General features: G+C 33.0%; 19 protein-coding genes and 1 long non-coding RNA gene across 33 annotated transcripts in view; 11 read left to right on the plus strand and 9 right to left on the minus strand.

Annotated features, from left to right (window-relative positions):
- LOC128890403 (dual specificity tyrosine-phosphorylation-regulated kinase 2-like) overlaps positions 1-51,142 on the minus strand; it is a 410,245-nt gene extending 359,103 nt beyond the window's left edge. The window contains exon 1 of the mRNA XM_054148856.1: positions 50,833-51,142. The gene's annotated coding sequence lies outside the window, so the exon portion shown is untranslated. The remainder of the gene's footprint in view (positions 1-50,832) is intronic.
- A 12,581-nt stretch (positions 51,143-63,723) lies between these two features.
- Positions 63,724-64,484, plus strand: LOC128890443 (uncharacterized). The gene is made up of 4 exons (XR_008460614.1): positions 63,724-63,795; positions 63,888-63,954; positions 64,099-64,215; positions 64,464-64,484. It is a non-coding gene; the product is annotated as an uncharacterized LOC128890443 (long non-coding RNA).
- A 1-nt stretch (position 64,485) lies between these two features.
- LOC128890405 (DNA repair endonuclease XPF) lies at positions 64,486-69,064 on the plus strand. The gene is made up of 17 exons (XM_054148859.1): positions 64,486-64,611; positions 64,673-64,850; positions 64,924-65,103; positions 65,438-65,618; positions 65,711-65,863; positions 65,946-66,059; positions 66,133-66,281; positions 66,361-66,515; positions 66,598-66,829; positions 66,949-67,120; positions 67,202-67,369; positions 67,446-67,583; positions 67,655-67,870; positions 67,952-68,125; positions 68,204-68,344; positions 68,438-68,626; positions 68,718-69,064. The coding sequence occupies exons 2-17, from the start codon at positions 64,783-64,785 to the stop codon at positions 68,883-68,885; spliced, it is 2,598 nt and encodes an 865-aa protein (XP_054004834.1). The 5' UTR covers positions 64,486-64,611; positions 64,673-64,782; the 3' UTR covers positions 68,886-69,064.
- A 90-nt stretch (positions 69,065-69,154) lies between these two features.
- On the minus strand, positions 69,155-71,616 carry LOC128890438 (probable inactive peptidyl-prolyl cis-trans isomerase-like 6). Its single transcript, XM_054148913.1, has 10 exons — positions 71,323-71,616; positions 71,048-71,236; positions 70,888-70,950; positions 70,665-70,812; positions 70,377-70,563; positions 70,137-70,287; positions 69,831-70,020; positions 69,573-69,763; positions 69,360-69,493; positions 69,155-69,278 (listed from the first exon to the last, which is right to left on the minus strand). Exons 1-10 carry the CDS (start codon positions 71,614-71,616, stop codon positions 69,155-69,157), a joined length of 1,671 nt encoding a protein of 556 aa, XP_054004888.1.
- Positions 71,617-71,740: 124 nt separating this feature from the next.
- LOC128890419 (zinc finger protein 277) lies at positions 71,741-74,201 on the minus strand. Of its 2 annotated transcripts, XM_054148886.1 has the most exons (9): positions 73,915-74,199; positions 73,625-73,847; positions 73,374-73,551; positions 73,099-73,301; positions 72,717-72,879; positions 72,429-72,641; positions 72,209-72,351; positions 72,033-72,134; positions 71,741-71,961 (listed from the first exon to the last, which is right to left on the minus strand). In XM_054148886.1, the coding sequence occupies exons 1-9, from the start codon at positions 73,925-73,927 to the stop codon at positions 71,949-71,951; spliced, it is 1,251 nt and encodes a 416-aa protein (XP_054004861.1). In that variant the 5' UTR covers positions 73,928-74,199; the 3' UTR covers positions 71,741-71,948. The 2 variants fall into 2 exon arrangements, with proteins under 2 accessions (XP_054004861.1, XP_054004860.1); XM_054148885.1 differs by lacking the exon at positions 71,741-71,961 and having other exon boundaries at positions 72,014-72,134; positions 73,915-74,201.
- A 219-nt stretch (positions 74,202-74,420) lies between these two features.
- Positions 74,421-76,010, minus strand: LOC128890416 (lethal(2)neighbour of Tid protein). The gene has a single exon (XM_054148879.1). It carries the CDS (start codon positions 75,973-75,975, stop codon positions 74,656-74,658), a length of 1,320 nt encoding a protein of 439 aa, XP_054004854.1. The 5' UTR covers positions 75,976-76,010; the 3' UTR covers positions 74,421-74,655.
- A 413-nt stretch (positions 76,011-76,423) lies between these two features.
- LOC128890436 (succinate dehydrogenase assembly factor 4, mitochondrial-like) lies at positions 76,424-77,195 on the plus strand. Its single transcript, XM_054148909.1, has 3 exons — positions 76,424-76,647; positions 76,709-76,798; positions 76,880-77,195. The coding sequence occupies exons 1-3, from the start codon at positions 76,548-76,550 to the stop codon at positions 77,047-77,049; spliced, it is 360 nt and encodes a 119-aa protein (XP_054004884.1). The 5' UTR covers positions 76,424-76,547; the 3' UTR covers positions 77,050-77,195.
- Positions 77,196-77,366: 171 nt separating this feature from the next.
- On the plus strand, positions 77,367-77,859 carry LOC128890440 (uncharacterized; the record flags this gene model as incomplete). Its single annotated transcript, XM_054148915.1, has 3 exons — positions 77,367-77,433; positions 77,498-77,599; positions 77,702-77,859. Coding segments are annotated over 3 exons (309 nt in total), but the record flags the coding sequence as incomplete, so codon positions are not given.
- Positions 77,860-78,292: 433 nt separating this feature from the next.
- Positions 78,293-88,966, minus strand: LOC128890397 (protein polybromo-1). Of its 6 annotated transcripts, none has more exons than XM_054148844.1 (27): positions 88,726-88,965; positions 87,970-88,084; positions 87,627-87,872; positions 87,403-87,531; positions 87,156-87,335; positions 86,629-87,073; positions 86,430-86,542; positions 86,269-86,367; positions 86,137-86,199; positions 85,904-86,056; positions 85,668-85,835; positions 85,440-85,606; positions 85,053-85,344; positions 83,889-84,094; positions 83,462-83,801; positions 82,795-83,382; positions 82,560-82,717; positions 82,295-82,467; positions 82,043-82,215; positions 81,845-81,916; positions 80,854-81,036; positions 80,492-80,614; positions 79,709-79,952; positions 79,487-79,631; positions 79,357-79,406; positions 79,159-79,276; positions 78,293-79,083 (listed from the first exon to the last, which is right to left on the minus strand). In XM_054148844.1, exons 2-27 carry the CDS (start codon positions 88,072-88,074, stop codon positions 78,867-78,869), a joined length of 4,950 nt encoding a protein of 1,649 aa, XP_054004819.1. In that variant the 5' UTR covers positions 88,075-88,084; positions 88,726-88,965; the 3' UTR covers positions 78,293-78,866. The 6 variants fall into 6 exon arrangements, with proteins under 6 accessions (XP_054004819.1, XP_054004818.1, XP_054004815.1 ...); XM_054148843.1 differs by having other exon boundaries at positions 79,487-79,637; positions 85,907-86,056; positions 88,726-88,962; XM_054148840.1 differs by having other exon boundaries at positions 79,487-79,637; positions 88,726-88,962.
- A 346-nt stretch (positions 88,967-89,312) lies between these two features.
- Positions 89,313-90,674, plus strand: LOC128890434 (cytochrome c oxidase subunit 4 isoform 1, mitochondrial-like). The gene is made up of 4 exons (XM_054148907.1): positions 89,313-89,412; positions 89,806-90,012; positions 90,101-90,293; positions 90,448-90,674. The coding sequence occupies exons 2-4, from the start codon at positions 89,812-89,814 to the stop codon at positions 90,555-90,557; spliced, it is 504 nt and encodes a 167-aa protein (XP_054004882.1). The 5' UTR covers positions 89,313-89,412; positions 89,806-89,811; the 3' UTR covers positions 90,558-90,674.
- Positions 90,675-90,928: 254 nt separating this feature from the next.
- Positions 90,929-96,302, minus strand: LOC128890412 (terminal nucleotidyltransferase 4B-like). Its single transcript, XM_054148872.1, has 8 exons — positions 95,802-96,302; positions 94,768-94,938; positions 94,205-94,562; positions 93,892-94,038; positions 93,555-93,748; positions 93,316-93,469; positions 93,106-93,238; positions 90,929-93,034 (listed from the first exon to the last, which is right to left on the minus strand). The coding sequence occupies exons 1-8, from the start codon at positions 96,158-96,160 to the stop codon at positions 92,847-92,849; spliced, it is 1,704 nt and encodes a 567-aa protein (XP_054004847.1). The 5' UTR covers positions 96,161-96,302; the 3' UTR covers positions 90,929-92,846.
- Positions 96,303-96,426: 124 nt separating this feature from the next.
- Positions 96,427-100,430, plus strand: LOC128890423 (solute carrier family 35 member G1). The gene is made up of 2 exons (XM_054148891.1): positions 96,427-96,809; positions 97,125-100,430. Exon 2 carries the CDS (start codon positions 97,127-97,129, stop codon positions 98,171-98,173), a length of 1,047 nt encoding a protein of 348 aa, XP_054004866.1. The 5' UTR covers positions 96,427-96,809; positions 97,125-97,126; the 3' UTR covers positions 98,174-100,430.
- Positions 100,431-100,578: 148 nt separating this feature from the next.
- LOC128890426 (transport and Golgi organization 2 homolog) lies at positions 100,579-102,637 on the plus strand. The gene is made up of 4 exons (XM_054148896.1): positions 100,579-101,415; positions 101,595-101,844; positions 101,972-102,190; positions 102,272-102,637. The coding sequence occupies exons 1-4, from the start codon at positions 101,274-101,276 to the stop codon at positions 102,489-102,491; spliced, it is 831 nt and encodes a 276-aa protein (XP_054004871.1). The 5' UTR covers positions 100,579-101,273; the 3' UTR covers positions 102,492-102,637.
- A 32-nt stretch (positions 102,638-102,669) lies between these two features.
- Positions 102,670-108,222, minus strand: LOC128890399 (Fanconi anemia group D2 protein homolog). Of its 2 annotated transcripts, XM_054148850.1 has the most exons (16): positions 107,835-108,221; positions 107,408-107,773; positions 107,041-107,314; positions 106,585-106,944; positions 106,157-106,517; positions 105,646-106,079; positions 105,482-105,573; positions 105,231-105,405; positions 104,891-105,148; positions 104,489-104,822; positions 104,094-104,409; positions 103,810-104,016; positions 103,432-103,729; positions 103,154-103,371; positions 102,880-103,088; positions 102,670-102,809 (listed from the first exon to the last, which is right to left on the minus strand). In XM_054148850.1, the coding sequence occupies exons 1-16, from the start codon at positions 107,995-107,997 to the stop codon at positions 102,687-102,689; spliced, it is 4,188 nt and encodes a 1,395-aa protein (XP_054004825.1). In that variant the 5' UTR covers positions 107,998-108,221; the 3' UTR covers positions 102,670-102,686. The 2 variants fall into 2 exon arrangements, with proteins under 2 accessions (XP_054004825.1, XP_054004824.1); XM_054148849.1 differs by having other exon boundaries at positions 105,482-106,079; positions 107,835-108,222.
- Positions 108,223-108,356: 134 nt separating this feature from the next.
- On the plus strand, positions 108,357-111,152 carry LOC128890411 (vacuolar protein sorting-associated protein 33A). Its single transcript, XM_054148871.1, has 8 exons — positions 108,357-108,571; positions 108,688-108,884; positions 108,953-109,437; positions 109,510-109,630; positions 109,688-109,848; positions 109,934-110,479; positions 110,544-110,666; positions 110,748-111,152. Exons 1-8 carry the CDS (start codon positions 108,467-108,469, stop codon positions 110,834-110,836), a joined length of 1,827 nt encoding a protein of 608 aa, XP_054004846.1. The 5' UTR covers positions 108,357-108,466; the 3' UTR covers positions 110,837-111,152.
- Positions 111,153-111,359: 207 nt separating this feature from the next.
- Positions 111,360-118,600, plus strand: LOC128890404 (serine/threonine-protein kinase Tao). 2 transcript variants are annotated; one of them, XM_054148857.1, is made up of 9 exons: positions 111,360-112,051; positions 113,184-114,316; positions 114,384-114,733; positions 114,839-115,084; positions 115,192-115,419; positions 115,512-115,751; positions 115,828-116,085; positions 116,168-116,424; positions 116,670-118,600. In XM_054148857.1, the coding sequence occupies exons 2-9, from the start codon at positions 113,323-113,325 to the stop codon at positions 116,788-116,790; spliced, it is 2,694 nt and encodes an 897-aa protein (XP_054004832.1). In that variant the 5' UTR covers positions 111,360-112,051; positions 113,184-113,322; the 3' UTR covers positions 116,791-118,600. The 2 variants fall into 2 exon arrangements, with proteins under 2 accessions (XP_054004832.1, XP_054004833.1); XM_054148858.1 differs by lacking the exon at positions 111,360-112,051 and adding an exon at positions 112,520-112,539.
- Positions 118,601-123,065: 4,465 nt separating this feature from the next.
- LOC128890211 (protein NipSnap) lies at positions 123,066-125,069 on the minus strand. Of its 3 annotated transcripts, XM_054148505.1 has the most exons (6): positions 124,901-124,972; positions 124,621-124,776; positions 124,313-124,495; positions 123,899-124,067; positions 123,553-123,820; positions 123,066-123,418 (listed from the first exon to the last, which is right to left on the minus strand). In XM_054148505.1, exons 2-6 carry the CDS (start codon positions 124,701-124,703, stop codon positions 123,270-123,272), a joined length of 852 nt encoding a protein of 283 aa, XP_054004480.1. In that variant the 5' UTR covers positions 124,704-124,776; positions 124,901-124,972; the 3' UTR covers positions 123,066-123,269. The 3 variants fall into 3 exon arrangements, with proteins under 3 accessions (XP_054004480.1, XP_054004478.1, XP_054004479.1); XM_054148503.1 differs by having other exon boundaries at positions 124,710-125,069; XM_054148504.1 differs by lacking the exon at positions 124,901-124,972 and having other exon boundaries at positions 124,621-124,888.
- A 414-nt stretch (positions 125,070-125,483) lies between these two features.
- LOC128890214 (structure-specific endonuclease subunit slx1) lies at positions 125,484-126,968 on the plus strand. Of its 2 annotated transcripts, XM_054148510.1 has the most exons (4): positions 125,484-126,200; positions 126,285-126,336; positions 126,407-126,701; positions 126,792-126,968. In XM_054148510.1, exons 1-4 carry the CDS (start codon positions 126,022-126,024, stop codon positions 126,965-126,967), a joined length of 702 nt encoding a protein of 233 aa, XP_054004485.1. In that variant the 5' UTR covers positions 125,484-126,021; the 3' UTR covers position 126,968. The 2 variants fall into 2 exon arrangements, with proteins under 2 accessions (XP_054004485.1, XP_054004484.1); XM_054148509.1 differs by having other exon boundaries at positions 125,501-126,200; positions 126,407-126,968.
- Positions 126,969-127,087: 119 nt separating this feature from the next.
- LOC128890210 (transmembrane protein 53) lies at positions 127,088-133,161 on the minus strand. The gene is made up of 5 exons (XM_054148501.1): positions 132,451-133,161; positions 131,332-131,539; positions 131,105-131,257; positions 129,031-129,150; positions 127,088-128,862 (listed from the first exon to the last, which is right to left on the minus strand). The coding sequence occupies exons 1-5, from the start codon at positions 132,663-132,665 to the stop codon at positions 128,581-128,583; spliced, it is 978 nt and encodes a 325-aa protein (XP_054004476.1). The 5' UTR covers positions 132,666-133,161; the 3' UTR covers positions 127,088-128,580.
- Positions 133,162-133,714: 553 nt separating this feature from the next.
- The window catches only part of LOC128890215 (transmembrane protein 234 homolog), a 7,739-nt gene continuing 834 nt past the window's right edge, over positions 133,715-140,619 (plus strand). Inside the window, exons 1-5 of one of the 3 annotated variants that reach the window (XR_008460589.1) lie at positions 133,717-134,068; positions 134,141-134,292; positions 134,369-134,528; positions 134,607-134,778; positions 135,872-140,619. The exon at positions 135,872-140,619 is cut by the window's right edge and continues 834 nt beyond it. Coding sequence is in view for 2 of the 3 variants with exons in the window: in XM_054148511.1 (XP_054004486.1) it covers positions 134,053-134,068; positions 134,141-134,292; positions 134,369-134,528; positions 134,607-134,683 (405 nt within the window). In the remaining variant the exon portion in view is untranslated. Of the gene's footprint in view, positions 134,069-134,140; positions 134,293-134,368; positions 134,529-134,606; positions 134,813-135,871 lie in introns of those variants that run through there. The other 2 variants (XM_054148512.1, XM_054148511.1) reach the window with 2 other exon arrangements.

Raw genomic sequence — 140,619 nt, forward strand, 5'->3', positions numbered from 1 at the left:
AAATGAAACAGACATCGTATGCACATAGTGAATGATTAGATATTATGAACCTTAATACACACACATGCTGCACTATCAAATAAGTTCTCAGTTATTTTGTTAAACTTATCTGTAGTATTTTATTTCTTTTCTTTTTGTATTCTCATATTTTTTATTGAAATTTTGTTACACCAATATATATCTACTACTGTACTGTACGTATTTATAATTTCAGTAAGAATGAAATATTGAATGAACAAGAAAGAACCTCATGAAATATTTTCCTCTTCGTCGTGACTATAGTAACGAGCTGCAATCAAGAATTATACTCAACTTGCCAAACAAACTTGGATAATTTATATGTTTATCAAGACTATTAATCAAATTAATTTCCTGTAATGTTTCGAACGAGTGCCCAAAAGACAACTATACCTCTAAAGATTGGTCAAGCTATTAATAAAACTAATTCCCACTAATGTTTTGATTCTCGATAGTGTCTGCCGACATAGCGAATGATAACAAAGGGACAGAAGGAAGATTAATTGTGACATTACGTTTCTAATCGAAACAGAAAGTGACTTGTTGTGACAGGATGTCACCATGGAGAATGAATGCTTTAACACAACTGCCACTGTTACCTCGATAAGACATCGTTCGAAAGAGTTTACTGCTGAAGGCAAGTGTTTTAGTATTCTGTGTTTTAACTCTAGGTCGAATCGCATACTTCTTGGAGTTCCACTTTGAATTTTGTTGACACTTGAATATGTTGCACTTTCTGCAATATTTAACCCTTTGCACCTCACGTCATCTTCCCACACTATATTTCGACAGCTCCAAGTTTTGACAAGAAGTTTAATATTTACGTCACAAGCCACAAATATCTACAAATATTGTCATTTCTACCTACCAACCTATTCTTACAATCAACCCAATCAATTCCTCCGAAAAATTGCTACCAATAATGGAAGAAAAACAAAGCGCCTGCAAACGTATCGAAACGTTTCTGCGTGGATTTTTCAGCGCTCGACTGAAATAGAGCAAACAACAACGTGGCACCCCAGCATCCCGCCAAAAAATTCCTTTTATTAGAAGCGCATCGCGGCCCGCTTGGCTCCACGTAATCGGAACGGCATCCTGAAATCGGACGTCGCCCGTCGTTGCCAACGATGATGACCTGTCTCTTTTCGATCGTCGACCAGGCGAACGGCCTTTTGTTGGCCGAAGACACGAACACGACACGCCATTGGCCCGCCTAACACGTATGTACTTGTATAACACGATTTCCTGTATGAAAAACTTGCGACAATGCTGGCACGAGCATACGATGTGTCTGAAGTGTTGCTGAATGCTTTCTTGGGATGTACTATATTAGGAATAGCGAAATCCACGAAGACGTTGTTATTTGGTATTCTAAGAGAGTAGTAGTAATTTTGCAAACAAAAATAATCAATCAAATAATAAACATCGAATAAATTTGACACATTTATCGTCAAATTGTATAAATGTCTTTGACCATTTATTGCTCATCTTCAAGTTCAAAGAAAAATATAAAATTTATAGTATAGTGTTGAGAAATGATGTATTCATTATCTTGCTTCAAATAATTACTCGAAATGAATTGATTAATTTCAGGAGAAATTCAGCTAAAAATATATTCTTTTTCACACAGTTTATTTTTATTTACACCTCAAGATGATCAATACACCATGGAAAATGTATGAAAAATTGACTCGCCGGTCTCTCAATATTTATATACTCCATTTAAAACTCGATTTGAAAGTTTACTTATCTAAAACATATTTTTTATTCAATAAATACATACAGTGGGTGTAGAATGTATTCGTACACCGATCAATTTGCCAAAAAACTTTTCTGTGAAATTGTAGTGTCTTAACTTCTTTTTTTGTAATCAATGATATTTTACATATTCTCGGTAGTCTCTAAGATAGATATAGTCCAAACAATATTTACTGGTTAATATAATTTGTGAAATTAACAAAAAAATGGAAAAAGTGGGTAAAAGTATAGAAGCAATAAGTATTTGTACGATTCTTATGACGAACCATTTACAGTAGAGTTTATAACATAAACACATTAATTTATTGCTCTGTGCGAATTAGAAAACGTCAAATTTCCAGTAAAGTACTTTTGAACAATTGTCCGAATACTTATTGCTTCAATATTTCTATCGATTAATTGATTTTTTCTTGTTAATTTCGCAACTTACATAAATAGCTATTTTTTTTGTAATCTATCTATTTTAGACATTTCCTGGAACATGTAGAATGTCATTGTTTATAAAAAATAAGTTAATAAATTACAATTATACACAGTTTTTTTGGAAATTGATCGGTGTACGAATACTGTCTACACCCACTGTATATAAACATATTTTTGATTTGTTATTCAAAGAAAAATAACAAAAAGTATTCGACAAAGTATAACAATAAAAGTTCTGCAAGCTATACATCACTTTCTGAAGTGTCCAGAATGGCTTTCGTTTACTTTAAAAAATGGATCAACTCTTTCTTAGATACCATTTCAAATAACTGTCACTAATTCTGAAATTATTAGAATATTAATCACAACGTTGCCTTTATTAAATCATATAAATAGAAAAATTGCAAAGACTGTCTCAATAACCGTCCTGTATGCGTCGTGTAATAGACCCATCTATATTCTAATGACGACAAAAAGATCTTTCCGCTATCCCTAATGCTTCCAGAGATAATAGCTCGTAACGCTTCAGAAGGGACACCCTGTATCGCACGGTGGATCGCCCTCGTATAACGTGGACAAACACTTCCAAGTACAGGAATACATGGGGATTCCCAGTTGTGTCAACACTTTGCGTTTTTACACGGTGGTTATGCGGTGCTGCGTTAGTTCAGTTGCTTTTGGAAATAATTAATCGAATTCCTTTCTTTGGTACCTAGAATACTGTTTAATGCGTCTTCAAATTTTGTATGAGCTTTCAGACTCTTGTGTAACACCTTTGTATGTAATGCGGAACGTATAATCTACGGAATCAAACGTACAATAATTATTGTCACAGAAGAAGAAGAAGAGGAAGAAAAGGAAGAACGGTAATTCTAGGTCAAATAGCACATTCTCAGACTAATGTTTTCTACTTGACTTTAACTTTTGGAACTTGAACGTATGTTTTATTTATTAGCGATGTTTAAATCTAGGAAATGTTGAAAATTCTTGAGTTTATCACAAATCAATTGATGCAATAACTCCGGTTATAGAAATTTAAGAAAACGAAGAAGATGATGGATAATTTTTGGTTAAAACGCACCCTTCTTGGAGTAACATTTTCAACTTCCCTGAAGCCTGTATATATTGTAGTTTCTAGCAATATTTGAACGTAAAAAAGGTTGAAAATACATTCCTTTCTTTTAAATCGAGAGTTCACCTGCCACAAACTATTCGTTTCACCTTAAAAGCAACCAAAATCAGAATTTCTAACTGTAAAAATGTAAATATCAAATTCTAATTCTAAATATGCTCTATATATACTCTCATGCATTAAATCACCGCGACACCAATCGCTGTATCGCAATCATTCCTAATCATTTTTCAACAACTAAGCCTTCAAATTCTTCTCAAAAGACCCACTTTTAAACTCCTAAAATCCTGATTACACAAATGTCATTATTCCGACGGAATAAAATGACAAAGTCAAACTTGATTTTTACCTTACCAGGTGTCCATGATTCCTTCGACACAATGCAACGCGCGTTCATGTCCCACGATCGTTTTCGCTCGTCGCGTAACTGTATCCAATTAAGTCAATTATGAAACGACAGGCTTAACCTTCGATTAACCCAACGGCTACGAAAGACTTAATGAGAAATCGCAAGTCGAACGCCCTTTCTTTATCGACGATTCACGCTTTCACCGGGGAGTTTTCGCTTGACGTTGCGCATCGTGCAATCCAATTGTTCGCGCCAACGTCTCTACCAACGGACAGACGGTTAGGCGAACCGTAGAATCGTAGGTGTCGACCTTCGATTAACCCGTTCTGTGCACCGTGGATGGGGGGAGGTAATGAGAAAGCGTGAGAAAGGGACCCTTTTGTCGTTCGCTGATTCCCTATATCTTTCACCAAAGGACAACCTGTGGTCGCGGATTCGAGCCATAGTTGGTTGAAGATGATCAAAAACGATCAAAATCCAGAGTTGCAATCGTCAAGATTAACCCTTTCGGACCTGAATCATTTTTTTCCCTGGTACTAATGTAATTTAATTTTGAGGGTTTACTTGGGCTAAAAAAAAATCCTAATTTAGTGAAATTGTCGAGGAAAACTGGCCTTTCTTCATATGCACAAACAAAGGGACATTCGCCCTAAACGATAGTGTCGAGAATTTTTAAATTTTGTGTTTTCAATTGTGGACGCCAGGTCTGAAAGGGTCAAGAGTGTAATAGTAATTTCACGGCGCCACGATTTCCTTGTTAACGGTAACAGGTACAAAATTTCTGTTGGTGGTAGTTAGTACAAATTCGCTACTAAATGTATCCGCTTTGATTTTTTCATTTTTTATTAATTTTAAATGTGTGGTCCTGCTAGCTTAATATTAAGCTAGCCACAATTTTCTTGAAAATGCCACGAGGTACAAGATTATTATTTGTGGTACAAATTAGAACAAAATAAGTACTAAATATCCCACCAAGTCCGATATGATTCTGCTGATTTGGTCCTGCCAGTTTAAGAGGAGTGGCTGCAGGTTGATGAACTGGATTGACTTAGGCCTGAGTTTGTTGATAATTCAATCTTTTAACTGTTTGCGGCACAGGAATTCAGGTCATAAAATAGACCCATGTTGCACAGGAATTTGATTGCGTTTTAAATCAAACAAAATTGTTAATGTATAGCGTTAGAAGGCACAGAGAGTAATGAAAGAAATACTAACACGCTCTACCAAATTAGCACAGCTAACGAAAAGATCCTTCAAGAAATCTGTAATCCCTACAACAGGAACTCAATAATCCAAAAACTGCAATATGAACTAGATAAAAAAACAAACAACCACGTATCACTTATCACCAAAAAACCAAGAAATTCATGTTTGGAAGAAACTGAGGGACCACTAAATATAGAGCTCAGTAATATTGGAATACCAAAAGAAGATGCACAGATTGATATAGTAAAAAGAATCTTAGTAAAATGGAACCAAGAGTGGTTAATGACTAAACGTACTGATCTTCACGAGTCAAGAGAAAATATATTTTCAAGAAATCCTGCTATTTCTCTGCCAAGAAGAGAACAAATTTTAATAACCCGATTAAGAATATTAGACGTTCACACCAGAATACATCCTTAATGGGTAAAACCACTATAGAGGCAGAAAAAAAGATCTAAATTTGACAATTTATTTTGGGAGTGTGACGAATGGAATAGGTCACACAAGACTAACACATAGCCACTTAATTACAAAAGAAAACCCCCCATACTGCACATACTCCAATACAAAAATCACAATGAAACATATAATAGAAGAATGTCCATTGCACGATAATATACGCGAAACAAGAAGCCAACCAAACACCCTGAAGAACAGTTTAAACAACAAGAGTTGCATACTACAAATCGTATCATACTTACAAAGGACAAGATTAGCAGAAGAAATATAGGTCACATATAGACAGGACACTACAACTAAATTATTAACTATTTTTTTGTTATTAGATATAAGAAATTTGTTATCTAAGTATAAGTAATGATCTATGTAAATTATTTATGACTCACATATATAATTTATAGAATGTAAAGAAAATGTAATCCACAGTGGTCGCTAATGGCATAAATGCTGATGCGACATTAAATAAATTAAATTAAGAAAAAAAAAAGAAATTATTATATTTTTATTAATAAAGGTATCACATCTATACACATGCAGCTATTGCAAAATTTCGAGGTGGGATTAAAAGTGTCCCACCATGCATTAAGGTTCATCAAAAAGGTGGGACACTTTTAATCCCACCGTGCCTCAAAGAGTTAACACACACTTCCCAAATTCTTCTATGAAGTTACAGCAATTCTTCTATAACTTCTATGAGGTTACAGCAATGCCACGCATACGGATAGAATCTGTTGCTTGGATTCGCAATCAGCAGTCACCACCAACTCTGTTTATGTTTCCTTGGCTCGAGCGGATGGCAACTGTGAAAACAAATCCCAACTGGCCAAACTTCATCCTATTGTATAGGATCCGTTGTCCTCCTCGGGCGGCCTCTTATTCTCTTAAATGAACAGGGTATTCAGCAACAGGTGTCGGAAACTTTAAGGTTTCTACGTGCCAAAATAAAGTGAAAATTAGGAGCGAAGAAACTGCGAATGAGGCTTCGTGGCTGAGTTATTAACCGATGAAAACACTCGGAAATAAAGTTAGGAGTATCCTATTCTCATGTGAAGTATAATCAAATAAATATTTGCAAAATTAAATCTTTACGAGTTAAATAAGTGACCACTATTTTGCAACGTGGTTTTCGAACACCAGCACTTTGTGTCTTAATACTTCTTTTTTCTTCTAATTCAAGCGATGACCGAACTTGTACATATTAAGAATCATTTTCGTTTGTTTGTCTCAGATAATAACAATTCGAGCAGATTATATCAAGTTGATCTACGACAACTCCAAATATAGCTAATACGTTTGTTTGACAAAATTTGAGAATATACTTTAAATATATATTGATATACTGACATAGTTTGGAATTTGTATACTTTGTACATTTCCAACAAATTTTTATCTCATTCAGCTTCCAAGGTACTACACTTTAAGTGGGACCACTTAAAGGTGCATTTTAGTGTAGACACTTAAAAAGAGAGGCTTCATTAGGAATTAAAAAAGAAATACTACATAACTCGTGAGATAATAAATAAATTTGCTTTTAATATTGTCTCATTCTATTATTAATATTCCGAGAAAACATGACCCATTGTTATTATTGTACCAGATATAGTCTTTCTTTTTTTAATAAACCCAAGAAGCCTCTCTTTTTAGACGTTCACACCAGAATACATCCTTAAGGGGTAAAACCACTCTAGAGGCAGAAGAAAAGACCTAAATTTGACAATTTATTTTGGGAGTGTGACGAATGAAATAGAATCTCTTTTCAGAGGGTTTATTTAACACATATTGAAGAACGAAAAACAATTTTTTTATTGTCATTTTCATACAAAATGGCGGCGACAGAGACCGTCGACGAAAACAGCTTTTTTAAAAACACCGCCACGGGAGGACGGATTTCTCGGCATCTATGAGTCATGGAACAAAAACTAAAGAAAATTTATAATCTATATAGAATTGGCTTTGAAAGTACGTAGGGTTTTTCTTCTTAATCAATTTTTATGGAAATAGCGCACTTTTTAAGCAATGAATCGACTGTTTGCTCTAAAAATGAGCATTAAATTGTTTATTAAAAAAAAACGTTTACATTAAATCAAAAAACGACTACGTACTTCCAAAAAGAATATTGTTGTGAAGCTACTGTAAAAATTTCAAATCAATCTATCCAATAGTCACTGAGAAATTCGTCCTCCCAGTTTGAAAAAAGTGGTTTCGAGGAAAACGCGTTTAAAGTTTTATAAACACCTTAATCGCGCTCTGAGGTGCTGCGACAAAATCGATAATTGAACTTTTTAACATTTGTTTTTCACTATGAATCAAATGACGTATTATTTTTATGACCCTAAAGTATCGTTTAAGCAAAAAAAAAAGAAATCGATTTTTGTGAAAATCCTAGAGTGGTTTTACCCCTTAAGACTCCAAATTAATTTGTACACCCAACAGTCGTCTCCAATCATCCCAAACCCCCCTGTCCATCTACTTCTGGTACCCACATCCGAAAAAAAATGTTCAAAGGCCGTGTCACGGTTGGCGTAGGACTATCAGAGCTTGGAATCCAGCGTGGCACACGGCGAGATTAAAGTCGCAGTCGCGGGTCAACGCGACGGCAGCAACAGCGACCGGCATCGCTGGTCGTTGGTGTTGGCTGCCTCTTCAGGGAATCTTTCCTCGATGGACCAGTTCCGGCAGTGCTGCTGCCGCGCAGCCGTTGGCGAATGGGAATAGACCTGGCGGAGAGAGGATAAGAGGAGAGAAAGGGACGAGAACGTGGAAGAGAACGAGCCCGAATAACACGAGCCGTGGCAGAGGATAAAACAGGAGCAAGGTTAGGAGAGGGACGACGAAGGTAGGAAGAAGATGAGGGTCCGTGCGGGAATAAGAACAAGAGGAAGACGCCAAGGATGGCAGAACCGAGACTGCCGCCGCGATAGACAAGGAGGATCCGCGCGGAAAAAAGGAAAGACGGAAATAGGAACGTGGCGAGCGCGAAAAGAGGATGGAGACAGCTGGACGAGCAAAGAGAAAGGCAAAGGAAGAGAGACGAGGCTGAGGACGCGGTTCTCCAACGGGAAAAGGAAAGACGGGGAACCGAGATAGGTGTAAAGAGAAAGAGGCGACGAAAAAGACAGGCAGGAGTGAAGGTGAGACGAACAGAGACACCGAAGAAGCTGAAGGAGGCACCCGAGAGGCGTTAGGCGAGACTAGACGCGAAAGACTCTCGTGCGAGCAGAAGGGAACGCAACCGCGAGAGTAACTCGGTGGAACGACTTGAAAAATTGCTGTCTGTAAATCCCTAAACCCCTCGGACTGCGCAAGGTGCGTGGAATTCTCACGAAATCGCGTCAGTTTCCCTAGAGGCGACCTAGCTACTCCACAACATTATTTTTAATATTTGAGAAATTTTCCAAAACTTAAGGGGGTATTCTAGCCTGGAACAATTAAAAAAGCTAGTCCTTTTTTAAAATGCGGATCTCTAAAAATATATCTACCGAAGGATTCTATTAAATTCAGGAAATTAATGAAGTTAAGGACATACTTTTTTCAAAAGGGACTCTGTACAACTTCACTTGTACTTAATTTTGATTATTTTCATCAAAAATAAATTAGGTGCGTTCTTGAAATATGAATAAACATGTGCGCAATATCACAAAAGTTCTGTATGGATTGACAGAAAAAAATCCAAAAGAATATCTAAACATTGACCCTCTAAACTGGAATACTCCCTTAAGAAAATACTCTTTTTTTCTGGTTATTACTAAATATCTTTAAAATATTTCTAACAAATTGTATTGAAAAAATGTCAAAGCCAAAATTATATCCGCTGTTTTTCCAAAATCCACTTGTACAGGGCTTCGAGACTTTCAACCCAATAAAGAGTTTGAAAACAACTTTCCAACTATGAATCAAACCTGGAAACCTTCTCAAATTTTAGATGAAAAATCTTATCGCTATTTAAAGACACAGGCAACTGACTCCTGTGCTAGCAGTAGGGAACCGCGAAGGTAACACGGTGGAACGACTTGAAAAATTGCCGTCTGTAAATCCTTAAACCCTGAGACTGCGCGAGGTGCGTGGAATTCTTGCAAAATCGGTCGCGTGTTTGCGCCATTCTAGAAAAACACGCGTTCCTGCATGCTCATAATTTTACCATTCCAATATATTACCAGGATCTTGAGGCATGATTCGCGCGATTCGATTTTTTTTTTTTTCATCGTGCTCTTGCGTCGGGGATTATAAATTCGCCATTCGAACGTTTCGAATTGGAGAAACGACTCTTGATGGGACAATCACTGTCGGGATCTCGTCACGACTGGAAGTATAGCTCAATAAATTTAATAAGATCTCTGGGGTACTGACTCGGGAAAAGAGAAGTTGAGGATGAGACATGGCGATTAGAATATCGTCTGGGCCTGTAGTTTAGCTAATGCGTGTTCCCTGATACTGGTTATTTCTTAGGGGTTAGGTATGAATCATTCCACGTGAAATCGGACACTTTTTGGATTGCATCTCGGATATTAACGAAATTAACATGTGTTAATTAATAACATGTGAAATTTTGAAAATAAGTTGATCACTGTATTATAATATGTCTTCATTGTTACATCTCGGAATCTCATTCTTCTATTTACCTATTTATAGATTTTCAACTATTTACTAGTTGAATAGTTATAATTTCTTGACAAAAGGTAGCACAAAACTTCAAACAATTTTTGAACCACTCATTTCAAAAATGGTTTAACATCCTTTGAGATATGTTCAAATATCTCTGAAGACTACAATATATCCAAACATGAAAATTTGAGGTATTACTCGGCAAAATGTCCCATTTTTCTGTGAAATAAACAGTGGTTTAAAAGTTGTCCAATTATCTCCTTATTTAAAAATAGCTTTATATATCTTTCCGTCATAGATACTAATATTTTTTTAATTGAATCCTCGTAAAATTTAACATTGAAATGCGTTTGAAGTGGTCCCCAAAGTAGAAGTCATTCTAGCGATAGAATTATGGCGATCAAAGAAGTGAAAATCCATTTGCAACTTCGTGAACGTAAATTTCTATCATGGATAATATTAAAATATTCATGAATACCGGCATTAGAGTCCATTCCTTACTCGCGATGGACTGAATTCAGTCTTCATTAAACCGTACTAATAGGTTACGCAAATATTGACCGTTTTCTTATCAATGCTGAATGCACTCGACCCAGTTGCTGACAAACTTAGCTAGAATCCAGCTCTCCACATAGAGAGCAAAATCTTTGGTGGATATAGCTCCAGTTTCCTCTGCAGCTTAGATGGTTGCTCAACACTTGTCTATACAACCTTAACCAGTATCTCTCACGCTTAATATTGCCCTATAACATCCACTTTTCGCTTCCTGCAAACATAATGCGCCGAATATGCTCTTTCCTAAGTTCCATTTCAAACTGTCAGAAATAAGTTCATGGTATATATATTCTTGTTAAGGGAATACACGCAGTTGTCGTAGTCAAAATTCAAAACAAAATGTAATTTCACAGTACAAATATTGAACTTAATATACAAATATGAATGAAGGAATTTTGTTCGATGATAATTTGCTATATATATACTATAATTTTTGAAAGTCGAAAAATGAGGGTTTTCAGTAAAGCTATTGTCCATTCAGCAGATGTTGACGTCTAACAAAATAATTTATCTAATATGTTTCAAACGAGTTATCATGTACCCAAAAAAAAAAGAAAAACAGTTCTAGAGATTTGCTATGTCTTGATCATTTTTAAATGTACCTCGCCAACAAAATTTATATATTAAGTTCAATACTTGTAATATTAAATAACCCTTTGGTTTGCATTCTAACATGTATTTCAATCTTGAAAAAAATTCAGGAATTTTGACTTGCGTGTATCCCTTTAACAGTCTGTCCAAAAAATATTGCGCATTTTAGTAACGGAAGGTTCCTGCCTTGATATTTTTAAACTTTCTATCAAAATGAGGTGTATACATTAATAAATTCTTGGAAAGCTTCTTTCGTGCTATTTACGAAGCTATATAATTCATCCTACGCGTAGTTCAGGCTTTGTTTCACCTTTACCAAGCAACGGCGCACTTTTTGAACGGAATGTGCGTAGCTTTTTGCCTGCGAAGAACCAAGTGGCGTTGTAGAGAAACGCACTTACTTTTAGAGTGATGGCAGAAGTGCTATACATCATGCTCGAAAGTGCATTTTGTTGTAGTTAGCGGTTTATAAATTGCATTTTGAAGTGCGCAGTATTGTCTGGGACATTCCAACGTGAACTATCAGTCAATAGATATATTTGCTTTCTGCAAATAAATATATTGGCAGAGTATCTACATACCACAAACAAATTTTTCCTGTTTTATTATTCATTTTTTAGAATACCCTACGTGTAGGATAGCTTAATAACAATGGTTGGAAACTTTCAAGTATTTTAGAATCGACCAAAACCTTTCAAACGATGCCTAACTTATCTAATTTAGAGCACATGCTCAAGATAACATAGCTATCGCAAAATTTGTCCTATTCTCTTAAATATGTAGACATACTTTGGACTCATAATCAACTTAATGTCAATCATAGCTATCTTCTATAATCTTATTTATTTTAACTGTTTGAGGTACACAGTTTAAAAGTAAAATAAACCTCAAACAGTACAGAATACAATTCTATACGTATTTAACTTAAAAATTAGTATAAAACGTGAAGCAACATGTATTTTTATAAAAAGGTATTTAAAGGTTTTATCAAAGGTATTTAATTGTTAAATTTGAGTGGTAAATATGTAAGGTGAGAGTATGGACGAATGCGTGGTGATGAGAAAATAGTTTAGTAAATCTGGAACAAAATTATTCACTTTCTCGTAACAAATTTTCAAGAAAAAGTAATAACATTTACCATTACAAAAAATGAAATTTACTGCACCACACAACTCGCCAACCTTAATCACAACAGTGTCTACGATTTACTAAAGCGTTTCGACTTCTATAAATTTCTGCTTTCACCTATTTAGCATTAGTTCGCAACACTGTCAAAAGTTTTTAACTCACGTAACCCCAAAGAGTTAAACGTTCGCCAGTAGTAAAAACTCCTCCCTAATGGTAGCAAGTAAATTGTTTCATTTCACCCTCCTTAAAACGAGTACTCGCATTACTTAGGGGCCGATCTGATACATTCGGCGAGCACGTGCAACAGTTCCAGAGCACGCGCATGCTCGCTCACCTTTATCACTTACCGAGCGCCAATTTTCGTCGGTCGAAAATTACGATCACCAAGTTTACCATAATTGACGACGCGCGGAATTATCGTCCCTGAGATCCAACCCGCCCCATTCGTCTGTTTAGCGATGTATATACACAACGCGACAACTGTTTAGCCTTATCCAAATGTAATAGGAAAATCACGAGCGATATACAGAAAAACACGAAACACGGTTCCAGGAATATTATTTCTACGAATTCGTTCATACACTCGGTGCCTGTAAACAGACAAATAATTTACCTCACCAATCTTCTCTCTATTCCGAAAAGCAAAGACGCTCGTTTTAACAATTTTTTTAACAATTTGTTTTCATTGGCATAGTGTTGATTGTACTATGTCAGAGTATAGGTAATGGAAACCATTTGGGTATAGAGAAAATTGATAAAGGTCTTAAGAACCTTGATATATCATACAAATGTATTAGTGTGGCCCGCACTTCCATTCAATTTGAATATCATCGAAAATCTTTGGGGGTAGTTAACTCACAAAGGTTATGAATCTGTGAAGGGATATAATACGATAATTAAGTTAAAAATAGCTATGAAATCAATATCAGATAACAATGGATGTGCAAGTATAGGATAAAGATTAGTTGATATAAACTTTTCAAATTTAGTACGTTTATTTATACTTGCGTGTACCAGATTCTGTTAGATGTACAACTGACTTGTAAAATTTTATTACCTAAAATAAAATAGTACCTAATCAACCTAATGAATCTAATAAGACAGCCTGTGACATAAACACCTATGACATTGGCAAATTACAAATTTTGTTATGACAATTCGATAGAAACATTCCAAAGTCCTTACAAAGAAGCAAAGTCTGAAGAAGTTAGTATGAGTGTCCAAACCAAGATAATTACGAAGTATACCTCCTTGAAGTTCAATGAACCTAACGAGATGGCTTGTAACATACACAGCTATAACATTGGCAAATGTGCAATTTTTTAAATACGATTCGACAGAAACATTCCAAAGTCCTTACAAAGAAGCAAAGTCTGAAGAAGTTAGTATGACCTACGTCCGAACCAAGATAATTAAGAAATATAAAAATGTATAAAACCGCTAACATTACGAACCTGAGATATCGATTTTTTTACGACGTGCCAGCTCCCTGGAACACGTACCTAACATACGGACGAACAAATACCTACAGGAGCGCGCAGGTATTGGGACTCGCGCCAGGTACGCTCCTCGCGGGCCTGGGCGGCTGGACCGAGCCACGCACGTACCTGCGGGTCGCACGTGTTGTGTTGAGTCTTGACTTATGTGTGCAGCAGCTGCGTGGCTGCAGTGTCATTGACATCGCCTGGCGCACACTAGTTTCCTCCACGAGGCGAGCTCTCCGCTCACGAAGAAACCCAGTGGGTCTTGTCCTCCTACCGATCGTACATTACACGCGAGGACGATTATAGCCCCAACCCGGCACGCCAACTCTGGCCCCCGTGTGTATGATGTTCAGTGTTCGCGAGAGCTGGATCCTCCCTTCGCTCCACCTTGCCAGCCGCCGTTCCGAGAGTCGTGCGTGGCGAATTAAACCCATTACGGACCCGGTGACAAAAATGAGAAATAAGGCTGCGGACGAAACGCCGCGACGGAGGCTCCCACCGATGAATATTGAAAGCGATGTGCCCGCTCGAGTGTGCGCGGATACGGAGAGCGAGAGACGTCGACGCAGCCTCCGCAGGAAACGCGGGGATTAGCCCAGTGACGACCTTCGATCGACTGCTAAGTCGAAGATGGGCAAAGCAATTTTTGCTCTGGTTTCTTTCAAAGTGGTACACTTTTTTAGGGGGTCGAAAAATAAATTTTCTTGGGGTTGGTATTCTTGTTGCTTGATGACTTTGAAATATTTCTGTCGAATTATATTGAAAAAATTCCAAAATTGACAAAGTTACAAAGGCTTGTATCACAAACAGTTTCCGTTAGGTTGATGGAATGGAAAACTTGGGTGTGAAAAGAGTAGTTTTTTTATTTTTGGTCAAAGAAATTGAGTAGGACACATAGTCAATCCCATAAATATTCGTACTCTCTATGGCTATTGAAGAAGTTTGACTAAACTAAATAATACTTTTGATATTACCAAATGAAAAGTTACGAAAAAGTTACGAATCTATTGACGAATACTACTTATGTTCCTGTACTCAATTTGTGTGGCATTAGAGAATATATTTTATCAATAATTTATTTACTATTTTACCAGTAATAATATAAAAGACAATTCAATTTTGTTTTCATTAATGTATCATATACTCTTAAAATTTCTTTTATCCACCTTGACATTTAGCTGTAATTAGTAATATCTCGTCATACATTTTTATCAGATGTTGGAATTTCATTCTAATATTTTCTATATAAACAATCCTATAATGTCTCTCATTTCTCTTATACGAATTCGTATTACTAAATGTTACTATATACACATGTAAAATAAAATGTAGCTCCACAAACTGCTATAGTAATAATTTATGGTGTATATCAATTATTCATTAAAGGTGATAAGTGCCTACATGCTAACGAATGTGAGCGTACATGTATAAATAAATGTATCAAATTTTTAAAGTCTGCGTTAAATAAATTGACTCCAAAAAAGATCATGAAAAATATTAGATTGTCCCAAAAGTTTCTTTCGCTTTATTAATAAGTAATACATGCACAATATTTTATGTTTTATGTTACATTACTGAATTGTGCGCGATTCATTTTGCTCCATTACTGTTACAACATGAATATCTATGAAATTAGATCGTCTATTTATATAAACACGACCACATAAAATAATTGAGTGCAACTCGCGAAAGAAACTTTCGGGATAACCTAATAAAAGTGTAGTCCCTTAAAGAAACAATAATTTCTAATGGCAAGTTCTGTCATTTTTCTAAGAATGATAGCATAATAAAACACTCGTCAGGATGCATTCATGAATCAATCGCGAGGAGCGTACCTGACGCGAGTCCCAATACCTGTGCACGGCCCCCTGTAGGTATTTGTTCGTCCGTATGTTACGTGTTCGAAGGAGCCGGCACGTCGAACAACGTATCTCGGACCCAGAGGAGGAGATCCTACCTCCGTGCACGCCTCCGAGGGCAGAAGTCAAATATTTCCGCTCCTTCTGTGACGGAGAAGCCTAGGTGGACCCCTCACGCATCCATTCAACGAGAATAAAAGACGTTCGTTTCGTTATCCTTGGGTGTGCAATTACGTTGCCACGAAGAAGGAACGTGTAATGATTACAGTTGCTACACGACGATATAGATTGCTGTCCAGCGCGTTTGTGGTCACGCATGCTTTGATTGGGGAAATGGAAATTGAAGAAAGACGCTAGTTTAGGGATGTTACTTTGGAGAGATGTGTATCGTTGGATAGAAGTTTGGAGTAGTATGACAAGAGTGGATGTTAAAATATGGTCTATTTTAGGATAGCTTCGTCATCTAAATTATTAATGAGAAATAGTCATTGAGAATGTATCACGCATCCTTTGAGTGATCTAACCAAAATTGAAAGGAGAGTAGATTCTAATTTGGGGAGACGTGCACTGATAGCTAGAAATTTGGAGTACTGTATCAAGGGAGAATGGTCAATTTTAGGGTTACTCTAACACCTACATTATTAATAAGAAATCGTCATTGAAAAGACATCCTTCGAGTGGTCTAACAAAAATTAAAAGGAAAGTGGGTGCTACTTTAAGGAGATGTGTATTGTCAGTTACAAGTATGATAAAGGAGGGTATTAAGAAACGATAAATTCTGAAAGTAGCTCCGATACCTAAATTATTGATAAGGCATCATGGAGGAATTATAAACTCCCAGTGATTTATCTCCAATATGATGGAAAAGTTACTTAAATTTAATTTTTTTTAAATTGAGATCATCTGAATAGAGAAACTATTTTGGAATATTATCTTTGAGTTTAAATGATATCTCAGTTATAATGTATCTAAAATGCTTCGTAGGAACCTATCTGATCTGTATTTCATTTAGAGAAATACTAGTGTCCATTACTATCGCCTTAACGTGTGCTTTATATAAAAGTGAGGAAAACTCTTCTTTGAGATACAAAGATATAGAGTTTTGACAGAGTTTACTGAATCTGATTCTGTCTAGTATATCAGCTGTCTAGGAAAGCTTGTTATCGAATACTGCTTCTAGACATCTGGTTTTGTCCATTCACCGAATTTCTCTGTTGTCTAAATTTAGAAGAACGAATTTTCTTCCTATGAAAAGTGACTACATGTGCCTTAAAATTGTACTCAAGTACCCTACCAGTGAAATATTCACGAACAGGGTTCGAATGATCTTGAAAGCTGTTAGCTGCTTGAACAGAACTCCAAGGGGAGGAGTAAATAGCCGTATCGTCTGCATAGATTGCCAATTCTGTTTTAGGGTCCTCCTGAATACCATTAATATGGATATTAAATCGAATAGGGGGTGAGCTTAGAACCCTTTGACATGCTATCGTTTCTTTTAGTTAACTTTGTCCCGTTGATGTCAAATATGACAGTTTATATTAATTATGTTGGCAGATATAATTAGTAGATATAATTAGATAGGAGATACAATATTAATCAGACAGGTATCCGCATGTCACATTGTGATGTTCTTCCCTTGAATACCAAACTGGATTCCCAATAGGAATTTGTCATTGCAATACTGACATCCTATTGTATTTTAATATATAAGAATCATTCTTGATTCGATACTGAAGAAACAAACATTCCAAAACAAAACTCATATAATTCAATACAAAACATAAATTCTTTTACGTTTTCAAACTAACAATTAGGTCTGTTAACCAATAGAAAAACAAATAAATATTAGCAGAAATCGATTGAATTAACATTCCCCATAAATTTAAATCATGTCATTTCACAATACTCGATCTCATAATCTAAAAATATCAATAATCTAGGACGTATAGAATTAGTTGAAATAACTATAAAACATTTCTTAACGAATATGGACATGTTGTGAAAAACCGCGTAGTAAGAAGATACAGTTTATAAATGAAATCCAAAGTACAGACTCAAAACTTACAGATGGAAAGAAATGTATGAAAACTTTTAAACAGCGTGTGTTTGTTTGAACAGACTGTGAATTTTGGGTGAACACATGCTGAAGTTCTTTATAAACATTCAACACCGGACGCGCGTGCCCGAGGAACAGGTATGTGGTATCGTAATTACAGCCTGACAGAAACTTCTGACGGTGACTTAAAGATAATAATTCATGTATTTCGATCAAACCTGTTGTGGAACATAAATACAATTACGCGAAGCTCCTCTTAAAAAATGAAGGTTCCTTCCATCGGTTCCTTCTTTATGAATGAAGCACTTCCTGTTTGCACATGGAATAAATCATTTTCAGTATTTTTCAAATAAACTGTATATTCCCCTTAACAAATTTGAATACAACGCGAATACATTAGATGTAGAAATTAATTCTGTGTTTAACTAAGGTAAACTTGCTATTTATTTATAAATAAAAACCATGCAACTTTTAATTTTTCAAAAAACCAAATGTCGAAATAATCTGTTTTATTACGACGAAGCTATTCTAAAGTAACAAAATAGCTAGTAAATGTTTTCATTTATATTAGAGTTATAAATAATCGAATGTAAAGGCACAGAATTAATTTCTGTCTCTAATAATTGCATGAAGCCTCTTTTCAAAGTTTCCACAACAATCGAAGGTGCACCACTTTCTTCTTTATGAATGAAGAACTTGCAATTTCCACGTGGAATAAATCATTTCCAGTATTTTTCAAATAAACTATATATTCCCATTAACAATTTAAAATGCTATTTGCAGGTGCATTATTGCACCCCAATCAAAAAGACATAAGATCCCACAAGCACAGATTTCATTAAATCACGTAACATTACCCCCTACGATTCTTTTCTATTTTCCATTACGAAACATTACAGGTACCTGAGTTCTTACAGTCACAGTATGTAAATAGGAAGTAAATTTGAAAGGTATGGAAATTATCCTCGGCGCCTAACACATGGCACACAAATCCTCGATCGTTAAGGACTATCGATCAAAACAGTTGATGAAGCAAATTGGAGTCATCACGGTGAGAACTACCAATGGTAAGCACAGATGAACTACCAGCATCATTTTTCGTCCCCTGTAATCTTCCGTTATAATCTCACGTGTAATAACAAATGTACAATTGTGCACAATTTGTCCAGGAAGTTTTCAGAATAATTCAATACAAATTTTAATACTGCGCATAGATAAATTTTATTTATATAGTTTTCTACGTCGACTCCATCTCTTTCGAGACGACGGACGTTTTTATTTTTATCAAAATGAAAGTGATTTCATAAAAAAAACTCATTTGTTGACATTAAGAATCATCGTTTTCCTTTAATAAAATAGCAGGTTTTCATCGAAACAAACAATTCTTTCGTCCATTAAGCAAAAAATGTCTTCTAACAAAATAATTTATTTGTTAAAAAGAGTAAACATTTTTAGACATTTACTGTATCTAGACCACTTTTAAATATATCTCAAGAACAAAATTTGTACATCAACTTCGATACTTGTGCCGTAAAACTACGCTTTGTATTAGACTAAAATGTGTATTTAAATCTTGAAAAAGAATTCTTGAATTTAAAAAAAAAACAAATTAAACTACCGCCCACTAACACTATAACGTGAATTGCATCGCATAAACGAAACAAAATACATTCAGAAAATTCCAGTGACATACCAAGATATCACAATAACTATTCTGCTTAATTCTATCTTAAGAGAGTGATTACTTCATCTAAACAAAAAAAATCAGTAATGAAGTTTCCAGACAAACTGTGCACAATGTACAAAAGAAAATTCCTTTCCCAAATGGTTGTCGCGACTAAAAAAATGGCGCACATTTTTTTAGGCAGTGAATATGCGTGTATGTGTAAAAAAAGTGTATATGTGTACCCTTTCATCGCGGTAAATTGGGTTAACTAGACCAGCGTGCTCGAGAAGGGACCAAAACGGAGACCCGTACGCGAGATACACAGAACCAGTTTCGTGAGAACGTTTTCCGCGCTGGACGCAGCGATCAAAGGCACTGTAATCGACTGAACTCTGACCCGCAACTGGAATTTAAACTGGAATGAATTAAACCAACTTGGAGGACCAAGCGAAACGTCCCTATGGAAGGAGGCCCTAACTTCGCCCATAAAACAGACTCCCACACTTGGAATGACAAGTACCATTCATGCATCACCGTATGAAAGACGCCAAAAAAGAAAAATATCTCTTAAACAGGAATAAGAACAATCGACTGAATTTTTTTTATTGAAATACATCTGCATACCGAGTAGGTAAATTAAGTTTTTTAAAAGATTTACATTTAATTTGATAAATTTAGAGAATATTTTAAATATGAATTTCTAATAGATGATGCTTATACAAATATTTTTTTTATGGAAATATGATTTCTGTCGACCAAAAATTAAATGTTGAATGTGCAATCAAATAATATAGCGTAACATTATAATTATAACTGTATTTTATACTTTTCTTTCTATATGCTATATTATTTACTTAATATTCTGAGGTGACCAATTAATGGATTTCTGAAATAATTATTATTATATTCTTACAGTATTAGTTACTGAATTTAAGATGGTACAATATTTAATCAAATATATTCTATAAAAAACCTAGATTATAATTTAGGTATCTCAAAAATTATTGTATGATTCAAATCCCCTTGCTTCCTGTTATTTCCAAACTGACTATCACAATGAATTATACGTATCACATTATGAACACATTAATCCAAACCCTTTTTCTACAAATTACATTCTGTTCCTTTCTTTTATTTCTAAAATAAAGAATCACGAAACAGTTTTTCTTTCCACGAGATTCAACGCTGTTACGCCGTTGTAGGAAACACAACTATAATTTAGTGACCGAAATTATAATTCACCCGGTGCATGGTCAAGACCCTGTTTTCGTCCGTATGTCACCTTTCTTTGCTCGTCTGTCACCTTGCTTCGCCAGACTGTCACCTCCTTCGAGTAATGGAGCACTTTTTGAGCGAGAACCGATTCAACGGTAATGACGACGTCAAACGTGGATGTGCAAAGTTTTTTGCATCGAAATAACCAGCCTGGTATTGCAGAGGGACACGAGTACTTTCAGAAACGACGGCAAAAAGCCACAGATCATCGTGCATGAAATTATTTTTTTTTCGTTGAAGTTATTAAAGTGAAGCTAAAGACTTGATAAATCGCAGCTTTGAAATGGGGCGATATTTTTTTAATGTCTTGATGGCGCAAAAAGTGGTCAATTTTGAAATTAGAAAATTAGAAATTGGTTTGCTTGGCAACGAAAGGAAGCACATTTGATATTGGTTGTCGATAATTATGAATGAACTGTTGGTTTTCGTTGGTTTTTTTTTTTAATTAGAGAAATATTATCTTTGTGTAGTTGTAATTATTTTGTTAATAACCGAGCTTTAGGCGCTTTTCAAATGATATAAAATAATTCTGAGATTGAAATAATTGAAGATAAACTCATTCTATTGAGAAATAAATTAGAGAAAAAAAATTCTCCCTTTTGTTTTCACATGGAATTAATTTGTTTTCAAATGTTGATACTTCAAATTCATAGTTTATTACTAACAAATGTTCGTATAATGGCCAAAACGTTGTGAACTTAGAAATAAGCACTATTACTTGAAGACAATGTTGCTTTAATTATTAAAATACCAAACGAGTTAAAAGAATGTGTTGATTAATAATTAGTTATGATAAATACCTGTGACCAAAAATTTCTTTAGAAATTAGCTATGAGCTTTTCTACACTTCATGTTAGGTCTAGAATAGGTGACTTACCTGAAACAAAAAGAAAAAAAAATAATGTTAGTGGCATAGCATAACTATTTTAATGGTATTTATATACAATTTCGTTTTCGATACGATACAAAATTTAATTTTGTTTATGAATTAATAAGTGCGTGTCCAATACACCAGGATAAACAGCATAGCATAGGAGGCGTTAGTGGCATTCATGTTTTCCATACCATACTTTATGAGTCATAAATCATCAAGTATGTCTAATATGAAATTTATCCTCATTCTTTCAGTCTTATAGGGTTTACCTAATTTTATCGAAATTTATCAATAAGCAATATTTGACTAGAATGTAAGTCGTGCTATATTGAGTTAAATCATTGTTAATACATGGCAATATTTGCAAAATTTGAGGAAAAAAAACAAAGTTACTTATGAGCAACCCAAATATTTTCCCAAATTATCCGTCAGTCGACCATTTGTTCGAAATACTTTCTCCCTGTCCCAGCTCCTAACGACAAACACGCACCGCAAGAAGGTGAAAATGCTTCGCTGAAATAATGCCCCCCTCGTCCCAATATAAATTTTACACGCCTTGCTGCCGCATACACGAAGTCGGAGGCGTTCCATAATAGGCCACCGCACGCGCCCGCATAATGCATTATGAAATAAAGAAATTATTCGCACGTTATACAAAACACCGATATTAATTATTCCGATACGTACCCCGTCGTCGTTCGAGATCTACGAGTCTCTTCGTCGAGATCCTCCCCCAACGGGGGCGAATCTACCGTGGGACTAATGAAGCATCAACTATGGATGTAATGTAATGTAATGTAATTTATTATAGTGGCCAGGACTACTGCCTGCATTGCACTCCGTTGTTAACAGTTTCTTACATTTTCTCTTAACCTATATTTACGTTTGTTTCCTTAATATTAGTCCTATTTTATTTATAATACTGTATTCTTATGAATTTAATAAACGCATCTTAATGTCATCGCACGCTCACTTCTCATGTCTCTTTTGCCCTGCCTGTTCTTTTAGATTTTCGTTTTATTGTTTTACAGTTCGTTTTTAGGATCGCCTTAGCATTTAATTAAATTGGGGTGATAATAATCGCTAATACTACCATCAACTATGGACCCTCAACAACTCCCTATTCCTTGGTCTTTAAAGGGGAAAGTCATTTTGCACGCGAGGAAATCATAATTACATTCGACAATTCATTTTTTCGTAAATAAGTAACAAATTCGAACGTTAGTCTTTGATATTCATTAGTAGAATTTCAATAGGAAAGTAATTAATGGATCAAGAATAAAGAAATAAAAATAAAAATATATAAAATAATGATCCGTTTTTATATAGGCAAGTAGAAGTGTAGCGTAGTTATAATTAGCGCGCGTCAAACAAATGAAAACGCGTGTTACAGAGGCCCACCGTTGGTCGGCGCTGTTTTATGGTTTAAGCATGCTTGCTTGCTATGTGCGCCGCGTGTTGCAATGTGACAAATTTATACGTTGATCTCATGTTAATAATCTATAATACATATATATACCTTTCACAACTATGTATATGCAACAAATATATAACCCATTTATTACTTCTAACTAGTGTGCTTTTCCTCACTGCGGCAACAAGAAGTACTATAGTGCACTATTGAATGAATTAAAACTACAACGAATAAATATAAAAATGAATACATTAAAGATTCACTAGTATATACATATATTACTAGAATTATAATAGTGTAGTGTAATATCTCAAAGATTCCCGTGTGAAATGAATCGAAAACATTACCAAATGTACTTCAAAAACCATACTTAAAATTAAACTTTCTTTCTTTAAAGGAACAGCAACAGGATCAGAACACTACGAGATCCCAGGTCTTTTAAGTTTTCAAATTTTACTTTCGAAACTAAACGTCCTATGAATAAACTATAAACATAAAAAAGTTCTTAGAATTTCCAGCAAAGATCGTCCCGCAGTCAAAGGGTTAATTTCTACGCGTCCAAAATGGCTTCCCCCTTGAATCCACTGCTACTAAAACTCGCGAAATAAGAAAAATAAATAAAAAGATGCATCCCCCGCGTCCATTTCTCGATAAACTTGCGCTGACGTGATTGCTAATAAACTTGAACGTCCCCCGAGGAGGTACATCCGAGTTGTACAGCTGGACTTACGATGTCCCCTCGAAAGGGTCAAAAAATGAATTCATAATTAGCCTCAGGCCTCGATAAGACCAGATCCACCACTGCCCGCCAACCCTCTCCACGATCGCGAGATAAAATAATGCTCGGGGGAAAAAAGCAATCGAAACGATCGTCGAGCGAGGGAGGAACGGAGAGGGGGGAGAGAGAAAGGAAAAAGAAGATCCATAACGAGCGCGCATTAATCAGCAACGTCTCGCGGTGGTACGCATCGTGCTGCACGTGTTTCAGGACGCTCGTTGCACGCACGCGCGCGTGCGTGGGCGTTCGAGCGTTTTCGCGTGCTTGTAATTATTATAAATCCGCGTCCGTGCCACCCCCCCCCCTTCCCCCCGCGCGCGCGACCATAAATCCGCGAGAATAATTTCCAAACAACCGACGCAAAAATCGTTTACCCCCGCGGCCGTATCGATGGATCCACGGTTTACGATCATGATAAAACCGCGAGTTTCATTGCTGACGCTATAAACGTCGTCTATCGGAACATTAATTGTGTCAAGACAGAATTTCAGTCCTGTAGAAACTTTCAAGTGGTTTGGCTGTCGACGCGTTGAAGTGAAATCAGTGGAAGACCACCCGTAGGCTTCTATATAATCTCCACACGTACAATAATAAATATAAGGTTGAAGAAAATTTATTTCTTATGCTTGCCAGGGTAATATTAATTTATCTCCTACTCAGTTTTGTTAGATTAAGAAGGGTAACGCGAGCTAATGGTATTATTCAAAATTTCAAAGATGAAAATAACAAATAATTAGTCTAGATGCTAATTTAACACGTTGATCGCCACGCGAATACTTGCAAGCATTTTTAGTAGAATCAAATTTTGTTTGTGGACAATCGAGACTTACAGAATTTAACATTTGTCATTGTATTCATTTTTATAACGTTATCGAAATTCATGAATATTAACCGGATTTATTTTCTTTAACATCTCGCCTTAGAAATTATTTAGTTTATGTTATCCATGCGTGGGTGACGTGGGCGATGAACGTGTTAAATTGCACATGTTGCGAAGACGATGTTACAAAAGGAATGTTCAAGAAGAATTGAAACAATAATGAAGGAAATTGAAGATTTTCAGTCCTTTAAGAATAGGCTAGTCATATTTTAACCAAAATAACTAAGATTTTCAAACGATTTTCGTTTTTATTAGGTTGTCCCGAAAGTTTCTTTCGCGAGTTGCACTTAATTATTTTATGTGGTCGTGTTTATATAAATAGACGATCTAATTTCATATGTATTCATGTTGTAACAGTAATGGAGCAAAATGAATCGCGCACAATTCAGTAATGTAACATAAAACATAAAATATTGTGCATGCATTACTTATTAATAAAGCGAAAGAAACTTTTGGGACAACCTAATATTATAGAACATATCCAAAGGAAAAGAAAAAACAATTTTTTTTAGGGTCACAACTGTAGCATTTTTACGATTTTGTTTCTTGATTTTTAAAAGTATAGATTTCTATAAAATTTGTATTCGTTTCGCATAATTCTCACCTTAAAAGACCACAGATGTTTGGAAATCTTGGAAAACTATCGGTCACTGGAAAAGGCTAAAAATTCTTCAACTATATTGTATCCGAATAATAAACCAAGTATCAAAGTCCCCTAATAATATTCCGTTTCCTCCTTAATTAACTACTGGTAACTCTTTAACTACACAACCTTCGTAACTAGTAAGTTTTACAAAATTTATTTTCCAGGTTTGAGCGCGGCTAAAGCTGCGTAAACTGAAAAACTTGTTTCACGATCCCTTCTTTATTATAAGTCTGTCATTGCTGGTCGACTTCCGCTGGCGAAAGCGAAACGATCATGCAATTCCCAATGGTTTCGTTGGCAGTCCCCCGACGACACACGATACGTCGACCGCGTAATGTTCTCTCGTCGAACATCCAGTCGAGTGGCCGCGACAGTCATTTTTACAAGGATGACTGATTCCCAGCGATCCTTATAACGACTCATCAGACTGAGCGACACGCGCTCAATTACTTCTACGAGTCTCACGTCCCACGCGATTCGCTCCTCCGAAGTGGCTTCCGGCAGTCGCGACGATTGTCAATACGCGCATGCCACTTCCCCGTGTCGCTGGCAACAGTAATTTCTGCCGGAGTGATGCAATTTCTTCCCTTACACCCCCGTTTACGAGCAAACGTTCAACGTTTCCTCAGAATTCGTATCTTTTTGTTGTTCTTAACATAATTTATTTTAAAGAAGAAACCACCTTGAATGAATGAAAATCGTAGCTATATTCAACAATTTTTTTTTAACTACTGACTGAAAATATAAATTTTATTTCGGATGACTTTTAATCGGCATAGCAGCGTTCTCGGGTTCTAATCCATTCATTTTCCTATCATGTATTCATATTCTAATCATTTATAAATTTAGATTAAACAGAGAATTGTGCGCAAATGCGAAAATATATCAAATGTCAATAATAATGTGCATGTTATACTGTTTAAAAGATATAGGACATACTTTCTTTTGAATTCCATTTTTTGTCTGGATCTGCGAAATATAGATTTCCATAAATATATATATATATTTATACATTATAGTAACTAGACCATATATAGTCGTGCATGATAATTTTAAACATTAAATTTTAGGTGACGCCATCAATCTTAGTATTTTTGTCTTCCTGTGTCACACGAATGTAATGGATTTTCCAAAAGGGGCTTTAGAATCTTGTTTTTTAGTAACAATATATATATATATTTACATATTTATATATATTATATATATATATATACACATTTTTTTCATTATTTCGCATTCGCTGGGTTCAAACAATCTATTACTATATAAATCAAATTTATTATGTTGTAAGTAAACATTTTTTTCAGATATATAGCAGTCGAGGTAATGACACACCTCAAACGAAGAACTACACAAGTGTAACTTGAAATCAAGAAACAGTAGTATTCTGTTTAAAGGATATTGCAAATAGTATTCATTCAAGAAATACTGAAAACAGTGGGGCTTTATTTCGAAATGTTTTCTTTATTTTCATTCATTTCCGATTTGAATGGAAAAATTTGGTAAACAGTAAAACTGTACGGTACAGTCCGTACACCCAGGGCCGGCGCAAGGCAGGTTCAGCGCGTTCGCCGGAACCCGGCCTCGTTTTTTGGGAGGCCCCGCGGTCTACGAAAATGTTGATTAACTTTTTACGGAATGATGATACCATTAACAGATGCAAGACATTTTTTTATTAGCGATGATTCAGTTTAAAGGAGTGACGAAAATCATCAAAGTATTATTATTTAATATTCATCTTATAAAAGATATGTAACAGCGTTTGTAAATAAATAATTCCGAGTTGTAAAATTTAAGTGGAGAATTTGAATGTGAATTCAGGCCCCGCAAATGATCACGCCAGCGCTGCGTACCCCCTTAAAATCAAGGGTCTGTTAGAAACGTGAGTCAATTGCAGAGGAGGCTACCTCCGTTTCGTATACCGTTAACTTTTAGCGCCGATGACGCTGTATCCGCGAACACGTGGGAGAGCATTCTTTTTTCCGTGGAAGCGGACGCGGTATGCGTTAATTGCAGGCTTTCGTAAACGGATAGGAACCGGCGGCGTGGCTAATTTGTACGCGCGTAATTAGCTTCATTAACCGTAGCCATGAACGGATCAATCGAACGTTCGGCAATCAGAGTAAGCTAATAGGAGGGAAAACGTGCGAACCTGGCGCGAATTTAACTTTGTGATTGATGTGGAAGTGAAATTGGCCTGTGCGTTGATTCATTATAGTAACTAGACCATATATAGTCGTGCACGATAATTTTAAACATTAAATTTTAGGTGACGCCATCAATCTTAATATTTTCGTCTTCCTGTATCACACGAATGTAATAGATTTTCCAAAAGGGGCTTTAGAATCTTGTTTTTTAGTAACAAAATATGCCTGTCAATGATTTCGTGATGATACAATATGTGTTTAATTAATAAACAGAATTCTAGAATTTCATATGGAAAACCTTTTGTAATGTAGAGGTTTTAATCAAATATTTTCCAAACAAAACAACTTGCGAAGCATAGGTAGTAGACACAAAATAAGTCATAGAATATAGATTGCATTTAGTCAAACTGGTTAGGAAATTAGAAAAGAAAAAAATATATAAGTATTTTACTTTCATAGTTATACGTACGACTTAAAATAAAATTAACTATTTACTACCTCAAATAATATTTTGCCCATCTCTGGTTACTATCGCATCAAAAACAAATACTATAGCACATAAAGACCACCATGCACATAACACAATAACTTTTAATTAATTAAGACCGATCTACCATTTGACTGCTACTTCGATTTCATTACTTGAAAAGTTTATTTTACATTCAACTCGAAAGCACTCTATTTGTTTTTCGAATCGCTCGCGTATGATTGGATCATACGCGAGGTTTCAATGCTATTTGTTACATACTCGATGCAATCGCCACTGCCTATTTGTCTGGCAGTGAAAAGAACGAGGGAACGGAGTCGAACCCGACGGAATTGATATCAGAGAACACTTGGGTTGCTTCTCCCTCTGTTTCCTCGAGAAACGGAACCCGCACTTATTTGGCCTCTTCCCGTCCTTCCTGGCTTTCAAGCAAGGAATAGAGATATCGCGGCTGTCGTGAAAGGAGCGGTGCAATCGCGGAAAGTAACCGACACCAATCGAAAAATCATCGTCGTTCGTCGGCTGAATCCCGTGCCCGATAAAATTATGTCGTAAAACGATACCGTGCAACCGTGACCTCGGGCCAGACACCGTTAGGGATGTCTGGTATAGTGTCTTAGCGAAAAACTCCTCTTCCTCGGGCGATGAGAGATTTCAACGTCTCGCGTGCAGCGTTGAGCCTCTTTCACACATTCGCGAGATAATGTTGACCGTTTACGGGGAGTGTTGGGTAAGATCAAAACGGTTAATGAAACGCTTTTCACCGTGCTTCCAAGTGAACGTGGCTGGTGGTGTTCTAGGCGAATTATTAACGGCCCGAGGCTGAACCGGAAGTCTATTCGTTTTAGTTACTTCGTAGTTTCCTGAGGGGGTTGCTTTGCTTGTTATATGTAATAGGTGGAATTGTTAAGATTGGTAGAATTACGATGGTATTGGAACTAATGGGACGCAGGTAAGGAAATATAGATGAGAATGTATGTAATTATGGTACATTATTATAGGAATTTGTAAAATTATAGAATAACCATGTAATCGTAAAATTCATAGAATCGTAATTCGTATAATAATGAAACATTATATTATGATATAGAAATTAAGGGATCAAAGACAACAAAAATAAAAATAAGAATGTGTATATATTATAATAATATTTCGTTATTATATGTGTTAGTGGAAGTTCAATGGTGCACTAATTAATAAATTCAAGATATAAGAATAAAAGTTAGAATGTTTTTAATAATGATGTATTATTACATTCGCTAGTAGAATTTCAATGATAAAGTAATTAATGGACCAAAAATAAAAAATATATATAAAATAATGATCCGTTTTTATATAATCAAGTAGAAGTACAATAGTGGCTATTTAATGAATTAAAAGTATAATGAATAGATATAAGAATGTATATTATAATGATTCACTAGTATATACATATATTAGTAGAATTATAATAGCGTATTATAATATCTCAAAGATTCCTGCGTGAAATGAATCGAAAAAATTACCAAAACACACCTAAAATATTCTCAATGTTACAAAATAAAAAACTAAGTAAATTTTTCTCTCTAAATAAAAATCGTGAATTAAGGCGTCTAGCCACCCTAAGCGCTCGCCAGATGGGTACTATTCTTAAAAAATTCATGAATGCGAAAGTATAGAAAAATATTTTTATGTTTTGACAAATACTAAAGAACGGTTTAATGAACACATGACAAATTTTTTGAGATAACAAAAAAAAATGGCGGCATTTCGAACATTTTGGTGAAAGCCTTCGACACGAAACGCGCGTGGGCTGTACCATCATTATATTCTTTAGGTTGCATGTGAAAAAGAAAAAAAAATATTAGATTGTTTCTGGAGTTTGTCGCAAGAGCCGAAGAAATTTTTTTTTTATTTTTCACCGAAATTTCACGAGAAAAATCGTCAATAAAAAAAAATCAAGTAATCGCAAAAATCCATTGCTACTCTTCAGATAATGTATCTAAAAGTAGCGTGTACAAATTTCAGAGCAATCGGACCGATAGTTTACGAGATTTGCGTTGTACCATTTCGAAAAATGTAGTTTCGAGATAATCCCAAAAGAAAGTAAACGTGCGGTCCGATTGCTCTGAAATTTGTACACGCTACTTTTAGATACATTATCTGAAGAATAGCAATGGATTTTTGCGATTACTTGATTAATTTTTTTTTTAAGAATAGTACCCATCTAGCGAGCGCTCAATGTGGCCAGACGCCTTAAGAAAAGAAGTTTCCACACTGATATACGTTGTTAACCTCAGTTGACATAAATTCCTGTATCCTGTTACTAGGTACATCTAAAGCCAAGTCTGCTTCCGAAAACTAAACATTGCTAGCAGACAACCAACAACACAGTGAATAAATTTTAGAAGATCGACACTAAAATTAAAAATCTTATAAATAGACTTCCGGTAGATAATCCGGTAGGTGTTAATATTTGTCCTCGTAATGGGCTCCTTCCCTTTAAACCCGGAAGCATCCCATCCAAGAGACACGAGGGTTTGTTATTTTTCCAACCAAAGCGAGGATTCGTCTCGTTGCACGCTGTTGCTTCACCGGATCCCAGTTGTTCGTTTCAGCGCGCTATCTGCGGCGTTAATCAATGAGGACGCCTGTTATCAAGGTCCGCGTTCGCGTCAATTTACGGCCGAAAGAAATGCAAGCGCCGCGTCGTCGGCGTCGTCTCGATCGTCTGTGTGATCGTCGCCTTAAGTAACATTGCGTTACGCAAACGACTTGCACTTTCGTTTATTGCCTTTTTTCCCTCTCGGATCGCACACGCGTACACCCACACCGGTGTCCGCGGATCTACCTCCCACTTGTTCGCTCCGCAAAGCACATCTCGTTGCTATTTTTCCCGCAAACCAACGTTTGCGTTACTTATACCTACGCGAAATGCTATTCTTGGAACGATCCTCGAGCGCATTGATACGCATTATCTCCGCGGAGCACGGATGCGAATATAGGGTGTTTCTCGACCTCGTAGCGGAGAAGTTGGTCGCGGATTAAATTCTGTTCGTATTCTCGATAATGATTGAACAGTCGGTGGACACGATCGAGAAGAAAAGTAAAATTCATGCGGACGGAAGAACAATGAGACGAACAACTTAACCCATTCACTGCCAGGCAAATTTAAAGCGTTCTGCCTTGGGCGGCAAAATTTAATGCAGATGTGGGTAACGTAGGTTATTCTTTTGATTTTTCGAAGAAAATAGGTAAATCGACGGAAAATCGTGGGATGCTCTAGTATATTTAAATAAATACTGTACGATGAAAATAAGGCTTCAAGAAACGTGGGTCCCGTAATCGATCATTCTAATAAGTTGATTTAACGTATGTAACACCAATTCAGCTAATTCTTTTGCAGCATTACAAACTCCACGAAGGTGTCCTCCGCGTGAAAATATTCAGGTTGAAAGTTAGGAGAAATATTTTCGCACTCGAGGCAATAAACTGAACTACGCGGAGAGACTGTTAGCAAACCAAACGTATAATGGCCTCTAAATTGGCTTTGATATACGAAGCGTTCGCTGGAGTCGACTCGCGGTGCTCGTTTCATTTGCAATCTCGGCTCGTCTTTGTCTCAATTCGAGGGAGGATCGAACGAGAAAACACTTGGAGACGTCGAGGAAATCGGGCCACCGATTACAGCCGGATATCGCGGGGATTCAGAACCGTTTACGAATCAATTCCAAGTTATTAACAGCGTCGTTCGATATTGCCTCGCTTTGTGCGCGCTGCTTCGAAATCGGTGGACATAAAATTAATTGGCCCACGGAGCTCGTAAGAGCGATACAGGCTTAAAAGGAGCTTGTATACAAAAGTAATTGGCTACCAGACCTCACAAGAACGACACAATGTTGAAGAAAGATTCCTTGTGTCTTAAGACGGAAAATTTACGATTTTTAAGATTTTTTTCTTAGGAAAGTACAGAAGATGATGAACTGAAACACTTTCTGGTAATTAGTATACTTATGAAGGCATTGCATGAATTTTTGGCGGAATTTAATGTAATGATAAACGAGTTATTAGTGGCACTTTGGTACTGTACCGAAAGTGGTAAAGACGTAAAGAGATCACATATATGGTATAGGTAGCAGTAGTAGTAATTTCTTTATTTCATTATCATCTCGATATAGAAAGGGTTAGGACCTCCTGTTCATGCGATACACTTAATTATTAGATTGTCCCAAAAGTTTCTTTCGCTTTATTAATAAGTTATACATGCGCAATAGTTTATGTTTTATGTTACATTACTGAATTGTGCACGATTCATTTTGCTCCATTACTCTTACAACATGAATATATATGAAATTAGATTGTCTATTTATATAAACACAGCCATGTAAAATAATTGAGTGCAACTCGCGAAAGAAACTTTCGGGACAACCTAATACATTAATCTTAATCTATTTAGAAATTTGTATCCTAAATTCTCCTCCCCTACTAATTACTTAATAATTGGTATTCCTATTCCTACTACACCGTAGTTCTCAACAAATCTTCAATTTCTAATCTGGGATCATAACTTAAAATTATGTTCTTTTATTTATACCTTCTATTCTCTTTGGTTTTTTATTCTTGCCTTTAGAATCATTTTCATCCACTCAACTCCGGTAACCTTCTCGTCAAAAATGTTAAAACCCTCTTTTAAAAAACCCTCTTTAATTCGAAGACCATCTGAATTACTACCTAACTCAACCCCACTCCCTTTCTACCTCTAAATTGAAAATCTATCCCTGCGAAATCCGAAAATCAAAAGCCAGAATTCTCTTTGCACGACTCTCTTTCGAGCTGAATCGTATAATTACATCATCAAGCATTCGCAAATCCGCTGGTCGCGAAGAGGATTCCGAAGGGGTCGAGGCAACTTCGTTACCTGCAATCTGCCAAAAAAAGAAAGTTACCGAAGCTTCGACGACCGTCCAATCGAACGATCGCCGTTTATCCTTCATCGAAGTCACCAAAGATCGCGCGACAAGTTCTTGGCTGGAGTGTCCGCGATACACGAATCCGTTTCGAGTGCAGACCCAGGCTGGGCATTCGAAAGGAATGAGGATAGAGGGAACGGTTAGGCCGGGCCAGATATATTTAACCTCTTCGCTGCGCGCTCCGTCCGCAAGGAGCAACACTTGCTCTTCGCGATTTAAATAAATGTACGCTCCGAATACCGACCATTGTTTCTCGTGCAACGCCACCACTTATCGGACTTTTCCTAAACAAACGTCCACCGACGGTTGGAACAAAGACCTGCACGTGCGTTGTTCCTCTCTTTGGAGCGGTGTTCTTTGAAGCAGGGGGCGCGACCCTTACGGAGGACTGTGTACGATTCACGGACGAAAGGGTGATTTTAATGTGGGAAAATGTTGGTAAATTAAGGGGGTATTATCGTCTAGAAGTTTGTTTTTTCAGTCATTTTTAGAAATTAATTTTGCGAAAACTATCAAACCTACAGTACCAGGGTTTTTTATGCATAATAAAACACGTTTCAACTAACAACGCAAATTTTTATGAAATACTTCATTGAAATCTATACAAGTTATGCGCTGTTATACAGGTTGTTGCGTGAGACGCTCGTTCAATCGGGCGCACAGGCTGGGGCGGTTCTAGTCGTCTTAGACAGGAAAACAAATTTTTTTTCAATCTATATGAATGTAGTTATCGTCTGAACTAGAACTAAGTAAGTACTAAATTTTTTATCGGAATCGCAGCTGTTTGAAAATTAAGGTTTAATTTTCCCGGAAAATTGTCAACTAAAATATGAGAGCAGGGTTAAAATATTCAAGCTATCGGTATAATTCTAGTTCAGACCGTAGGTGATGGTGCCCTCGAAATGTGTGTAAAACCAGAAGTCAGTCGGTCCAATAGTTTTTGAGAAAAACGTGCGGCCGACTTGAAAAATGTCGTTTCGAGAAAAACGCGTTTAAAGTTTGCTATACATTTAGCACTGATACTGGTGAACAGCCTTTAAGCCTCTGTAACTATGAGAGCCCTACGAATTTCAAATTAATATTTTAGAGGCACTTTCTCAAAACCCCAAATGATAAGAAAATGCAAAAAAAAATCGAATTTTTGAAGTTTCTAGACGATAATACCCCCTTAAGCATCTGTTTCTGTATTCACATATTTCACCAGAATAGTTTAAAGAGTTTTCCAAACGGGAGATATATAATTTTATTTTGCTTAAATGTATCACGGTATGGAATATATGTATACGATTTATTTATTTTTGTATTATATCGTTTGACAGTTCCAGATACGAACTTTGTGTTTAAAGATGTAAATATAACTACTTACTCGTAACGTTTATTCAATCGAACAATTACGTTTATGATTATCCATTTAATTAATATTCTGATTTTGTTAATTTTATTAAATCGCTTTTATTAGTTTCCGAACATTAAGTAAAAAACTCGAAAATTCAAGGACCAACCGTGCCATCGAAGTGACAGCTGTTTAAATCGCAATATAAAATTCACGACAGTTGGAGAAATTCGCATAAACCGTGTCCTTTATGTCGTCAGCCAACGTGAGTAGATCTGATTTGGTACAGAGGAGACCACGCACTGTAACGTCACTGTCAAATCTGGACATAGTCATCGTGACTCACCAGACCCGAACAGCTGTCAGATTTCTGATTCAGCATTTAAATATCTCCAGTTGCGAAACTCGATGCTCTTCAAAGTAGCATGCGCTTCCGGCACAAGATTTGTCCGATTTGCCTAGAATGCTAGGGGAAACGTTGCACCACTTCATATTCCATCCGGTTATCAGTGATGATCGCTATCAAGAATCCTATCTGGAGAATTTTTGGAATTTTAAAACTAATTTACATTCCTGTTTCTCGAGAAAATAATTTTTAAATATAATGGAAAATATCTCTACCGAAATACAATCGATGAAATGTATTAAAATCAATTTTCATTGCATACAATACTTTTCATCATTATCTTTCTGCGTAGGATAATACTTCTCGCATTAGTAATGACCCTCAGGTACTTGTTAAAAAATTGACATATTACAAGATTCATCCTGATTTGCAAAACTAGCTTTTGTTGAGAAAAATAATTATAATCATCAATTTTAAGAATTATTAGGATTCCATAATCTTATTAGTTTCTATAATGTGTAATCTTTCGTTTTTTTTTTTTTAAATTTAAAAGATTATTATTTAAGTAGATCATGAGAAATATTTGTATGCAATGAATATTTAAATGGGATGGATCTTTTCATTATTCTAGTATTGTAGCTGATGAAAAGAAAAATTCAATCATGTATAATATATTGATTGTGTACGTTTGAGTGTAATTACATAAGAATAATCGCAAGGTCATCCAAGGTTAATGTATTGTACGTGTTTGAATTCGTCTTTTTATTAGCTATAATACTAAAATAATGAAAATACCCTATCTGATCTAAATCGTTAAAATTTTGGGAAATATAACCATTTGAGATACTTTTCCGTGCAGATAGCGACCCCTTCAAATTGATAAGTTGTTATCTGAACAATTTTTTAATATTGTTTCAAGCAACAGAGATATTTCAAATGATCACCTTAACTAGAACACCTCGTCTATGATTACATACTTTATTATTATTCGTCGGAAAGTAAATAAATTTCAGTTCTGGCGAAAACAGCTGGGTAATTTCGGTACCCCACTGAAGAAGGAGCGCAGGATAGATCAGAGTCCGCGGATTGGAGTCCGTGGATCAGAGGCCAGAAATGAAACGATATCGAAACGACGAGATATGTACACGGGAGCCGGGACAAAAATAGATACTGAAACACCCGCGAGGACCCTTTCGTCGAGCCTAAGTGCGTAAGTGGCGTGGAGTGGTTGACCAGTTGGTCGGAAGTGCACACTACTCGCTCGATGAGACGTCAGCACGAATCGTGACGAAAGGATGCAAGTGGCCCGAGTGGGGAGGGACAATTCAAGGAACAGAGATGACTTGAGCATTAGCTTGATTATTGCACCGAATCCATATATCACAATATACAATTATTTCCAGACTTCTTAAATATTATTCTGCCTTACATCCTTAATTTTGGGCTTGTATAGTCAGAAGCTAACGCTTAGTTCGCATTATCTTATCACAACTCCGTACATTGCATTTACATTAGTCTTGTCTTTGGTGCATGTCTGTTGGAGCACTTTGATCTTCTTCTTGCTGGGGTACCTCGGGATCTTTACCTCGTACCGAAGCTACAATTAACACGTTGATTGCCACGTCACTCACATATGAGTGACACTACTGTTCGCTAAGGAACTAAAAAAATTAACTCCGAAAATCAAGCATCAAAGCAAATAAATCTAAACGAAATTCTTGAATTTTCACCAAGTTACAAAAATAAATACCGCAATAAATGTTTGACTATATACTCTCTGATAGTCTGAATAATTCTCAAGAATATTTATCTGGCAGTCAAGGTGTTAAACATAGCTACAGTCCCAGAGCGCGGACAGCGAGTGCGATCGAGGGTGAGACGATCGGAGGGCCGAGTTCCGAGAGAACTGGCGGCTGGAGAAACAGGAGTTTTCCTTTTTAAAGAAACGGGACACGCCGTGATATAATCGCATAATCATTGCGTCGAGCCAAGTCAAAGGCACGAACCGTGCACATGATCGTTTCGGATCCGTTCGACTCGTGATTCCGGGGCTCCTCTTCGTGCTCGGAATCCGAGGAAAGAAAGAGAAACACGGGGGCCCCAGCGCGCGTCGGAGTCGTGCCTCAACTTTCACTCTGATCTGTTACGCCTCGACAATATCCTGCTGCCAGTGTCTTTGTCCCTCTTGCTGCCAATGTCTCTGTCCCTCGTGTTATTCATGTTGCCACTCTCTGTTCCCCCAACCGCACGCCTAACGCCGTCGATCCTGTTCTGATTCCTGTTGCGAGGGTACAAGGTAACTAGACGTATAAATGCGTACAACCGGTCACCTATAAACCATACACCGTAGAGACCAGGCCGTCGTTGGCTCGACATGACGTCAGGAACATGCTAGCGATAGCAAAACCAAAGGGATGCAGGTGTGCCTAGCACGCGTTGTTCCCCTACCTAAAGTCTAATTATGACGTTCTGAAGCCTCCGTTAAAGTGAGGTCCCATGTATGTAAAAGTTCGGGCGGCGAGCACGAGCAACGTCCACTTGAAAGTGTCAACTCGTCGCGCAGGAGGGTCTGATGGACTCAGACGAGCTGGCACAACGAGCCGCGCGAACACCTAAACGAGCACGGAATCCCGAAAAAGGCCACGCACCATTATCGCAACGGGCGGTCGACAAGGGGATGTCATAAACAATTGAAAATGCCAACCTCGACAATTTTTATAGAAACTTTGCGGAAGTAACTTCAATCGATTCCTGATGCTTCTACGATCGAAATGATATCTCACATCGCGTAAATCGGACTATTTTTCACGAAATTATATGCAAAATTATGCTGATTATGCTGATTGCATAATTGAAAAATTATTTCGTTAAAAATAGTTCGATTTACGCAACGTGAGATATCATTTTAATTAGGAGAACGCCAAGAATCCAATGGCGTCGCGTTCACGTTGATACGATGAAGAATAAAGAATTCGATTTGATCAAAAACTGATGAGTCGATCGCTCGTTTCACCCCAAACCCTTGAGCGAATCCAGGTAGGCGCCTACGGTCTCGGTGAAAACAAGTAATGGGGGTCTCGCTTCGAACCACTCGAAACAGTCGATTTTTTTGAGCGTTCGATCCAGGCTCGCGTGAAATAGTCCCCGTGCTCGCGAGCCTAGACCATGGGTCGAGACTAGGACTGTCGAGTACTCGGAAAAGGTGAGCCGAGTTTTACTCGAGATCAAATGACCGATACGAGCCGAGTACTCGAAAGAAGCGAGCGGCTCGACAGGACCGAGTAAAGCCCTGGTTTTTCTGAACGAGATCGCCACGGAACATTCCGTTCGTTTAGGCCGGACGAAATGGTCGACGGAACGAGTGATTTGAGTCGATGAGGCCGGTTTCTCTGAAAAACCGTCACGAAATGACGACGGAAACCGAAAATAAGGATTGTGAACGGATTCATGAATACCCAATTCATAGTAGTGTTTGTGTAAAATCCGTGACGATATTCCGTGGACCTCATTCCGTCCAAACCAAATCATTTTGGTTTCGACGGAACGAAGCGGACGGATTTGCGTGAGTGCGAGTGAATAGACACGAGGAATTCTGTCTTTGTTTAGGGTCGAAGGGATCAGGAACAATACCGATACTTGACCAAACCTTTTTTTCCCTACGAGTCTACCCCAGGGGATATGTCCCAAACGATTCCACTATTGACGATGTTATGTTGTATATCAATCTCAAAAATGAAAACTCGTATACGTGGGGATTCGATTCTAACCCTTTCAGGTTAATGCATTATCTGTAGCCAAGGGGCAGTTTTTAATTGGACGCAATAATGAGTCTTCCGACGCGAAGGTGTTAATAATGAAATATAACTATTATATAATATATATTACTATAAAGAAATATAATTATAATTATTATGTAACCATCGGCAGCATTTGTTTCCCCAACCTTGGCAGCGCAAAAGGTAACGATTGTCAACAAGTTCACAGACGATGGATGTACAATGGACGATGTTCGAAGTCAAATTCAAAAGACACTGAACAAGTCTTTTCGTGGATACCCGAAATCGCGATAATAGCGAAGTCTATATGTAATTATATGTACATATGTACCTATAATGAGACTTCCCTTACAAAATACAACACAGAGCTGATAACTACTAATAATACTAAATATAATAAAATATGTTTAACACCTTCGCATCTGGATATACTTAAACAATTTGATTTGCTACACATAATTTTATGAAATTCCTGTAATTTCTTATTTGACATAAGAATGCGTAATCCGTAATCAGCGGAAGTTTTCGATTTAACTCAAAAATAGGTCATCTGTAGCAAAGAGGTACTATATATACAATAATATTATATAATATAATAATATAATAATATTATATAATGATCACATTTACACATGTGTATTTTTTATATACTAATTCTAATTACATTAAAATATACTACATGTATGCACGTTTGACGCCTCATAAACTCATTCGCTACAACAGGACTTCACATGATTCCGAGATTCCGTCTCGCTTCAAATCGTTAATATCAAAATCCGTCCCGGTCGACGGAACGGAAACCCACGAACTGCCATCCGGACTGAAGTGTGAGACCCTTTTTCGCTTACCAACATACCACTGGTATCGGTGAGATCGTCCACGAACTTTTCCGTCTCTATTCCGTCACGATCTCGTTCAGAAAAACCAGGGCTTTACTCGGTCCTTTCGAGCTGCTCGCTTCGGCCCGAGTTACTCGGACCTGTCGAGCCGCTCGCTTCTTTCGACTACTCGGCTCGGATCGAAAAGCGAGACTCGCCTCGGCTCGGCTTGCGAGTAGCTCGAAATATCCGAATTTTGCCCCTAGGCGACACCCAAACGCTCGTAAAAATCGACCCTTTCAAGTGGTTCCAACTGCTCGTCGTCGCATTTAGCGACCTTTTGCTCGCTAGTAGGAACGTGTTTTCGAACAAAATCCGGCGAGCACGGACAATTTATTGCTCGAGCACGAGCATCACATAGATGGGACCTCACCTTTACTGAGGACGACAGGGGGTGGGGCACGCGTGCCTAACCTGGCACGTGGGAGATTTTCAAAGATCCCAGGATTTAATGAACTCTGTTGGTTTTTAGTTTCTAGCATTCAGTTTTACCATTCATTTCCGGTATTTACTTTTGTCATTTGTACTCATTTATTTTTAATATTTATTTTTTCCATTTATATTTACCATTCATATTCCGATTTGCTTTTCTATTTATTTTTAATATTGATAATTCCTATTCAATTTCCCCATTAATATAACATATACCTACATAAATACATGCCAAAATTGATTGAATATGAATATAACCTATATGCTATATAAGTAGGTGTTAATATTTACATCCAAATTCAATAAATATCAACATACACCTACTACATATACCATATCCTATTTGCTAACCATGCTAATCTAAATATTTATAGACAGACTTGTAAGTATATAAATTAAAGGATAATAGTTTGGCAGTACTGCACAATCTGCTATTTATTTAAATTTCGACTCTTCATTTGAAAGTCATCTTCAGAATCTGTGAATGTTGCAAATGAAAGTATGTATAAAAAGAATGTACTAAAATCGATATATCGAAACATGTAATTATCCCTTTCAAGCCCAAAATTATAAAAATAAAAATGATCTGGACAATTGACGAGTATATCAATATTTCTAAGTAAATTGCATTGAATCACTTATTAATTTAAGAAGATATAGAAAACATATACTGTGTACTTAAATAAAAATGAAAAGATTTTTAAATATATCTACGTCGACCTGTTTTTACTTATATGCACATATCTATAACTGATTGAAGAAGTATAGAAATGTGTAAATAAAAGCCTGATATTTTTAATTTTCCGGAAATTAATTCAATTTTAGTACTTGACAGTAATACAATGTCTGTAATAAATATATTGCTTTTAGCTAATAATTAGCAACATTCATAAATACTGAAAGTAACAGAATAAATAATTATTCTCTGAAACGTGAATACGTAATATTTTAAGCCTGCAAAATAATCATTCCCTATTTGTATCAATTTCTATACGCGCGAGTTAAGTTTAAAAGGAAACTTTTATTAACGGTTTAAACTTGAGATTCAGGTAGTGAATTTCACGGCGAGAAGAAAGAGAAATGCATACTAACTGCAGGGAACGAAAGAAAAAGTTATCGCTGTGAGCCAGCCGCGCCAGAGTTAAAAATATGGCCAATTAAGGACCCACACAAAGCTGAATGCAAGGGCCAACGTATTCTCGCTTGACAAATCCGAGATGAAACGAGTTCGTCCACTTTCCCCATTTGTTTTCTCTCCAATGTGAAATATCTTGGCCGTTGACTCTTTTCAGAAGGATTTATCAGATCGTTCTTTGTGCGTCTGGATTTCAAACGTATCTCCCGTTTATTGCAGGCTACGAGTTTGTGTAAAAATCCTTCCAAACGTTAGCCGTTTTTTTTTTTATAAAACGAACAAAAATTCAAACTGACTATCAATTTTATCAAGATGTTGTAGTGTTTCATCATTGAACAATTCCGCTGTGAATATTTATTTGCGATTGTAGTGGTTACTTCCATTTTACAATTTCTAAAATAACTTGAAATGTAACGATGAATAACAACGTTAATTGTCGTCAAGCCTACAAATGTGTATAATTAAGAGATGAGAAAGTTACATGTGATTTAAAAGATACTATTACTTTAGTCTGCCTATATTTTATTCTTGCCAAATACAATTACAAAACTTCCTTTGATATTAAGCTTTTTATAAAATATATAAGCTTTTTATAAGACATTGAATTAATTTAAATTAATGTACATGCCTAAGGTTTCTTATTTCTTAATTAAACACATTGTAAACTTGAGCTTAAACACCTATTTTTAAATTTTGTTTTATTACTCACTCTACATTCCCAATTATTGTAATCGTGTACAACAATTCCAATTTCTACTAAAGTAGCCCAGTAACTTTAGTCAAAATAAAATAAAGCAATTGCTCGACCAAATTTACTCTCAGAAAAAGTTTCATTTATCAACCCCTCGTAATTACGAGTATTGTCGCGTAAAGTAAGCTTTTCAATTACGACACTTTATTGAAAATTAATTTCTTTGTTGTGGAAATATCAGAGAATCGCAGGCCCATTTTTTAAATACACGCACGACTTGAAACGTTACCGTCGTTTCGTTTTTATTCCGGAATGCATTATTCAAAGAAACCAATTTTTGTGTCCATGCGTCCAGCAAACCGACACCTTTTTTATTCAAGCGCCAGTTTTCGTACCTGTCCGACCATACGTGCACGTACACAAGCACGTGGGACGATCGAGATTTAAGACTGGTTCCGAAGATTTAAGATGTGGTGGTGTTACGGTATAACTTATATCGAACGTTCGGAATTTCCAAAAATATCACTCCGAAGGAAGTGTCTAACAATCTAACATTTAATACAGACACATTACTGCTGAAAATCTAATTTGTATATTCTACATATTTTTATACGGTGTCTTCTACATATTTAGTATTTAGTTTAGCGTATTATTGACGGTTCCTTTATCTTCCACTTTCAATTTCTGCAAATGTTCACGAAACAAATTCTTTCATATAACATCTTTTTCCAGCTTTCAACCTCTACAAATGTACACGAAACAAATTCTATCATATAACATCTAATCTGTTCTGAATTTTTTATTAATTTTTATTGTCGCGCACCCTCTTGGTATCGCCAAGAAAATGCCACAAAATTGCAACCCTAAAAAGTATATTTAAAATAACCGAGAGATCAATTAGTTTCCGTAACTGTCCGCACACATGTACGTAGGACGATCGAGATTTAAGACTGGTTCTGAAGATTTAAGACGCAGCCGTGCTACGGATATAATTTATTGCCATAAAATGTTGCAGAGCTTAGCGTGCACGGTAGAGGAAAATGGATACTCGCAACACTGAGAGTCGTGGAACGAGTTCGCGAAGATAAGCTGCTTTGCAAAGTCATTGATTGAACGAATCGTCGTGACAGGACTTTCAGACTTTGCTTTCACTTCGGCGCGCAGCAAAGTTGAACTTGAATTACCGGAAGACGGTCGAAAAAGAATTGGAGTCGAATTGAAAGAACTCTGGAAGGTATTCGACATAATCCAATTGGAGGTATGGAAATGATGAAAGTGACGATAGAAATGATTCGGAGATTTTATATTCGACTCGATTATGGTCTCGACAAGCTTTATAATTTTGCTCAATAAAGAATTTGTCGACTTCTTCTTTAAGTAAATATAATTCATAACATTCAACATGTTTATTTATTGATCTCAATAATTTCCAAAAGTAAGCTTTTTTACTTTATGGCATTTACTTAAAGAAAAAAAGAAATAAAATTTAAAAAATTATCCAATTTTTACAAACTCGTGTAGGAGGTATCTTTGAGGAAGACGAAAGTCATCGACGAGATCTATGGAAACGTTCGAATCCTGCGAGTTTAAGGGTCAATCGATAAGGAATACGAATATTGACTTTGACTTTTATCATCTTTCAGATTCCTTAAGTGGTGAGGCGATCGTAATTCACTGTGTATCTTGTATACACAGGAGAAGACGGAAAGTCGTAAAACCGAGATCACGATAAATGAGGTCATCAGTACAAACAGTCGCCCCTTTATAGCCCTACGATGGCAACGAACCTTAGGGTCCTAGGTCCTTCGAGATCCTTTTTCTTTAATAAAATACAAATGGTACAAATTGTTATAATATTTTTTGAAACACGTATTCTTATTAAAAAGTAAAAGTCTAAAGCGCCATATGAAAAACTCTTTATATGTAATTAAGATTCTAATTATCATTAAAACAATTCTCATAAACAATCGCTTATCTTTCTAATCGACAACTAAATCGTCATTTTTCTCATCTCTGTATACAATGAATTAATAATTGAATATAATATCAGTTTCAAAATTCAAATCAACGTTTTCATGGTCTACTCAAATACTGCGTTACGCTAAGTCTCACGTCATCCATGTCCTGAATCATACTCCAAAAACACAAACAACAGAAGCCGCATTCAAACTCTAAACCGTTCCCAGTTTGTTTTTACATAGCTACTGCATTAAACATTCAAGTTTTATGTTTACCAAATCATTCAACCACACGAGTCCTCTCTACGGGGTACTCCACTTAATTAGATCATTTTAAGTAGCTCAATTGCTTCAAACGCACCGAAACAAATGTTTCAGAAAAGAAATTGCATGCAGATATTATAATGGAATGATTAACTATGAGATAATCGATATTATTTTCAAAAATATTTCTACATTAATTCATTTGCGTCATTAGTGCACATCTAGAACTGTTACTAGAACGCATATTATGCACCTGTAGCATCAACGTTTTCTAAAAATTTATTTAAGGTAGTTTGTTTATTACAAAAAGGAAAGATACATTTTGTTAGTGCGCAAAATAATTAAATTCCATCTCTTTTTATTATTGTTAATGTGTAGTAAAATAAAAAGATATATTAATAAATTCTTTATTCATGCCATATTGTTTCTATTTTCCATATGTTTCAAAATATCCTCATTTAATGCAATCAAGAAAAATGTCAACCATGAGAACGAATTTTCCACTTTTCCGTATGACGTAAATAAGTTAAATGTACACATTTTGCATGAAAAGCGAATGTAAAAGGACGGCGCGAGTGTTAGGAAAACAGAGCATAGAAGGAGTACTCAGCTGCAAAATTTATAAATTTAGAGGTAGCTTTAGTTGTTTTTTGTTTCAGAGGCACGTGATATAGGTTAAATGTTTTCATTCCTTTCTTTTTATGATTTGTAAATGATGTGACGTCAGCAAAAGTTCTTCCTTATATAAAAATCACAAGGAGTAAACCATCTATCTATCTACATTTTACATGATTAACTTTGAGTGTTTGAATTGTTTGAAACTTTGAAAAATATACCATCGAAGGAAACGTGTACCGTTCATATAATATTCATTTCTCGATCAGCTATTTTTGGAGCGGTAACGATTGTCTAGCTCTCTACATATGCACTACATATGCTCTACATATGCAATTTAACAATATGTCGGATGCGACGGTTAAGATTAACGAGACCTGAAAATGCGTTCTGGGTATACGTGTTTCCAGCTGAGATCGATTGTCGTACTGCGACACTAGTGTTGGAGTTGGCACAACTTGAGGGTTGGCGTTCGCGAGTGGCCCTGAGATCAAACTCCGGACCAGAAAGACCTCGCGAGATCCTCTCAACGTTCAAGAGTAAAGTTTAATCAAATTTAGATACGCTCGTCTTTACCGTCACCTTTTGCTAAGCCATTCACAATTAGAATAATACTCGAGAGAACAATACAAACGTTTCCACTGCGATCCTGCCGAGGTTCCCCGTTCCTTCCTCGTTAACGTCCTAATTTTCGCGCGAATAATTAAGCTCAATTGGAATTAATACGAAAGCAGCTGCGATGAAAATAGTTGGAATCTGATCCTACTAATAACTTCTTGGTTCTGTTCTGGCTTATTTGTACTTTTTGTTTAGAGAGGAATAATTGACTTGGATTAGAGTTAATCTGATGTAATTGGAAAAGCAATTGTCTATGTGTGATTCTTATCGCATGAGAGGGGAACTGTGGGAATTTATGTGACCTAATTCGTAAATTGGTATATATTTGTTTGTTCTTTGATACCTGGAATAATTTGTAAATTTTATTGGTAATTTATTTAGTTTCTTGGCACTTGATTTTTTATTCATTTAAACTTTAGTTTCGTACTAATAACCGACTTGATTTGGAATTAATTTGATAGAATAAACATGCAATTCGCTCCATCTGGTAAAATTGATAAATTAATTATATTCATTTACTCTTTGTTACTTGATACAGCGCGTATATTACATTAGTAGTTTATTTAGTTTTTTTTTAGTTCATTGCTTGTTATTTCACAATTAATATAATACAATGAAAATGCAATTCTTTTTGTCCGCTCGTTATTGCATTGAGGAAACGACGAACACGATTGTGATAAGATTATAAAATTCATAAAATGATTCTACTTTCTTATTCTTGATACTCGAAACAAATTATAAATTGTTATTGTATTTATTTATATTTCAGATACTAAGAACAATTTATATATTTCCTGATTCAGGGTTATTTATGTTTATTCTATCAAATTAGTTTCACTTATAAATGCTCTTTCTAACAATAAATTCAAGAAATACCACAATTAAGAACAATTCAAACATACCTGTATCGAAAAATGGAAAAATAGAAACGTGATTAATCTACTCCAAAATTGATCAACTACATTATTCGATAATTTTAATAACCAAGGGAAAAATGTTTTTCGTTTAATATTGCATTAAATCCTGCCAAAGTCCTCCGATCCCTTTCAATCCATCCATATCCTTATGTTTCATAAATAATCGATTTTCCCAACCCGTACAGTTTCTACATATTATTCTACAATTCTGTATTTCCTCATTTATCCATCTCGCGGAGCGAGCGAAAGATAAAACTCATATAAACGAGTAGAAACTCGATCCTTTGCTCGTACATGTAACTAAATCGTGGAATTAAAGCAGTCATAATAATGTTCGACCGAAATAGCTCCCGTATACGCGTATTTTCGTCTTCGATAACGACGCGCATTGGAAAAACCATTTCCTATTTATATCAACGTTATTTAATAGCTGGTGAAATGCATTTTCGTATGTAAATTGAAAAATCGTTGAGACCACTCACCGCGAGGTTCCGTTTCCATGAAACGGAACCATGTCGCTATAAATTATGTCTAGGTATTACAGAGTCATCGATATAACACCGGAGCCTTGATACTGGAAAAGGACGGGGTTAATATTTCATCGAATACTTCAATGAGAGTAAGTAGAGAAACAGTCGAATAATTCAAGAGCTCCGCGATTATTCTTTGAAAACAAGCTAAGCGTTCAACTGGTTTTTTGAATGATCATGGTAAAATGGTCATGGTCAAATCGTCTGCTTATTTAATTTTATTATTTAGGAAAATATTTAGTATTTCATTATTTATCATAAAAAATTTGAAAATTATATTAGTTTGATTGTATTCAATCTATCACTGACATTCTGTCCGATTGATAGAAGAATTGCGTATTATTTAATTTTATCAAGGGAACATAACGGAATTAAATTTATTTAACTACTTTGACTCATTATTAACACGAAATGTCAATACAGATGCCATTTTTAAATGAGTATTAGAAAATGGCAGGATTATAGAGAACAAGAATTAGGATAAAGTTGAAATATATTAACCCTTTGAGTGGCAGAGGATATTTTCACACATATCCGAGAAATGCCAGACAATTTTAAGCAAAGATGCATCATTGTAAACAATAATGTATATTTCGGTCAATTTTATTTTAAGGTTTATGAAATTTGTACACGATACTAAAAACATGTTAGACTTCCTCTATTACTAAAAAAATAAATATAAAACGTTATAGATTTAACAAAAAATGTACGTTAGCTACAAAAAAATCGACCCAATATCATCGTCTCCAATCACAAGTACTCATTTTCAACAGTACTTTATTGTTTCAACTCCGCGCATGATTCGTGTTTTAGAATTCGCGTCTGTTTATCAGTTTTTAAAGTTTCCTTGTACCACGACTTTCGAGTTTCGTGAAAACGAAAAAAGAGGAAACAAACGCGATAAAACTTGTTCCGCGTGTTCGGAACGTACACAATTGAGTGTCTCGAAGCGACACGTCTCGCCGCGCCTCGAATTTATTGAAACGTTTTCTGCCTGCTTGATTGCGTCGCGACATTAGCAAGATGCTGCTGAGCGTACAAGACGAACGCGATGAAATGTAGTGACATTAACCCATTACGGACGACTCGTCTTTTTCGCGAGTGAAAAATTTCGTCTCGATGAAGTTATACTAGAAAATCCTGTGAACAATATTCTACCGTTAAAACTCCGAAAAGAGCCGCGAGCAACTCGATTTATAATACGAAACGTCTGGGACCTATCCTTCAAGGGTACAATTTTGGTCAATATTCACGAAAATTAGAATGGAATTATGTGAAATTTTCAAGTTCATCAATAATGAAATAGACTGTTCCAACTTGAACATACTATAATTCAACAAACTACTATACTATATATACTACTATACATACTATAATTTTAAAATATCTCATTACTCATTTCGAATATAATAGTAGGTATAGATATTTATTTACGGGACAGAGGCCAGAGTATCTAAGGAAAGATGGAAAACTAAACAGCCAAAGTTTGATGGCAAAGGCGAGGTGCGGAAATTTAGAACCTTGAAATAGATACTGGCTTGCGAGTGAGGAGAGAAGGTGCGAGTTTTGTGGAAGGGGACAAGGATCTCTGAAGCACTATTTAGCAGATTGCGACAAGCGGGAAAATGCTAATATAAGCATAGAAGAGCTTTTAGAGGGTAGGTTTAATGTAAGAAATATAGATTGGATAAGGAAATTAGTAAACGGGAAGGATAAAAGTACAACCTACAATTAGTAACATACGTTCAGAGGAGAGAAGCAAAGAGAGGGTGGGTAATCGCGCGGTGTGACGAATGTGGCAGGGTGGATGGATACGTGAGTATAGAGAATGTAAAACCAAGTCCCATTTCTGGGCCGAAAGGCTGAAATTAATAAACTTACTACTACTACTACTACTACTACTACTACTACTACTACTCTCATTACTCATTTCCAGCAGAAGTATCTACTGAAAAAGACCCACAGCTTCAACAAAATTTTAATTGAAATGCATAACTTATATTTCATTAATTATTAAGTACGATCTTTTTATCCAATTTTCCTTCTGCCATGGGAAATGATAAAAATAATCCAAGAAAAGAAAAAATGTACTTTGAATTATACCATTAGAATACCAATAGGATCATGTAATATTTAAAATGAAATATGATACTGCGTTATAAAGATGCCTTTTTTTATACATATCTCGAATTTTCAATTTCATCGCTAATCAAGTGGATCTTTCCAACTTTAACGTACTATAATTTTAAAATATCTCGTGCAACAATATCTACCGTAGAAGACTCACAATACAACCCCAACAAAATTTTAATTGAAATGTATAACTTATAATTTCATTAATTATCATGCTACCCCTTTTAATTCAATCGTTATCATTCCACGGTCAACGATATAAATAATCCAAGGAAAGAAAGGAGAGTAAACGTGTTTTTCATGCGAAAACGTGCTGCGAATACAATGCAGAGATAACTCGCAATTACACCAAGTAATTACGCACAATTTGGAACTCTTGTGTTACCGAAAGCACTACCAGTATTATAATACACACGCGCGGCAATTGTATGCCCGCGTCTCGACATGTGCGATGTATAGCATCGGAAACGTATACTTTGTCACGCGCACACACGGTTGGATTCGACAAAATCCCGTACCCTTATCATTATGAGCACTCGTTACTCGGCGAAGGGTGTCTTTTCAAAGCATCGTTCAATTCGCACTCCATCTTACGACACGTGGTCGCCGTATAAACTTTACTTCCCTTCCGTTGGCAAATCACATACAATTATAGCCAATTTAAAGTCGTTCCAGATGCCACGGCGTTTAATTGTTTCCTTTCGACTTTTTTACGCTGGTAACGCTTGCGACTTTTATTTTTCTCGTACTCGTTTCAACCCTCCCCAATATTTATCGTATTTGTAACTTTAAACTGCCATATTCTAACGGACTGATATACGGTAACAACCACTATTACTGTTTGAATTTTTTACTTAAGACGTTAATTGAAATCTATATTTAAAACTATACCGCAAATACTGTCAGAAATATCAAGTGGTGGAATGGAGTAAGATTATAATTTTAAATTAAATAGTACTTGGATAATTCAATCTGTTTTATAGGGATTCCCAATAAGAAGATTAATGATAATTTTGTGTTTAGTACGGTGGAATGGATTTCCAATTTCCAACCCTCTGCAATATTCATCGAATTTTGTAATTTTAACTAACCACATCCTGACGAATTGATACACGGTAATATCCACCACTAATGTTTATATTGTTTACACTTACTTAAAACATGATTAATCGAATTATATATTTTACAGAAAATCATGAAAATAATGTACAGTGGGTGTAGAAAGTATTCGTACGCCGATCAATTTCCAAAAAAACTGTGTAAAATTGTAATTTATTAACTTATTTTTTATAAACAATGACATTCTACATGTTCTAGGAAATGTCTAAAATAGATAGATTACAAAAAAGAAATAGCTATTTATGTAAGTTGCGAAATTAACAAGAAAAAATCAATTAATCGATAGAAATATTGAAGCAATAAGTATTCGCACAACTGTTTAAAAGTACTTTACTGGAAATTTGATGTTTTCTAATTTGCACGGAGCAATAAACTAATGTGTTTAAGTTACAAACTCTGCTGTAAATGGTTTGTCATAAGAATAGTACAAATACTTATTGCTTCTATACTTTTACCCACTTTTCGCATTTTTTGTGTTAATTTCACAAATTATATTAACTAGTAAATGTTGTTTGGACTATATCTATCTTAGAGACTTCCGAGAATATGTAAAATATCATTGATTATAAAAAAGGAAGTTAAGACACTACAATATCACACAAAAGTTTTTTAGGAAATTGATCGGTGTACGAATACATTCTACACCCACTGTATGAATGTTGAATAATGAAATGGAGTAAGATTTCATTTTAAATTAAATGGTATTTGGATTATTAGATCCTCTTTATGCGTTTTTCCAGGGAAAAGATTAACGATAATTTAGCGTTTATTATGATTGAATGGATTTCAAAAACCTAACCTGCCTTCGAGTTTATCTGTCTCTCTCTATCCCACCGTTGCGTCACTTTACCGCGTCCCGAAAGCTGTCCACTTGCATACACGTGTGAAAACCTTACCCAACGTTCGCTCCCTTTCTTTCGAATCACCTCGTCGACAGAGATGTGCAAAATTTCACTCCAATAAAAATATTCTATACACGCGAATCGTTTAGTCGATCTAACACACACACACACACACACACACTGTGAATGAGTTTCCATAAGTCAAACCGTAAAACATACCCTCATTATGTAATTCAAACTTCAATTTCTATATAAAGACTCTAGCAACAACAGTTATCCACCTCTTTTAACGGTCAGATTCAACATCAAAACGCTCCATACGATCATTACAATCCTAACTTTATAACCAAGTAAAAATATCATCCATCCGATGGTTCGCCAGAGAATCGGATTTTCCACTCCAAAGGAAGCATCCTCTTCCAGAGCGGAACGAAAGAACAAGAAGTTCCGAACACCTCACCAAGACAACTACGGGAGAAAGGGACAGAGTTGCTCGAATTGCCACTTACCATGCAGAAGAACTTGACGTCACTCCCGCGCACGAAAACAATCTGGAGAGGTACACAAAAAAAATCCGCAAGCCCCGTAGGGCTTTGGTCCTGTGTGTCAGGAGGTCTCCTATGGAACGCGCGCAGCCTCGTCCCGTTTCACCTCGGTGTCTGGTCACCTTCGCAGGTACGAACGAACGGACAGCCGGCGAATAGAAAAACCTCACACGCGTGGTCCTGCAGTGGTGAGTAAAAAAAGAACGTTACGCGACGGAATCGGAGTCAAGTGCAAACACACACGAGCCAACCGTACGGCGCGCGGGTTCAGCGGCCGACTGAAAGGATGCAGTCGCCTTTGGTCCGCCATGGTACGCTCACGGACCCCTGTGGCCCCTCGTGGTCTGACCGACCCCCCACCTAACAGCAACCAACAGAGACAAAGCAGCTGCGCGCGCACCTACACATTTTTTGACCCTCCGCCGTTCTCCCTTCCCGGCGTACACCCCCCACCAATCTGCCACCCTTAGGCTCGATCCACCGCGCAGTGTCCCCCTGCGTTCCGACGCGCGAACACACATGCATGGTCACCTAGCGATGGGATCGACCTGTCGGTAACTCGGTTGTTAAGATTTTATGGGATCTCGCGTTTTTACCATAGTTTGGCATATATTTTTTAACTTGCCGATTTATAGGGAAGTTATTGTATTGGGTTATCCAGAAAGTTCATACAAATTTTTAAGAAACATTCAAAGACACGTTTAAATTTTGATATATATTTATTGAATTATGTATGTACCATTTCGATCCACAACTTTTCCACCTTTTAAGGGTATGTCCAAATGCTATTTGTTTTCAACTATTTCGATATATTTAGACCTGACCGCCTACTAAAAATCGGCATGGACTTTTCAGACAACCCAATATTTGCCCCTAAAATGAAAAATCGTTTTTTTAACAGATCTCCATGTTTCAAGGTCATTGAAGTAATTTTAACCTATTTTTAACAAATTGTTCGAGCGCGCGCGCGCGCGCGTGTGTGTGTGTGTGTGTCTGTGTGTGTGTGTGTAAACAAATTTTTCGTTAACGTTTTCTAAAAAACTGATAGCGAGATCAAAAAGATCGATGATGCAATCGATGTGTTTAAATCTAACTTAGAGCTGATCAGATTTCGTTCTAATTCGGTCCAGTAGTTTTTTAGTTTTTTTAAGAAAACTTAACTCTATAACGCAATATAGATGGGAGAATATAAATTTATGAGCGAATAACTAAACGGAAATAATATATATACATACATATATTACTATTATTACATTTGTATGCATATGTATAACACATGTATATAGTATACATACAGGGTGCTCCAAAAGTATGGAAACAGTCAAATATTTCCAAAATGGAACATTTGTGAGAAAAACGGTTTAGAGAAACGTTTTAGGGTTTCAAAAATTCTATTGAACGATCGTGTCCGTTTGACCTTCAAAGGACCGGTCAAAGTCACGTCAAAGTTAACGTAATTTTTTTAATGGAACACCTCATTTTTTATCATGTACTGTGAAAGCCGGCTATGAGACCTTTTCAAAACACTAGTTTCAAACATTTTTTTTTATTCGCGATAGATGACGCTGTAATCGGATTGCGTTGATTGCGTTTTTATTTATAGTGTTAAAGGAAAGTCCTTATTACACTACTGTGTGATGCACTGTTTTTAACATTTCTTACAACTTATATGATTTTCTTGTTCTCATCCATCCATTCCTTTATCATTCTTTACATTTTATTTTAAACTTTCATCCTTCCATACTTGGTCTCTATTTTATTTCTTCATTAAATTACTTCCTTTTAAAAAAAAAAACAATATCTTTCCTTTTGTTTAATATGCATCATTCATTCTTATTCGTTCACACTCATTCTCATTCTCAGGACTGGGATGTTAGATTTTTTGTTATACTTAATTCTAATATTATACATACTCAGTTAATATCATTTGCAATCCGAGCCTGCCTTTATTAAAACTTAGTTAGACTTTTCATACATTCTTTGTATTCTGTAACATTTGTGTAAACCTATTCAAAAGTGAAACATCATATAAATTATTATATATCTCTTCGTAACATACTTTTCCTTTTACTATTATCACATATGATTTTTTCTTTTTCTTTATCATACATTTACTTTGGATATATCTTGTTCTTTGAACTTTGCTCATATTTTATTTATTTTTAACCACCCCCCTGTGACTTTGTATCTATCTGACTTAGCTACAATAAATAATACATATTAAAATATATGAGAATTCTTTCCTATATATTACATGTGTATATGTATCTTATTCCTTGCTGGTTGTACATTTGTTATTTTCATTGTCGTTGCACTATCCTTTTCCCTATCCTATTCCTATCTAGAATTTACGTTATTACTCGCAATTTATTTTCTATCTATCACATTTACATCCCTATGGTATCGTCAGTCTTTCAGTTTCAGTTTTGTCCTGTTTCGCATCTTTTTCCCTATCTCTCTTAGGAACTTGTCAATTGTCTTGAATACTTTGATTTTGTTGAGTCTTATTAACGCTATCGTAGATTTGCCAACTTTGTCGCTGTAATCGGAAGTTCGGTGTGTGGCCCGTAAAGGGTCGCACGCAAAATAAACATGAATAAATATATGAATTAAGCGAGCAAGAACAACCCTACTCGCGAGATCGCGAAGCGAGCGAGCAACAATAACCAGCTAGTTTCTTTATTATTTGAGAAAGTCTTGGGCTATAATAAACCCATAGGGGTTGATATACAGTGTGTTTCGTTTATCTAGCAAAGTAAATATCTCGTCGTCTTATTGTTGACACTGTTGGCATTCGTTGACAAGGATGCCGTCTATGAAATTCCCGAGCCACTTCGGCATAGGATAAATATCTATCACCACGCAGACAAACTAATTCGGCTTTTTCCTGAACTATGAAGGACATTTTTTGGAAATCAATAATTTAATTTTAATTTCGAAAGCACCGAACAGAACTAATCTCTAATATTGCACTTTCTCAACTAAAATAAATGAGAGTCGAGCCAATCATCACAACTCATCAAAAGAAATGACAACAGTGTTACAGCTAATAACCGCGGCAACCCGATATGTCCTACCGTTACCTACTCAAAACGTTACAAATTTATAATATAATTTCTAACGTTTGGAAACAGAAAATTAAATAATGTGATATACCGTTGAATTCGTTTCGAAAAAAGCTATCGGGCCATGAAAAAAGAAAATATACAGTTCCATTTAAAAAACTTATTTTGACTTTTAAATCCCCTCTCCCTACTATTCCAGGCCCGAACAAAAATTACATCATATGAATGTACCCTACAAACCGAACAATTTTTGTAAATAAATTGTTTTCGTAACTTCAGTGCGTCACGAGATATTTACTTTGCTAGATAAACGAAACACGCTGTATGTATCGAGTATGAAAGGAATGAAAGTTATTATTCATTATTAAGAGTAACTAATACTAACGTGCTGATATGCATACAGGACAATGTAAAAATGACGTGTATAAAAGATTTTATTTGCTATCCATCGTTTCCTTCTTAAAAACAACACTTCTTCGTATTGTATGATAAGAAATAATAATGATTGTCGTAAAGAATGTTGTGATCAATAATTTTAGATTTATATCTATTCAGTGTGTTCATCATAAAGATTAATATTATTTTTATTGCACAAATCATTAATAATAATAATAATAACTTTCATATTACTTTAATATTAATTTCAGTTTGTGCCTCTGTAGTTTCAAATTAAGATCGATTCTAAGCAAATTAAACCTTAGAGAAATTCATACATTCGTACTCGTATATACGTTCTCTCCTTTTAGTTTTCACCTAATATGTTTATACCTGAAAATCTCATAAAAGTGGACCAAAACAATGTGTTCAAATGAAGAATTTCATACGAGCACCCGATTAGTATATCAGCTCTTAGATATAGAGGAAGGCAAATTTGAATTCTCAAAATACTTCTGTATTTATTTTTTGATATAGAATTTTTGATTCGATATCGAGTACGAGGATATTATTCCCATCGCTAATAAGGCGACTTACACATCGCTGGCCAGGAGTCTTTAGTCGACACTCTCGCCTGCGCTACCGCTCACCCCCTCTTCATCCTACTTGGAGACTCGTCATAGGCCTTGTTTACACCCCGCGAGAAAGAGAGACTGTTACCGGTCTGGTAGCTTATATCGATGTAGGAAAAAGTACCGGCCGATCCTATTGCACCGGTGGAATCGAGGTAACCGCGCTGCAATTCGACAGACCAGTACCAATGGTAGTAAAGAAGGTGCACGAGATGACGGCCTTCTAATGCATCCTGATAACGCGGTACTTGTGCAACGTAAAATTAACAACAATAGCTGATTCGCGCAATAATAGAACGAATGTTTCGTGATTCGTGGTTATTCCCGATAGAATTGTTTCATAAAGAATTATATATCGTCGAGAAGATTAGGTAATCAAATTAATAAACAAATGTTTATATGTAATTTATATAACTAGAACATTTCTTTTGGCACATATATCCACTAAATAAAATAATACAACCAAAAAGTTCATAAACACGAACCTCCTTATGGAATAGACAAAAGTACTGTAACCCCTTATATTGATTTTAATCATTTGTTTTGATGTTTTTTCATTGTATTATTTCTTTATAATGAATGTAATTTAGCTTCGTAAAATTTGATTGATTTCAAGTATTTCATATCTAAGATCCTCATTCTCTCAGACAAAACCAAAACACTATTTTAATTTTGATGTTATAAAGAATAGTTAAGTCAAAACTATATAAATCAATATAATATTTGATGATTTAATGTTGATGAACATTAAATATTATTTCGAACTTGTACCTTTAGGGGTTGGCTTTTATTCTGCTCTACTCTGTGATAAGGTTTATAAACTCTGGACAATTTTCAACGTTTAACTACAGTTATAAATAAATTATTGCGCGCAATTTGAAAGCATTATTATTAGCGTACATTTTCTTCCGTCCAATCGGGGATGAGCAAGTTATTATTAATTCCCTTAACGCGCAATTATGACAACCTGTTCCCACTACAAAACAGTAATTATTGTGGCTCGTTTCCTAATAATGATGCACCGGATATCGTCCTTGATTACGAAGAGTTAGGTGCGAGCATCAAGGGGTCTATAAACGAGAGCTTTGATACCCACTAAACATTGTCGTAGACTGTATGAACAATGCACTCGTCCAGGTGGCATTCACAGTTAACGAGCGCGTATATTTAAAAGTGCATAACGCGTAAAAGATTTTACATCGAGCTTATCGTGGAGATTTATAAAAGTATTCATTACTTTCTATTTTTAAAATGTATGCATTCGCAGAGCTTTAATGAATAAACTTACACATTTATGATAAATTTATGTGAAATGTATACGAAGAATTATTAATTGAACGAATAACATAACCTTATGTTGGCAAATGAAAGGCACTTTACAAATTCATAAAGATATTCGTCAATTTTTATTTTGGAAAAGTATGAACTCGAACTCAGATTTTAATAAATACATGCATTTCTAAACTTTTGAATTTATGAAAATTTCATTTGAAATGTATGTAAAATGCATTGATTGAATAAATAAAATAAGCTTATTAATGAAAATGAAAAAGAACTTATAAATTTACAAAGATATTCAAAGGCTCTTCTTATTTTAATAGATAAATTTATAAACATGAATCTATGGAAAATGTACGTAAAGTATATAAAAAAGATCTAGCAAAGGAGCATAAAAATATGAAACAAAAACTCGCCAAAAATGTATAAGTTCACTCATTTATAAAACTTTTATTATTTTGAAAATTTTATTATTTTTTCACGTGTAATACCATTTTGCATATTTCTAGTAAAAATACCAGAGTTATTTATTCCATTCTTTTTGATTTTTAATAAAATTGTACACAGTATTGCTACGTCTATGGTTTGTATGACGTCCGCTGTTGTAAACGTCGTTAAACTCTGCTCGGAGATTCTCAGACGTATCAAAAGTATCTTTTTATGAAGCAATTAACGCTTTTATTACATAAACAATTTATTATAGTCCTCTTTTAAGATTAAACTTTATTAAACACTCATGAATTTTCCCATTGAGCATTTATTATTTATAGAACACGTAACGTTTTCGACTTCACAGTAAAATCTTTAGAATAAAATTATTTTAGAAATTGATGAACATACATAAGGATTGTCATGATAACAATATTTATACTGTGTATAATCGATATAGAATTAAATTTATATCAGAAATATGGAAAATATGAATTTAAAAGTCACGCCACTTAGTCGATAATGTAGAAACGATGACCTCTAGTGTATTATGTGAGAACCCTCTTACCATTTCGGTGTCACATCCGACATTACCGATTCAGAGTAAAATACAATGACAACGCTACTGGTGGTAAAAATTAAAACTAAGAATTTGGCGGGAACTAAACGAGCAGTAAGATATTTACTTTAGTTGTTACGACAAATAAAAACATAGCTCACCCGAGATAACTATTAGAAACGAACAATAAAGGTAGCTTTCAGAAAAATCTTCCAGAGCTAAGTTAACCACAACCAAATTTTGCCCTACATGAAACATTATACGTTCTCCATAAATTAAATAGGAATATGCAATGTCATATATGAACCCTGCTTAAATTAATATTACTTAAACACTAATTATTACCTTGAAAAATAAATTAAACAATAAAGCATAAATTTATCTCCAATTATTGTAATAAATTATATTTTCCAATACCTCATTCTAAATTCCATTAATTGTTGTAGCCTCGATTCCGCGCCAGTAACATGTTCCAATCCTTGTTCCAATTACTTATATATAACAGAAAGAAAATACAAACTTAAAAGAAATTCATTAAGAGAAATGTACTTGTATTATAATTCATCAACAAATGAACCCTAACTATATATTGCAAAAAATTGTAATTTAACTTTAAAACAGCGTTAATTTCTAGCAAGTAGAAATAAAAAAAAAGAAGCACAAAACTGATTCTACTTTTCTGACAATGTTCATTTATATTAAAGATAGCAATTGAGAATAGACGAGAATAGTAATAGCGATTAAAAGAATAAGATATCAACAGGTAAACTGTGTCTACTATTTACGTACTTGGTTATAGTTACGAAAGCTCTGCCATATCTCTTCATAGGAAAATCTCTTGAAACATCCATCTTTTATCCGTGAGTGGACTGTTTCTTCTTTCTTCACCCTAACTTAAAATATGAAAGCTACTTCTCATCGGACGCGATTTATCAGACGCAACACTAAAAGCAATCGCGGTTGATTTTGTATTCGCAACACTACCCTGAAAGAAAACGCGAAAAATTCTAATCAAAAGGAAAATTAACTCTAAATATGATTCCAATCGGTCGCGATTCATTTATACGCAACACTAAATAGCAATCGCGGCTGGTATATTTGTTCGCAATACTACTCTGAAAGAAAACGCGAAAAATTTTAATCAATCAAAACAACTCTAAATACGAACGCGTTTCATACTTCCATTTCGCAACACTAATGAAAATCGCGATTGCCCAATTGACACTGGATGCTGAGCTTCCACGTTGGGGTATATGACCCGTCTAAACAAACTACAACTACTACAACTACAGGCGAGTACAGTGACAAAATAGTAATAGTAATGACTCCCCATCTTCGAATTCGAAAATGGAGAGCCATTCGTTGCAGCCCACTCTTGCGACAATTTGTCAGGGCCTCTTCGGCATACAGCCTCTTCTTTCTTCGGACGCATTGTCCCATCTGAAACTTATAGCTAGGGTCGAGGTTCAGTGCAATACGTGGACGTTCAACCCGGTGAACCACACGTCTAGAACCTCGAGGGAACGAGCGTTTCGAGGGACCTATGATACGATCGCGACCGCGAAAGAACGACTCTAAGAGTCGAGACCCGAAAAATCGAAAACAAATACAGAAACAAACGGACAGAAGCTCCGTTTGCATCGTCATTGCAACGATTCCTCGAATCCACCTACAGTAACAGATCCGTCAACCGTTGCGCGACCTACTCAAACTAACGTGACGAGATCTGCCCTGGACCCTACCTACCGGGATTTAACATACACACCACAAGTTAAGTTACCTACCTACCTAACCCTATATTTAAAAATGCCAAAACAATCACACCAACACACACGCTCAACGATTCTCAATCAAGGCTCTCGGGCGCGACTTAAACTAGGGAGATGTCCCGGGACACCTCCGACACCCGAGGATACCATACAAAACATTCACACTCTAAAGGTACGTACCAGTTCCTGAAATCGACTGACAGAGGCTAGCGACCATTGCGTATATGTAATATGTATATATCAACATTTAAATGTAATATTATGTAATATAATAATAATATTTATATGCAATGCTTTAGACTGATGCAATTATTGATAACTCTATATAGGTTCATCAGCAATTTACTATTTTTATTTTGTATATAAGACTGAGAAGCTACTTTTGTTTATATTCTTGTATATGCAATGTATATGTATATATAGTAATGGAAATAAATGTCAAGCAATTCAATAAAAATTTAAAGAATGGTTAATACTAAGCAATTGATATTTCATTGCAAATAATAATAATAGAAATCGAAAGTTATGAACGTATCATTTGTATGTTGTAAGAAATTATTGAATCGACGCAATTCCACATCCTAACCACACACACACATGTGGAAATACGTCGTGCACGAGACGTTAGCGCAGAGTCAGTCGCCACATATATTATTATTATTATTAAAGACTATATCATCGTGCCCATTGCCTTCGCTCATCCAAGTAGCACCTGGGCACGTGAATGAGCTTAGACAACGTACACGCAAGCGTTAAGCCTGAAAATCCTCACGAAAAAGAATAATTAGTAAATCTAAGCGATCTAGTATCGTATCCTTTTGCGTTATTTTATTTTCAGTAAAAAATGACTCGACTTTTAATTTATACAAATTGAATTATCAAGAGTAATTACTGTAATCAAAATTGAATTATTTAAAAGATTATAAAAAAGATTGCAATTATAGAATCTGAAAATTTAAGATGAATATTGATTTACTTTCAGGTGATTCAAATGTCAAAGTAGATTTTTAAGGAACGTACAAAAGTGTTCAAACCGTGTTACTTTGACTTAGAAATCAACCCATCCCGAAGCACTCTTCTTGTACATAAACGAAAAACTTTAATGCAAGGAATGTATACTTAAAATATAAAAATTACATTTGAATTTATACTTCAAATATGTAGAAAAAATCTACTATATCTTTACAACTGTTTATTTGATAAATATCTATATGAATATTCTCTCAACCATGAATATAAAGAAATAATTGTGATATAAAAGAATATTATTTTATCATGTCATTAATAGAAAACGCGAGTACAAGAAAAGCCTAGCCTAAATTAATAAATAAAACAAGAAATCTTACTACTCACGAGTATGTTATACAATGCATACCCGCGGTCACTATACTCGCCAAAGACAACGTATACAACCAGTCACCCGTGTCGATTCGAACCTTTCGTCCTACGACATGATTGGGGACCGGAGGAACCAAAAAGCATAAGACTCAGCAACCGTTGTCTTCATACAGGACATCGGAGTAGCTCACCAACATTCGGTAGACATCGGAGTAGCTCAGCAATATTCGATGGACATCGGAGTAGCTCAGCAACATTCGATCAACATCAGAGAAGCTCTGCAACGTTCGATGATCGGAGTACCACTGCGAACGTTGGAGTGCTGCTGATTGACGATGTACAAAACCTGCAACGTGTTACATGAATTACTAATACGTTTTAAAATTTACAGCAGTAATAATTTTAATTCGTTAAAAACGAAAATAGATTTTCATTTTAGATAAGTGATTAAAATTTGGGATAGTAGAATATATACAAATACATGTATAAAAGAGATATTGAACTAGAAAATTATAAATGTTATATATATTATAACATATAACATGATACATAATTGTAATTCAAATAAGGCAAATTCATAAATTTTATGTTTTTAAAACAAAGCTATTTATATGTTGAAAAAACTTTGAACTTTAATTTTTTGTTTGTTAAATATTTATAATAAATTATAAAAAAATGTAGATTCATAAATGTTCAGTTTCTATAAAATGTAGTTAAAAAAAAGTAAACAAGCATGAATTCATTAAATTTATCAAATAGAAATCAATTTTACAAAAATGTTGTCAATTTACAATATTATAAATTTTTTATTTGTATAACAAAGCTAATTAAATGTTGAAAAAAATGTTAACTTTAATTTTGTATGGTTGTTAAAAATGTATAATAAATTACAAGGTGTAGATTGATAAATATTCAAAGTTCCTATAAACTATAGTAAAAAGAAGTAAAAATGGATTAATTCATAAAATTCATCAATTTTATAATAAATATAGGAAATAATAGTTTAAATTTTCAAAATTATAAATTTTTTACTTGTATATCAAAGCGATCTAAATCTTGGGAAAATGTTTAACTTCAATTTTTTATATTTTTCACAAATTTATAATAAATTATAAAAATGTGAAGCTTAATAAATGTTCAAAGTGTCTAGAAAATATAGCAAAATAAAGTAAAAATCCAATCTCGGAAACTCTGATGTGAAAGCACAAATATTCGAAGCTTCGAATGTGAAAGAGCAAATATTCGAAGCTTCTAGTAGTTCCGCCATTTTGTGTTACAATTTGTTCGAAACTATTAGTTTGAAATATTATAGAAATGAAAAGGAATTATTATTAATTTAGTCTACTATTATTTCATCTGTACAAATCTAGTGATTAAAGACAATATTACCTGTTCTCCTGCTTCCTCTGTCAAGCTGTGCAATTTTTTAGCCGTTCCATGTTTAAACAAATTGTAGTTGAAATAGAGAATATTTAACAATCATGGCGTCGGCGTCGGTTGACCAGATTCATAACGTAGAATCTTTAACATACAAGAATTCAAATTTGAAGCAAAATTGCAATAAATATGTGTTTGTGCAATAGCTAAGCAACAAATTAATGTTAACAAAGTAGCAGAATGCGATAAAATAACTCAGAAAGACATACTGCCACAGTACAAGTTGATATACGAACGTATATCAATTGGTACTTGGTGGAGAACGAAACGATCGAAAGTGCGAAATCAATCTAAATTTTCTAACAAAACCGATTCAGTTAAGGAACAACAGTATTATATATTAGAACACTGATAAGCAGTGACACAGGGCTGGAATAAGAACAATCAGATGTCGATTAATTAATTATGCTTACCTATTAATTTGCGGATCAACCCTCGGATCGACACGTCTGCTCAATTCAAGTGCCAGGGCAAGAAGGATACCTTCTTCTCGCGTTCGCGCCACCAGTTAGTGGGTGGTGGGTGCTCGACCAATGAGATTTGAATATCTAAATGTAACGCTAAACATGATTGGCTGTCACTTCTTCATATAATTTCTGATCCTTCTGAATTGAAATTAAAGTTAAGAAATGAAAAATAAGGACGAAAATTACAAATCAAAATTTAATTTACTCTTAAATTATTATTACTATGCATAATATTCCATTCCTTCCTATTCTTTTCGTATTCGATTTGACTTTAGCCTCGATGTATGACATGATGACAAAGAATCATTCGATATGAATCGATACCTTGATTTTCGATCGTGTAACATGGAAATATATTTTCATTTACAAAAAATATTTTGCATATTTTAAAGAGTAATTGTTAATATCCTTGTCTGCGTTTATGTGCGTAATTTCAAAGATGCTTTTCATTTCATTCGTTAACCTAACAGCGAGGGACAACTTTGTTTATGTTCACTAACCTTACTGATTTCGATAAATGTTTACAATCGATTTCCAATCACTTATTCTTTCATGTAGCTACGCACAAAACTGACACATCACTTATTAGGACGACTTTATCAGCTTTTTCCTGCCCTTTGTCAAGTATAAATCACTTGTTTCGCAAGCATATCGATGACTTAACCCTTTAACGTAAACATTATTGTGTTATAAAAAGTGACAACTCTTCGGATGCTTCAAGAAACTAGCTAAAGTTATCAAGAGAACAAAACATGATTTAAAATAAATCAGCTAATTCTAATCAACGTGAATTCATTGATCTTTTGCAAACATTGAATTTTTCGTGTCATTGTCAAATGAGGAGTCACGTTAGATTATAGATACAATGGTTTGGGTTACTATGACGTAATCGAGCAATTTATGTAATATAAATGTCCGACAATACGATTAGTGTTAATTTTTTGCAGTTATTACGTTTATTAATTACAAAACAGTATGTGTTTTGCAAAATTATCGTTCTCAGATGTAGAATGTGCTTCGAAACAATTCGTCTTTTTACGCAGTCGGTAAATTAAACGCAATACAGAACACGATCGGTAAAAATTACATTGATCGCAAAATGTATATTCTATCCAAAATAAAAAATCATATATATGTTGTCAAAATTTTATTTCTATGTGTACATGATGTAAAATCATTGAGTTTTTAATAGAAAAATAGACATAATCTCATCTTTACAGTTAACCTCTTCGAATTCAAACTTACTGAACTTACGTTCACGAAACGTTTGATGTCAAAAGCAGTCAAAAGCTTGAATGTAAGAATGTTTCCTACTGTATTTCCATAAAATATTTCTTGATTGTTAAAAATGTTTAACAAATAACTTGAGTATGATATCATTATTACAATTGCAACGTATATAATTAATACTACTTTTTAGTTTTGTCAAAGAAACTGTATTTAGGAAAGGTTAATCATATTATATCATCTCGTTTTAGTGGAGCCTTACGAGGATTAAAATAACAAAATTTGCAGTTGCATGATGATCATGTTAAACTGCACTATACTATGAAGAATATTTTTATTTTCATTGTTTTGGTAAGATAACATGTATAGTACGTTTGTAGCAATAAATCTGTGAATAACTTTATTATTTCGATTGAATATCAATATAAGCAATCTTATTTTAGCATATACCCTATGTGTTAGCATTTAAAGAGAAATTATTGCATTATATAACTGACGAAATCACAGGAGGTTCGTATAAATATTATAGTTTAACATATGATGGCTTTATCAAAATAACATTGATATCAGAGTAAGTAAAACAGTGAAATCATGAGACTATAATTAATATGTAACAAGAACAATTGAAATATTTGTTACACCTTATTTTTACAGGTATGGTGATGCAGACTTATATGCTTCCCAATCAATAGCAAAGCCGACTTATGAGCCTGATGAATATTGTCTTCAATCTGCTACATGTGGAGAGGATACTATACTTATTCCTGATAGGTATATTAAGAATAGCTTCACATAGCAGTGGGACTAATGCTATATAGATTCTGTTGATATTAAATAATAAAACATCACTTTATGTCAAACCATGTAATGTCTATATGAAAGTTCTGTTATATATTGTAAGATACATTATTATATCCAGCACATGCTTGGTATACTTCAATACTAACAATGTGTATTGTATCAGCACCATTGCTAGTTTAATATAATAAGTAGATTATAATGCAAACATAAATTTTTAGTTTTAAGAGACCAGTTAGTATAGGAGTTTATGGACATCCGTCACATGAAAGCAGTAAATATATACTTTTAGTATACGAAACAGCAAATACAGAAAATTTATTTTATGAAAGGAATTCAGATACTCTTCATAAAAATTATAATAATGAGGTATGTTATAATAATGTTGCTCTTTCGATATCTTTTGTGTAATTCAACTTTATTATTTCAGGAACAAGATGCATCATTTTCAGCATCTATTACATGGTATCTTTTAGATTTACTTTTTCAAATCCTGTTTTGATGATTATAATAACATATTAGGCAATTTTACTATTAATCATGTTGGAATATGAGAACCAAATATTTTTGGAAATGCTCCATGAGGATGGTTTGCTTGTAGCAGCAAAGTAATTATTAGTTTATTTATCTATCGTACGTAATTCAATATCGAATATTCAATTTGTTGCACTGTTATTGTAGGGGACTTGGTATCGAAACTGTATTTGCAAATATATTAAGAGCTTATATAGATCCTGGAAACTTAATTATAGTCCTCGGGACTACAAGTCACGATGAAAGATACTTTATTGATACTTTAAAAAGCTTTGGAGTAAAACAACTACCTCGTGTGGTAACTTCTGAATGCTCTGCTGATGAAAGGTTTGCATTGAACTCTTACTTTTAAACATATTAAATTAATTTTCTTATCTTTATTATAAGAGCAAAAAATATATGTTGAAGGTAGCTATGGTAACAATTGCAAATGTGAGAATGTGGCAAGAATGTGTGCTGCTGATGTGGATGGTTTAAGGGAAAGTTTGAATGGGAATCAGTCGTGAAAGAGTCTTCAAGGAGTGCATGTTGAAACATACTTGTTATATTTTGTTAATTATATTTAAATATATTTCATATTATTGCTGCATATGATTAAATTTACTTTTTTGCCTAAAAGTCCTCTACATTATTTCTAATGATATTTCATAAATAATTGTAGATCAATAATGTATCTGGAAGGTGGGGCATTGTTTATGTCCGGTCCAATTCTGGTAGTAGATTTATTAAAACAAAGAATTCCATTAAATTTAGTTACTGGAATCCTTGTGTATAGAGCGCATAATATTTTAAGATCATATCAAGAAGCATTTGCTCTTCGTTTATATAGGCAAAATAACAAGGTATATATTAAAGAAAAAAATGAAATTAATAAATACCTATGTAGCGTAATTTATAAAATATCATTTTCATTAATTCAGTGATTTTTTTACAGACCGGTTTCATCAAAGCATTTTCTAACTCAGCATTAGCATTCAATGTTGGATTTACGCAAGTAGAACGAGTAATGAAAGCTTTATTTGTTAAACAATTGTATTTGTGGCCACGTTTTCATGCACTTGTAAATAGTAGTCTAGGAAAACGCAAGGTAAACATGTCATATAATTATTGATATTATAGCGAGACAAGCATTCATATTAAAAATTATACTAAATAATATTGTTATTCAGGCAGAAGTCATTGAACTGCATGTAAAGATCACACCAAAAATGTTGAACATTCAAACTGCTTTACTTGATGTGATGAATTACGTCGTAAAAGAATTGAAAAAACTTAATAAATATGTACGTACATAATTCGATTTATTATTTTAAATTATATAAAATTGATAATATCATTTGTAATTTATTCTTGCAGTTAGATTTAGACGAATTAACTGTTGAAAATGCGATAGCTAAAAAATTTCACAAGCAATTGCAATCACAATTAGATCCTATTTGGCATCAACTTAGTTCCACTTCAAAGCAGTTACTTTCAGATTTAAAGACGTTACGAGCTCTCCTCGCGTAAGTATTTATATATCTGAACTAATAAAAAAAATTCATTTTTGTTAAAAAACAAAACGTTTCTTATAAAAATATGCAGATGTTTGACATACGAAGATTGCGTGTCATTTTATGCGATGCTAAACCGTTTACGTACTATGGAATATGCTGTGAAAAATAGTGGCTGGTTGATGCTAGATTCTGTAGATTCTTTATTCAAAAATGGAAAAAGTAGAGTTTACAATGAAAAGAATGGTAATTTAACTATTTATATAATCTATAGTACAAATGAAAATAAAAATCTTTAATAATAAATATATATATTATCTTTGTACAGAATTGAAACCAGAAGCAAATCCAAAATGGAGAGCTTTAACAGAAGTATTACTTGAAATTCAGCATCAAAGTAAAAAGAAGGGAGATAATGGTAATGCTGAAAAAATTCTTATTTTGGTACATGATCGTACTATATGTTACCAATTAAGAAATTATCTAACTATGGGTCCTAATGAGTATTTATTGTATGAGGCAATGAAGAAACTCGCTCCTAAAGAAGTAAAAAAAGCAAAGTATGTAATTAATACGAAATAAAATTTATCCACACAAGTTCGAGTCATAAAGTTTGTATTGATGCTACATAGCATAATCTAATACTTAATATTAATTACATTTTATTTATTTTTTGTAGCGAAACCAGTGTAGAAAAAGCATCATCCGAAGAGAAAGGTGGTGATGATACTGACGAAACCGAACAAGACACCTACATGTTAACATTATCTCAAAAAGCTAATGAGGAAAGTGAATCTAATTCACCACCAGATGAAAACAAAAATCAAACATTATTTGAGGATTGCTCACAAGTAAGATACACATTGTATTATAATATTCGGTACAGATAAAACGAGAATAATTTAATATAAAGTTTTATGTTCTCCTTATAGATGGGAGATTTAGATTTAACTATTGCAACAACAAACACGCCTGTTATTTTAATACAATCTTTAAAAAAATGTGGAGATCCAATGTCTTTACTACGCGCTTTAGCAGAACATATGCCAAGTAATATTATTATGTACGTTGCTGATATTTCGGCTGTACGGCAAATTGAAGTATGTATGGCAATCAATTTAGGCAGTTTATAAACGAAATATGGTTACAGATATTTAAGTAAGTATTTCTTTTCAGGTGTATCAAAACAATAACCCATCGATAGATTTAAAAGTATATTTCTTGATTTATGGGGGTTCTGTAGAAGAACAAGAATATCTTACATCCTTGCGACGGGAAAAAGAAGCATTTCACAAATTAATCAATGCAAAAACTGTAATATTATCGTATCATAAATTTAAACGTGTGTTTATCTATGTATATGACGATATATTTTCTTCTTCTAGACCATGGTTATCCCTGATGACCAGGACGGAAAAACTGATGATTTAAATCTTTCATTAGAAATGAATACAAATGACACAGAAAATACACGCAAAGGTGGATTATCAACTGAACCTCAAGTTCCAAACACTGTAATAGTTGACATGAGAGAATTCAGAAGTGAACTACCTGCAATATTATATACACGAGGGATGAGAATTGAACCCGTAACGTTACAGGTACAATGGAAAACTTTTGATTCGTGACATAAATGCTTTCATTATATCGTTTTTATTTCTTTTATTTAATGTTATTTGTAGGTGGGAGATTACATCTTATCACCAGAAATTTGTGTCGAAAGGAAAAGTATTTCTGATTTAATTGGGTCTTTAAACAGTGGAAGATTATACAATCAAGCTATTTCAATGACAAGATATTACACCAAGCCAATGCTTTTGATAGAGTTTGATCCAAATAAGCCATTTTGCTTTCAAGTAAATGTTGTTTACATATTATGGAAAGAAAATATTTGAAAATCTAAATTTGTTTAAAAAGTGAAATTTTAATTCCAGGGATATTACTACGCTAGTAAGGATGTACAAAATACGTTCATAACTTCAAAACTTCAGTTATTAACTCTACATTTTCCTCGATTAAAACTTGTATGGTCGCCTGGGCCTCACGCAACGGCACAATTATTTGAAGAATTAAAGGTAATAAAGTGGAACTGTAATTTATAGAAATTTGCCATCAAAACGCTTTAAATTCATTTTGTTTGTTTCATTAATTTCTAATGAAATTTATAGCAAGGAGCTTCTCAACCAAATGCAATAAAAGCTGCTCAAATAGGATTTGAAGAAAACAAAGAGGCAACAGAAAAATTCAATTCAAAAATTCAAGATTTAGTTTCTAAATTACCAGGAGTTACAACAAAAAATTTGCAAACAATTTTGAGCAAAGGACAATCATTAGATCATCTCAATAATCTTACAAAAGTATGTATTCATATTTCGAATTAATACTTTGCAATGTTTCTATATAATAATATAATTACTTTTGTTTAAAAAAAATAAATATTTTCTGTAGGAGGAACTTGCAGAAATGATCGGAAATAAACACGAAGCACAAATGTTATACGATGCATTTCACGAAAAAAGTTCTCCCGCTGAAGAAAAATCGAAAACAATTGGTAAGAAAGCTGCCGTCGGATATAGAGGTCGTGGAAGAAGACTGTTTTCTAAAGTTAAGCAATGATGTTCAGACGTACATAGTTTTTAAAAATATTTATTGCTTAATTTCTACTTCAGTTATGTATAAAATGCGAGATCATGGATGTATACTGTGTTATACGCGATATCAGTAATGTGATATAAAAAGAATTGTGCATGTAACAATTTTCATAGAAAGTAAAATATATTTTTATCTATTAAAAATTTGGAACAAATTCAAAACAAGTATTAAACATTTAGTAATTTTAATTAAAAATATCATTTTTACTTGATTTATTTTTCTTTGTATTTTTGCTACTCTTGTATGTCGACAGATCTTATCAAACATAATATGGCTTCATTTAATATATCATGTAATAATAATACACAAGATTCTGAGATAAGCATATGGGAATTAATTTGCTTTGCTTCAAATATCCTGCAATTACAGAATTATGTAAATGCAGTTAGATAGAACTGAACTATACACTACTTTTAGTTTAAAAATTTGATATCATACTTAGCTATTTTTAAATCTCCGCACTTATGTGAAACTTCAGCTCTTGAAATAGCTTTCAATGCTATTTCGTGTGCAACTTCTAATATTTTATGTATAATCTCACGAGTATCGATTGAAATATGTTCTAAACAAAACTAAATAAATTATATACGTAGAATGATATTTTTATAAAAAATACGTAAAATTTTATGTTAACTCTAATTCTTAACTTACTTTATTGTCTCCATAACAGAAAACATAAGCCAAGATGATCTTAGAAATTTCTGATATAAACGTTAATTTTTCCTCTTGAGTCATTGAATCAGGATGAAATTTCAACAGTAATTCACGAAGCATAGCTGCAGTGGTATCATATTTTTTCTTAGAAATTAAATGAATTTCTTCATAAATACGCATATCCATTCCTATAAAATACGTAGAATATTTACATATTATTATTGGTATTGTAAATAACTTATTATTCGTAAATACCTGGTAAATAATCAGTCGAAAAACTATAGAGACCATTTAAATATCGTTCAGCCATTAAAATTGATGGTACATCGCGAATATCTATTTTATCCATGATATTATCAAGCCATGGCGTGATAGAATAAAAATCAAAAGCAATATCGCTAAGTTTTGTATCTTCTCCTTCAACATTTAATGGTGGTTTGTGTTCCTAAAATAAAGGCAATAGTTAACTCTAATTAAATCGAACAATAACATGCAATAAAGTTTATTAAAATTTGAAATATCAAGTTAATAATTTAAACCAATAATAATAATTTTACTGACAAGGAAAACTTTCGATTCTGTCTCCAGTTTAGGTTCATCTAAAAAGACATATTCTCCACAATATGAAATTACAATTTGCTTTATAGGCTGTTCATAGTATGTTGACATGTTTTCTAACGTTTTTAAAGCTCTTGCACCATCTACTAGTTGCCTTTGTGTACATCGTAATAATTAATTTTTATTTTATTATCTACTTGTAGATAAATGCTTATATTAGAAAGCTGTTTTTACTTAACTCACCCAAAAGCAACATAGAAATAATTCATCCAAGGATTAGGTTTTAAGCATATAATAAATTGGGACTCATTAGAATGTTTTCCAGTATTTACCATTGAAAGAACTCCACGACGATCGTGAGGAATGCAATAAGATTCATCTGGTATCTTAACATCATTTACAGAATCCTTGATTTTAGGCAGTACAGTGCCTGCATTGAATACAAACTTAAATTAAACTTGAGTTTATATTATTGTTGCTTAATTATTATTAAACAAAATAAAAAATAATTTAAATAATGTTTAACTTTACCTCCACATTGAAGCCATCCATTTTTTACTATGCGATGTACACATGTATTCACAAAGTAAGAATCTTTATAAGTTTTTGTTACTTCATCATACCCAGTACAAAGATTTAAAAAATGTTGACAAGTCAATGGTAACAAATCAGAATACAACTAAATCAATACAAAAATCAATAGAAGTGCTTGATAAAGCTATGATCCTATATAAAATCAAATATGAATTGTTACCATGAACATAAATGACCCAATGATAGAACCATCTACAGTAAATGTAAAATAAACATACTTTCTCTAAAATTAAATGGTGTAGGATTATTGTACAATTTACATTCTTATATTAAGGTATTATATAGTAGTAAAATAACTTATATAATAATGATATATTCACCTTAGATTTTTCCATAAATTGCTTACACCGTTCTGTGGCAAGAGTTTCATAATATTCTATTCCAATAGGTAAACTAAAAATATAAGACTCACTTATATAGTATAGAAATTCGGCATCACAACCAATATATTCATCATCTATAAAGACTGCTACAGGTTGAGTTAATAACCATATTTTACCTCCAATTTGCTGAAGATATTTATACATATTTTATGATCTATTTGTATTAGTATGACTTCTAATCATACTTTGTTATATGCAAAAATTATGATTACCCTTTTCTTTTTTTGAATATACTCGTACCAATCTATTTGAAACATTTCTATAATCTGGGGCTTTGCATATTTAAATGGCAAATGTTGATGCAATTTTTCTGCGCATATTCGAGCTTTTTGGAAAGCAACAGTATTTATAATGCCTACTACTTTAATTTTAACACAATCGTTATCAACAAAATTTGAGCAAAAATGTTTTTTTAGCAATCCACTTTTATTTTTATTTTGTGTCATTGTGCTGCTTAAAACACTATTAAAGGAACTATATTCACGATTATATATTACTATAGTCATGAATAGTCATGCAAATTTCATGTTATATTTATCAATATTTATAATGGATGTTCAACTTTTTCAATTGCTTGCATTTATTTTTGACAAAAATTTTTATTTTGCTACTATTTTACAATACAATTATTGCTGTACATATCTGTTGTTAATTCTAATTGTTATACTATCAATAAATTATCCACAAATATTTTAATATATCGTATATATGAAATGACAAAATCATTTTCTTAACAAAAAATTGTTTATATTCATATATATTGTAATAATTTATCATAACAAAAATCTTAATAATTTCTTCTTGACTTCGTCCGAGTCAACAATTATAACAATATTACTCATAAATTCATCCTAAAAACAAATAATTTTGATATAATATTTTGTTATATTTGAAAGATATCTGTTATTTTAATATTTCATACATTGCTTCTGTAGCATTATCAAGATCACTTTCTTCATCGCTACTGCCACTTGTATCCAAATTGTATAAGAAAGAATCATTTTCACACATAGGAAAATAAAATCTGAAATTATATATTTATTAATAAACTCAAATTAATTCAATAGATTAAACTTTCATATTATATAGAATACTAACTCTGGTTGATCCCAAATTTTTTGAGTAGGTATTTTAAAGTGATTTTGTTGCTTCATATGCTCCAAAACATTCTCTACTTTGGTCTCACAGAAAACACAACGTTGTAAATGAATTTGCCTTCTTACATAATTTACCACTTTCACCTATATCAAAGTTACAGTTTAACAATATAAATTTTAATATTTTAATTATTTCATTCATAAAATACACTAAATCTCACTTTTTGATAGAATGTTAAATCTTTTGATACATCTTTAAAATCAAAATTATGATGCATTTTCATATGTGCAAGAATAAGATAAAAGTGTTTATCACCATAATTGCAGAACAAACATGTTATACCGATATCTTCATCATTCCAGTCAGACCATGTTTCTTCATCTTCATTTTCACTGTTTTGATCTCCTACTGCATGATTTTCTCTTGGAACAGTCTAAATGTATTAGAAATTACAGTAAGATATTTATATCAAATATTCTACTATTGCAAATTTTAATTAATAAAATACCTGCTTATGCCTCCATGTTTTTCCAGGTTCTAAATAATTATTTATATAAAATTTATCATATGCCTTATTATTGGGATTTATACGTTTATGTAGTTTTTTACGCATGTGTTCTTTCAATGCTGTTCGATCTTTAAATAATTTTTCACAATATATGCATACCAAACTAAAATACAATGTAGAAGAATGTTGAGTAAATACGTAGATTTTATGATACGGAATAATAATATGAATTACAGTTAAATAAAGTTAATAAAATACAATAAATACAACAAGTATGTTTCATCATGCAGTGTCTTCAGACCGTTTCTCTATTGATTTCCATTCAAAGTTGCCACATTCTCACAAATGCACACTTCTTTAGATTATACTTTTAATATCTTACTTTTCAATAGTATTTTGAATTTTATCTAAAAATTCATCTATGAATACTAAATTATCTGGTTTTCCTAAATACAGATTATGTTTCTCTGCCAAATGTTTTACATATGTAATGCGTAGTCCTGAAAATTCCATTCTACAGAAAATACAACCACGTTTGAAATTGGTATCTGTCCTTTCTCTCGATTGTTCTGATAAAACCCATTCCTTAAAAATATACATTGTCCACTTATTCTTTACAAAAAATGTTTGTTAAAAGTTGGTATAATTTATTGGTACCAATTTAGCCTGATATATTTCATCTCTTAACGTTTTATCCTCTAAAATACAATCAGAAAGTAAGAAATATGATTCATTTTTACTTGGCTTCCCATCAGGTGTACAATCCATTAACATTGTTGTACAATATGTAGTTAACGGCTCCTCTTTAAATTTAAAACCCCAATAATGTATATAGCTAAAATAATTGAAGTTATGAAGTTTTAACAAATAAATCTTAAAATATATAATTTTAGAAAATGAATTTACACCTTTTCAAACTAGCAATGTTACACACATCTCCTATTACAAGCCTATGTTCTTCGAACAAGTGAGTTAAAAGTTGCTTTTCATTTTCAGGAAGGACAAATTTTATATCACATAAAAGACATTTTGTGGCATAAGGTTTATCATCTAATCCAACGAATTGAGATTTAAATGTAGTATAATCTTGTTTACAACCACTGTCGATATTTGATGAATCTTTATGTTTCTCTGCAATATAAATTTATGTGGTATTCTATCTTTCAATAATTAAAATTATAATATTTAAAATATATACCTCTGGGATTCATGACTGCTGCAATTTTTAAGAGAGTAAATCAATTAAATTCATTAATTTATCGAATTTGGGTTAAATCTTCAAATTGTTTATATGATAGGTTAGGTATCAAAAGCCTTTTATAATACAAAGATACATCGTCTTGATCTGTTTCCTAGTGACTTTGATCAAAAAATGTATTCTTTATTAATCCATGTTTTTGGAATACACAAAAAGAGTCAATAACATTATTACATGTTATTAAATACAATTTTTTCGGAGAACTACGCAATCACGTGTTTCCATTCTATCTGTCAAAATGCCTTATTGGACAAAATATTAAAAGAATGTTTGTTATACTAATATTATTTGAAGTTATTCACATCCTTTCTCAATTAACAAAAGTAATGTAAATCACAATTTATTGAAGACTAATACGAAATATAACATGAATTTCAAATTTTCTTCTATGTCCATATAAAACTAAAATTAATTACTAATAGGATATGACAGTAATAATAATTATTTTATATTTTAAATATATATAGTTACATTATTATAATACATTATTGGTATCTTTTACACAAAAATTTAACTTTATTTAGAATTCAACAATAACGTCTTTGTTCTTCCATATTTTTCTCCAGTAAAGTAGAAAAATAACTCTATAAGGTATAAATCAGAAATATAGTAAAACATTCCAGTTATACAATTTCATTATGGAGGAAAGGGAAAAGTAGACATTACGTCATATAAACATTTTTATTTTTCTTTTCCATAGATAGATTTGTCTTTAATAAGTCCAAATAACAAAATTAAATGGCATATATGTAATGAAACACTACTGAAAATTGTGCTTGGGTAAGTGTTCCAACATAATTCTATTATGCCTAAAATAGTCAATTTTAAAACAGTCTTATACTCTGTACACCATGCAATATAAGGTAATGTGTGGTAGTACCATACATAAAATTGATAATGCAATGATCTGCTAAATGTAATACCAATGAAATTAGCAGCAAACATAGGAAGAATAAACAATTGACTCATTGTAGACATATCTACTTTCTCTTTCTTTTTTAACTGAGGCTGTAAGCTTTTCTCTAAATGCTTTAGTTTTGCATATGATTTCATATACTGTATCCACCTTGATGCACAATAAAGTAAAGTCAATATATGCAGCAATAATAACGATGCATGGAAGTATGGATGAACAAAAACATGCTCTGGCAGAAATCTCCAATTTACAGTCCACTTGAATTCAAAAACTCTCCCAAAATTAAAAGCACCTTTAATGTATGAAAGGGCATTATTGAGTATAAAAGGTAGACCTAATATTAACTGAATTGTAGCGCACACAAATAGATGTGCTATAGTTTTAAGTAAACCTAGATTATATAAATAAGCTATAAGAAGTGCAGGTGCAAATAACAAAATGTTCATTTTTATGGACACAGCTAAGCTATAGAGAATACTTCCTAGATACCACCGGTCATCCAAAAATGCATTAAGACTTGCAAATAACATTACCATTGCAACTGGGTCATTGAAAAGCCTCAAAGTAAATATAGAATGGATCCTATAAGACGTACAACACATAATAATCAAAACATAAGGCGGAACTTTCTTAGTTTTCGCATAAATTCGGAAAACTAATAGAAGTAGTATTATGTAGAGAATTGCAAAGAAGTATTGAGCTATTTTTATCTCTGCTCCGTGTCCCGTGATGTAGTATAGTGCGGAAAATATATAAACAAATCCCGCAGGGTAGACTAATGGTCCAGTGTCACCTCTCAATTTCGAATAGTCCAACGTTCCGTTCAAGAAGCCTTCGACTTCTTGCATATATGCTTTCCAGTCAATTTCTGTGTATGGCACTCGTTCGATAACCAATATGTTTAAGATTATTTCCAGAATAATAAACACTCTTCCAATTAGGAATAGTTTCCTTGGATCGGTGAATAAAGAAGTAATTTTCCCCCATTCTAAATAATTTTCGTACCAATTCTTGGCGCTTTTCTTTGATGATTTCGCCGAATTAAGGTTCGATCGAAATTCTCTGCGCGGCGCCATATTGCACATGTGCTATCTTTCATAATTTTATTTATTACTTTTATGATTATCACCCTTTAATTAGTGACACCATCTAGCAGCAACAGTGGGAATTATTTTCACTACAAACTTGGGCGTTTTGCCACCGATGGCGCCACTGGTATTAAAACCCGCTCACTGAGCAGCTCAGTGTATTGAGTAGGGATTCTACATAAAAGAATTACGAACATGAACTAATTCCGAACTTTAACAACAAGATAATTTGTTTAAACAAGAACAATTAAATAAGCCTAACAATTTGAATACAAGGAGCTGATTGGAAACACGTTTGAACTGAATGACGATTGTTAAGAAAAATGAATTACGCGATAAAAGAAAACGTAATTAAAAACCGCTACGTTCAAACGCAATAGCCAATTACAAACAATTATCAATGTGAAGTATGAAACATGTATGAAGAACTATTCCCACAAAACCCCACAAACGCCGCTCACTGAGCGGTGTCCTTTCTGAGTGCACCTATTGGTTCGCTACATCGATTACAAACTTGAAACCTTCAACTTCAAGCATTGTCCTTCAAGTCTGTGATAAAAACAAATACGATGTATAAGGTTATGTTTAACCCAAATGTCACTCATTTACGCTATTTATTTAAAGTGAATCTTAAAAGTACGAAATGCCTAACCAATTCTTTCCATACGCGTAAGTGTTTTAGGTATTAAATGCAGTATTAGATTAGTAAATAATGAATCTCTCATTATAGAATATCAAATATTATTTGCAAACAAAGATAAAACTGAAAGTCCTCGATTGCGTGAATTTAGGAAAAAGTTGAGAGAACGTACACCTATAGGTATATTAATGTGCAATAATGAAATGTCTGCAAAATTGTGAGGAAATTGTTAATAAATCGATATAATTTGACGTATAACAGAAGAACTAGAAGAATTAGAGGAAGGAAAACATCCTTATCAAGAAAAAGAACCATTAAAACCATTTCCAAATAATACGAATCCAAAAACAGGCGAAGTAGGAGGACCAAAAGGGCCAGAACCAACTCGATATGGTGATTGGGAAAGAAAAGGACGAGTAACAGATTTTTAAATATGGCTAGGAAAAAATATACGCTATAGTTATTTAATAGGATGTGTAAATAATGAAATAGGAACATATTTTAATAAATTAAGAATGAAGTGAATATTGCGTGTATTGTTTTTAAATAAATGAAAGATTTTACTTTGAAATATTAATTACTCCCAAAAATTAATTCATACTTTCAATATTTTGAATATCTCTAGTTATTTGAAATATAACAAAAGAATTAATACTTTTTAAGCCTTTAATTTTTTCACTAACCATTTCAAGAAGAGAAACAAACACGGATATTTGTAAATTAGAACTGACATCGTATTATCATCAAAATGTTGAATTATGTCAATAAAATATCTATGAAACCATTAATGTCTAGAACTAGACAATTCTCGACAAGTATGAAACATATAATATTATTGTTTTGATATTTTAATATTTAATTTTTTTTTACAACACTTAGGTGTTTTGTTGCAAACCAAAGAATCAGATTCAAAAGCTGAAAAAGAAAAATCTGCGCGAATGAAACAGTTTCATAAAAAACTGAAATTGCAGCCGATACCAAGTAAGCAAAGCATACTATATTTGACTAATAATTGAAATCAACATGAAATATGTATTACATAAATTACGAAATATGAAAGCTATAAAGAAAATTAAACCATAGGAGTTCCTCCTAAAGAACGTTTCGTGGATTTGGTATTAGTAGAAACTGATCCAAACAATGGTGAACTAATAACGAATAGCGAAAAAGATCCAACAAAGTGGGGAGACTGGCAAAATGGTGGACGGGTGAGCGACTTCTAAATCGGAAACTGCATTTCGTTCATAAATTTCATTCAAATTGATAATTAAATGTAATTTTTCATTACACGCACTCGACTATAAATACACATGTTATTATGTAAATAATGATTTTATTCCCATACAAACAGATTATATTATTTCTACTCATGTCACATGTTTTTGGTAGCAAATATTTGATACATATATTCAAAATTACAGTTTGTAAAGAATTTTTCTACAGAATTTTACATGGTAAAAATTATTTGCATATTTCATTGTTACAAGGTTAGGAGCACTATCCATTGAAGATATTAAAAACATAATGTTACAAAGTTTCGAGTGATTACCGATTTACTTTTTTTTTCCTATAAAAGTCTCGTAAAAAGATGAGTGAAAATATTATTACATTAAAAATACTGAGTGACATGGAAATAGCTTTCACAGATACAATAATGTTGTTACCTACGTCAAATTGTTTTCTAAAGTGCATTATGTTATATTTACATTAGTTTCATGTTACAGTATGAATACAGGAGTTTTTAAGTCACACTTTTATAATGCGCGATACACAAAATACAAAATTCTTTATATGAAAAGTTAAAACTAAAAATAGCGAAATATGTACAAAATGGCGATTCTTACGTTGTAATATTTTAGTTCTACTCCTAACAGATCCATAGGCGATGTATCGAAAATAATGAACATTGCATTTTCACTTAGTGAAAATCATAACATAAAAGAAAAAATTAAAATTAATTTTAAAACTTAATCTTTCGGTGTAAATACTCTGCAGATCTAAAGATATTGTAACGATAAAGTCACTTTTCTAGTTATTTCAAATTACAGATCAGAAATTACTAAAAAGTATACCACAAGTTCAACATACAACTAGAGTTGTAGAATGAAAAGGAAATAATCTAAAAGTATAAATACACTGATATTCAAACAATAATCTTCAGTCTTTCATCTAGCATCGACGGACCTGCGAATTGTAGTTTTAAGGTAGCATCGAATATTAAAGATTATAGATCTTAACGAGTTATAAACTATAAAGTTTTATTGATGGCCAACACATCTCGCATCATCATATTCCTGAGCGTCCATAAGGCGTTTACCACATTTCCATGGTTGCCTACACCATTGCCGAGCCATTCCGCAGGTAATTTTGTCACATCAGGAATTTGAGTGTTATCAGGATTAGCATTCATCTGTTTATCCCAATTTGATATGTACCGGTTTTCTACATTTAAAGCTTCGATATACCTATGAATTTGGTAGAAAAAATGTATTTTTGTGAAAATATATTATTAATACTATTAATAGTTACAATGCTCTTACCGTAAATAAGCATCTGAATGTAATACACGACTTGGTCTCGGAGGAACAGCGACAAACATTGGCTCCGGTTGTTTAGTAGTAGGTACGCTATTTGTTTGCGTCGCGGCTGCCGATGTTTCTATAACAAAGAAATCTGTATGTAACAAAAAAAAAAATACTTTTGTTGTAAATACTAATCTGGGATTAAGAACCAATTACCTGTTTCCATTGGCGGTAGTATCGTTGGGCCTTTCGATGCCATATAATTTCTATAACAAAAAAAAGTGTAAACATAAATTTCTAAATTAAGGAGTACATCTTGATAACATAGCAATTTTCGATATCTTACTTGCTTCTTTCCGTAGGAGGTATAATGCGCCCATTTGATTTAAGAATATGTACTTCTTTAACGTGCCTTGCTAACCTCTGTACACTTGGGAAGGGAGGTACAGATTTCTTCGTGCGACCGCATCCTCGCCATTGACATTGATACTCTACATCTATTAAAAAATTAATTTCAAGGCCTCAAAACTTCATTCACCTTAAATAGTATTAAACATGACGGACTTACCGCTAGCAGCATTAGAAAAGGACGATTGCACATGTCCATTTTGTTCAGCGATACAATGATCGATACAATCGGTCATATCTTCGAATTGCCAGTCGCAATTGTCCCAACAACATTCGTATACTACATCTTGCAAGGAATTTGTACCCACTGAAACGGATGTTCCTTTAAGCTGTCCTCCATCCTCGTTCATTTTAATCGCTCTTTCTTCCCAAGCTTGTTTCTCTCCTGCAGGTAATTTTCTCCACTGAAATGGAAAAAATATTTATTTTCAAAACATTTTGATACTCTTTAAAAAGTCAGTTTTTCAAACCTTTTTCGTGATTGTCGTAAGAAAATGGCCAAAGAAACTGTTTTCTAACATGGCTACTTTCCATGTGTGATTGAATATTATGTAATTAATTTATAATATGTATTAAGATAATAATAATAATTAGAGGTTAAAAGAATATGATGAATGAAATATATACTTATAAAAAATATATTAAGTATGCATAGCATTTTAATATCTAAGTCATTCTACAATTCGCATATAATAATTTGTGTTTAAACGATAACGTTTAGTATTAACGACAATAACATTTTTGACGGTAGAAACGTGGATAGTAGCCTCGACAAAAAAGTTGCACGCTTGAAGAAAAGATTAAGCATGCAGAATGATGTATTTTCTTTAAAGTCGTTAAGTTTCTTCCGATGCTATGTTCGGAAAATTGAATCTGCATACTTTCCTTCTTCAATGGATTCTTATAGTAAACTAAAAATCAACAGTAAAAAATAAATAAATACCTCGTTGCCAACAATTCTGCTAATCTCCCCAAAGGATGAGTCAGGATTGTTTTGTGTAATCTGCGTTCGCATTTTACTCGAATATAAAATATAGCCCGTAACTAATTTCTTACCCGCCGTTTTCTAAACAGAGGAAAACACAAATTATAATGCCACCGTCTCATGAACAAATCTTGATATTATACCCTTAAGATAAAACATCTAATTGTCGTTCTATAATATTAGGTAACGAAGTTTTTAAACGGTGCACAAATAAAAAAAAAGGTATGCTGGCATATTTCTCTAAACAAAAACAAAAATGAAATAAATAAAATGCAATATGTGATCAAGTTGTAAGCAGATAATGTCACGATAAGGCCTACCTTCTTAGTCGACACAGGAGTTTGAGTATTGGAGAGCACCGGTTGAGCTTCTGCAGATCCAACGGACGGTGGACCACCAGCATCCATGCTGTCCTCCCCAACTCCTACTCCTACTCCCACTCCTAATCCTACTCCCATGCCTAGCACATCGGGTTCCAGCTTCGGTAACAATGGTGATGCTTCCTATACCATTTATGTTACGTTCAGTATCCGTTACCGAATGTGATATCATGAATATTTTTTTCAATTGTTTGTATCGGTATAACAATCTTCTTTAATGCTATTAACTACATAAATCTTCCCTAGCTAAATGTATCGCAAGGTGTAGTACTCATGATTAGAGGTAGTAGATTTAACTTCACTATAAATCATCGCGACGATGTACTGCGCATTATTTACAGCATACTATTCGATACTAACACAATATTTAATTTTTTAATGCTTGATTTTAATTCCTCTAAAGTATTCTAAAAATCTGTATACTTAAGTATTAGTACTGTATGTATTATCATTGAAGCAAAATGTTTAATTTTTACGCTATTTGGGTTAGAGTGACATGGAAGCGACTTTTTGGTGGTATTCTATGTATATCATATATACATGACATATACATATATGTATGTATTAGCGATAAACCCAACAGGTGCTCTGAATTTAAATCCATGAAAAATAATTGCTTGTCCTATATAAATAGTATATAAACAAAAAAAGTAATTCCACAACAAATATGTAAAGAAAAAATTAATAAAATAAATAGAAATAAACAATGAATATGCCGGCATAGAATGAGAAACATGCTCAGATACAAAGTGATACAAGGTCTTCATCACACGCAAATCATACTCTTATATCAAACAAAATGTATGATCCTAATTTAGTCTGATTACACTTTGCAACACTAATAATTATGAGCTTGCGTATGACTTTAAGGGAACATGCATCTTTGTTATATTGTTGATAGAGAGATAAGAAATTTATAAATAGAAATTACCATTTCAAATTGAGCCGAACTAGGAGTAACAGACTTGACTTGATTTTGCGTCTGAGCCACGTCACCTGGAACCTACAACACACACATCACATGCAAAGCAATGAAATTCAGTTAGTTGCATATCAAAGTAATAGGCTACGTATTGTTATCGAATTATTGCGTAGAATGTTAGTATAAATGATTGAATTTTATACATACTTTAGCAGGATTAATTGGCCTTCGGAAGAAGTAAATTTCATCTTCGGTTACTGCTGAGCTATGATTGAATTTTTTTAAGCCTTCTTGCCCAAGTTTTTTCATGAGGCTCTTACTTTCATCGTACAATGATTCACAAATATATATATCGTCCTCAGGTATTTCCGTAGGTCGACCTATAGTAACATACAAATTTAATTTCGATATCGTGATAAAATAAATACTTTTTACTTTTATATTCTGTTTCCTACTCACTGCAAATATATTCTCCAAAATCAAGGACGGCACATTTTCCAACGATAGCCACGATAGGATGGGTACCATCGACGGTAGATAAGAAAAGTTCTTGTTTATAAAATAACTTATTAGGGGCATGTGGTATTTCTATAGGCATCAACAACCATGGACCTTTGAAGTAACACTTTCCACTAAAAAATTAAGTAATTTTAACAAATACATAAGAAGATCAATTAAAGAATGTAGATTATTTGTTCTTTTAATAATAAAATCAATTGCTTACTCTTTGGTTGACCATATAGCGTCAATTTGTGCGATTTGTTGTCTACCTCCGTCTGTTGCTACATATACAAAGTCTCCAGTTTTTACAGAACCCGCACATGTATTATACTGTTCATAGTAGGTATTCTCTGTATCACCCGGATTATATAGTATTACATTCTACGAAGTAGAACATGTTAAGTAATAATCCTTCCAATAAACATCCGAATCATATAAATATTATAAATATAACTTACAGGTTTCTCCTTTTCGGTCAATTTTTCTCCTTCCTCTAATTCCGCGATTTCTTCTTTATGTTTTTCTAGCCTTTCCTTGTACACTGATATTACTCGCTTTGGTTCTAATGGTTTGTCTCTTGAAACTAGTTTTAAATGATCTGGATCAAAATTCCAGACCTTGATTTTTTTGAAAGCTCTCGCTTTTGTAGAATACCGTGACTCGCATACGTAAACATCTTTATCTAAGAAACCTTCTGGTTGCATTCTAAAATAATCCTTAACACTTAGAACGCAACACCTGCCGGCTACTTTGACCAGAGGTACAGCTACGTGAGCGTCACTTTTAAATAATTCTTTATCGAGAAATTTTCTAGAAGCTACATGATAAGTTTCACTTGGTCTATAAAATAAATTTCCATATAACATTTGCTGTCCCTCCGCATTTGTCCATAAACGTTCTATAAGAACAACACTATATTCCATCCCTCGTTCTGTAGGTTCAACATATGCAAAATCACCAGCTCTATATACTTCTTGATTAAAACTCATGGAGCCACCGTTATCACTATTGTTTCCCTCTGTATTATTAGCACTCGTTTCTGAATCCTAAACAAACAGAGAACATCAAAATAAATGAAATTATTTTGCCCTCTACATTACTTTTATGATAGAAAATACTGCATACTTTTGTCTCATTCCCATCACAACTTTCCTCTTCATTAGGTAATGCTAGTTCTTGTTGTTTCTTTAGACGTTTCAATTCTGCAACTTGAGCAGACAGATCCAGTAGAGTATAATTAAGTGCTGGTGAATGTAACAAATCTCCACCACGAGTTACTTCGTCACGAGTTCTTAAAAAAAATGCTTGAAGCTCTACACTATCTTCAAAAGGTTGTGAATCTGTACGTGACAGCCTCCTGGCTCTTTCTAAACACGTGAATACATCTTCTTGGAAACGATCCAATCGTTTGTAAGCTCCACGATCTAATCTCCTTTTAATTAAGTCTAATGATAATCCTCGTACCCTGTTATTTGAGATAGAATAAGTTACAGAAAATCAGTAAGAGAAAACATAATTAGGTACTATTTAATTTAAATTAAGAAAAACATACTTTTTTCCATCAATAATATCGTGTTCTGGAAGTTCTGCCATAGAGTCCGAATAACATCTTCCTTCTTCATCTTGGTGATTGTAAAGAGCAGTAAAAATAGTTGCCAATATTTCTTGAACTGCAGCAGATACATCTGGCACACTCTCTTCATCTTCACTTAATTGTAACTTTGTTTGAAGCACCAATCGTTGTAAAATTAGAGCATCCTAGAATATTGTGTCAATTGTTTGTAAATTGAATTTAGAATTTATTGATGCTATCAATTCATATTTATATACTAATGACAAAAATTATTAAAAAGAAATAACAGGTAATAGTCTGAAAAGAATGAAGCATTTGTTTACTTCTGTTTCATTCTTCTTGCATTTTTTTGATAAGCGTTGATCTACTTCATGGTCTCTCAATAAACGAATGAAACAAGGTCGAACTTTTAATGTTTTTGGCGGAAAAAAAATATTTTCTTGATTATTATTGTATCGCTCTTCAGACATTGTGAATAGCAGCACCGACACAAACAATTTGCAAAGAAATCAGAACATTTAAAATAACTGCCTACTAGGCAACAAGCCATGTATTTAATTTATGATTATTAGTTCGATAGGATCGCATATCCGCACCGAGTTTGTTATTATATTTATACATGGATAAAAATCATTCGTTAATTCGTAAAATTCTTATACGAAACCGTACAAAGCACAAAGCTACGACGGAAGCTAACTTCACGTAACCTCAAAAACTATAACCGTAAACAGATCAGGCTTTCCATGTTTTAGCGCGAAATTTCAATTCGACTTCCGACTTACGAACTGTTGTTTTCATACATCGCGAATTATCTGATCATTTTATGTAATCATTATTAAATTAAGCTACAAACATAATATTAATAACTATCTTTCAATATATTTTAGGCGTTCTTATTAAGCAATATGACAGAGACTATCAATAATTATTATAAATGAATTACTTATGTTTTGAAAAGATGAATCTTTTTTTAGATCAAAATTATAATTAATAATTATCATGATCTCTAATTTTTAATTAAATAAAAGTCTTTAAAACTAAAGTTACTCTTCAAAAGTATTCTACTGTTTAGAATTCTTATTTTATTTCAAGTAGGTATTAACAATACCGTATACGTGCAAGTATTTATATCTATATACAAACCTTGTATATTTGTGAATCGGGTTCATTGTATTTGCAAGCATTATCAAACATTAATACATAATCCGACACGAGTTCTTCTAAATTCTCGTAGCCATTATTTTTTAAAGTTGAAGCTATTTTTTCCATGTTCATAGGTTGTTTAATGACTTCGTAATAATCAGGATACTCATTCTTATTTGGCAATTTCATAAAAATTAAAGATAACTGTCTTCCTTTCGAATCATGATAATCTTTTATAGTGTCATACATAGTTTTCAACTTTTGTAAATGCAACGGTACCTTTTTGGGTCTCCTGTATTGTTTAAAAATATATACCATGTACAACTTACCGCTAATAAACCTTTGCAATTTTTTTTGTAATTATTCATACGTTCAAATATTACATACCCAACGTTTCTAGTTGGCGTAGACGCGCTTGATTTCGTAGGCTTAGGCGTTTCTGGTAGAGGACCCAATTCTTTTACTTTGTCCATTAAAACTTTTTCCAATGTATTTGCATCTTCGTATATTAAAGAACCTTCTTCATTGTATTGACGACAATTATTGAACATTAACTGAAAGTAAATAAAATAAAATAAAAGGGGAATCAACAATCAAAATATACAATATGCGTACCTTAAAATCTTGTATTAATTCGTTTTCGCTTTGATATTTCTCTGCTTTAATATTAGCTTCTATAGCTAACATATCGATAGGTTCTGCTATTACTTGATAATAATCTGGATACAATTTTTTTGAAGGCTTTTCCATGAACATTAGCATTGGTTGCCGTCCATCTTCGCACTGTGACATAACAATATCCTCTGTATTGATAAGTTTCAGTTTTAACAATTCATGTTGGAATTACTTACAACGTATTCTATTACGCATTTGACTAATGCATATAATCTCTTTTTCAATGGTATGTTATCCTTATATTTTCCACGAGTCAACAGATTCGAAGCACGCTTAATGAGTTTAGGCTGATGAGAATTATTTTCGAATTCGCTATCTGAATCTGAATCCTATGAACATAACAAATATAAAGTTAATAGTAAATTTATTTGGACTAAATCTACCTTTACCTCGATAAAATGTCATTCACCTGATCGAATTCTAAGAGTTCTTGTACTTTCTCTTGCATAATTTTTTGTAGTTTCACAGCACACTACAAAAATACACCGCAAAATATAAAAATAAAATACATGACACTTTTTACTGTATCATCGTTTATTACCTTGTATAGTCTAGATGTATGAATATTATATTTTTTTGCATTTTCAAACATAATATTCATATCACCAGCCACTTCGCTAACGGTACCATATTCACCTTTCTGTAATAATTATAAATTTAATAAAAATAACTTGTAAAATGAAAAATATTTTTATTGACTACCTTTATCTTAGTGCGAATTTGTAACAAAGAAATAGGATTTTTAATCATTTTGTAGTAATCAGGGTATAATCTCTTCGATGGCAGTTTCCAAAAATATTCACTCATTCTAACTCCTACATAATTAAAAAGGATTATAGTATTATTATAAAATATTATTCAATACAGTAGTATAATATTATAAACAAATGCTTTAAGGAACCTTGATTATTAGGTGCCGTTCGGATAGTTTGAAATAGCTGCCATTGAGGATTGTCAGCCTCTTCGGTTTCTGCAGGCTCTTCCTCTTCGTCATCGCTTTCTTCATCTTCGTTTGGTAATGATGCTGTCTGAGCTATTAAGGACTGCGCCATAGTGCGACTACCTCTTTTACTTCGCGTCGATGGCGCGGTCGTTGTCATTTTTTGAATATTGCTACTTAATCCAGTATCCTGTTTTCTTGCTGCTGCAGTAATAATCTTTTTCAAAAGCTTAGCATCTTTATAGATTTGAGAACCGGGTTCGTTAAACTGACAAGCGTTACGACACATTAACATTAAATCTTTTTCCATATCCCCAACATTACTATAGGCTGCTTCCTGAATTTTTCTCGCAACTGTTTTCAGGTCTACTGGCGTCTCAATTACATCGTAATATTCCGGATATAACTGAAAATGTAATATCGTCCGTATGATACATTTGTTACAAAAAAATTATACATAATACTTGAGTGATAAAAATTTATCAAACTTTTTTAGATGGTTTAAGTTGAAACATTGTATGTAACGGCCTATTGTTGTCAGCTGGATCTGTTGCTGTCATAACTGCCGCGAATAAGTCTTCAAAAAGTTGTATAGTTTCTTCATCAGGATTTGTAGAACTTTCGGATGTGTCTTCTGCGTCGTCTTGTTTTGTTGCTGCCTTCCGAGCCTATATAACGAACATTACATTAATCTTTTATAGATTAAACATTGCACATAATATACATCAAGCTTACCAATCGCGCTACTTTTAGTATAAGCTTTCCTTTAGGCTCTGGGTCTTCGTATTCTTCCATAATACGATTTTTTGTATTTACACATAATTCCCAAAGCTCTGTGGCATCTTTATATTCAGGAGATGTACGCTGTGTTTAGAAAATAATTCTAGTAGTTTGTCCTTTAACTTAAAATGTGCATATACGTATAAGATGTTTAATAATTAAAAGTTGATGTATATTACCATGTAAAAAGCTTTAGCATTATTAACCATAAGTTGAATATCAGATGCTAAATCATCCATATCTCTATACTCATCGGTTTTTAGTTTCTGTTGAACCTTTAACAGGTCTATAGGATTTGTTACAACTTCATAATAACCAGGTTCTTGTCTACGTTTAGGCACACGTATAAATGCATCACACAATAATGTTCCATCTTCCTTTTTCTGATTACGTAGTACATCGTACAATTGTTGGCATAAATCGCTCTATAGGTGTTGAACCAAATAGTTATTGTACTTTAATGGTTAATTAAATATTATATTTGTTGCTATGTATGGATTTACAGCAATCCACACCACTTACAGGATCTAATTTTTTTCTTCTCTTTGTCGGTTCAGGAGGTATATCGTCACCATCATCCTCTGTACCCCGACTCGCAACCGAAGAGGTTCTGCGTCGCTTGTTCATCTTGAATGATCTTAAAAAATATGAAAGACAAACATATGGTAAAATACAAATAACACCAATACCTTCTCCCAATATGGAACTACTGAAACATAATTCCACATTCAAGTCATAGTGTCACTGTAAAGAGTGTACACAAAAAAACTCTTCAATTAGATGTTATGTCTGGCTAATGCAATATAATTACATCACTTAAAACACACAAAACCGGAACGTAAACGGAAATCTTATAAAATGAATTTTCCACACAATATATCCATTTACTAAATATGTTACTTCACAAAGAAATTCCTTTGCGTACGTATTAGGTATGAAACTACTCGAGATACACAACTGCAGTCAAGAAAATTTCGCCGCCATGATATGTCGCCACTGTGCTTTAAAATGCAGAAATGCATAATGTTTCAATTTTTCTATGCAAAATTGGAATAAAACACACTTTAGGTGGAAATTCAACAGAAAAATTACCACACGGTTACATTCGAACGTCTAACGAAACGATCGAAGGGTATCACAAAAATTTACGATAAATGTCCGCCTAACTAAGATTTGCCGCCATATCAAAACCTCACTGCATCTTTAAATTCCGTTCATTTACCAGTACTATCATTTCTCTCTGCAGACGCTCGTGTTACCGTTCTCTGGAACTCTCACCTGTCGTTAAAATTTGTACAAAAAGCTTTTCATTAATATACAACATGTAAAATGAAAGTGTTATAAACGTTGTATGATTTTCATCTGTAACGTACGATGACACACGACTTGGCGAACGCCATGCCGTAAGCAATCCGCGGGTTTATAATCACACGAACTGTACGATCCTATAGCCAGAAATAGAGACTACTTCATATGCCCTTTCGTGTACAAACTCTCTCAGTCGATAAAATGAATTTCTGATGCATCGTAATAAAAAACACTAATAATAACAAATAGCTAGCATTTGCACAGATCTTTCTTGATATTAGTTTGAAATATATCAAATTCCTTACTTTCAATAGCCGAAACTACTAGTTGATAATTTTAAGATTATTACTTTAAAATTCATTTTTCTTTTTAGACATCCAAAAAATAAAAAAGTTTTTAAGTTATTACTATCTGAAAAATACATTTTACCATTCTGCAGAAACGTTTTTGTATTTTTAGGCTAACATTATCTATTTACTTTCGAATTTTCGCGGCTGTCTAGTAAACGATTGTTAGATGTACATAACATATCGATACGATTCGATATTTTCGTATATATATGATACTTCGATAGTGCGTTGTGCCGACTGCGAACTGCCACCGACTGCGATCTAACCAGCCATTTTACTTTACGTCGAATCAAAATCTGTAAGAACAGTAAGTTTTCATACATTCCACTCTTTAATTAATTTTACGTATTAACAATAACTATTACTACATTCGTTCTATACTAAAATATTGAATCTAATAAATCCACTTACGTTTTACAAGAATCTTTCTTAAATCGATTTTATAAAATACTGTTCTGTTAGGTAATCATTGTATTCGACAATCGATACGTAATATTATTAAAAATGAGATATTTCTATGAATCGAAATAAGTATATTAAATATTGAACAATTTAACAATCTTCTCACCTTTTTCATCGGAAACTTTATGTCACATCAATCGTTAACATAATTTTTTATATTATATATGAAAGAAAATTATAGTACAGTAAACTATATTTAAACTTATTTTGAATTGAAAAAATTGGTGTATTGTTTCAGCTTACAATGGCGAGCACACTGATCCGTTCATGCTTACGTCAAAATATTCCAATGCACATACGTAATATGTCTGCAATTGAGTTTCCAGACAAAATTGGTAATAGGGACGTAGTAGGTTTTGGATATAATGGAACCGAATCTTACATGGATAGAACTGATTACCCTATGCCTGCTATTCGTTTCAAAGCAAATACTCCAGATGTAATGGTAAAGTATTGCTCTTTGTGTATCATTTTTTGAACATGCTGTACATTAATTTCAACATCTCAATAATCTTAATATCACTTCTACATAGGCATTAAGAGAGAAGGAGAAGGGAGATTGGAAGAAATTATCTATCGAAGAAAAGAAACAACTATATCGTGCTAGTTTTTGTCAAACAATTGTTGAAATGCAAGCTCCAACGGGAATATGGAAAGGATGCATTGGATTAACACTTATGGGTGTGGCCTTTAGTATTTGGATATTTATGTTCCTTAAAACCTATGGTAAGCTGAAACAAAAATAAGTAATATATACTAATTATTTTACAAACCTAAAGTCTTTATACTTTCTACATTTTTTCTATTACACTTACTAAAGTAGTCTAATTTAAGAAACATCCTACTTTAGTTGTATTAAAAATTATTTTAAATTTTACAGCATACCCACCATTGCCAATAACATTTGATGAAGAACACAGGCTCGCTCAAATGGAACGTATGATATTGCTTGATGTTAATCCTATCACAGGAATTAGTGCTAAAAAATAAATTTGTATTAAAAATATAGTATGAAAAATGTATCATAAAGCAACACTTATTTAATAAAATTCTATGTACAGTCAACGAAAAGAATTAAATAAATTAAGCGTTGCTATTCGAAATTAACGAGTTGTACTAAATGTCTACTCCAAATACATTTAAAATATAGACTTCATATGAAGACTTTATCCTGAAAAATACTGTAATTTATTATGATAAATATATTTATTTAGTTTATCAAATACTTATTAATATATTAATTACATACATATTTTTTTATAATTAACTGTTTATTATTTTGAAAACTAAGATTTTAGACACGAAGTATAATTATGCTATAATACAATACTATAAAAATAGTGACAATGATACAAAGAAACCTCTTATCACTGTTTATTAAATTTTCAGTACTTACACATTTTTTAGTCATTTTTTAAGACAGACAAGCATAAATCACAAATGTTTAATAATAAAGTTTTACGAAAGTTTGATCCCAATTAAAAAAATGTAATAACTTTTGTAAACTAGTTATCTGTAGTAATAACAATAATAATAATTACATAGCTTTGAGAATGTAAAATCGACATTTTAGTGTTCACAGAACCATACATAGATCCATATATAGACACATACATGTATCGCATATGTGTATTATAACAAGCAATTGACATTCTAATTCTAAAATTGAATCACAGCTTATAATGTTATTTATGAACAACGTTTCACTCAATAATGTACAGAATACTGCGAAAATATTATACAACTTGAAGGAAATTGAATACTAGTGGCTTTTTTTTATCTCTGCACTCGAATTTAATGGGAGACACTGCCTGAATTATATTACAACTTGTACTAACACAAAATGCAATCCGGATAAAGAATCTTAATTGGTAATTATTCATTATTAATAGACGCAGTTATTTCTTCTCCTAAATCTGAAGAACACAAAATTTATTTACTGAAGAACGGAATGTAACGTTTAATAACTTAGATACAAGACAATTTAACAGTACAATATTTGGAGTTTTCAGTGATATCAAGGCCTTTCTATGTATTGTCATATACAAAATTTTTTGAAATATTGCTCAGTTTTTAAAAATTAATAGAGAATATTTCTATATTAAACATGTTTAAATGCAATGTCTGATTCGTGCAGTGAATTCATTTGATATTAGATCATGACGTATCTATGCTTACTATTACTTGATAATATAAAAATAATGTATTATTATTCAGGGGAGACTAAAAATTACAAACTAGTATTACGAAATCAGCAAATTTGTATAAAAAGTAAAGCATTATGCACAATTACTATTTTAAAGAACACACTGTAAAAATCTAAAGTGTATTTTTTTTCAGTGATGAGTTAGTATTTTCAAAAATATTTTTATTCAAAATTTGTTGATCACCAGCACACGAACTTATAATTTTATTTAAATCCGAAAAGTATACCAAAACATTTTCACAACAATACTGGACTTACATATTACAGAAAAAATAGATAATTCTCACATAGTCATAGGCATATCCATGACTTAAAATGATAAAATTATTGTAATAAACACTATTGTAGGTACGTACAAAATAAAAAAAATTCAGTAGGTAACTCTTAGACTTATTTTTCTATGTTTGATAATGTATATTACAATATTTACAATAGGTAAGTCCCAATATCACCAATTTTTCTGTCATCCCTTTGTTATAAGAATATAGTTCCATATAGAAAACTAAGTCTTTATCATCATTATTAGAGCTTGTTTTACAGCTTCATGAAATCTTTAAGAAAACTGCACTGTAAATAATCTTTGTATATATCGTTCGTATTATATAAATGTATTACAATGAGTTTATCATGTTTATGAACACAATTGCTATTCAAAAATTGCAATAAGCTTGTAATTTTATAAAGAATAATTAATAAAATATTATACAATTTTGTTAACGTTGTTTGTAATATGTGCAGTAATGCAAAGATGAAGTAGAAACTAAACCAATCTATATTACAATTCTGTACGTCTTTGGTATGTAAATTTCCGTACAGAACACAAAAATGTTTTTGGTGAAATGAAGAACTTAACTACATTCGGGGCACTTACTCGTCCCTATGAAAAAGAAAAGAAACGTTAGAGTTTATCAACTCTTCTTCGTTATAGACATTGAGCCCCTCTGTACACTAAAGTGGAAAGGATAATTTAGATGTGCGATGAAAGTTAATTAATGTCTTTTCACCACACGATTATGATACTGAGCTCGCTACTTAAATAATAAACAAAGTCCAACATTATTTTGCACGTTTCATCACCGTACACAATCACGAGGTGTAATGCACTGTTTTTTTCGTTTTACTGTTTGTGGCCTTGAACTTGGACTGTGACTATTGTTATTGCTTCCGTTACTATGAAGAGAATGTTTCGCTTTACTTTGTCCACTTATATTATTGTTTATTCCGCGATGATAATTTCCTCTGGAACTGTGATGGTGATTACCTGTAACAATTAAGAAATTAATATCTTTATATCAAAAAACTTAAATATTAATGATGTTGAAATAATCGTACCAGTTCCTTTAAATGGCTTTTTCCACTGTAAATGATGATGAGTATGTTGATTATTATATACATGTCTTTCTTTATTCCTGTCTTCATCTTTACCACCAGTGTTAGGAGAATTACCGCGGCTACATTCAGAATCCTTTTAATATAGAAAGTAAGAGTGTAATTAATTTGTAACAATTATTATTTTATATGTAAGTAATTATAATTTTATACCGTATCACTAGCTGGAGCGGAAAGGGTTGATGCATCAGATCCAGTTGAACTTGACAGTGAATCTACCTCGCTTAAAGGTAGCGGGAATGTTTCCTTAATCCACTTACGATATTCTATTACTTCATCTGTCACGCGAATTATTCTCCCTAGTATACTAAATACGATACATTTTTAGAAAATACGTATAAAATATTATCAGACAATATGTAAACAATTATTACATGTATAAATAATCTCACCTTACTTTATTTGCATCGTTAACTAAAATATTTAAAGGACTAACTGCTTGTGAAAGGACATAATAAGCCCAATCAAATGCATCTTTTACGTACAGTGCACCATAACTACTGCGGCCGATATCATTTCCAGGCGTAAGTGGATCTTCTATGCACAATAAAGAAGGTCGATGGCCATCTATCATATCTCGTTGAACCTAAGTAATACAACCCAGTTAAACATATACACAATAATTTCTAACAATTCTACTTTCTTTCAAACATTGTTTAAAATATTCCAAATACTGTTTTGTCAAACTGTTTTTTATAAAATTAATTATTTCATAAGGACATACTTTACCTCTTCCTTCGATATGTAAGTACCGCCATCTTTTACACGAATTCCTGTTTTAACATAATTAAACTTCCTACCATATAGTTCCAAAAATTCTATTAGCAACACCCCAAGATTAGCACTTGAACAATAAGCATTTTGCCTGGGATGTAACTGAAATAAAATTTGTTCTGTGTGGTAGGGGAATCAATTTTTAATTTGTAATATCATAAAATATCTTTCATAAAATTAATTTTACAGAATACAACTGTTAAGCATTGAATTTTTTATTTTATCGCATTACTAAAAATGTTTTTAAAAAATGTGAATAAACACATACCTGTAAAAAACTGATAGTCATAAGTATTAAACTGTATGAGGAAATTCCACCGGTAAAAACTTCATTCAGGTCTCTTTGTAACAAGAATTGCTTTAATACCATAACTAGCTTCTCCAGCACTGGGTACCGCTTCTTAAAAGAATTGATCAAATCTGCAGATTTAACACCATTATTCATATTAAAACTGATGTCTACTTTAATTTCAGTTTCTTTATCGGTTAACTTGACAATGGGTACACTAGCTTTATCCAAAACTTTAATAGAAGATGGTTCTGCAATATTTTGATCCAATAAAGCACGTTCCAAAGTACGTAATGGAAGATTCATCCACATTCCTATTACTACTAAATCTATATCACTGAAAGAAAAAGTAAAAGATAAGAACTAATGATGCTTACAAATTTTATGAGATATTAATTAATTTCATGATTTTTAAGAAAGAATCAATATTTTCATAATTAACTGTATATATGATATAAAACTGATTGAAAAAGTACTATATATTTTGCATGTGAACACATTACTAAATACATTCTGTTTTAAATATGTACAGTGATACGTACCTTGTAGGTAAATATAAACCAGTGCGAAAGCTGCCAAATATTTCAACCTTAGAATCTGGCCAGAGATCATATATTACTTGTTCTATCCTTTTGACAACACGCATTCGTAAGCTATGTTCTTCATTAGAGGGACACATATAAGCAAAAAAATCTTCAATTTCTTCGTGTAACCTATACATTTGAAAAAAATTAAATATTAGTTCTTTTTTTATTTAAATATATACTTGTGATATATAAATTGTTATATGAACATTAAAAATTCTGTTAAAATTCAAATATTTGCTTTGCAAAAAAATTAGTAATAAAAAGTGATGTTACATTTGTATTCTTCTGAATACTGAAGAAAATAAAAAATGTTTTATATTTTTATTTTATTTCGAGTTAGTTGGAATGAAATTTTAAAGAGTAAATTTAGTTTTAAATTTACAACTCATACATACTACAAACCTAACAATAATTTATATTTTCAATTTTTTTTTTATTTTTTTTTAAATTAATCATGTATTTCAGACATTATACAAGATTTATAAGTGTCAATACATCTGTGTTATACCATTATCACTTACAGTAATGAAAACCATTTAAACACCACCTAGGAGAGGCATTAGACACTTGTTAAACGAAAATATATACTATCGTTTATTATAGTTCAATATCAACATTTTCAAAATTTTGAATAACATGAAATATCATAAATACAAACATAAATACTCGAATTATATAAACATCCACGTGCGCTACGATATCATATTAAACAGATATTAAAATTATATCGTTAAAATTCCATGAATATTCAAGAAAATTTATTGACTAGACGTTATCATGAAATAGTACAGGGTTCATATTTAAAATGAAAACAAGTTTTTATTCATAGGATCGCTAATCCCAAAGTTACCACCCTGATATACCCTATTTGTAAACGAGCGTGCAAGACACATAACCTTAACCATGCCCATATGGACTAATCACTGAAAGCACAATAGCCTAATTTCCAAAGGGTAGATAATAAATCAACATTCGATAATAATGCTCACCCAATAACTCCTTTCGAATAATGTTTATTGGGCACACGCCACGGACAGCCGCCGTATTCTCCGACTAAGGCATCGTAATTGTAGTTCATGCCGTAGGTACTAGCACGATTATCACCTTTCCTACGCGATGGATTATAATAGCTATTGCAAGTGTTATGTTGCATTCGGTCTACCGTACGAGAATTGAGAGTATCCAATGCTATGAAGTCTTGTTGAAGCTTCAGACCCATCACATTTGAAGACGAGTCATTCTTCAACGTTAAGATATCAAGACCTTTCTCAGCTTCCCAAATGTGCAACCACAAATCCTTAGCGGGGCCGAACTGCTCCGGTTGATACCAACCGATAGTCGGATCCATTAAATAGTTCTCGATTCCGTATCTCACGATTAATGGTCTTTGCGCACTACACTACGATTTCAATCTTAATTCAACTTTAATTGAAAAATTGTCTGATTTATTGTAACCTGCGAACACTATGAAATTCATACATACGATCAATGAACAACGACATTGTAGAAGGATACTTCGTGCTCTTGGGTATAGTACGATAAGAGTTCCATGGTCTCGCTATCAGGTGGCTACAAACAATAGCTGATTCTCGCTACTTTTTCCATAAGTTTAACTTTTTTTTCAAAAAGAGAAGTATTTCGATGTCTTTCTATACAAAAATATAATTCATTCTCACATAAGGGATATATATTTTCTTTACACATGAAAATTGGGGAGGCACACTATGTAAATGAACCTTGAGAGCACTGGCTAGATAATCTGGCCGGAGTTTCCCTAATCCCACTTCACTGCACTTCACGCGAGTGGCAATGCTAAGTAGTCAGCTATTAAAGCAATGTAAAAAACACTATCATTATCAATGAACGAAAACGTTTTATTCACAACCCTAAGCTAATTTAGTCTTCCATATAATTTATAAATGCACTGTACTAATTGTTACATAATTTTCCTAATAAACCAGTACAGTGTGGTTAACCAATTAGTAAACCTATCACCGGTGAGTAACGTTTGTTAATATTATCGAAGTTGAATTATTAATTCTTATTATCACAAATACGTTCGATAAGTAAATTACTTCCATAACTTCAAACATATTTAAGTTGTTATCGTATCTATTTTTCGGTTATCGTTTTCTGTTAAGAATTTATTTCTAACTCTCTTAACAAAATGTTTGTTTTCTTTACTTAATCAAACTGTGATAGTAAAGTATTTAAGTAACATAACATCGTTGTTTCTTCTATTTTTATTTATTTTTTTTCATGCGATTGTGTCATTCAACAATTTAAACATTTGAATGTACTTCTGCTTTCAGACATGTCAGAACACGTTGAACTACAACATTTAGTTGATGGCGACGTCGATAGTAATGTGAAAATAAGACAGAAACGATTTTCAGTGTTAATGTGCAAATCGTGCCCTTATCTTGGCTTACTATTGGCAACGTTATCATCATTGTTTTTTTCATTATGTAGTGTCATTGTGAAGGGTTTGGTGGAAGTAAATCCAATGGAATTGGCAGCATTTCGATTTGTGGGTGTATTGTTACCAGCAATACCAATTGTGATATATAAAGGAGAACATCCTTTTCCAAAGGGACGTAGACTAATGCTAATATTAAGAAGTTTTGTAGGGACCACAGGCCTTATGCTAAGTTTTTATGCATTCAGGCATATGCCACTAGCTGATGCATCTGTTGTAGTTTTTTCTGTTCCTGTATTTGTAGCTATATTTGCAAGAATCTTCTTAAAGGAGCCTTGCGGGATATTCAATGTTATTACAGTTTGTTTAACATTGATTGGTGTGATTCTGATAACGCGTCCACCACTTATTTTTGGACATACTATAGAGTCTCTTTCCGATGGACATATAAAAACAGAACATGGAGATTTATGGGGTGCTGTAGCAGCTTTCTCTGCAACTTTATTCGGTGCCAATGTATATGTTTTATTAAGAGCTTTGAAAGGCCTCCATTTTTCAGTAATAATGACAAATTTTGGATCGTTTGCCTTATTTCAGACAATAATTATATCTTGGGCTATAGGTGCACTTTGCTTACCTCGCTGTGGAACTGACAGACTTTTAGTTGTAGCACTTGCTCTTTTTAGTTTTGGGGGTCAAATATTATTAACGTTAGCTTTACAGATGGAACAAGCAGGACCAGTTGCAATAGCAAGGTCAGCAGACATAGTCTTTGCCTTTTTCTGGCAAGTTATATTTTTTAATGAAATACCAAATCGTTACTCAGTTGGAGGAGCAATTTTAGTCACAAGTTCAGTTTTATTAACAGGACTAAGAAAGTGGGCTCTTTCATTACCAGAAACATCTAGTGTTAAAAAATCTTTAGGTATTTTGGTGATGTAAATTATATTTCACAAAGAATAGACAATTTAAAAAATTGATCATACTCTATCATAACATTAAAATTGTGTTACTATAATTGAATTCATTGTAAACGAATGATTTACATGAAGGTAGTCATTTTGGCCTATAGTAATAATTTCATTCATGAAAAATAAACTTCCCTTAATATTTAATATATTAAGTAATAATACTTCTATCATAGTTACAAATGAACTTAAATTACTTAAATTATTTGAATTGCTTTAAAATTACGATACTAAACGCATTAATATAAACATATTGCAGATTCATATAATGAATATTACTACTAATTGTAGGACAATATAAAAAAAGAACAAAATAAATGTATTTTTAGCTGCTCTTCATTTCCTTCTTGGTTTAGTCATTCTAATTTAATATACATATATATGTATATGAAACTATTATGAAGTATAAAATTAAATGATGTAAAATATCACTGGTTATGTACAACTAACACTTAGCAGAAACAAAGTAAATTTAAATCTCTATTACAAAAATAAATTTCACATAATAATAATATCACTACAGAAATATTTATTAAATAATAAATCCATTACTATATTATTGCAATAAAATAGGGGATTTATACTTTTTAGTGTAAGGTACTCAAATTCATGAAAGGTACTTATTCGTAAGATTTCTGAACAAATGTACAGTTACTTTTGTTAGAATAGCTATACCCTTGAAATGTTCTGTTTTATATAAATATGTTTGAAAACATATTGTTTCTTTACAAATTGTTATATTTATACTGTTCCAATGGTTTACTTATTGTTACTATAAAGTCTAGTCTAAAAAGTCTAGTCTCTGTATTACAGATACAGAGTTTTTATTTAACTCCATATGTAATTATTTACAATTATTATTTACAAAATGTACAAAATAACGAAACATTATTTAATTTTCTTATTAATGTACATATTAATATCATAATTTAATTAAAATAAGATGCTAAAAATTGCACAAATATCAACGAATTTTGTAAATTTATTAGCGTGTCCATCTTAAATTTTCAATTACAATAATCGTCTATGTTTTCGTTCTTATATAAAATATTATGGACTGAGAAGTGTTTCATTATTTTATGCGAACTGTTTGTGAGCTTTCAATAAAATGTACTGAAGCAGTGTTACTTAAACTTAAAACATTATGAGAAAGTTTTTTCAACAACGAACAAACAGTATAATGATCAAGTAAATTTTTATTTATAAGTGTACATATAAATATAGATCAGACTTCACTTTATAAGTTACTACTGTCTATGGCAAATAATACATACATTGAATTTTTTATTAGAATTACGTTAATTCTTTTCATCACCAGAATAATGTAACAGTAAGTGGTTTAAGAAACACTACCTCAACTTAATATAAATTGTTTCTAAAAACATTAACAGTAAAATCAGTTATGTACTTATAGATGCGATTTTAATGTGTGTACTTGTAAAACGTATGTGTGTGTACTCTAAAAACAGGTCGTAATTTGTTGGTAACCTTTGGTTGCAATCAGTTGTTTGCATGAAATTAGTATTGATCGTTAACAGACAACAAATCGAAATGTATTTTTTACACAATATTGCATCATGGAAACTGCCATATAAAAGATATAAAGTTACCATGTAGCAAGATGGACGTAACATTATAGTAATAATAGGAAAATCTACATGTCTTCTACCAATTATGATTTTCATTAAATTAAAAAATTATAATTAAAACAATTATAATTACGCTCGCCTAAGAAAAACCTAAGATTGTAAAAGTTTATTCAAATAACGATTATTGTATTTATTAAAATGCACGTTTTCATTACGATAATAGAAAATAGTTAATTCTATCCCTATAAAAATCAATTCTTTACAAGTAATCTAAAATCTTTTGTGTCGCGTAGTGCTTCTTTTTTCTTTTACAAATGCATCATTGAATTTTATGACGTCATTTAAAAGCTAATTACGAAACGTTTAAGAATTACATAACGATCTGCCACACAGGTATATGAATATGTTATACATACAGCACACACACATATTTCGTTTAGCGGGAAGATCTTTGTAAATAAAATCACGTGATTTACAACAGGACCGAAATGACGAGGTGCTATGCTACAGATTAAATAGAAGTTTTATAAGTAGCTATTTATGTACGATAATAACAATTCTGCAGTGAAAGAGTTTATGAAACAATGCACGAAGTTGTCAAATCTTTTCAGGGATAGTAAATAAAGTAATATTATAAAAAAATATATCAAGCAACGTAGAATTGTATTAAACCTAACCTACGATACGCTCTCGGCTATAGATAGCCGAACACAGCCGAGCACAGTCGAGCGATAAGCTCCTGTCACCTGTCATCACCTGACATGCCTGTCAGTAAGTCATGTGGTTTTGTTTATCGCTAAATAAAGTATATAAAAAACATTTTACAACTCTAATTCTATATACTCCATCATTTTAGATAGGTTGTGTTATTAAACTAATATAGATCAATTTAAGCATTACACTGTTAAAATATTTATATTATTAAATACAACTGTCAAGTGTTACTTATATATATATGCACAGTTAAAAAATTAACAAAATGCTGTGTAATGTCTACTTCTATAAATAAATATTAAATGGTTCTTAATAATTGAATAACAATAATTATTGATTTTTGTAATCATTTTATTTTTTTATTTATATTTAGTTAACAAATTTACTTGTAATGTTAATTTAAATTAAATACATCACAATCTAAACAGCACAGTGCATCAATGAAACAAGTATGTTTCATTGTTAAAGAACTCCTAACAATCTTTGAACTTGAAAATAATGAAAACTTCGTAAGGGATCTAATTGAATTGTTACCTATAATTTGTGTTACCTAAAGAGATATTCATATTTAAAGGTGAAAATTGCTGCGGTATAATTTGCCACCCATAGTAAACATCTTATGCAATCTTATCTTAATATATGATTGGAAACTGCGTAATAATCTTATCAGTGACAACTACAAAGTTGTGTAAAACAGAACACTTCCATGGTACAAATTCATATTGTCTTATAACGTTTACACTTAAAAGAATCCAATGAGTAGTGTCAAAAATGTGTATCCTATTTATTTATCGTAATCCTGATGCTAATTCTGAGTCTTATCGATTAATTTTGGCTTCGAATCGTGATGAAGATATTAAACGTCCTGCATCCTTAGCCCATTATTGGAAAAATCATCCTGAATGTCTGGGAGGTATGTTCAAAATTAGTTTCTTGTATGAAATACTCAGTGTAATAGTTGTTATGAATTATTACACCTCATGTTTTTAAAATATTATTTAAAGAGATTTTGTTTTTGTCTGTTAATTTTGCTCTAATTGAAATCATTATTAAATTTTACATGGAAGATAAAAGTAATTTACAATTTTTCAGGTACTGATATGACACCTGGCAAAGAAGGAGGAACATGGCTAGCCCTATCACTAACAGGGAAGGCTGGAGTTATTTTAAATTTATGTAATGAAGAAGACTCACCTAATACTCAGAAAAAGGGACGAGGTTTTTTAATACCTCAATTTGTTACTTCAAATGATTCTGCAATTTCATATTTGCCCAAATTACATAAAGAAAATCAAAATGGTCAACCATATAATCCATATGCTTTGGTTTTAATTAATTTACAGTATGTAAATAATTTTTATAAATCTACAGAATCAAGACAGTTTCATTTTGTAGCATTATTAAAACATTGTATTGTTCATAAGGAATGTTTTCAATTAGTAAATGAGTAATTTTTTATATTTATTCAGCAATGCAAATGTTGACTGCCTAAGCAGTTCTATGAGATCAACAGGACCTTTTTCATGCGAAGACGCAGTACTAGGTTTCAGTAATAGCGGCTTTGGTATTCCTTATAAGAAGGTCGAAGAAGGGAAAGAAAAATTCAAAAATATTGTTACTAATGTTAAAGTACGAACCCAAGCAGAGCTTATTGAAAATCTTCTAAAATTTTTAAAATCAAAAGAAAGGTATCCATTATTTGCAAAATTATGAATCACATATTGTTATTACTATTGTTCGTTACTATCTTATATTTCGAATATTCATAGGTATTTACCAGATGCAGAATTGCAAAAGCGATCTCCAAAAATGTATGAAGAACTTAGTTCTATTTTTGTATCTCTTAATAATGATTATGGTACACGAAGTCATTCTGTAGTGCTAGTTACCGGAAGCGGGAAAATTACATTTATCGAAGAAACGCTCATGCCAGATTTAACATGGAAACGTCAAATATTTAATAATAATTTAATGCGCAGAAACAACTAACTATTATGAAAATAAAAATAATGTTTGAGTTTCAAGTTTTATATTAATTATATTACAAATTCAAAATATTTACAATAATATTAATATGTTAATATAAAAAAATAAAAATTTTATAAAAATATCTTTATCATTGTGAAGAGTTTTTCATTTTATTGATTTATATTCAATTCAATTTAACTCATTTTCTGAAAATAATTATATGTCATCATCTCCAGGAAGATCATCGTCTGAATCACTATCTAAAATATCCGACGATACATTAGTTAAATTGTCGATAACATCAGAACTTGGTAAAGTATTCCCTTCTGATGACACACTCTAAAAATATCAGTAAAAACATTAAGTATAACTGAAATATATGAAAATATTAAAAAATAACTTAACTAACCTGTGAAAGAATTTCTTGGCCTTCTAAGTTTTTATTAACAAGGTTACCCATCCAAAAAGCAGCAGGACTATTATTGAGAACCAGCATTCCTTTTACGCTGTAAAGTAATCGTTCTAATACAGATTTAGCTGCAGGAATGTATTTTGATAATGTAATATCTTTTTTTTCTGAACTGTCACAACATATTGTGTGTAAATATCGTGTACCTCCTAAATCATAAACAATTTTTTAAATATATAAAACATGGTATTATTATAAAAATAAAGATTTATACCTTGCATCATTTTCAATATTCTGGTAACATCATCCATTTGATATTTTAAGTTGTGTTCAAGAACTGGCATTCCAAGATTTAAAAAATATTTTAATAATATGGGCATGTGTTTCATAAAAATTAGTACGTTATTTTTTGTAGTTAAAGCTTTGGATATTTGTACTAATTTTTGAACGTTTGCTGCAACTTCAGACCATATTTCTATTCTTTCTGGATCTCTGAGTAAAAATTGATTATTCAATATAATTGTTAAAAGTGAAACAATTCAAGTAACATACCTGTTAGCTAATGGTAGTGCTATTTTCACACCATTAACCAGACCATCAAATATTTTCTTGAATAAGAAATGAAAATTATTTCTTTTTATTGAAGGTATTCTATTCAAACAGTCTTGAGGTTTCACTAATTTAGGAGTTTCGTCTGGGAGCCATTCCAAAATTGTTGTTACTGTTTGTAGTGGTAGTGTTTCGTTATCAATCCAACTATTTAATAATCCAATTACTGCTGCTTTATACTGAGAAGTAAATTCTTTGTCATCTGGCCACTCAAGACATAGAAATCCAAATGCCATTTTTGCTGTAAAATGGTATAAATTTCGTACATGCGATTTGTTTAAGTATACTTGTTAATTATGAATCATATATAATATTGATTACCGTATTTCTCTTTGTTTTCTCTTGTATAAGATTCGGAATGTTTCATTATTGATTGACACGTATTAATTAACGTAATAGCTAATGATATTTGCGTAGCAATATCAGCTAACGACTCAAAATATTTACATGATTCTCCAACAAGTTCCTTGCAAGATCGCAAGGTAACATTGTTTTTATTTATCTGACTTGCTACAGTTCGCAAACCCTCTGAACAATGATTAAAAAATAATCGAAAAGATAAAAGTTTTTATAAACTATGTATTATAAAATCGAAATTAGCGTACCTCGTAATAACAGATTATAAGTGACACTTTCGAATCCTTTCCAGTTAAAAATTTTTGTTAAGAGACATAATAACAATCTAGCAGCTTCGTTATTTTGATTATTTCTTTCCTCTCTTAAAGTGTCTACAATATCTTGCAACTTTGAACAAATTATAGGTAACAATTCAATTAGATCCCTTACGAAGTTTTCATTATTTTCAAGTTCAAAGATTGTTAGGAGTTCTTTAACAATGAAGCATACTTGTTTCACTGATACATTGTGCTGTTTAGATTGTGATGTATTTAATTTCAGTTTTATATCTAGCAGATGTACAATCTATAAGAATAGTTTCAATTAGAAGAGTATGATCACAAATACTAATATTGTTAGAATAATAAGATAAATATATTTATACCGTTGCATCCAATCTTCTAAAATACGTTGGATTTTTAGAACATATCAAAGAACCTAATTCCCAGCTTCTTGTCTCGCTGAAGCTAGTAGATTTTTCTGGAGATACTTTCTTTCCTTTTTTACCCTTTCTTCCAACTTTCTTCTCAATTTTTACAAAATGTGGTAGAGGAAAATGATGGAAATAACATGGAGATGGTTGATATTTTGTATCGCATAAAGAAAATAATGTGCTTAATTCAGTTTGCAAATATATTAAATTATCAAGTCGTTGTAACACTTGTTTTTGTAGTAAAGAATCTTTTTGCATAACAAAACCACTAATTATTTCGCGAAACCTGTAATTTGATAATTATCAAGTTTTTAAAATTGATATTATATTGTACCAGTGTTTGCTTTAACTTACCAATTGATACAACATATTACTAAATCCATTGTTGAATTTTCTGCTACATCAAAATTTTCTGGCATTAATATTCCACATCCCAAAAGAGAATCTATAGCATCTAAATCTCCATTTTTACTAAGTTTTATACAACAAGTTCTAAGAAGTTTAAATGAAATTGGTACAATGGCACCGAATTTCTTGTTTTCGAACGTTAAAACACAATTTTGTGGTTCATCTTCTGCTTTGTTCAATCCAAATTTAGGAACTAATTCTCCTCTATATATACCGTTAAACGTTACGAAATATCAATATTGTTATACATGTTAAATATAAGCGAGGATGACGGAATTATGTATACCTATAAGAGGATTTATCAATCATATATGTGTTAACAAATTCTTCCTCAATGAAATTTGAAAGATTCTTTATAAATTCTGTATCGATATCTTGAGTTTCGGAAATGATAAGCGTTAATTGATCGTAAAATAAGGCCTGTGATCTTGGGCAATTCTTCACATTGTTCAGTACTGTATCTATGAAACCAAAATGTAATTTAATACATATGTGATAATTATTTTGTTGTATAGTCAAATTATTTGTAATGCATACTAAATAGATTATAAGCTGCTTTAGAAGTTTCATCTTTCTTCATTAAATGTTTTATTGCCATAACTGCTGCCAAAACACCTTTGCATTTTGTTCTAAAATAATTTAATTTAAAATAAAAAAAATGTTTATTTAAAATAATCTCTTCATACTTAATTAATACATACAGTGGTTTAAAGTTAGACAACTGCTTTTGGAGTAATATGAAAAGGTCATCTCGTAAAGAATCAGATACAGAACTAGAGTTTATGCATAAATTTTGCAATAAATCGTTCACTGTGCCAACATCCTGTAAACCTAAATTATCCATCTTCTCAAGCAAAATGCGAAGATGATTGCAATGCGGCGCCAAACATTGTCTTTCTTCTTCTTTCGTCACCATTTTACAAAGAAATGTCAAAGCATTTTTTACAGTCTGATCATTATCACCCATAAGAAATATTATTCTTTCTAAAATTTCACGTTGATTAAACATATTTTTTTTATGACATATGAACTGCAATCGTAACCAATCGATGGCAAAGTCAATAAACACACGTTCATCCGATTTTAGCAAATTACTTGATAATTGTAATGCTGCAGGTTGCAATTCCTGTACAACCTACGATATATTATACGAGAAAATAAATAATTATGTTTAAAAAAAGTATTTCATATTATTTTTAAGTTAATGCAAACCTGTTTATAGTCATTGTACAATGAGTTTAGCAAACTTGCTCTATAAAAACCGGATCGTATGTGTTGTTTAAATATAGTTTCAACGTTTTTTCTCCTAATCTCTGTAGTCGAAAATATAAGAAGTAAAAGAATGATATCTAATGGTTTTGGATCTTTAACAATGTCTTTTATAACTGTAATTGCTGTATTTATTATACTTTTGGAAAGGAGCATATTCATTTTTAAAGTATCGACTATATCTAATTGATTTTGATAACATTCTGCAACATTTTCTCCAGCAAGAGGTTGCATATCAATATTACGTAGAACTGTTAATGTCTTTTTAAAAATATCCATATTTGTACAATCTTCTAGAATGAATCTATGGAAAAGTTAATTTATGTACATACTAAAACATTAATTAAAAATCGTTAGATGATTAAACATACTTTACAACAGCTGGTATAGCATTTACTTTTATATTTGTTTTTAACAAGTTTAATATTTTATTCTTATACTCATCCAAGTATTCTTTGCCAAGATTCAAGTTACTCATACAGTCTAGAATTAAACTTGTTATTTCAGAGTTGTCTTCCAATACTTTGTCTAAAATTTCAGCAACAGCTTGATGTTGTTTATCAGTGACAATATCAGGTAAGACTAAAATCAGTTCTCTTTGAAACCATGTAGGACATGATTCTAAGAGTTGTTCTAAACTATTAGTTAAAGCATCAGAATTAGTTACAACATCTAAGAAACGAAATTGTTGTAGCAATGAAATAGCCCAAGGCACTGTTTCAATGGAATCACTGGAAAAATATTTTTAAAAAACATATTGAATAGTTTTAAGGATTAGAAAAAATACTTTGTTCAAGAAGGAATTGAATTGTATAAAATGTACTTACGCTACAAGTATAGCTTCATTGAGTTTAGTTAAAAGACTGCTATATATTTCTGGATGTAACTCAGAAACTTGTAATAAAATCTTTATGAGAGATGAACTGTGTAAGACATGTGACACTTCACTGTTAACAAATATTTCCATATCATTTAATGCATTTTCAAGATTTTGCTCATCGTCGAAATAATCTTTCATTAATTCCATTAATTTTGCTTTCTCATATTTTTTTGAATTTAATAATTCTTTCATTTTTTGGCGAACTATTATAATATCTTTACCTGTAATAAGTTATTTAATGTTATATGAATTAAACTCTTAATGTAATGTATATATTGTTAGATGTGAACTACAAATACTTCATTAATATTTACTTAGTATATGCGGAGCAACTGGATTTAATTTAATTCCTGATTCATGTAAAAATTTAACAAATTCACATTGCGTATTCAAAGTTGTGCTAATATTTTGTAAAGTAGTTGAAATATTTTTAGAATTAATATTTTCACATTCTATTTGGGTAACAGTTGAATTGTCTCGTCGTTTTTTTAAAACTGTAGATTCAGCTAAAGGTGCTCCCAAATCATCATCATCTTCATCTTTTGATTCACTAAAGCTCAACGATTTACGTTTACGTGACGATACAACGTTCGATGTTTTGCTTTTACGTATAGACGTTTCTCCCTGAGATGATTTACTATTATTCGTGAATATTTCTTCATTCGATGACTTATTTTGACCTGAAAATATCCTTATGTTCGGTTTTCTTTTCATACAACAATATCTTTTCGACTGACTTACTTTGACTTGAAAATGTCTTGTTGCTTAATAATGTTATTTTACTTGTCGATGGTTCAGCATTGTGGCTTTTAGTTTCAAAAGATGATCCACTATTTAATGATGTTTGACTTCCTATCAAATTTTTATGCAAACCACCTCTAAATTTTAATTTTCTTTTATCCATAATCCACTGATTGTATACAACACCTGATCGCGCGTACTTATATAGAATAGATCACGTAGTACAACTTTACGATGACAACAAATGGTTACAAACTGACAGTTTGAATGGGTTTGAATCGTGAATGACATCACATCGTGTCACGTGATGTCACGAGTTGTGTAGTAGCAGTTAGTAACTAACCTAACTTACTAAATTTTAATAATGTTTTACGAAGTACGTTTTGGACAGAAAATTATGTTTGCGTAGGAATAAATGTAACAATGAGATAAACAAATGAAATTTACAATTAAAATATACATCTGGAGACATTTATATTGGCAATCTTGGGTTTGAAGTCACGTGGTCACGAGTTAATACGAGCTCTGTATGACGTCATACAGAAATTAAATGCCAGTTTAATTGATGTACGCAAAGAGACTGAAAGTGACAGGTCCTGGGTGTACCTTTTAATAATTACAAACACAAAAACATGTCATCGGCACATTTAACAACTGGCCGATTAAATGTGGGAATTATACAAGAACAAGCTAGAAAACAACTCCTTTGCTTGCTTGAAAAATGTGATGGCACGAAGGTATTATCATAACCTTTTCGGTTTCATTTATTTACTTTACACATTGTATTGTTACTTTGACAAGTGAAATTTATTACAGATGCTTGTTTATCTTAATATTTTTCATATTTTAATAGGCAATTATATGGGAAGAATCTCTTGCAGGACCAATTGGTCTCGTTGCAAAGTACAGTTTGCTCGAGGAACACGACGTGGTTAAATTATATCCATTATGTGGTGGGAGCTTGAATATTCCACCGAATATTGTTAATATCATATTTATTACTAGGCCTCAATTAGATCTTATGGATTTAATTGCTGAAAATATACATAGGTAGTATCAAAAAATCTAATATTAAATTTCTTTGAATATAGAAAACTTATACAGCAATTAATTTGCAGTGAGGATGGTAAAAGGCCACGGAAAGAATTTCATTTGTTTTTTGTGCCTCGCAAAAGTCTTGTCTGTCAGAAGAAACTTCAAAATAGAGGAGTCTTTGGTAGTTTTACCCTAATAGAAGAATTTAAATGTGATTTGTTTCCTTTTGATAATGATCTCCTTTCCATGGAACTTAGTGGATCATTTAAAGAGTTTCATTTAGAAAATGATCCAACCTGCTTGTATCAAGTTGCACAAGCCATTCATGGTTTACAAAAGTTATATGGAAAAATACCAAAAGTCACAGGAAGAGGGTGTGCTGCTGGTAAAGTTTGGGAGTTATTAGAAAGATTAAGTCGAGAAGAAGAGGAAAATAAAGCAACATCTGTACAGTCGAGTACTATAGAGTATTTACTATTATTGGATAGATCTGTGGATTTACTTTCACCCTTAGTTACACAGTTAACATACGAAGGATTGATAGATGAAATTTTTGGAATAGAAGTTAGTAAGTATTTTTAGTTTTACAATTTCGATACAGTTGTATTAAAACAGGTGATATAATTTGTTATAACTTCAGATACTGCAAAGTTGCCAGCAAGAAGGTTTCATGATTCCGAAGATTCCCCAACAGCCATGTCTATTAATGAAAAAGAACAAATCATACTTAATTCTGGAGAAGAATTGTTTGTAGAGATTAGGTGAGTTGTTGTATACTTTATATAACTTCACGTTTAAGATATTTTTGTAATTTATAGGGATAAAAATTTTAATGGAGTAGGTCCTGTTCTTAGTAAAAAAGCTAAAGTTATTTCGTCGCAATTCGATGAAAGACATAGAGATAAAAGCGTACAGGAAATCAAACAGTTTGTAGCACGATTACCGCATATGTTAGCTACCAAGCAATCATTAGCGAAACGTAAATTTTTTCAATTCTATTTAGTAATATTAATTGTATCATTAACTATGATAGATATTATATGTACTCGGCAATTTATTTGTAGATACAACAATAGCAGAAATGATAAAAGAAGTAACAGATTCGAGTAGCTTCCTAGAATCATTGCAGGTTGAACAAGAGTTGCTAAACTGTATTGACACAGACAAACCAAACGCTTATATAGAAGATATGATAGCACAACAACAACCACTTTTAAAAGTTTTACGGCTTCTCTGTATACAGTCTTTAACAAACTCTGGTCTTAAACCAAAATTATTAGACTACTATAAAAGAGAAATAATACAAACGTACGGGTATCAACATTTACCAACTATATTAAATTTAGAAAAGGCTGGCTTGTTAAAACAACAACAATCTGCTCGTCAATACGCAGTTTTGCGGAAAGCATTAAGACTGACAGTCGAAGACGAAAGCGAGATAGCCCCAAAAGACATTAGTTACGTTCATTCTATATACGCACCGCTAAGTGTTCGATTAGCGGAGCAACTTGTACAACCAACTGGTTGGCAAGGTTTAAATGATGTAATGGGTTTACTACCAGGTCCTACTATTAATAGTGTTCCATCTAACGTTTTGTCTTCTGGGAGAAGTAAGAAATATATAAAAAGTACATTTCAAGTTGTAACTATAGTAATTAATGCACTAATTTTTAGGAAATTCTGTTACTAGCGAAGATTCTAATTCTGAACCGCCGAAGCTAGTAATGGTTTTCTTTATCGGAGGTTGTACATTTGCAGAGATTTCTGCACTCCGATTTTTGTCTCAACAAGAAGAGTGTAAGTAATACATTAATAAAATTTCTGACCTAATTTTCCAATTGTACATATAGTATGTTTTGTATATTTTTTTTTTTTCAGTAAACGTAGAATTTGTTGTTTGTACTACAAAGCTAATAAATGGAAACACATTTTTGACATCGTTGATGGAAAATTTAGAAAGTACGTAATTTATTAAATTAAATTAAATAATGTTATTCGAGTTTATATTTAAGTTTTGTTGATAATTCTGTATACACTTTCTTCTCAAAACTATAGGTAAATTCCTACAGTGATAAATGCATTTATATATGGTAAAGATTGTTATGAATTTGTACCTCACAAAATCTTTTATATGTGTCTTTTATACGATTCACATACAAAATATATATGTATATGTAATTAGACTAATTTTTACGTCATTAATTAGACGTTAATTAGCCTCGTTTGTAGATATATATGGTAATGACGATTGCGACATTACGATATACATATATATATATATATATATATATATATATATATATATATATATATATATATGTTTATGATTTGTAATGTATGTATTATGTATAATTTATAATATTCATTCTGATACATTACGACATACATATAGTAATGATTTAAATAAATTTCTAAATAAATTCATTTACTTCTATTTTCAATGATATATGAATATTATTAGTTTTAATAGACGCTTCAATTAAAAAAAATAGTGTTAACTCTTTCGACCTGGCTGTTTTCTACTTGAATTTTATTCGTTTCTCTTTTAGAAATGATGTTCATTTTTTTTTAATGTTCCTGTGAATTTCAAAAGTAATCTGGCCAACAGGATACTGGAACATTCCTGTCCCATTAAGGTCAAAAGGGTTAAGGGATGTGAAACAATAACGACATCGTTTTATAAAGATAATTACAACTCGTTCATACTGTTTGAATGATTTCGTTTAGTTGAAAGTTTCAAGTTGAAACCAGTCGAAACGCGACTGGTAAAGAAATAACTCGTAGTTATCGGGTGGTAATAGTTGTCAGTTCGGAACTTGACCACATAGCGCCACTCGTAATCGACGGAGAACGTCGCCTGCCGTAGAGTACACCCAGGCCAGGCGAAAAGGCGTCAAAAAGTTTGCGAATTTTCGTGTGTCTGGGGCTGACGGTGGGTGCCGTATTGTTGCGTTGCCGCGGATTGTCGCGTCTCGCGCGTGTGTGCGTACGTGCGTGACACGTACGAGGCGTGTACTTTTCCGGGGTGCGGTGCGTTCGCACGAACGAAAAATCGTGAGGGATCCTCGGATCTTAATATGCTCGAAGGATCGGCCAAGTTCAGGAAAAAGAGGTGCTCCGCCTGAAGAGAGTGCACGGAGCTGCGCGCATGCTTCCGTACCTGCTCCCTCGCCATTTTGGAGGTGAATATCATTTTTTTTCCTCTTCGCCGGAGCTCCCCGATAAATTTCAGTTGATACACCGGGATACGATCGCGATGTTGCACGCCCCTACCAAACACGGCGACCGTTTTCGGCTACAGCGACGATGTTCCTCTGCCGTATTTGCGGGACCAATCTGACGCGATTGCTTCGAGTCAGAGACCCAACCCTCCTTACGCCCGCATTTTCTACCTCCTGCGAATTTCACTCGACCGCCTTCTTTGCTTACCAACCCCGATTCCACGATTATTTCTCTTTCTCTCGCAAAAATACTTGTCGTTTAATGGCTCGACACTGGCACCGATAACGTACGTTTTGATGTTCACCGCGGATGTCCCTGTTAAAAACATACGATATTTATTCGAGTCAGATGAGTTTCTCGACGGGTGGAATGGTGTGATTCGTATCGAGGACCGCGTGATAAGTGTCAGGCTCGTTTTAATTGCTTCAGGACCGAATTAAATACGCAGGTAGTCGATAGAAGCGTTATTATTCGGAGTAATGTACGTCTCGACCTTTACTTTAAGTCTTCCTCAGCATGCAAATTTATAATTTAGAGCAATTATACAGTAATTGTTAACCCTCTCTATACTGTTTTTCGTTCATCGTTCATTTTTGTATACTTTTTATTTTGTTCTCGACAGGCTAAAACTCGTAATAATTTCATCTTATTGGATTCTTATTTGTACAAGTTTAAATGAGTCTTAATTGGCTTGTTGATCCTGATACATACACAGATGTCACAGCTTTATTAATATTTAAACAAATATCTAAAATGTACTTTGTAACTGATCGTACAGTTTATATGTCAATCCACATTCAATTTTATATAATTTTGACTTCATTCTCACCTCTTCAAGTCTAATTTCTATACTGTTCTAGATTATAATTTCATTTATTAAAGCTGCCCTAAACCACAGATCCTGATACATATTATTCCAAATAATATTACTTGTACTAACTACCTGCTTATTTAATTTAAACCAACTCATAAGCATTAATTGTTATTTTAAATTAGACAAGGAAATATTTTATATCTGTTGCAAATAAAGTTTAGAAAAATATGATATTTAATTTATTAAGTTCAAATTTGTAATTCACATTTTTTTCGCAGATAGAATGTTAAATTTTGGAATGGACTGACAAAGGATTAAGCAAGATCATAAAATTTCAAGTAGAAGATTGAAAGGCTTGGAAGACGTCTAACGGTGTCTGAAATAGGCCTCGGCCATTTAGTTATTAACACCTTTACTATGCCAGCTGTTCCAAGGCCTGGTAGCCTTAAGGACCCAGAGATCGCTGAATTATTTGAGAAAAATGATCCGGAGAAAATATTTGAGGACTTGCGCGAAATCGGGCATGGCAGTTTTGGAGCTGTTTACTATGCACGATGCTTGGTTACCAAAGAAATTGTTGCCATCAAGAAAATGTCGTACTTGGGGAAGCAAACTGTCGAAAAATGGCAAGATATCTTGAAGGAAATTCGATTTCTTAGGCAACTACATCACCCTAATACGATAGAGTATAAAGGTTGTTATCTCAGGGACCACACTGCTTGGCTGGTAATGGAATATTGCCTTGGATCTGCATCAGATATTATCGAAGTTCATAAAAGACCTTTAAAAGAAGACGAGATAGCCGCAATTTGCGAAGGTGTGCTACGCGGTTTGCATTACCTTCATAATCTTGGAAGAATTCACCGAGATGTAAAGGCAGGAAATATTTTACTTACCGAGAATGGAACGGTAAAATTAGCAGATTTTGGATCTGCCAGTATAAAATGTCCAGCAAATAGCTTTGTAGGAACTCCTTACTGGATGGCACCAGAAGTGATATTAGCTATGGATGAAGGCCAGTATGATGGAAAAGTAGATGTATGGTCTTTGGGAATAACGTGTATTGAATTAGCAGAGCGGAAGCCACCGTATTTTAACATGAATGCTATGAGTGCTCTGTATCATATTGCTCAGAATGATACTCCAACTCTGAATTCGCCAGATTGGTCAGACGTTTTTCGTCACTTTGTTGAAGTCTGTCTTACCAAAAGTCCAACAGAAAGGCCAGCCTCTGGTAGATTGTTATCGCATCAATTTGTCACCAGAACACCTTCTCCTCAAGTTTTGATAGATTTAATTCAGAGAACAAAAGCTGCTGTGAGGGAATTGGATAATTTGAATTATCGGAAAATGAAGAAGATACTAATGATCGACGCTTGCGAGACTGAAAGTACAGTTGGTGATGCTGATGGTATGTTATTTAGTTTTGTGTTATAATTTGTGTTCATTGATTTATATTTTTATTTATTTTTTTACAGATACACCTGATGAACAAACAGGTGGTGACAGTAGCAAGAGTAATTCAATTACCTCTGAGCATTCGATTCATTCGATGGGTGTTTCTGCAAGTTCTCAAAGTTCCTCCACTAACAGCCTGCCACTGCCAAACGCTGATGCAAATGATTATTCCACTGGATCTGTACGAAATCGGCATAAAATATCAGCAGGTGGTGTTACTGCCAACCTTCTTGAACACGGTGCCAATAACTTTGCAACAATTAGGACGACATCGATTGTGACTAAGCAACAAAAAGAACATATGCAAGAAGAAATGCATGAACAAATGAGTGGATACAAAAGAATGAGACGAGAACATCAAGGTGCTTTGGTAAGTTTTTATTTACTATTTTTTTTAAACTATTAACTTATTAAACAATTGTACAGGCTTCATTATAATTAATTACATCATCTATATTTTACGTTATTTAAACAGGTGAAATTAGAAGAGCGTTGTAAAATGGAAATGGAATCGCATAAACAATTACTAGACAAAGAATATGAAACTCTTTTGCAACAATTTAGTAAAGAATTGGAGAAACTTCAATTAAGGCATTTGCAAGAATTAGAGCGTAAACTTAAACAAAACCAAAATGCGGAAAAGAAGCTTCAAAAAGAAATTACAAGTAGACAAGAGGCTGATCGGAAAGCATTAGAAGCACAGCAAAAGAAACAGTACAAAGTAAGGAAATTAATACGATATTAACACTTTATTGAAATAAATAAAAACATATATTTTCAAATTTTGTATAATAAACTTTAATAATTGAAGACTTTTTATGTTATAAGGCTTATAAAGAGAGATGGAAAAAAGAATTGTCTCAAGATGAAGTTACTCCAAAACGACAACGAGATGCTACACTTCAAACTCAAAAACATAATTTACGACAGATGGAAGCGCAAGAAGAACAACGACTTGCAAGAGGGCAAAGAGAATATCTCGATTTAGAAATTCGTAAATTCCGCAGAAAAAAGTTGCTTATTTTTCATAGTTTGGAGCAAGAACTACTTCGAGAAGTTAGTATATTTTTTCTTCTGTTTCACAGTAAATTTGTTTACTTATGTTTATGAAAGGAGATATTCTTCTTACAATGTACTTTTATGAATAGGAATTAAATAAGAGGCAACAGCAATTAGAGCAAGCACATGCTATGTTGTTACGTCATCATGAAAAGACACAAGAACTAGAGTATAGACAACAAAGAGCTGTTCATGCTCTTCGAGAAGATCAAGTTCATCGGCAACACACGACTGAACTTTCTAATCAACAAGATTATATGAATAGGGCGGAGCGCGATTTGCGTAAGAAACACGCATTGGAGCTCAAGCAACAACCGAAGAGTCTCAAAGTAAGGAATATATTCAAATTTCATAATTAGTTTCAAAACACGAGTAAAGTACATTTTTGTATATTTCTAACTTTAGCAAAAGGAAATGCAGATTCGAAAACAATTTAGAGAGACGTGTAAAATACAAACACTGCAATATAAGGCATTGAAAGCTCAAATATTACAAACCACAGTAAAAGAAGAACAAAAGGCGGTTATTAAAAAATTAAAAGAGGAGCAAAGAAGAAAGTTAGCTTTGTTAGGTGACCAGTACGAACAAAGTATTGCCGAAATGCTTCAAAAACAAAGTATACGTTTAGATGAATCGCAAGAAGTTGAATGTCATAATCTTAAGGTAAGATATTCTGCGATATTATTTAAAGTGATAAAATACTAAACAAGTATTGTAATATGATTATTTCCTTGTATGTTTATAGGAAAGATTGAATTACGAACTAGAAATTCTAATGGCATATCAATCTAAGAACAAAATGCAAGCTGAGGCGCAAAGAAATCGGGAACGTCGCGAATTAGAAGATCGAGTATCAGTCAGGCGAGCTTTGCTTGAACAAAAAATGGAAGTTGAAACTCAGGAATTTCTGCGAGAACGTAGTGAACGGATACGTCTACTACATGAAAGACAGGAACGTGAATTACAACAATTTGACGAGGAAAGTGCAAGAATAGGATTCAGGTATGTAATTTGTGATCCGTACTTTTTGCATGAACGTAATTTTGAAATCACCTGCGAAAGGAAATAACTGTTTCGATTGTGTTCCCTTCATAATTATATTTTTTAATCATTTAAAGCTACAATTACGCTAAGCTGGTCATTACAAAATTTTACCACATTTTACAAAAATATAAAGATACATTTAATAATTTAAGAACGTGTTATTGTAGCCATACCTATATACATTCTTTTTAAAATTATTGCAGTGCTCTGGCGATAGCTGAGGCATCAAAAGAATCTTACCCAGACGATGAAAGCCTTAGTGGCTCAATGTTAAGTCTGGCTCACAGTAATAGTTCTACATCCTTCCCCCCTAATAGTCTTTAATTTTAATCATAATAATAGAATATGTATGTATGTACGTTTGCCTGTAGTGAGTGCATAATGAGTCTACCGACGTTTAATTCAATGACTTACATACATAGCAGAAGTTGGCTCGTTTCGTGCATTGATTCAAACCTAAGAGGTTTGTTAGGGTTGGGAATGTGTATTGGACTGAAATTAATGTAACAGCATATTTTTTAATTATCAAAATATGTCAACGTGATCTATCTGGAAAGAGAGCTTCATATTGAAGAAGAACTTAGATGCTTTTTGCAACGTTGTAATATTTATTAACCATATCCAAATACCTTGTGAAGTAAATAGAAGTAAAGAAGATAAACCTTTTAAGTATCAGTCTTATCTACTATACTGAACAAAATGAGTCTTAACGTTCTTGGGCTTAAAGTAAGTCAGCTATTATAGCATACGGAAAATTTTATATGCGATTACAGAAAATGTTTAGATACATTTATTTATCACTATCTTGCAATTATAATAAAAAAAAAAAAACAGTATAATCATAATGCTTGAATTATATGTTTGATTTTGACTGATTGAAGATTTGAAATAAGAGCAACGCGGAACAATATTTTCGGTAAGATTCTAACCTATCGAAGGTTTAGTATTAATTGATCTTATCGATAATTGCATGTGTTGACCTTCTAAGTCTTATTTCAAGCTTTCAGTAACACTTAGTCTGATACAACAAAAGCTAAGTGAGTCGATCTATTTATTTAATTGCATTCTTAATGCAATCATTAAATTTACAAAACGACAAACTAATGAAAATTTATCTACAGTATCCTATGTTATAGTTATGATATTACATTCATATTAGTGAATATTCGTTATTTCAATGAGAGATTAAATTCTAAAATTGAAAAACACTTTTTTACTATTTTATACAATTTGTTTTACATTATTAAGAAGGAATGTCAATATCAAAAATTAAATTAATAATAAAATTATTGTTGAATTACCAAAATATGACAGTGTACATTTCAAATTCCTTTCAACATTGATCTTCATCTAACATTTTTTTAATCGAGAAATTGGTATATACTTTTGAAATAGTAAATACTCTGATAAACATGAAACAAAAATGTTTCTTGTATTAAATTTGTAAGAAAAATGTAAAACATGTGTAGAATTGATTTTATTTGTTTCCTATGTTCTAATAGATTGATCTTTAAAGATACAATTTCAACAACTTAGTATTTAATAAAAGCAGTATCATCCTATAAATATTTACTATATTTAGCACACATCTCAGTTTAAGTCATGCATTTGTTCAAAATACAGGTAATGAATAAAACAAATGCCATTGTTATTTATGTATTGTGATTTTAAATTATAGATTAAAAAATTGTTTAAAGAAAAGTATTTTATTATTGCATTCAAGGACTCATTTGATTTTGCTCGTCATAAATCAGAAATTTATACATACCATTACCTTAACTTGCCAAAATGAATCTGCAAACATTATTCTAGTCTGAATGTTGCTTCCAGTATACCACAAATCTTTTATGTTAATAATTTTGCAGGTATCAGTATGGTACTTCTAACTTCACTATTTATTAGAAAGGTTATAATATAGCATTATTATTATTCTGCTGATACTATCATTTCAGTTATATTCTGTTGTGATTATCTGAAGTTTCCATCCAGTACACATCCCAATGTTGTACTCTTATAATGTAGTATCTAATTTGTTTCTTTCTTTCTTTTTTCATTTAATACATTTCCATGTACTTTTCCGTTTTATATATATTCATCTTCGCTATGAAGTATTAAATTTGAAATCAGATTGTGACTGTTCTTCTTATTGATATTTAACTTTTTATAACGACGTTAACGATATCTTCCTTAAAATATGATTAACGAAAATAATATTTCAATATGTAACTGTTTGTGTTAGATTCAAAATGTTTTCGTTGACAATTACATATTTTTTTTTTTTAGAAAATTTCTACTATGTAACATATAATATATAGTTATCTACTCGATGTTTTAATGCAATAAAAATTGATATCTTTACATAAATGTATCAATTTGTATAATACATAATAAGTTAAGTTAAATATATCTTAGTATATTTCTTCCATGTGGAAATAACAAAATAATTATGTAATATAGTAAATGTAGTAAAAAGCTTTAATTTGAAAATAGCAGAAAAACTACCTTCAATTACATACTTGTCCTTTTAAAAATTACTTTGTGGAATTAAAAACATTCAGATAAATCTCAGGAAATATCTTTGTAATACACCTTAACATTATTTACATAATGTAGCTCACATTCCAGTTTTTCTTATGTACAATAACATTATCTACTGATGATGATTTAATAAAATAAAATCAAAATTCACAATAAACAGAGTATATTAAAAAAACAATTTTAAATGTGTTCAATTACAGCAATTACAATTATAAAAGCTGATATAAAAAAGGAAACATTTCTGTAATTATGTGTTTAAAACTATTTAAATGAAGATGGTCACAATCAACTGAAACATTTTTTTTGTAATAATACGATATGTAAATATATACACATATTATATACCAGAAAACAATGTAGTAACTAACTGCGAAGAAGCCTGTAGAATTACATGTGTGTACTACATTTAAATTCTTCCTTAGATTGTACTTTTAGAAAGATGTATGAATTCAATAGATACTCTTAGCGAATTACTATAATTGATACTAAACAATGTAGACTAATAGAGACCTTCGTGCTACATTCTAAATTATAGTATAATTAAACAAAGTAAGCCACAAATTTTTAATCTTAGTCTGCTTGCAATCCATATACCATTTTATAAAATAATTATAAATTTACAGAGAATTATCATAACAAAATGGACTTTTTGTTTAAATTTAATGACATAGCTAATTTTAAATACATAATTATATTGTATGTATAGTAGTGTGGTTGATACACATGTTTAAGAATATTCTCGTAAATAATGCATGAGAAGAAATTTTTAAGTACAATGAATGTTTGCATATGAATCTGCAAAGTCATTCTATAAAATTCTTTAAAAAATCGAATTCTTGATTTACATATTATTTAAATTAAGATTCATATATTTTAGACTGTGAAAATTACATTTAAAATGTAGTTATTATGAAAATATTTTGCACATCTCAAGCTAATATCATAATAACAAATTTTGTATTACTGTTGCCAAGTTTTGTAGCTTTTAGAAGATGTAAATGTTATCGTTTTTTAACTTGAAAAGTGTATTAAATTCGATCGTAATGTATAAGATTTTGCAGTATTTTCGTTGGCCTAGTAAATACTATGGAACGTTTTCTATGATACAGTCAATATTTTAATAATATACATCTAAAAATTTATGGATTGCATACAAAGACTAATGTATAATACTTAAGAATTATACGTAATACAAACTACAAGTTTTCATATTAGATTCCAAAAATATAAGTAAATGACATTTTCAATTTCATTTAAATATAAGAAGTCAATAATATTACAATATAAGAAACATATATATTTTAGTATACGACAAGTAATTGGTAGATGGAATTTCTGTTTTTAAAGATGAAATAAATTATATTTCAAAACTTTATATGAAACAAGCAGATACACAAAATAAGTAGCAGATATATTAGAAGTAAATTTACTTATTGTCCAAGTCCTGTAATAAATAGATATTGCAAGTAATGATTTTGTCAATCTTCTTCAAATTGTTGCTGAAAAATTCAGCACAATACCAATTGTGGAATTTTGTATTTACTTCGTAAATGTGGCGCGACTTCTCTATAAGTCTAATTGTACATATATATACGAAAACAAAAAAATAAGAAAAACGCAACTGTTGACCATATGTGATTATTATCACAAATTGCTGAACATTAATTTAGAACATTACTTTTCGCTGTTGCTAGCATTTTGTAAATATTGATTCTCTATGTGTAAGTTTTGAAATTGAATCTTAATTGTTACGATGTCTAGAATTTAATATCATAGAATTTATTGAATTCTCCAAAGCTATGTCTCTTAACTTGATAATTTGAATTTGAAACGTGATATATAAGCTAGCCAATTAATCGTAGGCATGGCATGTCAACTACTAATCAATACCTTATGATTATTTGATCAGCTTATTTCTCACTTATTTCCATCCATGTGTGATTTCAGTATTTTTTTAGAAATTTTCTCTGCAGTATATTCACTTTTATCAAGCAAAGCATTATTTTTTGTTCACATTGTCAGACAGTAACGAAAATATTACTCTCATTGAGTAACAAATGTACTGGCGAATATACTAATATACATATACTGTAGATATAACTTTTCGTTTGAAGTAGATAAATTAATAATTTTCGTTTGAAGTAGTGCTGTTTTCTAATGAGGAAAATCTACAGTATAATATGTATAATATAAATAATATGATCACTGTTCACAAAAACTAACATTGATCAAATTATAAAAAGTAAGAAAACACTTCAGAGCACGCATAGACGGAGATTTATGAGAGATTTTGTGGCAATACTTGCACATGTTTTATGTGAATAGAAAAATAAAACTGTATGCAAAGTTGATAATGTAACTTTAAAAGTTTTTTATATAATTATGGATATTAATGGAACAGTGGTAGAACGTCTGTCTGCCTTCCACTTAATAATGAACTAAACTTCTTCTAGTATTATATTAAGTCAAATTGTTTTATCTTACATTTAATGAACATGTATGTATGTCTATAATATATTTGCAGTATCATTTGATATACTATACGAATGCCAATTTTTAATAGAGTTTTAATCCACAAGAATTTTGCAAGTTAATTAAAAGAATAATTTAAAATATACACTTTCCCTTGAAGCAGTATGATTTACAAATTGTGTTACAATTAACAGTGAGGTGTGTATCATAGTCACTTGGCATAGAGTGATTCAATCACAAAATTATTATTTTGACAGAGAATTTTATTCTGACTTATTTTTTTTTTTTTTACGAAGAAAATATGTTTGCCTACATCTTGTACATATACTTGTATACTGTAAATAATCGTAAAAAGATTTCGTCGATATTTATTTCTGTGTTCTGAAGATGCTTTCTATTTTCAATATTATCGAGCATATGCGTCCTCAAATAATGCGTAATTCTTAAAATGTTTATAGAGAAATATTCGCTATAATTCAAATTTGACTTCATTTTTTACTTTTTCTATTTTAAAGTCAATGCTGATACAAATCACGATTGTTAAGTGTGTCAAAAAAAAGAAATGAAATTTTGATTGTATGATATAAAACGTCGTACGATGTACATTACATATATGTACATTAATGCAATAACTTTTAATAAAATGAGCGTTGTAGATCATATAATAATCGTCCCTCACTTCACTGGCTCCATATGTATGTACATGGTTAAAAAAAACGATGTATTTCATTATCAGTAAGATAATTCTAGCTTCCAAACATGATAGTGTTAAATAGGAATAAAAATTAATCTTACAATAATATTGTAAAAGTTTAAGCAATGATGAAGTGTTTTTAGATTATATTGAGCATTAAATGTATCAATGAATGATTAGAAAGTTGAAGTAAATAATATGCTCACGTAAAACACTTTTCTGTAATATGGAATAGTAATCTATAATAACAGAATTCTTTATTACGATTATTTTATTATATATATATTTATAAAATTTAACTAATAAATATTAGTATGTTTATAAAAAATTGATTTCGAAATGGAACATAAAATGCAAATAACATGTTGTAATTAATCTTTATAATTATTATAATTACTTTCATTTTTAAATCTGATTAATGTACGTGTTTTTAACTAATGACTGAAAAAGAGAAAATGTAACATACTCTTTGCAAATTAAATTAAGGCTTGAAGTAAACAACTCAGATTGATCAAATTTGATACATTGATTAGATAATAAAAAGAAAAGATGTTTAATTATGTGCACTTTGTAACCCTTCCATTTCTTAAAGCAATTTCTTTTTTAATTAAAAATTGTTTCAATGAAAAAAGATACAAGTTATTTTTGCTTTGAAGCTTTCATTAAAATGTAATTACTCAGCTTTTGTAAACGTTGTCTTAAATAAAAATGAATTGTTAATACCAAATCATAGAATTCCAAGTCTACATCATTGTGCAAACATAATTATGAACAATAGATTTTAATATAGAAATACACGAACGTCCGTATATACAACGATCAAGTGTATTCATTCATGTATAAATATAGTGTTTGGATGGACAATGGAAACACATTATATCAAAACGCGCTAAGGTAACAAAGAAATTTAAATTTTATTAAAATACATTTTAGTAGTTGTAATACAACAAAATGGTACAACCCTTCTCATATTGAGCGCTTACTTTACACGATTATAAATGCAATGTGTGTTATAACAAATGTTTTTTTTACAATATTTTCACCGTATAGACATAAGAAATAAGTTGTAATATACAAATGCATTCATGAGAGCGGAATTTTATTTTGTTGGTGAAAAGCTAGTAGGACTTAAAATACGGGAATGCGTCTCTCTTATTAACGGTACAGTATATGCAACACATTCGTCCCATCCAGGAGATCTCCATGCGCTCTCGCGAGTTTCCATTCGTGCTTGGAGATTTTTGTAACCTGAAATTGAAATTGTTTATCATACTTATGGATGTTTTATACATAAGTAGACACCTTTTCGGTATCTTTTTTTACATTATATCTGTTTAAAATGGTATATGGAAAAATGGATTTAATGTTAATTTAATACATACACCACATGTGATGAACATTATACAATCGACCGATTTGTGAGAAAAAACCAGCGAAAGGTTCATTGTTGTTGCGCCTATAATTAATAGCCTTTGCCCAGTTATTGCCCCATTCGATCATTGTACCAGGTTGTAATCTATAACTACGTATTTCATATATATTGGAACCGTTACGTTTTGTAAGGGCAGGCCAGTAGCTAAATGCCAATAAATACTGTAAGTAACGAGATCGTAAATATTTGCCATTCTCCTTGAATAACTGCTGATATGCCTAAAAATAATATTGATTTGTTATAGAAAATTGATTTTGTACCAGTATATACAAATAAATTTTTCAACTATATCGTACTTTGTCCTTAGACAATTCGATTTGTGCGCGATCAACGCTATCATAACCACCAGTATATTGCCAAAGGTGCAAAGCTTGATCTATATCACCGGCTACGACAGTCCATGAACCAACTAGTTCCAATTTCAATTCAGACTTCTTGGAGTTAATAACGTTAACAATCTCTTCACTGTAATATCCCAAAATACAAACATGTCCCAATATAATTTTCCTACTATTAAAACAATTCTCTGTGCATGCCAATTCTGCGACATAAATAAAATCTAACATTTCTTTTTGAAACTTTCAATAAATTAGAAAAATAAAATTTTGTGCAAGCAATCAAACGTGTGTTTACAATTTAATACATATTGGTTTGACACCAAAGCAAGAAGAAATTGCGAAATAAAAGTATAAAATCATAGATTCACTCACTAATTGGCCACGTATTTGTCAATGGAATCAGGTCGGATATTGTGCGTGTGCAAAGCGTAAATAACTCCTTTGTCTGACAGCATCCGTGAGTGTGACTCTTTGGTTGGCTCGATTTTTCTTACGAAGAGCTTGTTTATCCATCCTTCGCTTGAATCCTGACGGATCGATGACCTTGCAAAAGATCTACAACACACACGATGTGGCTATTGCCCTAAAAAGCCGCCGCTTAGACTAGCTCGCGTAGTCTACAACGCGAAACATATGAAAAAAGGAGTGCTCCTCAAGGTTTTGGAATCGTGGTCGCCTACCGGCTGGTAATAATTGACGGTAGTTTACTATTGCCGATCACCGTGATCTGCGCGGCTCTGAATCTTCTAAAAACGGCAGCCATTCTTACTGGATTCTCGCGTAGAGATCTCCGCTGGTCTTCGCCCAATCAAGATCAGAGCTCGATTTCGATAGCGCTGCAATTAAACACGCGGCGCGTACGATCAAACTCACTGTGTAATCGTCGACTAATGTTGTTGATTTATTTTTATTCATAATCTCCGTTCGCGATGTTTTCTTTCTAGACGGAACGAGACTTACGACCATGGAAAGTACTCTTGACTGATAAGCTTGTGGACTTCAGCATCACAGCGCCTGCGTCTTGTAGTCTTGTAATCTTTCGATATATGTATGTGTAACGTTATGGGTATATTACCTATTGAAATATTCGAAGAATTTTGCTAAAACGTTGCAACATTCTATCCACGTCGTTTGAAATATTTCTAAAACATTGCTGTGATATTTTAAACACTTTACGACGATATTTAGATTTATTGGATTGAAGGAATATTATATTGATAAGACTTTATATCATATTCATCACTTGTAATGTCTTTTTTCAAATGATTGCAATGTTTACCAGATAAAAACGTTGAAAAGAAAGTCCGAGTGCTAAATAACATCGAAAAATGACTGGTTTTAATTTGATTTTAATTAATTTGACGCTTTACCGACTTTTGGCTTTTTTATTTTTTTTATCTATTTGGATGTCATTTAATGCTTCTATTGTTATATGAATTATGAAATATTGCATAAATATTAAAATATTGTATCAGTGTTGTCAAAATAAAATATATCAAATGTAATTATGTGCATAATTGCTAGCGGTCGGTAAAGTCGATAGAAACAATTGTCAAATTTCACAATCGATACATGATACATCTTTGTATTGATTCTTTTCAAATTGGTCAGTCTTAAATAAACACAAGTGTTTTTCAATGTAGAAATATCAAAAATAAATATAATTGACGTTGTTTGTGTAATGAATATTATCTATATACTATTTATAATACCTCTTGTTTCACGCATATCAATTGTATACATAAATATCATATTACTAATAAAAACAGGAGTTTGAAAATAAACATTCTTAATCCTGTTTTTCATATATTGTAATACCGAAATTGTTCCGTAGTAATTGTATTACGATTTAGTACTCAACTAGACATCCGAGCTATCGCTTTAAGTTAGGTTAAGTTGATCTGTATATTTATATATATATTACATATATACATTCAAATAAATGTTAGGTTATACGAAATCATCATTACTTAAATATTGCATTGTTAGCGATGTTAGGCGATACACCAGGATTAAATTAATGTAATATTATGTAATTTACAACTCGTAATGAGTTATACAAATATTTTGTGTACTTTAAAATGGATGATGCAGAAGTAATAGAGCACTTCTTTGGTGTTTATTTGCTGTATTGTAAGAACCCAAAGTATGTTGGAAAGACATACATAGGATATACAGTTAATCCTCGACGTAGGCTTGTACAGCATAATGCTGGGAATGAATTTGGAGGAGCTCGTAAAACAAGTAAGAGGGGACCATGGTAAGTACATACTTATTAGTAACTAAGATGTTATTTTTTATTGTTGCATTAACTACAAAGTAAATCTAATCTTTTTATTCTCAGGAACATGGTGTTGATCGTTCATGGGTTTCCAAATAATACATCTGCACTCAGGGTATATTTATGTAACTCTTCAGTTGTGAAAATGATTTCAGTTTATTTATCTAATTAATTTTTGCTTCCAGTTTGAATGGGCATGGCAGAATCCTCAACGTAGTCGACGTCTGAAACATGTACCTCGCAAGAAGCACAACCAGAAAGTGTTCTTATATCATCTGTTGGTTTTAACAGAAATGTTAAAAGTTGGCCCTTGGTGTCGTTTACCTTTAACAGTACGCTGGTTAGACTATGAATTTTATGAAAAATATTCTAGTTATGTCTCAGCTCCAATGCATATGCCTATATGTTGTGGAAAAGTAACTTCTAAGAAGATTAAGAAGAAACTTAAAGAAGCTTTAGTTAATGAAATAGAAACTCAAGGTATATCTCCCATATTTTGTTCTATATGTAGTTTATTTTTAGAAGAAAAAGAATTAGTTAGTTGTATAAAACCTAATTGTCCTTTGGTAGCTCATTTAATTTGCTTAGCACATGTATTTTGCAAAGATGATATGATTATACCAGTTGGTGGTACTTGTCCTGCTTGTAATACCGATGTTCTATGGGGAGATTTAATTAGGAAAAAAGTTGGCTGTTACAAAAATCTTAAAGAAGTCTCCTCCAGTGATGATGGTGAGGACACATAAATGTAACGACGCCAAGAGCATGAATTTTGTCTATTAATTATATAAGAATTATTACGTAAAATTTATTATTAATGTTTTATTAACGTAATAATAACACGTTGTGTATATTTATCAGTCTTTATTTGTAACTAATCGACAGATCAAAATATATTTATATATACATATATGTATACGTATATGTATATACATGTAGACGTAACATTATCTGATAGGGAGGGATACAAGAAAATTCCTCTGATTCATCGATATTTAAATATGCCGCAATTAAATCGGAAGCTAAAATCAAGGCCAGCTTGATCGTTTTGTGCGAGCTTGTTGCGCCGATACTTACAATGTCGTTAATCGTAGTTTCAGATTTCAACGTATGTATCTCGCGCGCGTTATGATCGTATCAGCAAGCGTCTAGGTATCTAACTTGCTAATTTTTCTCTTTTTATAATTCGCTGTTATGTGCACCTAGAGTCTTCGTCAAACTCACTACGCGAGATTACGGAACCCCGAATGAGGATATTCCAAATCGTCGCAACGCTGTTCCGTTCGTCTATTGGAAAGTCAGAATTGTACTTCCGTATACTTGTACATACATACGATCGCACTATAGACCAAATGTACATTTATATCTGTTTATCCGCGAGACCAACGCAAATTTCTGTTGATTTGCGAAGTTCGAGCAACATCGACGTTCGAGGACTCAAAACGAGGGAAGAAACTGGAAGATACGCAGGAAATAGAAAGCGGAAATTGAACAAAAGGACAAAAGGAGGAAAGAGAAGTCGAGGACACACAGCATTTCTTTCAAATTTTTATGAAAATTTCAATATGAATTCTGCGTGGCGTGGATCAGTATTGAGTCTTGCTACGACAAACAAGGTATACCGTGGTTTAGATTACGAGTACTAGCGATAAGAATAGACTACTATGTACAACTACGGTCACGTTACTACGTACAAACTATTCATGATTCACGATAAATCCTTCGACGACCGATTAAGCGTGATTTGTAGGTGAATAAAGCAAACGGGTGTTCTATTATCACAATAAAAATTTATTTTGCATTAGAGTGCGCTTGAAACACCGCTTTATTATATCGCGTGGCAATATAGAGTAGGAGGAGTTGGAATAAGCAAGACTCAACGCTGACTGCGAAACTTATCTGATTTATAAACTGTAACACGTCGATTTTTATGCAATTTTGCACACATAGAGCTTTGAAAAATATTAGACACGTATTACTTCATCGACTACAGCTGTTGCTCATGTTTTACAAGAAATGTTTATAAAAAAACTGATTAGCCAATTATAACTTGATGAAATTTCTGTTTGTTGATCATGTCCATTATAAAATCAAACTGTTAGTTTCTGAAAAATTTAAATATTCAGTAGTTTCCAACTTTGATCATAAATATCAGCTTAAAAAGAAATAGGTGTCTAATATTTTTCAGTGCGCAATCTGTAAGCAAAGAAGTTGACGTTACAGTTGGATTACTTTTGACAAAGAGGGAACCAAACATGTCGATCCTCTTAGCCTTCCAGTTTGCCCACTTTCTTGTACACGATCGCGGCACACGATCCTCTCGTCGACCACGTTGCTAACTCGCCATTGTTGTTTCTGTTTAATTCATCTGTTGGCTGGCCTCGTGTGGTAGCACAACCCTTTTGGCAAGACCAGGCAGACTGTCGTATTTTCCCGAGCTATTGTCTTCGCCACGATCTTGAGGCGATTCCGGACTTATCGAGTTCGGTGATGTCAGGCATTCGTGGATAAAGCTACAAACCGTGTTAACATAAACGTCACGGTAAGTAGCATAGTGCTTCACGTGCGGCGAATTCGTAAATAGCACCAACTGCACTCGTACACCACGTTCTGCTCGTCTCCTGGCGAACTTCTCGATGTCCTTGAAACACAGGAATAGCCATTCAAAATTTCAGTAGTACAAATATCGTGAAATATAAGTAAGAGAAATTATATACATAAAATTGTATTGTAGCGTTTCGTAATTTTATTATTATCGTAGACATTATTACCAAGTAAGAGTTAAAACTTATTTCTGTAATCCACTTACGGACGCTGGTATTAAAGTGTCAACGTTCGAGTAAAGAAACAGTTGTGGCCAGGAATGAGGTTCCTCCGCCAGAGTTATCGGATTCGTCTGAACTGGATAACCACGTCCAAATGCATGTACCTAAAGTTCGTATTAAAATATTATATTACTTTTCAGTATCATCAGGAAAGAACAGAACAAACGGTTCTTTTTTTTCAACTTCATATTACTCGTGAATTGAAAAGATTTACCTTTAGATCTAATAAATATAATACCGTTTGATGTTTTATTTTCGCAAAGACCAATGAATAATTTATGTAACCCGTGAGATGAAGCGTACATTTAAATTCACTTACATTAGTCCATAAATGAATAACTGAATGTAAGTAGACTTTATGATCTTACGATCATTGTAATGCTAAGGCAAATGTTATACAGTTGCATGCAAAAGTTTCCGGCCAAAAATAATTTTGAAATTAAATTATGTACAATAGGTGTAAAGTAGAAATACAAATATACCGTAGTAAAGAGCTTTTATTATACTATCGAAATGTACAACTAAAAAATTTGATACAACAAGTAATAATTATTTATAACAAAAATAAGAATTTTTACTTTTTCATAAGTATCCGGCCAAGTACAAAACCTGAAGAAAAAACACGATAACTAAAGGAAAAATGTTCAAAAATGGTTACAAATGTAACATTATCGTCAATATTTAGTAACCATACCCTGTGAAGCTATCACGGCGGCACATCGGTGAGGCATCGATTCAATAAGTTTGATGATTCAATCTTGAGAGATATTTCTCCACTCTTCTTGAATTCTTGTCGATAAAACAGCTTTATTGGTACAATTAACAGTTTCTATTTTTAGTTTAAGATCTTGCCATAAATGTTCTATGGGATTCAAGTCTGGAGATTGACTCGACCAATCTAGAATTCGGATCTTATTCTTCGTGAAAAACTCCTGAAGCAATCCAGATCGATGTTTTGGATCATTGTCTTGCTCTCCCATTTGACTGACATTAGTCAAAGTACTGTTTCACGTAGACTCACAGAAGTTGGATTTTTTGAACGGGTTGGAGTTAAAAAACCACTGAGAAGTAAAAAAAATAAGAAGGCCAGATCGGAGTTTGAAAAGAAACACAGGAGTTGGACAGTTAATGATTGGAAGAAAGTGCTGTTTTCGGATGAAACTAAAATTAATTTATTTGGAAATGATGGGAGAAGGTATGTTAGACGACCACAAGGCACTAGGAATGATTCCCGATATCAAATACCAACAGTGAAGCACGGTGGAGGTAGTATTATGCTTTGAGGTGCATTTTCTTGGAAAAGCGTCGGTCCAATTTACAAAATTGAGAGTACTATGAACGCTCCTATGAATAGGGATATTCTATCAGAACAAATGCTACCTTATGCTCGTCGAAATTTGCCACGAGGATGGATATTTCAGCAAGACAATGATCCAAAACATCGATCTGGGTTGCTTCAGGAGTTTTTCACGAAGAATAAGATCCGAATTCTAGATTGGTCAAGTCAATCTCCAGACTTGAATCCCATAGAACATTTATGGCAAGATCTTAAACTAAGAATAGAAACTGTTAATTGTACCAATAAAGCTGTTTTATCGACAAGAATTCAAAAAGAGTGGAGAAATATCTCTCAAGATAGAATCATCAAACTTATTGAATCGATGCCTCACCGATGTGCCGCCGTGATAGCTTCACAGGGTATGGTTACTAAATATTGACGATAATGTTACATTTGTAACCATTTTTGAACATTTTTCCTTCAGTTATCGTATTTTTTCTTCATGTTTTGTACTTGGCCGGATACTTATGAAGAAGTAAAAATTGTTATTTTTGTTATAAATAATTATTACTTGTTGTATCAAATTTTTTAGTTGTACATTTCGATAGTATAATAAAAGCTCTTTACTATGGTATATTTGTATTTCTACTTTACACCTATTATACATAATTTTATTCCAAAATTATTTTTGGCCGGAAACTTTTGCATGCAACTGTATGTTCAAAGTGCAAGTTTCGTATGCCCTGGAAAGTCGAAGAGGTGAAATACCATGCTCGTACCTCGAAGAACCAAAGCACATAGAGGAAGATCGTTATAAAGAAGGACATTGGTATGTTCATGAGCGGATGTCCACCGATGATAACGCTGACCGCCTTGAAGAGGGTGGTCAACCTCCTTTCGCCAGGTGCGCTGTCGAATATTACTCCTTTGACCTGTAATTTACCAAATGCGTGTCAAACGACAGATTAGCATATTTTTTATTAAAGGATAACGAAGTTTCCCGTACCTTGAGCGGCGTGTTAGACTGTTGCATCGCCAGGCTTACGTGCTGATACAGAAACGCGCCTCCGTTGCTGAAGACGTGGAAGAATATCGGATGCTGGTCCAGGCTCTTGTCAATAATCACCTGGATCAATCGTTTCCCGATGTAAGGCAGTTTGTCTCTTCTCCAGAACAAGCATTCTACTGGGGCCGTGTATCGTAGTGTGATGCAGCTTGGAAAAGGAACATCATTTTCTTTTTATTGTGGAACTTGATGAAATGTACACTTCTAAAGTGAACGAGCACATTGACGAGCATTGTACTCAAAGTTTGGACCGTCAATGTTAGCACAGCCTGTATAGTAACACTCTAGTTCAGCTATATGTGCCACTTTATATTCAGAAATTGTGTTCGCGTTACCACGAGCAATAGTAATATTAGAATATACGGGACGCCGTGAGAATCCACGCGAGGTTCGAATTGTTATTGATTAAATAAACAGAGTCAGCGTGATTTACCGGCACGGATCCGTTGCGCTTGTTATGTTTCACCGGCTCCTGTGTAAATCAGTCGAATTTATTTGATCTCTTTGGAGCGAGGTGGATCAAAATCCACCTCTTTAATATTTTATTTAAAATTTCTTAAGGCAATGCTGTGAACTAACACTAAACGTTAGGAAGTGAAAAGACGAGTTTGAAATTCGAAAAGTTAACATGCATTAGCGAGTTGACATTGTTCTCCTGTGAACCAAGAATTTTATTTTTCTTCTAATCGCGTGTTTCGCAAATATTCGTGTTTCAGCCTACCAATACCCGCGCATGGAGTCGTTGCGCATTCGTTATCTGAGAAAGCCTGCACGATTAGCCAAGGAAACTTCAACGAACGACTCATAGTTTCAATGCAAACGGACGAAAGAGGGATATTCTGGTAGCCAAGCTGATTCCATGCATTTATAACGTATGCTAGCATAACGTTCGCAGAATACACTTCATAAAGCAGCTTAATAGAACATCAACGTCTCACTTGGCACAAGAGTGTACCTCCTGCACACGTTCAGCACATGATTTTTAAATCGACACAGGTAAAATCCTGCGACAATGATAATCCTGTATCGTTGGCACGTCTTTCACCGAAATTTCAGTACCTCTTTTCCTCGTATATCGCGCTGTACTTGGCCAGGTATCTGTCCTGACAGCCGGCCCATCCTAGAAGCACAACCACCGGTCGTTTGTCCTCCTCGTAGACGAACACGAACTCCTCGCGCTGATCCTGGCCGCCGGTGGTCAACGTCGGATCTTTCGGATACGGCGGAAACGACGGGAACATGATGTAGTAGTCGAGATCCTCTTGATCGCTCATCTTTCCTGCTTCTCGTCCTCCTTCCCGCCGAGGATGCGAGAGAAAGAGGGCGAAAAATAAAGGAGCGGGTTAAGAGGGTAGAAGCGGTGGCGCAGAGACGTGGGACACTCAACGGAAGCCAAAGGGAGGATATCGCCGCCCCTTTACCTCGACGGATACGCGTTTCGAGTCGAGCTTGCGTTGTCGTGAGCGCAACGCCAGTGATCGATACCAAAACGCCTGTACCAAAGTTAGGTCGTGTCACGGACGAGGACAACGACGTCTACGACCGTGGAACTCCCTCTGGAGCACTCGGAGTGTTTTCCTTTCTTGTCAGCGATCGCGGAACCACGGGAACACCGTCCACGATCGATGCGACCAGCGATCCCAACCACAACTGATTCGACAGACCACACGTTGTTGATAACAAACTATATATGGACTCGCGTCCACGTTCACAGCACTTGGGAAGTTCTCTCGCGCGTTTTTAGCAACGGAAAATTGGCACGCGTTTTGCAAGATGTTCGCGCGACAGCTATAAGTACGGATGATCTTTTTGTTTTTTATTAAGCATTAAGTTTTTTTCAGGATGGGGAAAAAGCATGTATATTTGACGCACTACAAAACAGAAGAATATTTTAAAAATTATATCAGATACATGGTTTTCCATGAATATGTTGATATGTATATATATATATATACATAAATGTATAAAGATACTTCATAAAATATTAAAATTAAAAATATACCTAAACTACATAATGTAACAATAGACATAATAAGATATCTTACATGTAAGAATTCACTAATGCCCCTGTGTGACGTTGACCCGCCTTGCAGGAATGTAAAACAGGTTCGCATTTGTGAGAATTCAACACAATGAAAATTACCATTCTCAATCTTTAATATAAATTAATTATTCACGAATATGAAAAATATTGTCAGGTTCTTTTTACGGTTTAATTTATTTTTACTGGAATATTCAGTTACCAACAGATCGAGCTATCTTATCTTATAATTGGCGTCATTTTAAAAGCAAGTAGTCCCCACTCCTGTTACTAGATGGCATCACGTGATCACCATCACCATTCGTTACCGACTCTGCTGGTCTTTGAGGTTGGGTGTAGGGAGTTGTTTAGAAATTATTTATTTATTATAACAAATGATTTAGGAACAATTGCTTCTTGTAATATTACGCTCTAAATATTGCCACTTTTTATATTTTTTTTCTGATATCTCTTTTTCCTCCCTTATTTACTGACCAGCAAAGTGTCTTCGCAATTTTTAAGGTTATATTTACTATTTTCGTAACCTTGTGCTCCATATTCTTGAAATATTGTATACTACTTATACAGAACGTAAATCGTGTGTTATTAGTCATCAGATATTCCATAAGAATACCATTATCATGTCAGTATCATTAGGTAAGAATTATTTTAATTCTCTTTTTACAATTAGTATAATATAAAATATTTCATAGGTAATTCTTTTTATAGATTCTATCTTAAATCTTGCCCTTGTGGCATTCTTGTACGGCGTAACCAATCCATTTATCAAAAAAGGAGCTCAAGGTCTAGAAAATGTAAAATCATCTTCGAGATTTGGTCAATTCTTTAATGAATTGGCATTCCTAGTTACAAAACTGAAGGTTTTATTTAGAGCATTATCATTTTTTAAGCATATAGTTATAATGAAATTTCATGTAATTACTTTTATCTGTCTAGTATATTGTACCATTTATCATCAACCAGTGCGGTTCTATATTATATTTTTTAACTCTGAGTAGTACAGATATATCACTGGCTGTTCCAGTCACTAATTCACTTACCTTTGTGGTAACTGCGATAACGGGTTGGTTTATGGGTGAAGAAAAAATACACAGAAGTTTGCATATCATTTGCTATCCTCCAATAACTATTAGGAGAATACTGTAGAAGTTATTTGAATTATTTTAATTTTCAGATACATATATTGGAATGGCAATGGTACTGATCGGGACATTTCTTTGCTGCTGGGATAAAATAGATGAAACTTTATAGTTATATTGTATTTATATAGGTGTAAAAATACAGTTAGAGTCACAAATGAACAAATCACAAACACCAATAACTAATCGAGTATCTTTTATTTCTCGGTAAATTTATGCAGAATACAGTACTAATTATACACGAGGTGTATTTATAATTTGTATTTTATATTTATATTAATATTTTCGCCCACTTTGTTGCGTCTTTACTTAATTACATCACATCAAAACGGACACGGTGCTGAAAGTTTATCGATTATGTACACATCATTTTTTGCGGTAAATTGTGCCAACAAACGGAAGATTCCAGATCAGAGAAATCGAATTGGAAACAAAGAAACCAAACGAATAAACCGTGTATAGTCACTCGACTTTTTACGTCTCGTGGTGCGTATTTACTCGACGAGTTTCGTCAACGACGATCATCGACGAGTTACTCGATTAATTCACCTTTTCACCCACATATAACGAATCGAAAAGTGAACGTGTACGTTCAGAGGGTAGGGAGTGTTTGCTGCGCACGTTTGTGTATGTGTGTGAACAGTCGTTGATCAAATCAATGGAATCATCGAGGAAACAATTTTCGAGGCATTCTAAACAAGGAAAAATATCTGGCTAACACATATTATTGGATAACTATTTCGTACATGGTGCTGTTAACTTTCAGGTGCTAGGTAGAGACAGATATTTTATCTAACATCGACACTGTTTTCTTAAAACAAAAATATCATCCTTTTTCTGCGGTGATTCGTGCAATTCGATCAACGACTGTATGCGTGTCACGTGTGCGCGTATATGTACGTGTGTAATGCGTGTCTTTTAGAGTTACTTATCTTACGAATTACGATTATTGGTCGAGTATTGTTGTCCGTAGCCTCTTTTGCGGTGTAATATCAATATCTCGTCTCGCGACCTCCCGTGTACAGTCGAGCCATTTTGCAACACGTACTTTTTGTTTACTAGGTACACTTATCTGTTAGAGCGAAGCGATATTAGATGGCACGCATTAAGAAACGCACCGCACGTGTTTTCCAATTCGAGTTTGATCGCGGACTCGATTCGTACTTCACTGTTCTACAAGGAAAGACCAAGTATTTGTCCAAAGAGAGTTCTAGACGATTAAGGAGAGAGAGAGTGAGAGTGGGTGATGTGAGCGAAGCGGATCTGTTTGGACCAAAATGAAAGAAGAATTTCATTTCAGGATGGAATCGAAATGAACGCGAGCGAATCGAGTGAAAGGGACCAAAGCAAGCACAAGAAAATTCAGTAGAATCGAATTGAATGGAAACATGAATGAATATTATGCAGGTGGTGTGGGTGGAATGGAATTAAAGGCTGAAGTCAATTAGATGTAGGGGACTCTGAGCGGACAAACTGAATTAAAATAGTTCTAAAATAACTTGATGCTTTTTAGCTAGATAAGAATTTTGCTCACTTTTAGTAAACAATATCCGTCTTCGCTCACGCGTTTTCTATCGCATTGTTCTCTCGGTACGGCCATGGTTCCAATGTACTGTTAATTCTATCACGCGTTTGGCCCCTTGTCCGCTGCAGGAAGGAAAACGAATTCGTGCCCAACACGTGAACGCAAAAATCGTCATACATCGCTGCCGACGACGTACCGTTTCACGTAATTGAAAAACCACGGAAGCGCAAGCTTTCAAACAACAACCGTCGCAACGAATTCGAACCCCGTGCACAGTCTTATCTGAGAATCACCCTGAACCAGGGCTGGGGAACCTTTCTAGCATTGGGAGGTCATTTGTCACTTTGTGAATTTTTTATAACGTAGTACACGACGTGTAAAGTATTAAAAAATATAAGATGACAGTTGCATGTATCAGGGTGTTTCAGAAAATTCGTGTTAATTACAGTCCATGTTAGCAAATAAGATGAAACATTGTCGACTCTTGAGGTTTCTTCAATGATTAAGTTGTTTGGAAAATATTAAATATTTAAGAACACTTAAGAAATGAATTATTTTTGAAATTCAAGTCGTGATATCGTTAACTGATACAAGCTCACGGTATTCAAAATGATGATTTGGTTAGTTCCTTATATATATTATTAGCACATAGTTCACAACCTCGTGTTTGTATTATTAAGTGTTTCTCTACATAATCCTCAAACATTGAAGAGCGGACGATCAAAGTCGAAAATGTTTTACCTTGTTATATAGACTGATTAATAAATAAAAAAAATGCCTAATTTTTTCTGAGACATCCTAATAAATTAATGTTAAAATACATGCTTCTTCAGAATGTGAAATTTCCTAAGCGAAGAAGATACAGGATAGACAAAATAAGCGAAAGGGCTTGGAGTACCTCAAAGTATCACAGGTTCCCCATCCCTGCCCTAAACGAAAGACGCGAACGTTCCTCTGTTGCGAACAGGCAACGCCCACAATTCTTATATATAATTAACTTGCTCGTACAGAAACGAAGACCGTCGATATTGGAACGCTGATCAGGTGTTCAAAGTATCGTGTTGCTTTCATTTATCGTTTAGTATGTACTTTGGTAAAACGGTTGTTCTATGGGCAGGGAATCTCCAGGCTTCCAGAAAAGATACAGTGGGTGTAGAATGTATTCGTACACCGATCAATTTCCCAAAAAACTTTTGTGTGAAATTATAGTTTCTTAACTTCATTTTTTATAGTCAATGGTATTTTATTAAGTTCTCCCAAAAGTTTCTTTCGTCAGTTGCATTCAATTATTTTCTGTGACAGTGTTTATATAAATAGACAATCTAATTTCTTAGACATTGATGTTGTAACAGTAATGAAGCGAAATGAATTGTACACAATTTTGTAATGTAATATAAAACATAAAATATTGTGTATGAATTAATTATTAATAAAACGAAAGAAACTTTTGGGACAACCTAATGCATATTCTTGGAAATCTCTAAGATAGATATAGTCCAAACAACATTTACTAGTTAATATAATTTGTGAAATTAACAAAACAATGCGAAAAGTGGGTGAAAGTATAGAAGCGATAAGTATTTGGACGATTTTTATGACAAACCATTTACAGTAGAGTTTGTAACGTAAACACATTACTTTACTGCTTCGTACGAATTAGAAAACATCAAATTTCCAGTAAAGTACTTTTAAAAATGGCTCTAATAGAGGAATTGAAGAAGATCCCACTTCGAATAACTAATAATTAGACTGCGGAACTTTATGTAAAATAAAATCTTTGCAAACATGCCTACTAAAATTTAACTTAAATAGGACTTTATTTTATTCTCCAAATATTATAACATGAGTTTTACTTTCAATCTTTTTTATATTCTTCCATATTGTTTCCATTTTGTAGTTTCTTGCGCATTCAAATTTCCTATAAATGTATAAAGATTCGCAGTCTACTAATAATTTAGTTAATTTAATGCTTAGAAAAGTTACAATAATTATAAAATCAAAAGGAAATCCCACGAAGGAAGTATTATATACTTGTAAATTAATGTAAATTTCTTCTTTGTTTGAATGAAGTTTTAAAAATTAGACAGTTGTGCGAATACTTATTGCTTCAATATTTCTATCGATTAATTGTTTCTTTCTTGTTAATTTCGCAACTTAGATAAATAGCTGTTTTTTTATAATCTATCTATTCTAGAGATTTCCGAGAATATGTAGAATGTCATTGTTTATATAAAAATAAGTTAATAAATTACAATTTTACACAGTTTCTTTGGAAATCGATCGGTGTACGAAGACTTTCTACACCCACTGTATGGGATGTCTTCTGAAGATTTCCAACCGAGATGATCAAGCATCGACGATACCAGGAACTATTAGTCGCGTGTCAATGGATCGACACGTACGAATTGAATCCGAAGGAGAAAAATGAAGTAAATACAGGACGGATATGTTTAACCTCAGAGCTAGAGACATTATCCTATACATCTTCTATGACGATAAAATACCTCTTTTGCTACAACGCGCGAGTCGAAGGCTTCCAACGTCCACACCTTGCGAAAGGAATAATATCCTCAGGACTGTAAACCTTGACATCGAAGTCGAGTATGAAAAGACGTCGCGCTGGTCTCTTTATCAGCCATTTGCCACCACGCAAATTCCCGTTTCCCGGATATGTTCGATTAAACTAGATACACGCATGATTTTCGTTTGGAGCTTACGCTGGTTGATCGTCGCGACGTCTTTTTATTTCTGGATCCTATTGATACAGCGATCCGTCGTGTTTTTCTCCATGCATGTACGTGCATGTACACGGAACGTTGCACACGTCGAGTAAACGTTAGTGATATCTCTTTTACATTACATTTACATACATTAAAGCTGCACCTTTACGTGTATACGAATACACATCTAACGTAATTATGTACAATGACGTTACAACCCCAGGGATCTAATCCACAGCGGATACTTGAGGTCCGATTTATCTTGACTCGAGGTCGATTTTTTCGGTCAGAAGAGATTTGTTATTTTCATTTTTAATTGGGAAATCAACAAAACTTTATTTTTACACCAATCGCTGATCAATTTTTCTAACATTCTTTTGTAAGAATCTACGGACTAAGGAGACCAAGATATATGTAGATCATTAAATATGATCTAGAGTCAGAGAAGGCTGTCTATTCCTGGGTTAGCTTCACGATTGAGCTTCATGATTCAGTGTTTTCCGTGAAGAGGAGAAATTGTTATGTGTGTGAAGTTAGACCCGCACTTTTCGAATTTTTAGTTTTTCTTTCTTGTGCCGTATTGTGCTATATTTGTGCTGAATTGTGCTGTAAATAAGAGATCGATAACATCAATAACAATTAAGAAAAGAAATAAGCGAAACAAGCCGAAGCTGTCGGCATAGATCAAACAATGTGGGAACTCCATGATAAATGCACACTTTCAATCCCGAGCTTGTGCATTTATCGAGGCATTACTGCACTCCGCTACCCGCGAGCGCGTGCGAATGCGAATGCAAGTTCTTAACGTCTGATTTCTAACTTTGCTAACGCTGCGAAATCTGGCGATCTGACGAGATTTTGTAATTAGGAATAGTTGTTGTGCTAGTCTAGCAGGATCCGGCACAATCAAAGTAAATTCGGAAATATCAAAATTTTTAATCACCGCCACCTTTTTTTGTTAATTTTTATCGACCTTCGAGCTAATCTCAAATTTTAACGCACGTGTCTCGTGTATTGTAAGTAGCACAATTTAGCACAACTTGCAGAATTCGATTATTTGTCGCCGTTCGTAAATTGTACGAATATTAAATTGTTTATTCCTTAAAATTCAACATTTTTTTATGTGCAAAATGAGTAGAGATAACGAGTTTCTATCAATGGTACAATGTAGCACAAGTTAGTACGCATCTTTCTATAGAAAAAAAGTTTGTTTCGGCAAAAGTGCGGGGCTAGTATAGTTTTGGTTTTATTTCTTTTCTTAATTGTTATTGATGTTATCAATTTCTTATTTACGGCACAATTCAGCACAAATATAGTACAACACGGCACAAGAAAGAAAAACTCAAAATTCGAAAAGTGCGGGGCTAACTTCACACACATGAAATTGTTATTTATAGAAGCTTAGTTAATATCAATATTATTTTTAATGTTTGCATATGTAATTCAAATTACGCTCGTTTTTATAGTCAACCCAAAGGCCATCTATCGGTGAGAGGGTCGAACTAATTTTTGGAGTTTGGTCAGCGCCTCTATCGGGAAAATGCTCAAGTTTGTCCTCAATAGTTCCCTTTTTCACCGTTAGATGGCGCCATTTATATGGTAATTACCGACATGATGGTAATGTATCGACACGTGTCGGTAAAAAAAAACAGCGTAAATGGCGCCATCTAGCAATAAAAAGAGGAATTATTGAGGACAAACTTGAACGTTTTCCCGATAGAGGCGCTGACCAAACTCCGAAAATTAGTTCGACCCTTTCACCGCTAGATGGCCGTTGGGTTGACTTTAAAAACGCGCGAAATT

This window comes from Hylaeus anthracinus, unplaced genomic scaffold (assembly GCF_026225885.1).
Source record: "Hylaeus anthracinus isolate JK02 unplaced genomic scaffold, UHH_iyHylAnth1.0_haploid 12000, whole genome shotgun sequence".
Lineage (NCBI taxonomy): Eukaryota > Metazoa > Arthropoda > Insecta > Hymenoptera > Colletidae > Hylaeus > Hylaeus anthracinus.

Excerpts from the sequence above, each read along its gene's own strand:
- LOC128890405 (XM_054148859.1), top strand. The coding sequence starts at position 64,783 with ATGTTGGAATATGAGAACCAAATATTTTTGGAAATGCTCCATGAGGAT. Across the intron at positions 67,370-67,445 it reads CGGCTGTACGGCAAATTGAA|GTGTATCAAAACAATAACCC; the intron begins GTATGTATGGCA and ends ATTTCTTTTCAG. Across the intron at positions 68,126-68,203 it reads ATAAGCCATTTTGCTTTCAA|GGATATTACTACGCTAGTAA; the intron begins GTAAATGTTGTT and ends TTTTAATTCCAG.
- LOC128890438 (XM_054148913.1), bottom strand. The coding sequence starts at position 71,616 with ATGACTATAGTAATATATAATCGTGAATATAGTTCCTTTAATAGTGTT. Across the intron at positions 71,237-71,322 it reads ATATTCAAAAAAAGAAAAGG|CAAATTGGAGGTAAAATATG; the intron begins GTAATCATAATT and ends AAATATCTTCAG. Across the intron at positions 70,288-70,376 it reads TATTTCTATGTTGCTTTTGG|GCAACTAGTAGATGGTGCAA; the intron begins GTGAGTTAAGTA and ends ATGTACACAAAG.
- LOC128890419 (XM_054148885.1), bottom strand. Across the intron at positions 72,352-72,428 it reads ATTTAACATTCTATCAAAAA|GTGAAAGTGGTAAATTATGT; the intron begins GTGAGATTTAGT and ends ACTTTGATATAG. Across the intron at positions 72,135-72,208 it reads AAAATTTGGGATCAACCAGA|ATTTTATTTTCCTATGTGTG; the intron begins GTTAGTATTCTA and ends ATATAATTTCAG.
- LOC128890416 (XM_054148879.1), bottom strand. The coding sequence starts at position 75,975 with ATGTGCAATATGGCGCCGCGCAGAGAATTTCGATCGAACCTTAATTCG.
- LOC128890436 (XM_054148909.1), top strand. The coding sequence starts at position 76,548 with ATGTATAAGGTTATGTTTAACCCAAATGTCACTCATTTACGCTATTTA. Across the intron at positions 76,648-76,708 it reads AACCAATTCTTTCCATACGC|AATATCAAATATTATTTGCA; the intron begins GTAAGTGTTTTA and ends CTCTCATTATAG. Across the intron at positions 76,799-76,879 it reads GAGAGAACGTACACCTATAG|AAGAACTAGAAGAATTAGAG; the intron begins GTATATTAATGT and ends GACGTATAACAG.
- LOC128890397 (XM_054148840.1), bottom strand. The coding sequence starts at position 88,074 with ATGAACAAGCGACGCAGAACCTCTTCGGTTGCGAGTCGGGGTACAGAG. Across the intron at positions 86,057-86,136 it reads AACTCTTAGAATTCGATCAG|GATTCAGATTCAGATAGCGA; the intron begins GTGAATGACATT and ends TTATGTTCATAG. Across the intron at positions 83,383-83,461 it reads GTGATGGGAATGAGACAAAA|GATTCAGAAACGAGTGCTAA; the intron begins GTATGCAGTATT and ends CTGTTTGTTTAG.
- LOC128890434 (XM_054148907.1), top strand. The coding sequence starts at position 89,812 with ATGGCGAGCACACTGATCCGTTCATGCTTACGTCAAAATATTCCAATG. Across the intron at positions 90,013-90,100 it reads CAAATACTCCAGATGTAATG|GCATTAAGAGAGAAGGAGAA; the intron begins GTAAAGTATTGC and ends ACTTCTACATAG. Across the intron at positions 90,294-90,447 it reads TATGTTCCTTAAAACCTATG|CATACCCACCATTGCCAATA; the intron begins GTAAGCTGAAAC and ends TAAATTTTACAG.
- LOC128890412 (XM_054148872.1), bottom strand. The coding sequence starts at position 96,160 with ATGGATCCGACTATCGGTTGGTATCAACCGGAGCAGTTCGGCCCCGCT. Across the intron at positions 94,039-94,204 it reads TGACTATCAGTTTTTTACAG|TTACATCCCAGGCAAAATGC; the intron begins GTATGTGTTTAT and ends ATTTTATTTCAG. Across the intron at positions 93,035-93,105 it reads AAAGCCATTTAAAGGAACTG|GTAATCACCATCACAGTTCC; the intron begins GTACGATTATTT and ends TAATTGTTACAG.
- LOC128890423 (XM_054148891.1), top strand. The coding sequence starts at position 97,127 with ATGTCAGAACACGTTGAACTACAACATTTAGTTGATGGCGACGTCGAT.
- LOC128890426 (XM_054148896.1), top strand. The coding sequence starts at position 101,274 with ATGTGTATCCTATTTATTTATCGTAATCCTGATGCTAATTCTGAGTCT. Across the intron at positions 101,845-101,971 it reads TTGGTTTTAATTAATTTACA|CAATGCAAATGTTGACTGCC; the intron begins GTATGTAAATAA and ends ATATTTATTCAG. Across the intron at positions 102,191-102,271 it reads TTTTTAAAATCAAAAGAAAG|GTATTTACCAGATGCAGAAT; the intron begins GTATCCATTATT and ends GAATATTCATAG.
- LOC128890399 (XM_054148849.1), bottom strand. The coding sequence starts at position 107,997 with ATGGATAAAAGAAAATTAAAATTTAGAGGTGGTTTGCATAAAAATTTG. Across the intron at positions 105,149-105,230 it reads ATTGATAAATCCTCTTATAG|AGGAGAATTAGTTCCTAAAT; the intron begins GTATACATAATT and ends CGGTATATATAG. Across the intron at positions 103,730-103,809 it reads AGAAAACAAAGAGAAATACG|CAAAAATGGCATTTGGATTT; the intron begins GTAATCAATATT and ends ACCATTTTACAG.
- LOC128890411 (XM_054148871.1), top strand. The coding sequence starts at position 108,467 with ATGTCATCGGCACATTTAACAACTGGCCGATTAAATGTGGGAATTATA. Across the intron at positions 108,885-108,952 it reads ATTGCTGAAAATATACATAG|TGAGGATGGTAAAAGGCCAC; the intron begins GTAGTATCAAAA and ends ATTAATTTGCAG. Across the intron at positions 109,631-109,687 it reads GAATTGTTTGTAGAGATTAG|GGATAAAAATTTTAATGGAG; the intron begins GTGAGTTGTTGT and ends TGTAATTTATAG.
- LOC128890404 (XM_054148857.1), top strand. The coding sequence starts at position 113,323 with ATGCCAGCTGTTCCAAGGCCTGGTAGCCTTAAGGACCCAGAGATCGCT. Across the intron at positions 114,734-114,838 it reads GAGAACATCAAGGTGCTTTG|GTGAAATTAGAAGAGCGTTG; the intron begins GTAAGTTTTTAT and ends TTATTTAAACAG. Across the intron at positions 115,085-115,191 it reads AGCAAAAGAAACAGTACAAA|GCTTATAAAGAGAGATGGAA; the intron begins GTAAGGAAATTA and ends TTATGTTATAAG.
- LOC128890211 (XM_054148503.1), bottom strand. The coding sequence starts at position 124,906 with ATGGTCGTAAGTCTCGTTCCGTCTAGAAAGAAAACATCGCGAACGGAG. Across the intron at positions 124,068-124,312 it reads GACAAATACGTGGCCAATTA|TGAAGAGATTGTTAACGTTA; the intron begins GTGAGTGAATCT and ends GGGATATTACAG. Across the intron at positions 123,419-123,552 it reads TAATGTTCATCACATGTGGT|GTTACAAAAATCTCCAAGCA; the intron begins GTATGTATTAAA and ends TTTCAATTTCAG.
- LOC128890214 (XM_054148509.1), top strand. The coding sequence starts at position 126,022 with ATGGATGATGCAGAAGTAATAGAGCACTTCTTTGGTGTTTATTTGCTG. Across the intron at positions 126,201-126,284 it reads ACAAGTAAGAGGGGACCATG|GAACATGGTGTTGATCGTTC; the intron begins GTAAGTACATAC and ends TTTTATTCTCAG. Across the intron at positions 126,337-126,406 it reads ATAATACATCTGCACTCAGG|TTTGAATGGGCATGGCAGAA; the intron begins GTATATTTATGT and ends TTTTGCTTCCAG.
- LOC128890210 (XM_054148501.1), bottom strand. The coding sequence starts at position 132,665 with ATGAGCGATCAAGAGGATCTCGACTACTACATCATGTTCCCGTCGTTT. Across the intron at positions 131,258-131,331 it reads AGTCTAACACGCCGCTCAAG|GTCAAAGGAGTAATATTCGA; the intron begins GTACGGGAAACT and ends GGTAAATTACAG. Across the intron at positions 128,863-129,030 it reads ACACTTTAATACCAGCGTCC|GACATCGAGAAGTTCGCCAG; the intron begins GTAAGTGGATTA and ends CTGTGTTTCAAG.